General features: G+C 45.7%; 2 protein-coding genes across 5 annotated transcripts; one reads left to right on the top strand and one right to left on the bottom strand.

Moving 5' to 3' along the window:
- Positions 1 to 38,703: 38,703 nt before the first annotated feature.
- On the top strand, positions 38,704 to 39,276 carry LOC142588693 (uncharacterized). Its single transcript, XM_075700513.1, has one exon. The coding sequence runs from the start codon at positions 38,704 to 38,706 to the stop codon at positions 39,274 to 39,276; it is 573 nt and encodes a 190-aa protein (XP_075556628.1).
- Positions 39,277 to 70,429: 31,153 nt separating this feature from the next.
- On the bottom strand, positions 70,430 to 118,753 carry LOC142586842 (uncharacterized). 4 transcript variants are annotated; one of them, XM_075697711.1, is made up of 8 exons: positions 118,548 to 118,753; positions 108,412 to 108,604; positions 99,223 to 99,251; positions 96,853 to 96,875; positions 93,169 to 93,344; positions 84,206 to 84,279; positions 78,177 to 78,260; positions 70,430 to 70,665 (listed from the first exon to the last, which is right to left on the bottom strand). In XM_075697711.1, the coding sequence occupies exons 1-8, from the start codon at positions 118,615 to 118,617 to the stop codon at positions 70,463 to 70,465; spliced, it is 852 nt and encodes a 283-aa protein (XP_075553826.1). In that variant the 5' UTR covers positions 118,618 to 118,753; the 3' UTR covers positions 70,430 to 70,462. The 4 variants fall into 4 exon arrangements, with proteins under 4 accessions (XP_075553826.1, XP_075553827.1, XP_075553829.1 ...); XM_075697714.1 differs by lacking the exon at positions 70,430 to 70,665 and adding an exon at positions 71,395 to 71,454; XM_075697713.1 differs by lacking the exon at positions 70,430 to 70,665 and adding an exon at positions 76,675 to 76,784.
- Positions 118,754 to 144,179: the final 25,426 nt, after the last annotated feature.

Genomic DNA, 144,179 nt, shown 5'->3' with positions numbered 1-144,179 from the left:
GTTAAAGGCTTCCCAACAAACAGACCCTGTTTGTGCACAAGTTCGCTGGTGGAGCAAGACAACAAGAGTGGCCCTCCAGGTGAGATTTACCAGTGGCCCTGAAACCTTTCTCGGAGCATTTATACCAGCTCACTCTGGAGTACAGTTTGCTCCTCTACACTCCTCGAGTTGTGGTTCCTGCCTCTTGCCAAAACGAAGTCTACGACTCTTGCATGAAGACACTTCGCCATAACAAGGACACTTGCTCGAGCCAGAGATTGTGCCTGGTGGCCCACTACAGGAGCTCATGTCATTTCCTTGGTGCAGCAATGTCAGCAATGCATGGAAACAACAAATAACAGGAAAATGCAACTAAAAAGTTCCGAATTTCCAGAAAGAGCCTGGCAACGCACTGCAATGGACTTGTTTCACTATAAGAGCTAGTGGTGGTTGATAGCAACAGATTATTATTCAAGATACCCTGAACTGACTCGGCTCGAAAAGCTTACGTCCGCAGCTGTAGTCAACCACTTCAAATCATTTCTTGCACGCCATGGGATTCCTGAGGAAGTGGTTTCCGACAACGGCCTGTAGTTTTCGTTGACTGAAGGCTGTTTCACATGCTGCAAAATTGGTGCAACGGCAAAAATCGGTGCAGTCCCACGCGTCGCAGTGTGATTTTTTGAGGGCCCATTTCACATGATTGCGATTTCAACAATACGACTGGTGCGACGCCCAGGGTTGCTTACTGCCAGGTTTCGTGGCACACGCTGCATAATTCTTTCATTGTAATGAATAAAAAGTTGACATTGTAATATTACGCACTTTTCTTCATTAGGAGTCAGTAATATGCATGTTTTATGATTATAAAACGTGTTGAAGTTAAGATTTGTTTTGTAGTGCGCATCGGCGATTTCTGAATTTCCGTGTGACATCGCGCATGTAAACAGCCGTTCGCAGGTGGTTCAGCACTGTGTGTTGTCTCATCTGCCTTCTATCACCGTTTCATTCTGCCTGCGCTACAACAATCTACAAAATGACCTATGGAAAAATGATATAGCGACACTTATATGAATAAATGAAATAATGAATAAGAATAATAAATGAATACTTATAGGTATAATTATTCATTTCGAAAGTCTTAAGCAATGACTATATCTCTAAGCTTACCAAGGCGTTCTTGTTCCACGAACACAAGTTTTATTTCTCCCTCTCATCGACAGCCATGGAATGGAACTTCACTTTCATAAGTATCAGGATGCAAACATTCTGTAGTTTGTACTGAGCATTTGTCTGCATCCTATAGTGTCCATGTTTGTATCCAGTTCTGACGTTTCAATTGTAGTGATCTACGCATATTTTTATATAGCAAAAAACGAATTTACTGAACTTTGTTTTCAAACCTACCATGTGGCCATGCAGTAACCACATTAACAGGCAAAAAACAAAAAACTGCAGATTCAGTGTACGCGTTGAAAACTAGTTTTTGTCAAGTGGTCAATTAAATGCTGTTGAAGTAACTGCGATATATACTATTTGTCTTATTTTCAACAATCCAATATGTCATCTTTTGCAAGGTTTGCTTATGCACCGCATAGGTCACAACCTTAATGTCATAAACGAGGAGAGGGGGTTAACCGAGGGTCCCGATTTTTATTAGTCATATTATAAGCAGCCAACAAACACTGACACCAAGGAAACATAGGGGAAATTGCTTGTGCTAATTAATGAAAATAAAGATATGATAAATTATTGGAAATTTAAGTGGATGAAATAACAACTTGCCGCAGGGGGGAACCGAACCCACAACCTTCGCATTTCGCGTGCGATGCTCTACCAATTGAGCTACCGCGGCGCTGTTTCCCCATCCACTTTCTTGGGTATTTATGTGTCCTAGTAGAACCCTGGGAGTGTTAGCCAGCGCCATCACACACAGACCTTGTCGGCGGACGTGGAACGTCCTTTTTGCCGCAGGCGTCACGTTCTCGTGACGCCTGGCTAACACTCCCAGTGTTCTACTAGGACACATAAATACCCAAGAAAGTGGATGGGGAAACAGTGCCGCGGTAGCTCAATTGGTAGAGCATCGCACGCGAGATGCGAAGGTTGTGGGTTCGGTTCCCACCTCGGGCAAGTTGTTTTTTCATCCACTTCAATTTCCATTAATTTATCATTTCTTTATTTTCATTTAATAAGCACGAGTAATTTCCCCTATGTTTCCTTGGTGTCAGTATTTGTTGGCTGCTTATAATATGAACCTTAATGTCATGTAATTTTTAAACACTACATTGTTCACAAACTATACCGAAATGCAAACGGCAGCGCATTTAGATGCACGCTGCAAGACATCAAGACAGTGACGTTTGTTTAGCAAGGAATGGTGTGACATGTATGCAGATGAATGAATATGTGCTTATGTACTTATTGATTTAAATTACTGGCAAGCTGCAAGGTTGGAGTATTATGTGAGGGGGAATAAAAAAGTTCTTACAAGAGGAAGAAGGGCACAGCAAAAAAAGCAGCACCAATAAAATGCACCAACTAGCCCAACGTGTTTTACTGGTACAACGGTGTACAATACTTAACAAACAATAACAGAAAAATTACAGCCCATGCACCTTGTACATATGGTAAACCAGCAAAACTGAAATGTGCGGCCCCGGTGTTTATCACTGGATTAATTCCGACGGTTCATTCAAGTCTTTCTATATTATTGGTTATGTCTGCGTTTCCTATGAGGCGCCGCACACATTTGGCATGCGCTTATCACATTGTGTATTTGGAATGCCACACATCGCGCTTTGCGAGATCACTATCATGGGAAGTGCAAAGAGTGGTTCATTGCGTTAATCGAGCCGGTCCATCAAAGTCTTTCTTAATTACGTTACGTATTTGTGCTTTTTAGTGAGTTAATCATAGCATTTATGACCCGGTTATGCAGTGTAGTTACTAAGTGACACACTGGGGCCGCACATTTCATTTAATTAAATACAGGGACACATTTTTGAACTTATCGGGAATTTGGAGAGAGACTGCTGCATGCGCGCTCTCCTGTAAGAGAAACGACGTCACCATCGGTGTAGCGAATGGCCCACCACACCTTTGCTGCGAGATAATTATGACAACATGATCTTGTCTTAACCCCGTCCCCCTCTGTGTCCCTTCCCTGCAATAATACGTGGATAAATGTATATGTTTTAAATGCATAAGCATTTCTATGTCTACCCAACAAGAAATTTCTCCTTCCATCATGCAAGACGAATGGAATGGCTCACACCCCCTTAAACAATGGCTCATACCCCTACACTAGGGTTCTTGTGATCGGACCACGAGTGTTTCTTCTAGGCATATATAGCTTCACTGTAAAAAGAATGGACACCTTTCTGCTAGAGACCAAGATGGTCATGAGGCCTACTAACAAATGAAATTTATTTAACATGCCGAGTGAACGCTAGTTGGGAAGCAATAAATCGAAGCTACACAAAAAGCAGAAGCAAAGACTGATTAGTGCCCATACAGATCCCAACAGGAAACGCATCCATTTCTGAAAGTATAACAGAGGCCGTGCTGACACAAGATTATCCCAGTGCCTTTGCATCTGCAGCTTCCATAATTTCTCTGGGCAGCCGATCACAGAATGCTAGCTTCTTTCTCTACAATGCACTCTCAACATGTGAGCGTGCATTGTATGGGAAGAAGCTAGCATTCTTTGCAGATCAGCTTCTTCGAAAAAAAAAAACGAAAGCTGTAGATAGAAAAATGCTGGAAGCATGGCCTCCGTTACAAATGGATGCATTTCGTGTCAGAAAACACGCATTAATTTTTGCTTCCCCTTTTTGTGTATGCTTGGTTGTATGTTTTGTGTATGTTTGGTGTGTATGTTTGGTTTATTGCTTGTCAGCCAGCATTTACGCGGTGTGTACTATAAACTTTTGGTTGTTAGATCACCTCGGTTTTTTCTTGTTCGTCCTGGTGTGTTCTCTGGTACCGTTTGAAGCCAGGGTATTTTTTATTTTTTTATACTGAAACAAGTCACTTTAATGGCCCTTATAATGTTTCTGTGTACCTCATAAAATCTTTTATTTGACCAATGTAGCAAGAATGTATAGTGTGAAGCAGTAATAATAGGGTACGCTAACTACTAATTTAAATATTTATTGTGAAAATGCAGTGATTTATAAAGGTTACCAGAAAGTAGTACAGCAATAAAACCTGATAAAGACTGGAGCTCGATGAAACCAAACATAAAAACTGGAAAGGGAGAAAATGCATATAGATATACAAGTCCGGGAAAACACAACAGTGGTATTTCCAAATGCATATGTGGCTACCTTCCAAGAAACTGGTCTTTTTCCAATGGCATGGAACTAGAAGACTGTGCTTGCATGAAAAAGCTCTCAGTCGGTCCATTGGAATAAGAAAAGTGTTTCTTGGAAGGTGTTGGCATGCAGGATTTTTTCTGTATTTTCTTTCTTTAGCATCTTTATGTATGTTTGGCTGCATCAAGCACCAATTTTTATGTAGCCTTCAAAGATGTCTTTCTTTTCTGGCAATCTGTATAACACGCTACATTTTTTACAATGAACCTTGGTTGAAAGTTAGCCTTCATCGATCATCCTGTTGATACTGCGTCATGCTATGCACCCTTGCAACATTATTGTGTGCACCCGCCGTGGTTGCTCAGTGGCTATGGTGTTGGGCTGCTGAGCACGAGGTCGCGGGATCGAATCCCGGCCACGGCGGCCGCATTTCGATGGGGGCGAAATGCGAAAACACCCGTGTGCTTAGATTTAGGTGCACGTTAAAGAACCCCAGGTGGTCAAAATTTCCGGAGTCCTCCACTACGGCGTGCCTCATAATCAGGAAGTGGTTTTGGCACGTAAAACCCCAAATATTATTATTATTATTGTGTGTGTGTGTGTGCGTACATGCGTGCGCATGCATAGATTTTAATGTGAAATCGTGCCCTCGGGTGGAGGTATCAATTTTCTCCTGTGCAGCCTCATGGATTCATTAACTATAGTGCAACAGGAATACGGCGTACAAGAACGAAGTGAACACACGGAGTACTTCGTTCTTGTCCGTTGCCTATCTGTTGCGCTTTAGTTAATAATAAGTACACACCAACTCGTCCAGTTTTCAGTTCTTATGTCGGGCTTATAAGCCCGCTTGTGTGCTGGAATATCTGCATGGCTATGTATCCTGTAATTTAATTCTTGGCCATGTGCTTGCAAGCCTCATGTCAATCTCCTGATTTTCCTGACAATTTCATGTGATGTGCAGGTCCAGACAGTTTCTGGTGAATCCATGCAGGTGAGCAGGGTGTTGCGTAGGGTGTAATCTTCACTAGAAGTGCTGCTTTGACTGCTTTCAGTTCAGCTTTTGTAGATGTAGGATGACCTGGAATGGTACACACTTGTATGGGCTTTAATTTCATGTGCTGTAATACTACTGTTACACTGCTATTGCCACATCAGTATACTATATGTGCCTGATGTTTGCTTGCATCTTCATGCTTAGCAACCTCTGTGTTTGGCAGTTGCATATAGTCTCCTGGCCTAATTGTTTGCCCTCATATTGCATGGTATGGGCCTGCTGTGTTTCAAGTTCAGGTTCTCCCGCAGTTGTTTGTGAAGGGAGAGGTAGACATCTTCGCATCTCGTATGCTTGCTGGCATAGTATCTTGGGACTAGGTTCTGAGCACTTGAGGCAAAGAATTTCTGCTGCAGGCTGCAACCCTATTCTGTCCAGGTGCTTGTTCGCTTGCTCTTTCTCATAGAGGTCTTCAAGCATGGTGAAGTCGGAAAGAGCTGTTATTACCCGATGCCTGTATTCGATGAGTTGTCTGTTTTCTGCATTGCTGGCAATTCATACCGTACAATAACTTGGATACAAGCACAGCATCTGCGATTTTGCATAGTATCCACTCCTCCACCCGCCATGATTTCAAGATTATTCATTTCACCAGGTGTAGAATTTGCGCCCAGGCATGGCGAAATTGTTTCGCCCACGCGCTGGCTCTGCAGTCATGGTCTTACACTAGCTGAGGATTTGTGGATGTTGACTTCCGGGTATAATTCTCCAGCTACGTGGAGCACAACGTGCAATCTTGGGTAGTTCTTCATTCTAGTCTTTTTTCCTGACGTCGATGTAAGCTGACTTATCAGAAAGTGAGAGGCCAGACTGGCCAAGAAAGTCTGCAGTGTTGTCGAGAGCTTGCATCATTCTTAGTTTCTGTATAAGATAGCTTTCCCATAGACTGTAGAACACCATAGGCTGTGGTACTTGTAGTAGGCCTGTGTTGTTGGTGTGAGCGGGCCAAATGTACCTCCAACTCTCACCTGGAATTTTCTGTCTTTCAAAAAGTTACTGTTTAACTTAAGTGCTCTACCAGAAATTTTTGTGCTTACCGTTCCTCTTATTAGAGTAGTATGAGGTACTGCCGTTAAAAGCCTCTTCACTCTCTTAATTATTTCACAAGCGGTATTACACAATGCCCTGCAATAATGTTTCTGCTGTTTATGGCCCACTCATATCTGCCCGAAGGGACAACTCCTGAAAAAGGTTTTCTTTGTGCTATGTGTGCGACGTATTATGAGCATTCATGTCTTGATATTTACACATCTGTAGAACCAGCTTCCTGACAGAGTACTTGCTATTGTGGTTATGCTTATTTGTGCAGTGCTGTTGAACAATACATATTGATGCAATGAATGTTTACACACTCGAATTATCACGAAAGATGGTTGTTTTACAATTGTGCACTTTGCTTTCGATTGGTGTTAGATTTTGCATAAGTATGCCCCCCTATGCAATAGTATCTGGAAGTTTAAGGGTTCAATAAAAGGTTATGAACTAAATATAAGTGCAAGAGATTTTTTTTACCTATGACTCCCATTGAAATGCGACTTCCATAGCTGGCAAATGAAGCCTTCGCTTTGTGTTAGCAGCAGAATGCTATAGCCACAGTGGCAGAGGAATAAATTGAAGAACAATATTTTTGTCTATAGATCTTTTCTTGCCTGTATGTAAGTAAAATTAGAAATAACTTTGTCTTTGCAAGAAGCATTTTGTGGTCCATCATTGAATGAACCATGTATTGGGTATAGTTGAAAATGCATAAACTTGTTCTAAAATCCTCGGGTGATATGTTTGTGCAAGTAGCGTGGTATTTCATTACTTATAAAGATAGTAATCACAAAAGATATCATTACGCGGGTTTACACACAAATAGATGTATCACAAGCTTATTAGAAACATGTAAGGCATGAATGTTTCTGCACACTAGATCAGCTGTGAACGTGCAAGAACTGCTTGTACTTTAAGGATTCAAATTCTCACAGAAACTGCACAGTTGTGATTTACTCTTCTTTAACGAGTCGTTTTGTATGGTGTTATCCCCACAAGAACAGGCTGTTTGCATGCTTTTTGCATTCTTGCACTAGTTTTACATGATGGTGCAGGATGGTACGTTGTCACTGTTCCACTATAGCACGCGAATAATTTACTTATTTACTAGCTGTAGAGGTTATTACCTTTTAAAGCAAATGTTAATACAGGTGCAGTAAGGATACAAAGTCCGCAACATATTCAATGTTTATTGGGCTGTGTGCAAGGAAAAAATTCTCCAGAGAACAGGTGCAACCTTACGTGCATGTAATATTCGAAAAAAAATTACGACGCTGTTTATTCAAGCCACACATTTAATGCTATCATAATTCATTACGATAGCCTACAATTTTGCTCTGACAAACTTAGTAAGGTATGTAAGATAACCTTTCAAGGTACATAGGGAAATTCACGCTTGAAAACAGACAAGAAAATGCAACGGAACAGTACCGCGTTCAGCACAACGTTGAAACTTTCGGTACTTTGCTGTCTTATCAATTGCCCTAGCCGAGGTTGACATATATTAAGCTGTGCCGTAATCGCGATTTTTGCATGCTACTCAACAAGATAAAATGTGACGATATCGTCGTCTGGTGGAGATCGAACACCACCTAGTACCGACAAATCGCAAAGGCGTAAGAAGCAAACGTGGAAATGCACTTCACTTGCTGCGTAGCGTGTCAACAAACGCATATAAATCGGAGAATGGAATCTGCGGTAGAAGTCTTTTATTCTCCCTTCGCGTACCCATCGAATTCGGCAATCGACATCTCAGCATATTGCACTTGTTGGGCAAGACGCCATTTTCCAAAATAAACAGGCGAAATAGCTCCGTGATTGCTCTCTGCGCAATTTCGGCGGAAAATCGCAGCGATCGCTGCGATGGTGCGACTGTGCGACAAAGCGGTTGGGCGCAGCCGAAAATCACGGGGTTGACACTGCGACTGCGTTTTCGTCGCAAACGACGGAAATCAACTTCCGGTGCAACGAAAATCGCATCATGTGAAACAGGCTTGAGTTTTCACTCTTCGCTCAGGACTACGCCTTCAAGCACGTTACCTCTAGCCCTCACTACCCTCGAAGCAGCTATGCAGAAACTGCTGCCTTCGTTGCTCTAGATCTTGGATTTTTATCGGCACCCACACAGCCTTGGATATCCCAATGCTCAGGCATCCAGCATATCATAATATTGTTACGTCCAAGCGCGTAAAAGGGACGCGTGGATCAAGAAGAGGAAGAAAGAGGAGAACGAAGACTGTGCAGCGGCCATTCCTGTTGTTCGTAGCCTGCCGTTCCTGCTCTCGCACGCCTAAATAAACCCCTTTTCCCCGTGCTTGTAACAAATTGGTGGAGGTGCGGGGTACACCTCGTAACCACGGAGCCTACGCTGCTACAACTTCGCCGAAGCCGTCGACTTGCCGGACTTCCGCCACCATCACCTGACATGACTGAATACGCCTGCCAGATTCCCGAAGGTTCTGACGCGGCTTCAAGGCCAGCACCTGGCGTTCCGTGGCAATACTACCGGGTGCCACTCACTTTCGGAGGAAAAGCCGGAGAAGATGTCGACGAGTGGCTCACAAACTACCGAAGGGTGAGCCGATCTAACGGTTGGAACTCGACCGCACAGTTGTCAAATGTTGTGTTTTCCCTTACCGACACAGCACTCGTCTGGTATGAGAATCACGAAGACACGCTCACTTCATGGGAGCTTTTCGTAGAGGAGCTCAGAGCGTGTTTTGGAGACTCTAGCGCAAAAAAGAAACGCGCCGAACAGACGCTTTCGCAAAGAGCTCAGATTCCCGGCGAGACCTGTACGACTTATATCGAAGAAGTGCTGAAACTGTGCAAAATAGTGAACTCTCAAATGTCTGAAGAGGACAAAGTTGGACATTTGTTGAAAGGGATAGCCGAAGACGTCTACAATTTTTTGATCGGGGCGCAAAGTTGTATTTCCGTGGAACCAGGCTGCAACCTTTTGTGGAGTGAGCGGCGAGTCGTTGCGCCCTGTTTGTGTGTGCACTGCTGAAGTGTCCTTGGCTGGTGGAGTTTTCGCGACGGAGTTTGTAGTTATTCCCCGATCGACGCACGAAGTGATTTTGGGCATCGACTTTTTGCGGCAGTGTGGTGCGACCGTTGATTGTCGCACGGGGGAAGTTTGCGTCGATGACCATGTTTCGTCCGGGCTCTTAGAGGAGACTTGCAGTCAAGGTGAACTTTGTGTGTCTGCAGATACTGTTGTGCCTGCGTCCACCTCGGTGTGCGTGCCGGTTGTATGTCGCGGTGAAGTTCCAGGCAGTTTCGATGCCTCCGTAGAGCCAATGCATCTAAATTGTGTGAAGAAGAACGTTTTTGTCCCTCATTGTGTGGTATCCATCGACAACGGGCGTGCTGGCTTGTGGACGGCCAACTGCTCGGCAGAACCCGTCCTGCTTCCAGATGGCTTGAAACTCGCCTACTTTACAGAATACACGTCTTCGTCCGTAGCCGTACTAACAGACTCGCCGTGCGAACCTGCTGACGCTCGCCAAGTCTCAGACAAAAAGCTTCTGTCGATGATAAGTCGCTCAGCACAAGGGAGCGCCATACCTTGGTGGAGACGCTTTCTAAGCATCTGTCAGTGTTTGACTTTGCGCAGCCGGACAAAGCGTTCGCGATTCCCGAGTCACGAACGCGCCATACTATCGATACGGGATCTGCGCGCCCGATCAGGCAAAAGCCTTATCGCGTGTCGCCTAACGAGCGCAAGATAATCGGGGAACAAGTGAGTGACATGATGAAAAATGGAATAATACAAGAGTCCTCGAGTCCTTGGGCAGCTCCGGTCATACTCGTCAGAAAGAAAGATGGTAACTGGAGATTTTGCGTCGATTATCGAAGATTAAACGCCGTGACTAAGAAGGATGTCTACCCGCTGCCCCGGATTGATGATGCAATTGATTGTCTTCATTCGGCCTCTTATTTTTCTTCAGTGGACCTGCGCTCAGGATATTGGCAAATCCCGATACACCCGACAGACAGAGAGAAAACAGCCTTCATAACCCCGGATGGATTATTCGAATTCAATGTGATGCCATTTGGGTTGTGCAACGCTCCAGCAACCTTTGAAAGGTTCGTGGACACCATTCTGCGTGGGTTAAAATGGAACATCTGTATGTGCTATCTTGACGACGTTGTTATATTCGGGCGCACATTCAATGAGCACAATACGCGCCTGGATATTGTCCTCGACTGCATCAAAAACGCCGGCCTGGTTCTGAACTCCAAGAAATGTAAATTTGGTGACCGTCAAACCCTTGTGCTGGGTCATCTTGTTGACAAAGACGGTATCCGGCCTGATCCCCTCAAGACGGCAGCTGTTGAGGCATTCAGTGCGCCGCAGTCAGTGAAGCAACTTCGTAGTTTTCTGGGTCTTTGCTCTTACTTTCGCCGATTTATTCCTGGTTTTGCTGACGTCGCTTATCCTCTGACAAATCTGCTACATAAAGACGCACGGTTTGAGTGGACACCCGAGTGCGAGTCTGCATTTCGTCAGCTGAAGTTCCTGCTGACCTCCCGACCTATCCTTCGCCACTTCAATCCTACTGCGCCGACAGAAATCCACACAGATGCTAGTGGCGTCGGTTTGGGTGCCGTCTTGGTCCAACGTTATGACGACCGTCAGCACGTGATTGCTTATGCAAGCCGCTCATTAAGCAAACCTGAACGAAATTACACGGTGACAGAGCAAGAATGCCTCGCTGTAATCTTTGCAGTTCAGCGATTTCGCTCGTACTTGTACGGACGCCCATTCCTAGTCGTCACAGACCACCATTCCCTGTGCTGGCTCGTGAATCTTCGCGACCCTTGTGGTCGCCTTGCGCGCTGGGCTTTGAGGTTGCAGGAATATAACTTCACTGTTGCCTACAAGAGTGGCCGAAAACATGCTGACGCAGACTGCCTTTCCCGTATGCCGCTTACTACGACGGACTGCGACGCAGACGATTTTGATCTTCTCGTCGCTTCTGTGACATCCGCGTTTCCAGAAATCGATGCGTTCAAAGCAGAACAACGGACAGACTCCAAATTGGAGCCACTCTTCACTTCTGCCCATTCAAGTGCAACAAGCAGCTACTGTCTACGTGACGGGCTCCTGTACAAAAGGAACTACTCAAGCACGGGTGCACGCTTCCTTCTAGTGGTGCCGGAGCGTCTCCGGCCAGCAATCCTTCAGGCTATGCACGATGACCCTACCTCCGGTCACTTAGGCACTGTGCGCACCCTTTATCGCATTCAAGAACGCTATTACTGGCCCCGGATGCGACATTCGGTTGAGTTGTATGTCGCCAGCTGCATACAGTGCCAACGTCGGAAACGCCCAACCACTGCCCCATCTGGTCTGCTTCAACCTGTGCCACCTCCCAGTTCACCCTTTCTGCAAGTTGGAATTGATCTGCTAGGCCCTTTTCCAAAGTCATCTAAGGGGAACCGCTGGATAATTGTCTGCGCCGACTATTTCACGCGCTATTGCGAGACAGCGGCTATACCATCAGCCACCGCCACCGAAGTATCGCTCTTCTTACTTCACGCTATTGTTCTGCGACATGGACCGCCTGGTGTTATTATAAGCGACCGGGGACGTCAATTCACGGCGGATATCGTGGAAGAGCTTGTGCGTTTATGTAACTCGCACCTCAGGCACTCGACGCCGTATCGTCCGCAAACGAACGGCCTCACTGAGCGCACTAATCGGACAATCACAAATATGCTTTCCATGTATGTTGCGTCCGATCACAAGAATTGGGATGAAGTTCTACCGTTTATTACTTACGCCTACAACACCGCCAAGCACGAGACAACCGGCTACAGCCCCTTCTTCCTTCTATATGCTCGGCCGCCCCGGTATACGCTCGACACTGTCCTCCCTTTTTACCACCACGACAATCCTACGGTCGCCGATACGCTATGCCTTGCTGAAGAGGCTCGGAGACTTGCGCGTCTGCGGACTTTGGCATCACAAGAAAACTCCACAGCCCGCTACGACGCACGACATCGGCCTGTTGCATATCACCCTGGTGATCTCGTTTGGCTTTGGACTCCTACAAGGAAGCGCGGTTTGTGCCAAAAGCTGCTGGCAAACTACGATGGACCGTATGTTGTCATCGACAAAGTCAGCGAAGTGAACTATACTCTCGCGCGTCTCACGAACAATGGTAGACGTTCTGCTAGGACACAAGTCGCGCATGTAGCACGGTTGAAATCATGCACGCCACGACAAGCTTGTTGACTCGCCCAGTGGGCTTTGTCTGCGAGGAGAGGTATATGTTACGTCCAAGCGCGTAAAAGGGACGCGTGGATCAAGAAGAGGAAGAAAGAGGAGAACGAAGACTGTGCAGCGGCCATTCCTGTTGTTCGTAGCCTGCCGTTCCTGCTCTCGCACGCCTAAATAAACCCCTTTTCCCCGTGCTTGTAACAATATGTTAGATGCATATTATGTGCAAATAACAGTATAAGGTTCCATAACTATAGAAATTTTGCCACATGACGTCACATTTTCCCCGTTTTACAATCACTGTGTGCCTACCAAGAAAGGAAAGCCGTTTACAAATCAGTCACCAATGCCGAGTCTTTTCGGCGCTCGTACGGCACGCCCATATCGCGTCGTTCATTGCTCTGGAAGTTTCGATTGGTGGAAGGTTCTCTTAGGTCTCGGACGATTGCTTAGCCACTATGTCCTCGTTGTCGGTTGCGTCCGTTCGCAGGCTGCTTTGCGGAGGCTGTTTGGCCGGGACGGGACCGGTTTCTCCTCCGTTTGGGCGCAGGAACAGATGGCGTCTGTTTCTGCGTACGGTTCTCCCTGCAGTCTGGACTCAGTAGGATCTTGGTGTTGAGGAAGGACAAAGGACTGTGCCCTCGGCGCATCTGTCTCTCAGCCATACTTGGTTGCCTGCGGATAAACTGGGAAGAGGTCTCGTAGCATTACGTCTGTCAAAATACATCTTTTGTTTCTGTCTGTATTTTACGTCCTGCTTTTTCCAAGAAACGGTTACCACTCGCGGTTTTAGCGCGGATAGCATTCATGGCATTCGTGAGCGTAAGCGGCGGCTTATTAGCAGTTGCGCTGGGCTATAGCTTGTTGTGCCCCGTGTGTTTCCATAATTCAGCAAGGCAATGTAGGGGTCCGGCGCTTTCTTGAGTCTTCTTTTGAGAGTCCCTACTATGCGCTCAGCTTCTTTGCGTGTGGGTAACGAGGGCTCGTTGTGATATGCTTGAAGCCGTACTTTCTTGCAAAATTAATGAAAGCGAATGAGTTTAACTGTGGCCCGTTGTCTGATATTACCGTTTTCGGAATCCCGTGCCAGGCGAAGATGCTTTTCAGATGCTCGATGACCACCTGTGATGCTTTTCCTTGATCCAGTAGGGCCAGCTCAGGATACCTGGAGTGGTAATCGACAACAACAAGATAGACAGCTCTTTTCATCTCAAATAAATCAATTCCGATGTTCTCCTATGGAAGCTCCGTTGTTTCCAATGGGATCGTCGGTTCAGAACAATGGGCGTGCTTTACGGCACAAGCTTGGCAGTTGGTCACGGTTGCTGCAATTTCCTGGCTGATTCCTGGCCACCATACTGAGTCCTTAGCGTTTTTGCGGCAGCGGGTAATGCCTTGATGCCCTTCGTGGATTCTCTGAAGCATTTCTTTCAGCAGAGCTCTTGGGATTACTCGTCTGGAGTTATTTAGAAACAACTGCTTGCAAACCGTGATGTTGCCACGATCCGTCGACAACGGTTTGAGAACTTGAGGTAGCAAGTCGTTTGCGGGCCAACCTTGCATGGGAACTTCGAGCAACCATGCGCACTCAGGGTCCGTTGCCTGCTCTCAGCGTATGCAGTCGAGCATGTCATCTGAGAGCGCATATCGAAGGACTCCATCCACGTGAGCCGAGACGTCAGATTCAGACATTTCCCCGATAGACAGTTCCGTGTTCATCGCGCTGGCTCGAAAAAGAGTGTCTGCTGTAGCGATGGGTTTAGCCGGGACCTGTGGGAGTTTGAACGAGTACCGCATAAGACGCATTCTGAACCTTCGGATTCTTGGTGGAAGAGAATCGAGAAGTTCGCGACCCAGTAGCGGAAGGAGGGGCTTGTGGTCTGTCTCAAATAAACAACGTGAAGCCTTCCAGAAATTTGTCGAAGCGTTCTGCGGCCCAGGTCAATGCCAAGGCTTCCTTTTCGATTTGTGAATACATCTTCTCTGTTTTCGTGAGCGATCTGGAGGCCAGATGGCTGATCCTGGAGTAGTACGGCGCCAAATCCTTACGAAGACGCGTCCGCCGAAACGATTGTCGAGTATATGGGGTTGTACTTTGCCAGGCATCTGTTCGAGCTGATAGTAGTCTTGATCTTCTCAAAAGCTTCCTCTTGTTGAGTTCCCCAACACCACTCGCTGTCTGTTGATGAGGCTGCGTAGAGGCGCAGATGTAGACTCAGCATCAGAAAGAAACCTTGCGAGGTTGTTCATCATGCCTAATAAGGAACGAACCTCAGCGACGTTTTGGGGTTCGCAAGCAAGCGCGCTCATTTGATTACATTTCGGCATCCCGTTGTATAGCTTGGCGAGCGAGAAATGCGGTTTCACCGCTTGCGCTACATTGTCTCCTAGTGATACGGCTCTAGGAATAGCTTTTTATACCCAGGGCTTTTATAGACTGAATTCGGTAGTCGTTCTTTTCTTCTTTCCGTCGATATCCGCCGGCGTTCGCAGCAGAAATCCCAAAATGCTTTGCAAGTATATGGATGAATGAAAAATAAATGTAGCTTTCCCCAACAAGATTTGAACCGCAACACCGCATAAAAAGTCAGGGTATCTACCTGTGAGCCGCACCGCTGTTTTTGCTTTCCTGTGTCACCTGACACAACATAACAATACAAATTTAACTCGTCGTTTACACGCAGTAACAACATGTAACTTTTACACAGAGTAACAAAGCTGTCGAATTCCGAAAGGATTTAAAATTTTTAAAAATATTTAGGAAGGTAAAAATTTAAATAAAAACAATTTAAAAGCAATAAAACTATGCGGAATAAACAAGAACATTTATACGCTAACATTTGTTTGTCGGCAGGACGAGTTCTCACACGTCACCTGCGTATGAGATCTTGTTTTTCTAAGTGAACGAGATTGACGCACAAAAACGAAGGAGCTTTGCAGAATGTGAGAGCGCGTACTCCATTAATGATTTCATTTCAGCCATGAGTGCAATTCTTAATTGTCTTTGCCACGCTCCAACCAATCTGGCCGGCGCTTGTAGGTTTCCTTATTCTGGTGTTTTTTGGTGTGTGCCGGAACCAGCATCTGATTATGAGGCTTGCCAAAGTGCGGGAATCTATTAATTTTGACCCCCTGGGGTTCTCTAACTTGACTCAATGCACGGCAGACAGATTTTGTTGCAGTTCGCTCCCAGCATAATACGTCCGCCGCGACCGCTATTTTATCCCGCGACATTATTTGGGGCTTGCACAAAATTTAATAGTCTTTCATAAGTTGTTCTCTAACCGAGTAGGCGCCGATGTCTTCCACGGATGTCTTTCGTCGATTCCATTTGAGTAAATCGGAAGTACCTTTAGAGAAAACATTGGAACACGTGCAATAGAAAGGCAGCCTTCGAACAGTTATTAAGCATGCCAAGAAAAGCGCCGTCCTTTCTGCATATAGTACTATATAAAGTACTGCAAAGTACTTTAAATTGGAAATGTTATTTGTGGAGGCATATAACATTTCCACTACTTGCATATTTTGCTAGAAATATGCCGTAGTATTATTATACAGGGCAAAAATATGTTTTCTTCAGCGAATTAAAAGAATAAGGTTTCTGGCAGGGATGGTCCGCAACACCACCGATAGTACATACAGAAGAGTACCGCGACTGAGCGCCATCATGGAACTAGCGGCTATGATGGGCTAACCACAACATCTCCAGCTATGTAAAGCAGAAGTGAACATAAAGAATATAACTGAAGTCAGCGGTACAATGCGAGAAGCAGGATAAGGCAGAAGGGATTGGAATTTTTATGGTTCTGCACTTCGCCACTAGGGAACGATACATCCACAATGACAACAAGACATGAATGACGTAGAAAACGACGTCAAAGAAGTAGAAAATTGAAGAAAGTTTGTTTCTGTTCCTCCAAGACATGTGGAATCACGTCCATCAAAGTTTACTGGCACGGATACGCGACGAAATAGCGCGGGACTTATTGTGTCAAAATGAGGCTTAGTCCCCGAACCGGCGGATAGAGCGGTTGCGTCGGGGAGTGCCCGGAACCGTAACTTCAGCGTCGTCTTGCATGAAGTGATCGCGATGCTGTTGCTGTACTCGGTCTGCATCATCCTAAGTTCCTAGTGCTCATCTTCTTCATCACAACGTTTTTACTGCTCAGGTTATGGCGAGGAAATCTAGAATGCGGTTAACAGTGACACATGGTTTCACAGACGAACCTTATGGAATGACTCGCTTATTTTTAGAGTTGTCACTGGTAACACCAGGGTAGGGTTCTGCGTTTTCCGACAAATCCAAACCACTCCGAAACACTGGCCGGCTAAATTTCCTGCACTTGACGTTTATAATAAAAACTCAAACTTATGGAACACATAGTTCCGTAAATACCCATGGATGGCTTTTCCTCTGACTGTGAAATGTACTTAGCCGCGAAGACCGCAATGTATGACATCTTCAGCAAAACCCACTCGCCGGACCTATACAAACAGGGATTCAGATACAAAAACATAGTCAAAACGATTTGCCTTTCTAAGGAAATGCATTGTTTAGCGCAAATAGATGCGGAAGGAGTACGCAGTCAGAGCGCTACTTGCCGTGGTATACTCTCCCAATTTGCTGCTGTGCACGCGGCTTCCCTTTTCTCAGAAAGCAAGGTGAACATTTGCAGGTCTCTCCTGGATAATTCAAGGAGCGCTTCCTTTGTAGCAAGATGTGGGCTTGTAATGGGGTGATCCTTGAACCAAAGTTATAGTCAACTATCAGCTAAACCAGATGGTTCTCGTATTATGAAGCGCTCGTGGATATACTTTCTGTACTGGGGCATCCTTCCTATATTCGTGAGCTACTCTTTCCTTCTTGAGTTGCGAGGTTCTCAAAGACACAACATGTGAAAGGCTAAAAATGGGCATACCAACAACTGACTGTGCCCACGAGCTGCTCATAAAGCTGAGATTCCTTGAAGAATCATCTAAGGAATCGCTGGTATCTTTCCTTAAGGGTGGGCCAGGCTAAATTTGGGACGGGCCAACCTAAAATTTGGGGGTAGGCCAACTTAAATTCGGTGGTCGGCCAATTTGAAATTTGCTTGCGGGCCAACTTAAATTAAGGGGTGGGTGAACTTCAACTTTGGGGCTGAGGGTGCCCCATAGTGACCAAGTTCAATTTCGGGGTGGGCCTATTTGACATTTGGGTTGGTACAACAGAAAGTTGTGTTGGACGAAGTGGAAATTTGTGCGAAATTGGTTGTTTGGAGGGGCCAATGTGCATACGAACGCTGTTGAGTGTCCTTCCAGTGACGGACACCTCGCGGGCAAGAGAGTGTGTTGAGATGCTTGGAGCGTTCTTATTGGACCTTGCTTACGCGAAGTAAAAACGCAGACGAGAGCGACAGCGACATTCGGGCGAGGCGATGCATTTTCCCTTCACGCAACGTGTCAAGCACTAGTGCGGAAGCTGGTGTTGCCTTTCGACCGCTGTACTCTGTACGGAGTGACAGACGTTCCAGTTGAATTCGTACCATTAGATTAAAAGGGCCCTATGCGGGGAGAAAATCTGGAAATTTTCTACTAATACACAAGGATTATTTGCTACCACGAAGGCCGTGCTTCGACACTCGCACGCTTGGAAAAGAAAGTAAACAAAACTAAGCAAAAACGAGGTCATAGCTTAGCCCAGCAATGAAAACGCAATAATAGACAATTCACTGAATTTCGGTAGCTTTTTCACTGGTGCAATTTTGCCTAAGGAAAAACATTTACAGTTGGTTCCAATTATGGAACCGTGTCATCGTGTCATCGTGTAGAATGCGGAAAATGGCTTGCACATATTATTTTGCTAAACTATTCTGTACTGGCATGAGTGTATAGGTGCAACAACACACAAGTATCTCCCTTACCAGGTGTACCAGTGGTCAGTAGAGCAGTCAAGAAAACAATAGCTCGACGGTACATTTTCTCAGGATTCTCAAGGACCTGGGTATTCCCGCATGTGTGATCAGGACTATGAACGATGGCTCATAGACAGCGCCTTTTAGAAGCCCTCGTTGCTGTATATCACTGAACGGGTCTCCTTGCTTACATATATTATAGGGTGCGCTGTACGGTGTATGGAATGTCATGAAAAGAAAAAAATCAGTTTCATGAACTGTGACGCGCGAGGTCAGAATCGCACATGGCTTATGAAAAAAAAAGCGCGAGTTGAAGCACCACGGCACAAATACTACTACTACTAATTGTATTCGGCTCCGTTTATTCATGTGCTGGAAACATTACTACGCTCAGAATTTATGCGATAACAAAAATATCCATTTAACGTGTTCAGGCAAATGACCTACGTAGAGGTAAGCGACCACTAAAGCCGACGAATTTTCTCGTGCAATCTGTGGGTTCAGTTAAATCCGCGAAGCTCCCTCATTGTATTTTATAGAAAATTATAACTAGGCAGACATTTCACGCCACGAAATGTCAAGCATCAGTGAGAGTTCTTTGTACTTGAAAATGATGAAAAAGAACATTGACTTGAAAGTCTTCACTGACTTTTTTTTTCGGTCAATGTACAGCGAAGTCATCACCAGGGGGACGGACAACTGTGCGCGGGACATTCGGTCTCTTGCAGTTTTAGGTGGCATAGTATGAAGCGCAAGCGGCACGCAGATCCTATAGTGTGCGAGTACTGACAGTAATTGGAGCCACGGTTCCACAATGAGTTGTGGCTAGCTATATAGGAGACTGGCTTTCGACGTGCGCCGGCTTTTCGTGCCGTTGACTTGAATTCCACGTTGAAACAAAACCTCATGGCCCCTCTAAATACTGGTCGTGAGGGCGTTCCAGCTACGAATTAAGTTTATTTGCGCTTTGTTCGCGCATCTATTTTGTGTAGTGTAAAAGAAAATAGATTCAGGTTTACAATTCGTGCTCAGGAATTATTCTCACTGCATCGTGTTATCGTGTAAATTGCAAACATAGGTAACTACCTAATTCCCTAACTTCTTGCACAGCCAGAATTTTCTTCCAAGAAAATTCTGGCTCCATAATTTGAGAATGTTTTTTGTTGTGCACGAGGCGTTAACACCTGAAAGGAGTACCATCCACCTCGGCCATGTGCAAGCCCTCGCCATCCGTCAGTGAAAACAAATTAGCTTCGGAGTTACTACAGTGGTATTACGCATGCATAAAACTGCGAATCGCAACAAATGAATGAGGACCTTAATAGAAAAAAGTGTAAGAGTGCGGTTCGAGAATTATATGCAAAAGACAACCGTAATGCTCAATAGCGTGTCAAGGGAACCAGAGTTCAAGTTCTCCAGTCAGCCTCCAGAGTCTGGGAAGGAGTACGTTTACCCAGGTCAATTACTGATGATGGGAAGGAAAACTTTCAGATGAATGAAAATGGGTTGGAGTGCATGCAGTAGGTATTGGCAGATCCTGACTGGAAGCTTGCTCGTATCACTGAAACGAAAGGTGTACAATCAAGGCATTCTACCCATGCTACATATGGGGCAGAAAAATTGGAGGTCGACAAAGAAGCGCGACGAGAAGTACCATGCAAAGTGCGACGGAACGAAGAATGTTAGGCGTAACGTTAAGAGACAAGACGACAGTGGTGCGGATCAGAAAGCAAACGGGGGGTAGCCGATATTCTAATTGACATTAAAATAAAATGGAGCTGGCAAGGCCATGTAATGCGTAGGATGGATAACCGGACGACCAGTTGTCCAGAAGGGGGTTCCAAGAGCGCAGTTGAGGACGGCAGAAATGCAGGTGGGGTGAAGAAATTTGGAAATTTTGCAGGCACAAATTGGAACCAGTTGGCGCAGGACAGGGGTAATTAGAGATCGCATGGGGAGGCCTTCGACCTGCACTGGTCATAAAATAGGCTGATTGTGATGATAAAAAATACGAAAACTTGAAACAATCGCGGTCCTGCTATTGGCGTAAAGGTTCCTGGAAATTGGTATCCGCTACAGTTATTATAACCAGAACCCTGGCATTGTATCCCCACAGCGCAATAGGTACGCCTCTGCAGCTGCCAATCAGGCTTTCAAGTAACACCTCATAACAATGATCGCTAGAAGACTGATGTCCTCAAGCAAACACGTCAATGGAGCCACGACTTAGAGAGATAAGCTCCGATTCAAAGGAATAACTGCCTTATTGCCGCACACGCTAGTGTCTCGCAGCCACACACTTCTCGGGGGACTGTTGTGCATATACGCGACTCACACAGCACGCATTTGACAGGACAGCGGTTCCCGATTGAAGCATGTATCTGGGAAGAGGACGGGCTCGAAAAGCATATTATAAACATTGCGATCCTGGCTTTCCGTAAGAAGTCCGGTCTTCTGGCAAAACTATGACGCCTTAGCATGCAGTTGACTGAGCATCGTAGGTTACTTACTCTTTCTTTTCCCATACTTGAATTTCATTACCCCCGCGATATACCCCAAAGAACCAGCCTTTCCAATTAGTCTGCGTCAGCAGGCGTTTGGTGTTTTGCGACATCACGTACTCGAGCACCCGACGATTGGACCCTTCTGCATGTAGCCGTGCGCGGCATAGCCGTGTCCGGGGAAAGAGGGATCCTGGGAGTTGAGCCGATGCTGGGTGTTCAGACCGTTAAGGCCCTACGTCGGAGGCGACACACCTCTTTGGCATCTGCTTTACGTAGACGGCACGTTCAGACTTACCCACCTGGCGGAAAACGCACTCGTCTTTTCCTGTCCCCCTCTTCAATCTTTATCTTTCGTATTTTTTTCTTTTACTCCTCATGGTGCACCAAATGCCTAAGGAGCGACGACGCTCCCTCGAACGCTCCAGAAAAGACAAAACCCGTGTTACAGGGCCTCCAAAGAGCTCTTTAACGCCTTCTGTTTTTGTACACACAGCACCAATCTACTTTCAATATGGATGCACAAATTATTCAATGGAGCGTCATAGATCTTCTTAGAAACCTTGAAAAGTGCTCTGTTTACAGGAAGAACACTTAAACTCGAAACACACAAACTTTCTCCGACAGCAAGTTACGTTTCGCAAAGCTCGCGATGATGCTTTCGTAGTATAGGGTGGTGTTGGCATTGTAATTCATGAAAGAATAGCGTGTCAACGTTTATAGCTACAAACGCCCCTTGAAGTAGTGGCGGTTCGAGTTCTCCTAAAGAAGCTCATCACCATTTGCGCGTTTAACATACCCCCTCATGACCAATTAAATAAACATGAATTTCAGTCCTTTATAGATATATTGCCTGCTTCTTACGTTGTTCTTCGCGATTTCAATACACACAGCTCCGTGTGGGGCGACTCTTGTATAGTTGCGTGATGCCGTCTTGTTGAACAGATCCTTTTTCTATACCGGTACGTGTCTGTTGAATAAGAACGAACACACACATTACTGTCTTGCAAACAGAACCTTTTCTTCAATTGATCTTAACATAGTTTCCCCGCCTGCATTGCCTGAACTTCAATGCAAATTTACCTACACTCATTACGGGAGCGACCACTTCCCGATACTGCTAAGATCATCTCAACAAAACGAATATCCGCCACAGGCTCCTAGGTGGAAGGTTGATACAGCCGACTGGGAGAAATTCCGAACTCTTACTAGTACCTCATGGGATGACATGTCTTCGTTAGTTATTGATAGTGCTGTGGAGTATTTTACAGTCTTCATAATAGATGCCGCATCTAAATGCATGAGCTTCTCCCACTACAGAGAATATTATTAACCTTAAGAAAGTAAAATCCCAAGGCAGGAAAACGCGCCGACAGGCCAGAAAAGAGAGTCGGCAGAAGTTTTTACCGGGTATCAACTTGTATACAGATGGGGCCGAAGTCTCGAACAGGACAAACATATTCACTACCTTTGGTAAACACACAGGGCGGTACCCTGCAAAACCAGGCAGACTTGGGGAGCACTTTGAGAGCGTGTCGACTTCAACCCACTATTCACAATCGTTCCCCAAATATTAACAAATACAAGGATCTAAGACATTCAAAGAAAATGTCGACAGAGTTAACCGTACAACCGCCCTTTTAGTATTGCCGAGTTGAGAGCTACCTTGATCGCATGCAAGAGCACTGGAATCTGACAGAATTATGTATGAAATGATAGACAATTCGCACAACGACACGTCAGTTACACTACTCGCACTTTTCTACACTATTTGGGCTGTAGGATACCCTCCAACCGCATGGAAAGAATCTATTGTGTCCCTGTTTTGAAACAAGGTAAACACCCTTTCTCTGTGGCAAGTTACCGCCAGTTAGCGCTCACAAGTTGCCTTTGTTATGTATCTGAAAAAAAATGATTAATAGGCGACACATCGATTCTCTTGAACTGAGCAAAATGCTGGATCCCTATCAGTGAGGCTTCAGAGAAGGGCGGTCCACACCCAATCATCTTGTACGTACGTATCGAAGGAAATATCAGTGACGCATTTGTACACAAACAGATTTTCTCATCCAGATTCCTCGACATGAAGAAGGCGTCGGACGCAGCGTGGCACTACGGAATCTTGAGACTTGTCAGAAATGGGCATTCATAGCAATATGCTAAACCTAACAGAAAGCTATTTGTCCAATCATAGCTTCCGGGTAAAAGTCAGCAATGTACGGTCACGTCCTTTTATACAGGAAACGTGTACCCCAGCGAGGCGTGCTTATCTGCACATGCTTTATTGTTAAGATGGCAACACTTCGAGCTTCACTGCCACCAGCGGTTTTTTATTCCGTCTAGGTAGACGACATTCAAATAGGTTTCAAATCCTATAACCTCACAATGTGTGAGAGACAGGCACAGCATGGCTTGAACAAAGTGTCAAAGTGGGCAGAGAAAAATAGATTTTAAATCAATCTTCACAAAAATTCTTGTGTTCTTTTTACGAGAAAGAGAGGCCTGGTTCCGGATCCTTGCTTCGAACTGTGTGGGCAACAGATACCTGTAAACAAAGAGCACAAATTTCTAGGTGGTATACTTCACTATAGACTCCCTTTCGTCTCAAACATTAAACAACTTAAAGAAAAATGTCTAAAAACACTGAACATAATAAAAGTTCTATCCCAGACTACATGAGGTAGTGACAGGCAGTGCCTAGTAAATCTCTACAAGAGCCTGATTCGGTCACGATTAGATTTTGGTGCCGTGGTGTATAACTCTGCCGCCCCGAGGGCAGCAAATATCTTAGACCCTGTTCACCATTTAGGTATTCGTTTAGGCATGGACGCTTTCAGAACAAGCCCGATTAATATCTTATACGGCGAATCAAATGAGTGGTCACTCCACTTACAGAGAACATGCATCAGCCTCACATATTTTCTCAGAATACACTCTAATTATGAGCATCCATGTTTTAATACCGTTAACCGTATGACACATGCTACACTCTGTCGTAATCGTCCCTCTGTAAGACAGCGCTTTTTACAGCGCGTGAGGGAGCATAGCGTTGAAATGGATGTCCCATTCTTCGAGCATCGCTTAATGCATCCAACCAAACTGTTATCCCCTTGGGAGTGGCAGGTGGTAGAATGTGACGTATCCTTTCTAAAATTTACAAAGCGTGTTCCAGAGGTCGAGATCTGAATGCATTTTCTAGAACTTCAGTGTAAGCCTCTCTTACGAAGGAAAGTTCGAAACCTTGGCAACGCATGAGGGACGCAGAAACAAATGATAAGCTGCGCGTGATAAAGCCACAGTTAGTTTTTTTAACACTCCGCAACAAAATGACGACGAAAGGATGTCCTATTTTGTCGTCTGAGAATAGGACACACATTTGGCACTCATAATTTTCTACTTACTGGAAATGAACCTCCAACCTGTGATAGACGTGGTGAAAGGCTGACCGTGCTTCACGTTCCCCTGGAGTGTCGGGAGGCCGAACCTGAGAGAAAGAAACATTTTCCTCTTGAATACCGCTATTTTGTCCCTCTCCACCCTGCTATGTTTCTTGGCCAAGAACCGCTCTTTACCAATAAAGAAATCCTCGGTTTTTCAAATGATGTTATCCTACAAGTTATAAGTCCATTACATTTGTAGCGCATCCTCTTTCCAGAAGATGCCGCTGTGACAATTTTTTACATAGCACATGCCCCCAGACCCTGGTGTTTCAAGGGCTCTAACTAGGCAGTAGTGATATAGTCAATTGAAGCTTCTGACATATTTTGTACATTGTAAAATTCTTTCGCAATGGATTTTAATGCTCATATTACACGTCATTTGTCATCGACATAAGCTTACTACAGATAGATTTTACGCACTTTAGAGCGACTATTTTTACGGCCCATTTACAGCCACGTGACCCGAACTTCAAAGAACTCATAACTACACTGCGAATTTATCACCATAAACCTGGCGCTCTTTAGCCATACCTGGCCCTTGCGCCAATAAACACCACACATCCATTTATTCATTCAAATTAGTACGTTATTCACTGATTTGTCTCGCCACTTATGTGAGAGTCCCTAGAGTCATTAAATCTCTGGAGAAATCATACGACTGAAAAATAAACTCCGCCGAGAGAATCTAGAGTAATGTCAACGCTAATGCGATAACACTGAAGCAATGTAGGGACACGCCATATTTACAGAGCAAACGCATCATGTATGAGGCGTGTAGTCGGGCTCTTCTCTCGTGCCTATCGATGATGATCATAATTTTGTTGTTGTTGATTATGATTTATTGCAAACTCCTTCGAGACGAGGCTTCGCAAGCTGTCACCGAGCCTGCTTGAGAGAGACAGCTATATATTATGAGAGAAAAGCTGAGAGGTCGGGTCGAATCAATGTTCTGACCTGCTACATGGACTTGGGGGAAGGGGAATGGGTGTAGAACGAAAGAATAGAGAATATGTTGATTATGAGGATGAAGATAGGGGTGAAAATCTTGTTTTATCCAAGACCAATAAGTGTCTATTGTCCAGTCCACTCTCACACAAAATTTTGTTCAGAGCCTTCAGACTGTCAAGCTGATGACGTGGATCAGGTGAATGTACCAATAGAAAGTTTTCAAATAATGGTTCCACGACAAATTTTGACAAGATGTCTGTCGCGATTTTCTGTTCATCAAATCACTGGCAGGTGTGTTCTGTCGTCTCAAGGATACCGCATTCCTCACACTTCGGACACTCCCGCTGGCCGATGAGATGTAGGTAGCATCGTGTGAAGGATACACCTAAGCGCAATCTCTGCAGCAAGCTTCCATTGCACCTTTTCATGGTGAGTTGTATCACTATTTCCATCTCTGGGTCGACTTTGTAAACGCGGCAAAGACGATGACTTGGCGAGGCCCAATATACTGCAGTATTATCGCACAGAAGTTTATACACTAGGGCATTAGCGTCTGGTCGTTAAAATGGGAAGAACACTGGTGTGGAAATAATGTGGGCTATCTGTGCCTCCGTGTCGGCGTGCTAATTTCCATGTAAACGGCACTGTCCCGGAATCAACTTAATACTTATGCAATGACCAGTGCTTAGGGCGACATCATGTGATTCGATCACCTCTTGAGCGAGGACATAGTAAGGTCCTTGTCTAAGTGCAAAATCTATCACTTGATGTGCCGGCTTGGAATCACAAAATTGGAAATGCTTACAGATTTTCATCTTCGGTATTACGAATGCCGTTGTTTAAGTGGTCGTTGACACCGAGCCGTCAGTAATTAAATGTATGAAAGCGGCATATTCTTCAGATATATGGGCAAAAGTAAGTTGTCTAAATCCACATGAGGGTATACGTGATTGTTTCCTGAGGTCTTGAACAAGTCGACACTGGTACGGCTGCTGCTTTTGCCTGTGGGATGGATGCTCACATGACGCGAAAGAGATTCCCAGAAAGTGCTGCATGTGCGTAGAATGCGAATCGTCGATAGAGGGTGACGTCCATGGCGGGTCAATAGTAGAAGATATATCCTTAAGGGTTCGCATGAGAGGTAAGCGTATACAGGACGTACACTTGCTTCCGTAATCACGCCCTTTGTGGAAGTGTATCGTGGCAGACCAAGACATGTTCTCAGTGCTTGAGTTTGTAAGCTCTCCAGTAGACGTAGGCAGGAGGGACGAATGTTTGTAATAATTAGTAAACTGTATTGTATGTAGCATACGAAAATAGATGCGTATAGCTGGAGCAATTATCTCTCTGTCGGGCCTCACTTCGTGCCTGCTATATACATAAGCATGTGTATTAAGCTGCTCAGTTTGGACTTGAGCATCGAGACTTGCTTAGGCCAGGACAAGGTTCGGTCAATCATCACACCTAGGAATTTATGGTGCCTTACGTACGGTATGGTTGTGCCGCTAATCGTAATCTGGCAGCACTGCACAGCTTTGCGTGTAAATTCGAGGACCCCACACTTCGCAGGTGCCAATTGCAGACCTCGTTGCTGCGAATACTTCGAGGTGACCTACACTGCACGTTGCAGTTTTCCGCGAAGTTGTGGCCGCGAAACGCCAGAAGTCCACATGTGTATGTCGTCAGCGTATAGGCTCATGGTAGTAGTCTCTGGCACTATATCGGCGAGTCTAATAAACGTTATATTAAACAACGTACGTCTAAGTACCCCTCATTGAGGAAGGCCATGGCTGATTTGATGGCGACTGATCTCCCCATCTCTCGTCATCTTAAGTATGGTCCAGACCGTAAGGTAGTTTATTAACCCATGAAACATCGTACCTCCGATTCCCAGCTCCTGAAGTGCGCTATGAATGGCGTCATGCAACACATTGTCATATGCACATTTGACGTCCAAAAATAGTTCTCTTGACAGGCGTCGACGCTTCTTATCCTGTTCTATGGTTGATACCAAGTCAACCACGTTGTCAATAGAGCATCTTTTTTTTGTGAAAACCCGTCAGCATGTCTGGGTAAAGGATGTGCTTTTTGGGAAACCACTCTAGCCTAGTGAGCACCATTCCCTCCTTGATCTTCCCCACACAGCTTGCGAAGCCAATGGGCCTGTAGGAAGATATGACATGAGGTGTTTTGCCAGGCTTCAGAAACGCAACAATGCGACTGGTTTTCCTTTTCTCTGGCACAGTGGCTGAGCTTCACGACGCATTGAAGAGGGAGTGAACAGTGTGTGCGTCTTCCCCCAAAGAACGCCGCGCAGCGTATGTGGTGCCATCTGGTCCAGCCACTGATAATCTTCGAGATGAGGTGATGAAGATCATGAACATGATGTCGAGACGGTTGTATGTGGATGGTGGGGCTTGTCGGTCGATTGTGGAATGTGGGCCGGAAGCTACAGTCATAATCATTTTGCAATAGTACTCTGCAACCTCCACCTCGCTCCTACATTGCACCACTGCCTGCTTGAGTTATTTATGTAATCTGTAGATATTTAGTAGCCTAGGATGTTGCTTGTTCCATTATTATCTTCTGCCTTCCTTAAAACCTCTTCATTGTTGTGATCGTCCGTTCGCTCCACGAAATCCTTCGGTAACGGCTCGCACGATTATGGCGAACGGACCGATGGCCTCGTCAAAATGGTTCCCGATACGGATGATTTCCCACCAGCGTGGGGGTACCTCGTTCAGGAGAGGATTGAGCAACTAGCATTATACAACCACCACTCGTCAGTCGTACAAATTGCCATCTACAAGCCGGAGACGCTGTAAGTACGATGATCCGGCCATCACCTGTAGCCGCATAAATTCGCATGTCCAAGCTGGAGACGCAGTCAGTGCGATGATCCGGCCATTACCTTTTAGAATACAGAGTCCACGTACGTTCCTCTCCTTTCCCGGCTTGTGCCCAGCGATGTGCGTGCGTTTCCGACCAAGTATGTGGTCGGATTTTAAACAGACAGTTCCATTTGCGATAGTCAGCGATGACACCATTGCTGCTTACCAGACTCCTTGCACTAGCTCGTAACCCATTAGCAGGAAGCTTTGACTTCGGATGTAAGAGTGGAATACCGACAGTATTCAAAGATCTCTGACTGCGTCTCGCGCTTCCCGGCAAATCATCATCATCATCTTTATCATCAGCAGCAGCAGCAACCTCGTTACGCGCACTGCAGGGCCAAGGTCACTCGCATACTTCTCCAACTACTCCTGTCATGTAATAATTGTGGCCATGTTGTCCCAGCAAACTTCTTAATCTCATCCGGCCACCTAACTTTCTGCCGTCCCGTGCTACACTTCCGTTTCCTGGAATCCAGTCCTTAACCCTTAATGACGATCTATTATCTTCCCTCCTTATTAACGTAAGTTCTTTAACGTCGCCTTTTTGTGGATTAGTATATTGTTTGCATTCTTCCAGTTTTCTGGGACACCTTGCAGCCGATAGACATTTCGTATAGAGAGGCGCCAGCTTTTCTAGCATTATTTCTCCTGCACCTTTGTTTAAATCAACTGTTATTCCAGCTTCTCGCGTCGCTTTTCCACGTTTCATCCGTACAAGGTCCTTCTGATCTCATCTCTTGTTATACGAGTTGAGGAGTCTCTGTATACTGTTCAATACTGTTTCGAATAGAGCACTCCTGAGTCCTCTGGGTACTGTACAGGTCAGTGTAGAGTTCTTCCGCTGCTTTTATTATACCTTCAAGATTGCGGATGATATTATCCTGCTTATCATTCAGATCATACATCTTTGTTTGTCCTATGCCAACTTTCCTTCTCACTGATTTCAGGCTGCGTCTATTTTTACAGCTTCTTCAGTCTTTCTCACGTTAAAATTTCTAATATCACTTATTTTCGATTTGTGGATAAGTTTTGACCGTTCCGCGAATTCTATCTTATCTCTCGAGTTGGACACTTTCTTTCTTTGTCGTTTCTTTATTAGGTCCTTTGTCACTTGGGAAAGCTTGCGTACTGATTGACTTGGTGCCTTGCCTCCCACTTCATTTGCTGCCTCTGAAGCCAGTCTTGTTACTGTTTCATTAATTATCCCTATGTCATCATCATCATCTCTCTGTTCTAAGACAGCATAGGTGTGTGCAAGTATCAGCCTAAATTTGTCTACTTTTACCCTTATGCCTCTAAGTTGATCAGTTTTTTATTGACCAATTTTACTCTTTCTCTGTTGTAATTTAGGTGAATCCTAGCGCTCACTAACCTATGATCACTGAAATTTACCCTACTTATCACTTCTACATCCTGCACGATGCTGTGATCGGCAGAAAGTATGGCACGAGTTTCATTTCTTGCTTCACCATTAGGGCTTTCCAGGTCCACTTCCTGGTGCTACGTTTCCTGAAAAAGGTGTTCATTATTCTCAGCTGATTCCTTTCTGAGAATTCTATCAGCACCTCTTCTCTAGCGTTTATAGAGTCGACACCGTAGTTGCCAATTGGCTTTTTCCCCACTTTTGCATTGATGTCAACCCTTACTACTGTATACCCTGTTTGCACTTTTCTCATCGATAATTTAACTGCTTCGTAAAACTTATCTACTTCCTCATCGCCGTGACTGGACGTTGAAGGTAGGCTTGTATTACCTTTAATCTATGCCTCTTATTAAACTTGATTACGACTACTGCTACCCTCTCGTTAATGCTGTAGAATTCGGTAATGTTGCCAGCTATGTCCTTATGGATTAGGAATCCTACCTATATTGCTTCTTATCTGGGAAAACTCTATACCAGAGCACATGGCCGTTATTTAGCAATCTGTAAGCCTCAATAAGAGGGAAAATAGAGGAATTCCAGATCAAGCTACAGAACAGGTATTCAGCTCTAACTCAGGAAGACGACCTTAGCGTTGAAGCAATGAACGACAATCTTGTGGGCATCATTAAGGAGTGTGCAATGGAAGTCGGTGGTAACTCCGCAAGGCAGGATACCAGCAAACTATCGAAGGAGACGAAAGATCTGATCAAGAAACGCCAATGTATGAAAGCATCTAACCTTACAGCTAGAATAGAACTGGCAGAACTTTCGAAGTTATTCAACAAGCGTAAGACAGCTGACATAAGAAACTATAATATGGATAGAATTGAACAGGCTCTCAGGAACGGAGGAAGCCTAAAAACAGTGAAGAAGAAACTAGGAATAGGCAAGAATCAGATGTGTGCTTTAAGAGACAAAGCCGGCAATATCATTACTAATATGGATGAGATAGTTCAAGTGGCTGAGGAGTTCTATAGAGATTTATACAGTACCAGTGGCACCCGCGACGATAATGGAAGAGAAAATAGTCTAGAGGAATTCGAAATCCCGAAGGTAACGCCGGAAGAAGTAAAGAAAGCCTTAGGAGATATGCAAAGGGGGAAGGCAGCTGGGGAGGATCAGGTAACAGCAGATTTGTTGAAGGATGGTGGACAGATTGTTCTAGAGAAACTGGCCACCCTGTATACGCAATGCCTCATGACCTCGAGCGTACCGGAATCTTGGAAGAACGCTAACATAATCCTAATCCATAAGAAAGGGGACGCCAAAGACTTGAAAAATTATAGACCGATCAGCTTACTGTCCGTTGCCTACAAAGTATTTACTAAGGTAATTGCAAATAGAATCAGGAACACCTTAGACTTCTGTCAACCAAAGGACCAGGCAGGACTCCGTAAAGGCTACTCAACAATAGACCATATTCACACTATCAATCAAGTGATAGAGAAATGTGCAGAATATAACCAACCCTTAAGCTTTCATTGATTACGAGAAAGCGTTTGATTCAGTCGAAACCTCAGCAGTCATGGAGGCATTACGGAATCAGTGTGTAGATGAGCCATATGTAAAAATACTGGAAGATATCTATAGCGGCTCCACAGCCACCGTAGTCCTCCATAAAGCAAGCAACAAAATCTCAATAAAGAAAGGCGTCAGGCAGGGAGATACGATATCTCCAATGCTATTCACAGCGTGTTTACAGGAGGTATTCAGAGACCTGGATTGGGAAGAATTGGGGATAAAAGTTAATGGAGAATACCTTAGTAACTTACGATTCGCTGATGATATTGCCTTGCTTAGTAACACAGGGGACCAATTGCAATGCATGCTCACTGACCTGGAGCGGCAAAGCAGAAGAGTGGGTCTAAAAATTAATATGCACAAAACTAAAGTAATGCTTAACAGTCTCGGGAGAAAACAGCAATTTACAATAGGCAGCGAGGCACTGGAAGTCGTAAGGGAATACATCTACTTAGGGCAGGTAGTGACGGCGGATCCGGATCATGAGACGGAAATAATCAGAAGAATAAGAATGGGCTGGAGTGCGTTTGGCAGGCATTCCCAAATCATGAACAGCAGGTTGCCGTTATCCCTCAAGAGAAAAGTATATAATAGCTGTGTCTTACCAGTACTCACCTACGGGGCAGAAACCTGGAGGCTTACGAAAAGGGTTCTACTCAAATTGAGGACGACACAACGAGCTATGGAAAGAAGAATGATGGGTGTAACGTTAAGGGATAAGAAAAGAGCAGATTGGGTGAGGGAACAAACGCGAGTTAATGACATCTTAGTTGAAATCAAGAAAAAGAAATGGGCATGGGCAGGGCATGTAATGAGGAGGGAAGATAACCGATGGTCATTAAGGGTTACGGACTGGATCCCAAGGGAAGGGAAGCGTAGCAGGGGGTGGCAGAAAGTTAGGTGGGCGGATGAGATTAAGAAGTTTGCAGGGACGGCATGGCCACAATTAGTACATGACCGGGGTTGTTGGAGAAGTATGGGAGAGGCCTTTGCCCTGCAGTGGGCGTAACCAGGCTGCTGCTGCTGATGATGATGATGATGAAGCCTCAATAGTTCTTCTAATCTCTGTCCCCGCAGGGGCGTCTGCGCAAGCAGGCGTTTGGTGCGTTGCGACACTACGGACCCGAGCACACGAGGGTTGGACCCTCCCGCGTGTAGCCGTGCGCGGCTTAGCCGTGTCTGGGGAAAAGGGGATCCTGGGGGTTGAGCCGATGCTGCGTGTTTTGGACCTTTAAGGCCCCCCGGCGGAAGCAACACACCTCTTCGGCCTCTGCTTCGCATAGACGGCACCTCCAGACTGACCCACCTGGAGGAAATCGGCAGTCGCTTTTTCCTGTCTCTCTCTACCCTCATCTTCGCCTTTCTCTCCCACTTTTCCATCTTTCCTGTCTTCTATTCATTTCTTTTAACTTCCTATTTTCTGGGCGGCAAGGGTTAACCTTGTGTAATATATCCAGTCTCGGGTATATCTATATCAGGTTATAGTGGGAACGTACCGCTGGCGTACGCAGAATAGAAGTTTTCTAATCCTGTGACGTCCCCAGGTTGGGAACCGAGGTGGGCGGCGGGCATTCCTGCCGAATAAAGTAATCCTATAGATGGCTTCTAGTTTCCCCCCACTCCCTGATCGCTCTCTGAAGAGGGGGCGGACCGATGAAACGTTCAACTTTCTGATAAAACCAAAAGAAATATTTCCCAAATACCACGTAATACATACTCAACATGAAGCCAAGACAGTCCGTACAATATCCCCATTTGTGGGTGCAAAATGTCTGACAGAAGCAATCGGCTCTGGTTACAAAGTTACTAAGATGGGAAGCGGCGACCTTCTTCTGGAAGTGCGTGACAAGCTTCAATACAGTAAACTGACTAAACTTGTTGCGTTTGGTGACATTCCTGTCTCTGTGGGCCCCCACCGGTCAATGAACACTGTGCGTGGTGTCATCTCTGATGACGACCTCCTTGAACTATGTGAAAGCGAGCTGTTGGATGGATGGCAAGACCAAAACGTTGTAAAGGTGCAGCGAATTAAGTTAAGACGCGACGACAAGGAAATCCCAACAAAGCATGTAATAATAACGTTCGGAACAAGTGAACTGCCTGATTCGATAGAGACCAGATATTGCAAACTTCGCGTACGACCATATATCCCCAATCCGCGCCGATGCTTCAAGTGTCAGCGTTTTGGGCATGCATCTCAGAGCTGCCGAGGGCGTGCTACTTGTGCAAAATGTGCATCTAAAGACCACACATCAGATAACTGTTCTTCCGCAACCCACTGCACTAACTGTGATGGAGACCACCCCGCCTATTCGCGATCGTGCCCATCATGGAAGAAAGAAAAACAAATAATCGAACTGAAGGTTAAACTAAACATTTCTTTTCCAGAAGCGCGGAAGCGTTTTTCTGTCCACCAGCAATCGAATCCGTCCTACAGTGATGTGACGCGCCGGGGGGCAGTGCCACATCCTCTGGCGGCCGCGCAAGTCACACGGAGTGTGACGGCGGTTACGCCATCAGCCCCCCTGGCGGGAGCAGCCACTGCTCTTCCGCCCCCTAGCACGAAGGGCCAGCAGACCCCCGAGCCTGCCGGTCCCAGGGCCACTGCTCGAACAGACAGGCCCCAAAAACCCTCGAGAGTGCCCGCTGAGCGGGCGTCATCCAGCGCCTCTGACGAGGCGATGGATGTAACAAAAACTTCTCCGGCGTCTCAAACGCCGAAGGAACGGCGTTGCTCCCTGGAGCGCGTCAAGAAAAAAGAAATACCCCGCATCCAGGGGCCTGGAAAGGTCCCTTGAGCCAAGCTAAGTGATATCTCTTGACACACATCACATAAACACAAACAATATGGATACACAAATATTACACTGGAACGTGAGAGGCTTGATCCACAACCTCGACGATGTCAAAGAACTCTTACACAAATACAATCAAAGGTGCTGTGTGTTCAGGAGACATATCTTAAATCTACACAAACAAACTTTCTTAGGCAATACGCTATTTTCCGGAAAGACCGAGATGATGCTGTTGCATCGTCCGGCGGTGTAGCAATAATAGTCGACAGAGGCGTTGCTTGTCGGCAACTGCAACTCCAAACTCCTCTTGAGGCAGTTGCTATCCAAGCAGTACTATTCAATAAACTAGTTACCATCACGTCTGTATACATCCCCCCAAGTTATCAACTCTCTAGCACAACATTTCAAAGCTTTATTGATGAGCTGCGTCACCCTTACATAGTCGTCGGTGATCTAAACGCGCATAGCACACTGTGGGGCGACTCACGCTGTGATGCGAGAGGACGGCTTATAGAAAACATCCTATTTATTTCAAGTTCCTGCTTGCTTAACAAGAAAAAGCCAACATTTTACAGCCCTACGCATAAAACATTTTCTTCCATAGACCTAAGCATAGCGTCTAGTACAATTGTGCCATATCTACAGTGGGATGTCATTAATAACCCTTATGGCAGTGATCACTTCCCCATCGCTTTAAACCTTAAAAAAACAAAGTGCGTGTCATGCACATCTTCCTCGATGGAACGTTGACTCAGCCGACTGGACGAAGTTCCGCGAACTAACGCAGCTGCCCTGGAATGATATCTGTGAACTCAGCCTAGACGACGCAGTTGGATACATAACCGCGTTCATTATTGAGGCTGCATCAGTATGCATTCCCCAAACAAATGGGTCGCCGTCGAAACGACGTATTCCATGGTGGAATGAGGAGTGTAGGGAAGCCAGGAAAGAGCAAAACAAGGCTTGGAATCTCCTCAGTAACTCACCAACCACAGAGAATCTAATTAGTTTCAAGGCAATCAAGTCGCAAGGGAGAAGAACGCGCCGCCGCGCTAAACGGGAAAGTTGGAAAAACTACATAAGCAGCATCAATTCATATACAGACGAACGAAAAGCCTGGAACAGGGTGAACAGAATAAAAGGCCGCGAAACTCATTCCTTACCTTTATTAAATACACAAGGAGACACTCTTGAGGATCAGGCAAATTGTCTAGGATCACATTTTGAGCACATTTCCAGTACATCTCATTACACGGATACATTTCTAAAATACCAGCGGCTTGCAGAACAGATGAATTTGGGTCGGAACAGCTCATCCAATGAAGGATACAATCGTCCATTTGGTATGGCTGAGTTCCAAGCCTCACTGAACTGTTGCAACAAGTCCGCTCCAGGAAGTGACAGAATAATGTATGAGATGATAAGACACTTACACCCTGAAACCCAAAAAACATTACTGTCACTCTTCAATTCCATGTTCTCTGCCGGCTACATTCCTCCTGTCTGGAAAGAAGCAATCGTGATCCCTATTCTCAAAGAGGGCAAGGACCCTTCCTCACCCAACAGTTACAGGCCCATAGCTCTGACTAGTTGTCTATGCAAATTATTTGAGAAAATGATTAACCGTCGCCTCATCCATTTTCTTGAAAGCAACAAGATACTCGATCCATTTCAGTGCGGTTTTAGGGAGGGTAGATCCACAACAGATCACCTTGTCCGCATCGAGACAAATATCCGTGATGCCTTTGTCCACAAACAGTTCTTCTTATCAGTATTTTTTGATATGGAAAAGGCATACGACACAACCTGGCGCTTTGGAATTCTCCGTGATCTGTTTGAAATGGGAGTTCGAGGCAGCTTGCTGAACGTGATTCAGAGTTACCTCTCCAATCGCACGTTCCGGGTTAGAGTTGGTAACGTTCTGTCTCGTCCATTTACGCAAGAGACTGGTGTTCGACAAGGTGGTGTGCTAAGCTGCACTCTTTTTATTGTAAAAATGAACTCGATCCAGTCTGCCATCCCACATACTATGTTTTATTCTGTATATGTGGACGACATCCAGATAGGTTTCAAATCATGTAACCTAAGTATCTGCGAGCGACATGTACAGCTTTGCATAAATAAATTATCTAAGTGGGCGGACCAAAACGGTTTCAAGCTAAACCCACAAAAAAGTACATGCGTACTGTTTTCTAACAAGAGAGGCATAATTCCGGACCCCGCAGTAGAACTGAATGGAGAACGGGTATCTGTGAGCCATGAACACAAATTTCTAGGAATCCGTTTAGACAGCAAGCTGACTTTTGTACCACATCTGAAGTATCTGAAATCAAAGTGCCTCAAGACTATGAATCTGCTGAAGCTCTTGTCGCGCACATCTTGGGGAAGCGACAGGCGGTGCCTTTTAAAGCTTTACAAAAGTCTAATATTAACACGGCTTGACTATGGAGCAATAGTTTATAATTCTGCTGCACCTAGCGCTTTGAAAATGCTAGATCCTATTCATCACTTAGGCATCCGCCTTGCTACAGGTGCCTTTAGGACTAGCCCCGTACAAAGCCTGTATGCTGAATCTAACGAGTGGTCCCTGTATCTTTAAAGAACATATTTAAGTCTTTCTTACGCCCTCAAGGTGAAATCAGATTTGCATCATCCATGCCATTCAATTATTTACGACCTGTCTACGGCTAGGCTTTTCCGTAACCGCCCAGGCACTAGACCTCCTCTGTCCCTTCGGTTGAAAGCATTGTCCGAAGAAACGGGTGTGCCGATATTAGGGAATGTCATAATGGCAACTACGCGGCTTCCACCGCCGTGGGAGTGGCAGACTATCGAATGTGACATCTCGTTTGCAGAAATATCAAAACGAGCACCTGAAGCACACATACGGTCAGATTTTCTTGAGCTTCAGGAGAAATATTCTTGTGCTGAATTTTACACAGATGCCTCTAAGTCTTCGTCTGGTGTTGCTTACGCAGCACTAGGACCAGCATTTTTAATATCCGGTACATTGAACCCACATACATGTATCTTCACAGCGGAAGCATATGCAATCCTCTCTGCAGTGAAGCACATCAAGCAAACCAATCTGACTAAGGCTATAGTGTTCACAGACTCACTGAGTGTATTTCGCTAGAATAGCAGCTTGGGCTTGTTGGTTTTCCATCCTGCTAGTAACAGCGCAAAATATAGACAAGGGACGAGAGAAGACACCACAAGCGCTGTATGTAGTGCGAGCTTTAATGAATGTACGTAAACATAAAAACACTGTCTTTAATGAACTGTATACATTGCTATGCTCAGCTTATAGTGCTAAACAAATGATCATCCTATGCTGGGTACCTGGCCACTGTGGCATAAAAGGCAACGAAGCTGCTGACGAGAAAGCTACTTTAGTAGCTTTTAGTGACACGGACATAAACGTACCCATCCCAGCCCCAGATCTTAAAGCATACTTGCGTTACAAGCTCAAAATCTGTTGGCAGCAACAGTGGAATGCCGAGATATCAAATAAACTGCACTTGATAAAGCCTAAATTAGGATATTGGGTATCGGAGAGAATGTCACGATATAACGAAGTCCTCCTTTGCCGATTAAGAATAGGACACACTTATGGCACTCACTCTTACCTCTTGACTGGGGGGATCCTCCCACTTGCAGTAAGTGCGGCCAAAACCTCACAGTCCTGCACGTTCTTATTCAATGCCCTGCAATAGAAACACAGAGGAAAAAGTATTTCATTTCTGCATATCGCGAAAATATTCCTCTTCACCCGAAATTTTTTCTCGGCAATGAACCGCTTTTTAATCCGAATCTAGTTTTAGCGATTTAGGCTGAAACACAGTCTCGAAATCATTTGGCCAGGACATCTTTAGCTCACGTATAACAGCCTTGTATTCAAAGGCTTTCTTGAATCTTAAGTGTCAGTGCTATGTTTTATTGCATCATGCTTTTAACGAAACCCCATTACCATAGCCCACAGCATTACTTAGTCAGAGTCATTACTTTAGCGACTATATATTTTACGCCATCCACAGCGACCGATTTTAGGCCTTTTTACAGCCATGTCACATACACCATGAGAAATTCATTGTCTAATTCATTGCCTGCATCATTCACAATGCACTGTTAACATTACCTTTGTCATGGTGCTCTTTGGCCATCCCTGGCCCTTGCGCCATAAAACACTACACATCATCATCTTCTAATCTCTGTAAGGCAGATAATATACCAACCTGACTCTGATAATTCCTCAGAGTCTTGCTAAGCTAGCCTCACTCGAGAGGGTTCGAGTGTTGAACGTTGCAAGGGTCAATTTCCATTGGCGGCCTGTCCTGGTCGAGAATCTCAGCACCCTCTCTGCGTTACAGGTCTGACCACCGCCTTGGTCGGTGTTTTGACCACAGCGTTGGCCATGAAGAACGACAGATTGCGACACCGCCACATCACATTGGCTAGCGGCGTAGTTTGCGGCGTGCGGGAAGCACGCGAACGACAATAAAAAGCAGCTGGTCACCGGAGACTGTCGGCTTGTTGCCTGCTCTCATTCTTCCGCTGCACGCGGTGAATCGAACGTTAAAATGGCGACGAGGAAGACGTGTTGAGCTGGTCACATTGCCCTGTTTCTAGTGCCGCTGCTGCCCTGAGCTGCGTTCCTGTACTTCGGAAATGCCACGCGTCGGCAAGCTGGAGCCGTCCGACGCACAGACGAGCTGCGAAGAATATCGAGAGCGAGCTGCACAGTACTTAATTGCCAACGACGTGCCGGATGACAAGCAACGGGCTGTCTTGCTCCCGTGTTGTGGCGCGGCCACATACACCCTGCTTCAGAGCCTGCTGGCGCTCGTGAAGCCGTGCGAGGCAAAATCGACCAGCATTTTGGATATCCTCGGGAAACATTTCTCGCCGAAACCGTCGGAAGTTGATGCTACCTTCAAATTCAACTCTGGAACGCGTCAGGCGGGTGAAGCGGCTGCCGACTACTTTGCATCATTGAACAAACTAGCTGACGACTGCGAGTTTCGCCCATTTCGCGACAAAATGCTGCATGGCTACGCCGTTGCGGGAATTAACAATGAAACTTTGCAGAGGCGACTGTTGGAGCTGCCGGACTTGATGCTGGACATGGCCAAGGAAACCGTTATCGCGATGGAGGCGGCAAGCAAGGATTTGCAAGTGCTTTCCATGGCACCTGCGCCGTTTGCCGAGCCGACCAACATTGTGTCACGTGACTCCGCGTGACTTCGAAAAGCGGTAGCGAGCATCTGGCGACGCAGTGCCGACACCGGAATAGTGTGTGCCACAGCTGTAAGGTGAAGGGCCATCTCTCTCATGTGTGTAGGGGAGGAAAAACGTTGCGAACTCTACAGGATGGGCGCCGCCGGCTGTGAAGAAAAAGTCAGTGCATGCTGTGAACGCCGCCGGCTGCGGCCGAACTGGGGACGAAACCGAAGAGCGGCAGCATGCGCCTCGGGTGTACAAAATTTGGACCATGCAAGGCACTGCAGAAGTGACTCAGCCGTACCGTGTGGAAGTCGCTGTGAACGGAACTTCGTTGCTAATGGAGGTTGACACGGGAGCAAGTGTGTACGTCGTGTCTGGGGATACATTTCATCGCAAGTTTCCGTCGGCGTGCCTGAAGCCACCAACTGTTACATTGAATAGCTACTCGGGTGAGTTGTCTCCTGTGCTAGGAAGGCTGTCTGTGCCTGTTCTGCTTGGGAACCGCATGCGCGAGGAGGTGCTGTACGTTGTTTCTGGTGCGTGTCCGTCCCTCAGGGGGCACGGCTGAATGAAAGGCCATGGTATAGAATGGTTCAATTCAAAAAAGTTGAACGCAGTTTCGTCGCTCCAAGATGTACTGGCTGACTACTCCTGTGTTTTTGATAACGAACTTGAAACTTTCAAAGGCGTGGCTGCAAAAATCGCCGTCCCGTATAACGCAAAGCGCATGTTTTTCAAGCCTCGACCTATGCCGTTCGCCATGGCCGATCGTGTCAGCGAGGAACTGCTCCATATGGAACGTGTCGGAGTGCTGAAACCGGTCAGACCGTCGCAATAGGCTGCACTCATTGTCCTTATTCTTAAACGCAACGGACAAATCCGAATCTGCGGCGACTTCAATGTCACAGTGAACCTTGTAACTGTGCCTGAGCACTATCCGATACCTCGAGTAGAGGACCTCTTTGCCAGACTGAATGGGACTGAGTGATAGTCAGACTGGGTGAAAATTTCAAGCTCTACCTCAAAGATGCCTACTTGCAAGTGGAACTGGACGAAGCATCTTCAAGCTGCTGATCACGAACGCGTCTAGGGGGCTGTATCAGTACACTCGCCTGCCTTTCGGCGTGACATCAGCACCCTCGGTTTTCCAGCCGGAGATGGTTAACTTGATGCAAGTACTACAGCACGTGGTGGTATACTTCGATGACGTCGATGATGATGACTGGGCGTATTGATGAGGATCACCTTGAGAACTTGGCCCTTTTACTGAATCGCTTGAAAGATGCTGGGCTGAAGCTCCAGCTCGAGAAGTGCAGCTTCATGGATCCACAGGTGGAGTACCTAGGCCCCATTGTTACATCGGCTGGTTTCCATCCTAACCCTGAACAGACTGAGGCCGTATTGAATGCTCCAAGACCTAGTGATGGGAAGTCACTGCAAAATTATTTGGGACATATAAATTTCTTCCGACTATTTCTGCCAAATCTGTGTACTGTTCTTCATCCACTGAATGAGCTGCTCGGAGCCAAGACACAGTGGATGTGGGGTGCTGACCAGGAGCGTGCGTTTCGGCATAGTAAGGAGTTGGTGTCTGCTGCGATTTTGACACACTACGACCCTCGGAAGCCCTTGGTGCTAATTCGTGAAAAATCACCGCATGCAGTGCTGGCTCACCGTGGCGACACGGGTGCTGAGCGTCCGACCGCTTTTGCATTAGGAAGTCTCACGCCAGCTGAGCGCAACTAGGGTCATTTGGATAGAGAAGCTCTCGCTCTTGTGTTCGGAGTGACCAAGTTTCGACGGTATCTACAGGGCCGAGAGTTTCAGGTGGTCACATACCATAAGCGTCTGCTTTGCCTGCTCGTCGCTGAGAAACCTGTACCAGAGACGAGCGCTCCGCGAGTGCTGCGCTGGTCGCTGATGCTGGCCGCTTACAACTACAAACTGAAGTGCCGACCCGGAGCCAGCATCGCGAACGCCGAATGCTTGAGTCGCCTACTACTGCCTATTTCTGCACATTCTGTACAACCTATTTCTGCATTTCTGCACAACCTCCGAGGCCGCTTCCAGCGCTGGCAACGGCCAGCGCAGCTAAATCCCTCAGGGAGCCCCATCGACCTCCGGGCTGGTGGGCGCAGAGGTCTTGCCTTCCGGGGCAGGACTCTCTCGGAAAACCTCTCGCTCGCAAGAGCGCTTGTCCGGCGTCTCACAGGAGGCAATGGACACTACACCTGTCCTAAAGGTGCACCAAACGCCTAAGGAGCGACGAGACTCGCTCGAACGCTTCAGAAAGGGCGAATCCCCTATTACAGGGCCTCGAAAGGGCTCTATAATCTAAGGCATCCCTTCCGTTTCCGTAAACACAGCACCAATTTTTCTTTAAATATGGATACAGAAATCATTCAATGGAATGTCAGAGGTCTTCTTAGAAATCTTGATGATGTGCAAGAACTCATCCATAAACACAATCCAAAAGTGCTGTGTTTAAGGAAACACACTTAAAATCGAAATACACAAACTTTGTTCGATAGTATGTTACATTTCGCAAAGATCGCGATGATGCTGTCGCATCATCGGGCGGTGTTGCAATTGTAATTCAAAAAAGCATAGCCTGTCAACGTTTACAGCTACGAACAGCCCTTGAAGCAGTGGCGGTTCGACTTCTTCTGCTAAACAAACTTATACCTATTTGCTCACTTTATATACCCGCAATTATAAACTAAGCCTTATAAACTAAGCCATTATAAACTAAACTCAGTCCTTTATAGACGAATTGCCAGAACCCTATGTTGTTCTTGGCGATTTCAATGCACATAAGTACGTGTGGGGCGACCCTCGTATAGATGCGCGAGGACTTGTCAAACAGTTCCTTTTTTCTTCTGGTGCGTGTCTGTTGAATAAGAAGGAACTCACATATTACTCTCTTGCAAACAGAACCTATTCTTCCATAGATCTTAGCATAGTCTCCCCGTCTGTACTGCCTGAACTCGAAGGGGAAATTACCGACAACCCTTACGGCAGCGACCACTTCCCTATATATACTGCTAAGATCACCTAAAGAAAACGAATATCCACCACACGCTCCTAGGTGGAAGATTGAGGCAGCTGATTGGGAGAAATTTCGATCTCTTTCTGGTATCTCATGGGCTGACCTGTCTTCGTTAGGAATTGATGGTGCAGTCGAGTTCTTTACAGCCTTCATTATAGATGTCGCATCTAGATGCATATCAGAAGTAAATGGCTTGGCGTGCAAACGGCGTGTGCCGTGGTGGAACGACCATTCTAGGATCGCTCGTAAAAAACAGGACAGGGCATGGGGGTTGCTACGCGCTTCTCCCACTGCGGATAATCTTAGCAACCTTAAAAAAGTAAAATCCCAAGGCAGGCGAACCCGCCTTCAGGCCAGACGAGAAAGTTGGCAGAAATTTCTATCGCGTATCAACTCGTTTACTGATGAGGCCAAAGCCTGGAACAGGGTCACTAGGATAAGAGGGCGACAAGCATATTCACTCCCTTTGGTAAACACACAAGGCGATACCCTACAAGATCAGGCGGACTCACTTGGGGAGCACTTTGAGAGCGTGTCAAGTGTCAACCATTACTCGCAATCCTTTCTGAAATATAAACAAATAGAAGAATGTAAGCCACTCATAAGAAAATGTCAACAGAATGAACCATACAACTGTCCTTTTAGTATTGCAGAGTTGAGAGCTGCCTTGAGCGCATGCAAGAGCTCTGCACTGGCATCTGACAGAATCATGTATGAAATGATCAAAAACTTACACAATGATACGCAAGTTACGCTACTCACACTTTTCAACACCGTTTGCGCTACAGGATACCTCCCGACTGCATGGAAAGAAGCCATTGTGGTCCCGGTTTTGAAACAAGGCAACGATACTTCCTCAGTGGCAAGTTACCACCCGATAGCCCTGACAAGTTGCCTTTGTAAGGTATTTGAAAAATTGATTAATCGGCGACTCATTCATTTCCTTGAACATAGCAAAAGGCTTGATCCTTATCAGTGTGGCTTCCGAGAAGGGCGCTCCACAACTGATCATCTTGTACGTGTAGAAGCAAATATCCGAGACGCATTTGTACACAAACAGTTTTTCTTATCCATATTCCTCGATATGGAGAAGGCGTACGATACAACGTGGCGTTACGGAATCTTAGGAGACCTGTCAGAAATGAGCGTCTATGGGAATATGCTAAACCTAATAGAAAGCTATCTGTCCAGTCGTACCTTCCGGGTAAAAGTCGGTAATGTACTTTCGCGTCCTTTTACGCAAGAAACGGGTGTACACCAAGGAGGCGTGGTCAGCTGCACACTCTTCATCGTGAAGATGAAACGCTTCGCGCTTCATTACCACCGGCAATCTTTTATTCTGTATACGTGGACGACATACAAATAGCTTTCAAATCCTGTAACCTCGCAGTATGCGAGAGACAGGTACAGAATGGCCTGAACAAAGTGTCGATGTGGGCAGACAAGAATGCATTTAAGATCCAACTGGTCGGACAAGAAATACCTGTAAACAAAGAGCACAAATTTCTAGTTGTTATACTTGACTACAGACTCACTTTCGTCGCCCACATTACATACTTTAAAGAAAAATATCTAAAAACAATGAACATAATGAAACTTCTATCCCAGACTACATGGGGTAGTGACAGGAAGTGTCTAATGAATCTCTATAAAAGCCTCCTTTGATCACGGCTAGACTATGGTGCCGTGATTTATCACTCTGCCGCCTCGAGCGCGCTAAATATGCTAGACCCAGTCCACCATCTAGGAATCCGACTGGCCACTGGCGCTTTCAAAACAAGTCCCATACAAACTTTATATGCAGAATCAAATGAGTGGTCATTTCATCTGCAGAGAACATACATCAGCCAAACATATTTTCTGAAAGTCCCCTCTAATCCTCAAAATCCGTGTTTTAATAGCGTTAACAATATGACATATGCTACACTCTTTCTTAATTGTCCCTCCGCAAGACAGCCGTTCTCGCTGCGTGTGAGGGAGCGTAGTCATGAAAAATGCATGTCTCACTCCTCGAGCTCCGCCTAATGCATCCACCCAAGCTGCTACGTCCTTGGGAGTGGCAGCTGATACAATGCGATATATCTTTCATGCAAGTTACAAAACACGCTTCAGAGATTGAAATCCAAATTCATTTCCGGGAACTCCAGCACAAAAACTCGTGCACGGAGTTCTACACAGACGCATCGAAGTCACACGACGGGGTGTCCTACGCAGCCGTCGGTCCATCCTTCTCGGAATCCGACGTACTGCATCCGGAAACTAGTATCTTTACCGCTGAGGCCTACGCAATCTTGTCGACAGTGAAGCATATAAGGAAATCAAAACTAAAAAAATCAGTTATATATACGGACTCCCTAAGTGTTGTGAAGTCTTTTGATATCTTTCTGTAAGTACAAAAATCCTGTTATAATCCAACTCTATTCCGTCTTATGTAAAGCACATGTATCTAACCAACATGTGATTATACGCTGGGTGCCTGGCCGTAGGGGCATCCAGGGTAACGTTTTAGTGGACCAGATGGCCACATCAATTTCACTGCATACTGTTAATGCTACTGCTTCGGTCCCTGTCACAGACCTGAAGCTTTTCTTAAGAAGGAAGCTGCGAAATCATTGGCAACGTATATGGGACGCAGAAGTAAATAACAAGCTGCACTTGATAAAGCCACAATTAGGTTCTTGGCCCTCCGTAACAAAATCACGGAGAACAGATGTCCTATTCTGTCGCCTCAGAATAGGACACACATTTGGCACGCATAACTTTTTACTCACTGAAAATGATCCTCCAACCTGCGGTAGATGCGGGGAGAGGCTGACCGTTCTCCATGTCCTCCTGGAGTGTCGGGCAGCCGAATCTGAGAGAAGAAAACATTTTTCTCTAGCATACCGGCAGCACATCCCTTTACATCCCGTAATGCTACTCGGCCCAGAACCTTTATTTGACGCCAACGCAGTCCTAAGTTTTCTGAAAGATGTTGCCTTGCATGTTGTTAGCCCCACATGTTCGTAGCAGGTCCTCTCTTCAGAGGATGCCTCCGTGATAGCTCTTTAGTATAGCACATGCCTCTAGGCCCTTGTGTTTCAAGGGCTCTGGCGAGGCAGCAGTGCTCCAAGTAATTTTACTATCTTATATATTTTCTACTTTGCATCATTCTTCTAAGATGCATTTTATAGTTTATAGTGTTCGTCATTAGTCATCGCCATAATTTTATAGCACGTAGATTTTACGCCCTTTACAGCGACTATTTTTAGGCCATTTTATAGCCAAGACATATCTTAACATAACACATCATTCCACCGGGAAATCACTAACACTGTCTTAGCGCTCTTTGGCCATATCTGGCCCTTGCGCCACTATACCACACACATTCATTCATATTCAATTTTATTATTAATAATAAATGCATTTATTTTCGGCGCCCATCGTTACAGGGGGCGTTGACGCCACTATCAATCGCAATGCAATGCACGTCTTGAAATGGGCAGAAAGGCGCACGTTAAAGTTCACCTGTTGAAATACGCCCCCCTCACAGTTTGTGCTTTCTTGCTTGTCGAAGTTTGTCTGAATTTGGTGACGCGGATAGCTTAATCACTTCTTAATCTGTTCAGTCAAAAGTAGTGAGTTACGACCGCCCAATAATTGTGTAGTTGTTTTCGTGCGACTGCGCCGGCCGACTAGCTTGGCTTCCGACGATAGGATCAGCACTCTACACCTAAAGCTTCCGTCGGCCTCCAAAGAAAGTATGTTCTGTGCAGGGGTGCGATTTCGACAACCGTACGACTGGCTTTTCCTGCATCGCTTACCGCGCTGAAAGCTCGAAACGCCCATTAAGTCGAATGCCGGGGCATTTGAATATATAGCCCCAAAAGCAGGCCAACAAAACAAATTGTCTACAGCTTTTGAGAGAGGTTTACCTAGAAAATACCGTTTGCCTTGAATGGGAAGGGATGAGGATCGAGGAGAAAGTTCATATCAACAAGGGACTGAGGCAGGAGTGCCCTTTATCCCCATACATGTTGAGGCTGGAAAGGGCGCTACAAGGAAGTAATATCGGGTTTAATCTCTCATACAAACAGGCGGGCACAGTAGCCGAGCAGCAGCTTCCGGGTTGATTTTATGCGGACGACATTCTGTTCACAGCTAACAAGCAAAGTGATTTGCAAAGTCTGGCTAATATCTTTGGAGAGGAAGGCAACAATTTAGGTTTGAAATATACTGTTAGAAACTCAGGTGTTATGGTATTGAATGAAAACAGTGAACATACAGTGGCGATACAGGGCCATGAACCATCTCGGGTAACAGAATATAAATACCTTGGTATATGGATAAACGAAGGCAATATATATATGGAAACACAGGAAAAAACAATAACAGTGAAGGGGAAGAGAAATGCAGCCACAATGAAGGACAGAGCGCTATGGGGATACAATAGGTATGAGGTGCTCTGATGTATGTGGAAGGCTGTAATGGTTCTATGACTTCCTTTTGGAAATGCGGTTGTTTGCTTGAAATCAGGGGTACAATCAGGACTCGAAGGGAACCAAAGGTCAATTGGTCGCCTCGATTTGGCGCTCACGGGAAGATTACAAGTGGAGCTGTGCAGGGTGATATGGGCGGGACTAGTTTTGGAGTAAGGGAAGCTACACTAAAATTAAGTATGAAGAACGACTGAGGAATATGGAAGACAGTAAATGGGCTGGGAGAGGGTTGAGGTATCTTTACATGAAAAACATTGATTCATAGCGAAGGAAAAGAACTAGGAAGCTTGCCAGCAAGTATGCGGCCTGTAGGGTGGGCCACACAGCAACAAAGAGCGTCAAGCGGAAAGTCAGAGAGGTTGAAATAATCTCACGGGTGGCGGCAATGGAAAATAAACCTGCCATGAGTAACTACTTAAGAGGAAAAAAACGAAGTCAGGAAAGAAACAATTTATGATAACTCAAAAGGAAGATCATTAATTTTCGAAGCGAGATCGGGATGCCTTAGAACACGCACCTCTAAAGCGAGAAATAAGAAGGAAGAAGAAGCATGTGCTTGCTGCGGTAAAGCTAGGGAAAATATGGAGTTTTATTAAAATGTGAAGACATCTACCCAGCGGTCGATTTAGGCACCGTTGGCCTTCTTGAAGCCCTTGGGTTCAGCGAGAGCAGTGCAAAAGTAAACATCTCCGCAATAGGGATTAGTAAGTGGCGATTGGAGGAAGTAGGGAAACGACAAAAAACGGTGACGTACAAAGCACCGTTCGCAATAAGGGATAAGAAAATTTGGTTGTGGGAGTTCATAATGTTTTTTTTAATGTTTAACCTAGGTAGGACATCAGGCAATATAATAGCAAGAGTTGGGTGGCGCAACCCACCGCCCCGTTCTCAAGAGGACGCTCATAACATCCATCCATCCATCCATCCATCCTGACTATTTTCATTTTTTCGCGTGTATGCGCATTTGGTTGCGCCGCAGTAGTTTTCGGCGCACAGGCGACCGACAGATGCACGCACGGACAGACGAATCGGTTGGCCATATGCTGCTTTGCTGTAAAATAAAGATAGGCGCGCGATTAGCTGACGCCACCTCGACAGCACAAGGCATGTTTACTCCGATCCATTACTGCTAGCTAGCTGGCCCGAAATTTTCATTCACAAGGCTTGCGTCATGAAAGCGGTGACGTCAAAATCACTTCTGCCTACTCGGCAGCATCGCCATTAGATTCTATAGCTGCCGGGCCAGGTAACACGACTTCGTGGATCGGACAAGGTCGATTCAAATAGGTCGCGAAGCTTTGGGCGAAAAGCGGTTCAGTACAGATTGTCACCGACATCAGCATGGGGGGTTATGGGAGCAGCGATTGAAGCGCGACTAGGTTTGGAGGGAACAAACATTGGGAAAGAAAAACGCGTTTTTTAATTCAAACGAGACACAGTTAGATTCATTCAACGAAAATAAAGTTCCTAGTCAATTTTATATATTCGTGACGTGTTAACAAAATGCAAGTTTAATTTTATTATTATTAATAAATGCATTTCTTTTCAGCGCCCATCGCTACAGGGGGCGTTGACGCCACTATCACTCGCAATGCAATGCATGTCTTGAAATGGGCAGAAAGGCGCACTCGTATCACCTGTTGAAATACGCCCCCCTCACAGTTTGTGCTTTCTTGCTTGTCGAAGTTTGTCTGAATTTGGTGACGCGGGTAGCTTCATTGCTTCTTAATCTGTTCAGTCAAAAGTAGGGAGTTACGACCGCCAGATAATTGTGTAGTTGTTTTCGTGCGACTGCGCTGCCCGACGGGCTTGGCATCCAGCAATAGGATCAGCACTCTACACCTAAAGCTTTCGTCGGCCTCCAAAAAAGTATGTTTTGTGCAGGGATGCGATTTCGACAACCGTACGGCTGGCCTTTTCCTGCATCGCTTTCTACGCTGAAAACTCGAAACGCCCATCAAGTCGAATGGCGGAGCATTTAAATATATAGCTCCAAAGGAAGAACAACAAAACAAATTTCGCGCCTTCGAAAACAAAATGACGTCACTTCTGCTTTTAACGGACATGGCGTCACATTATTTTTTCTTCCGCCGGAAGTGTTCCCACCACATACAGATGGCGCTAAGCCCCATGGACCGCCGATGGACCGCCATGTTTTGAACGTATGGGCTCCTATGGAAGCTTCGCTACCAGGTATATTTACCTTGGATCGGAGTGAAAAGTTCTTGTGCTGTCTAGGTGGAGTTGGATTAGCGGCGCCTGTAGTGACATCGTTGCTATATTTCGCAGCCGACAAGCGGCATCGTGGTCATGCAAAGAGCGATTGCCGTCTGAGCAGAGAAGCTGCGGAAATGGCGGTTTGACGAGTTGACAGTTGACAGTGCGTGAGTCTTTAGCAATGATTGCAGCTGCGTATGTGAGCGCTCACACCATGCGCGCGACCAGTCAAAGCAGTTTCGCTTTAGCGGGAGAAGGAAAGGGCAGGAAAGGGTATCGCGCTGCCTGCGCCCGCTTCGTTTCCGTTGACTTCAGTGTCGGGAAACGGACGAGATGGTCAAGCGTTGCGCGTTCCCCTAAGGAACGGGCAGCGTTCGAAGAGTGGCGGCGAGGATTCTCCCGTGAAAGAGGTCGCCGTCGGCGTGCCGATCCAGGGGAGGAACGCTGCGAGCGCGGAGCGAGCGGACGCGCCTCACATCGGTTCCTGCAATTTTCCTCCGGTTTACCGAAAATTCCAAGGGACCACGTGAAATTTTGCCTCTACTAGACGAATAACATCACCCTGCGCCCGAAGATACCGCTCTGGAGCAGGTGGGCCATTTTTTGGGGCCTTTTAGGCCCAGTTTTGTCTCCGCCACTTCACCCAGCTGAGCCTAACGCCCCGGACTCGATCTCCATCGTTCTCCGCGACTGCCATGGCGGCATCTGCTTGGCGCGGGTACGATCCCGAGACGATGACATGGTCAGAAATCGTCGCAGAAGCCCCGTCTTCGCCTGAAACTTCCACTCCGACGGAGGAGATAGTGGATGAAGGCCTTTTCTCGTTGGTGGCACTTCGTAAACGCCAGCAACGCTCGAACACTTCGGCGGTCAACGGACGCTCCATGAGTTGCGGCGTTTCTGTGCCTACGAATCCTGAAAAGTCCAACCCTCAGCTCTCGCAAGCAGCGGGATCGAAGAAATGGCGGCCCGCCGCTATGCCTCGACTCCGCAAAGAAGATTTCACGATTGTTATCAAGCCCAGAGTGACGATCTCCCTGAAGACAGCCCTGCAGAACGGTGAGCTTGGTGCTTTGCTCTCTGCCTATGTAAATCCATCTTCGGTGGACACTCTGAGTGTCTGGCCCATCTGGGACCAGAATATTGTCATTGCCACCACTCAAGACGTCAATGTGGCGAACGCGCTCGCTCGTGAATTTACACTCAATGCTTCGAAAGGCCCCATCCCGGTGGTCGGACACGCCAAAGTCAACGGTGAAGTCTGCAGGGGGATTATTACGGTCCATGAGCAGGAAACTTCTACCACCCTGAAATCGAAAGTCCAGTGGCGCGGAGGAGAGATAGCCTTCATCCGCAAGCTGGGGAAGTCGACGATTGCCCTGCTCACCTTCGTGGGACACAGAGTACCGCGTTACGTGCACTATACCAGTGTGGTGACTGTGGTGCGCGAATATAAGCGGACTATTCCCGCGTGTTTCCGATGCGGTACCATCGGTCACCGTCCGGACTTATGCCCAAATCCTCAAGACAATCGCTGTGGACACTGCGGCGAAATTGTCGCAGTCCTCGAAGATGGCAACATGGCGCCCCACGAGTGCACTCCTTCCTGCATCGTGTGCGGTGGGGCTCATCTTACGGGCTCGCAAGACTGTAAAGCCAAATTTCGACGGCTGCAACAACCGGGCAAGCCGACCGGACAACGAACCCAACCTCGGCCTGCAGTGCCCTCGGGTTCTGACACCACTCCAAAAGCTCCCACTCCTAGCAACAAGAGGACGAAAGGCACAACCGGACCAGCGCCACCGGCGGGCACCTTGCCTGGACGTGCCCCCAAGTCACCTCGGTCAACTAACCCGAAAGCGTCACGGGATACAGGCGCCCCTAGATTCCAAGACGACGACTTTCCGGCTCTCGAAGGCCCTCCGTCTGGCACACCAAAGAATACGTCTCAGCCCAAGGTAGGCAGCCGAGACGGGCCTCCTCCGCCTCCCCGCGCTTCCCTACCTTCCCCCCCACTAAAGATTCCTCCTCATCCCCCCCTTAACTCTGACGTCGCGGACCTCCGCCGCGAGCTCGAGACTCTCCGGGCACAAAATGCTCAACTTAACGAGAAAATTCACGCGCTAGAAACGGCTCGGTCCTCCCCGCGCCCTGCCCATGTAGCTCCGGAACCGATGCAAGTGGTGCAGGCGGACCTAACACCCTCTAGCTCTGACGTGCGTTTCACCGCCCTCGAAAACGCCCTTGCCAAATTAACGGCTCAGATATCAAATTTTGGCCAAATTCAAGACAGCCTTCTCAAGGCGGTCACAGCTACGGTTACGGCCGCCGTGACGGCCAACATTAAGACGTGGCTAGAGTCAAACCCCCGGATTTTCTGCCGAACGGGACCCCTCAAAGACGTGAACCGCCCTTCAAAATTCACCCGACCCATCGATCTAACCGAACTCTCGGAGGAGCCGGAATCGCTCCAGCTGCAGGTGACGGAACCTGGGCCGGCTCTCCAAGGCGATCTCCTTTCAAATCAACATGGCTGCGTCCCCTCCCAAACAACTCCCTAGAGGGCGGCGCCCCCCAGAAAGACAGCAAGCTCTCTCTCTTGTACAGTGGAACTGTCGGGGTTTCAAAGACAGGACGAAACGCGCCCACTTAAGGGCGTACATTGAAAACCTCGAATACCCCGCCGCAGTACTTGCACTGTAAGAAACCGGGGCTGCGGTTAAGCTCTGGGGCTATAACGCTTTTCAGCGAGACCCGTCCACCTGTCTCCTAGTCCATAAAGGCTACACAGCGCAGGAGGTTGATCTCGACCTAAATCTGGAATATTCGTACGTGATGGTTTCTGTCCTCCCCCTGCGGCGAACAGATAGCCCCGTACACATCCTTAATATATACTGCCCCCCGAAGCTAAAAAATGTTGCCTTTTCTAACATCTTTAGTGCAGCGCTGAGGATCGCGGGTTGCGATCCCCTGATGATAGTGGGCGATTTTAACGCCCCCTGTCCCATGTGGGGCTATCGCAAGGAAGAGCCGCGTGGTCGTAAGTTGGCGGGACTTATATCTACGCTGGGCATCACTCTTCTAACCGACCCGGTCCACCCAACACGTGTAGGGAATTCTGTCACTCGGGACACCTGCCCCGACCTTACCCTCACGAAACACATCCGACACGCAGACTGGATCAACACCGAGGAGACCCTCGGTAGCGACCACTGCATACTGAACACTATCATTTACACTCGACCCTTACATCGCCCCCTTGCACAAGCCAAACTCCCCGACTGGAATGCTTTCCGCCAGGCCCTCCCAGTAACTTCTCTCTTGGAACAAGGCTACTCCACTTGGGCGCACGGACTCATGCAAACACTCCGTTCACACAAAAAGCATATACAGCTTACGGAACGTGCACCGGCCGTGGATAACCACCTGATGCACCTCTGGGAAGCTCGCCGCAGCTTAACCAAACGATGGCGGCGGCAGAAACACAATCGTAAACTCCGCGCTCGTATCTCTGACCTTACTCAGCAAGCAGCCGAGTACGCTGCCCAGCTCGCCGACGCTAACTGGGTAGATAGATGTAACAGCGCAGCAAAACAGATGTCGAGCCGCAACACTTGGCTGCTCTTCAGGAGTCTCATAGACCCTACACAAACACGATCGGAAACCAACAAACACCATACTCGCGCACTACACAACTTTCAAGGAAACACGGATCAGCTAGTGAACGCTTTGCGCTCACAATACCTCAATCAGGATCGAGACCCGCGAGGGATGGATTATTCGTATGCAGGCTGCGATAATCCGGAAATGAATCAGCCTTTCAAGCTTCACGACCTTCGCGCGGCTCTTGCACGAATGCGCAGGGGGACGGCGCCCGGGAGGGATAAGGTAACAGTCAAACTATTGGCAAACCTTCCAGATCGGGCGTACGAAACCCTACTAGAATACATCAACGCCATTTGGACGGGGGACACTTCGTTGCCAGCCGATTGGAAGACATCGTTGGTAACCTTTATCCCGAAGGCGGGGAAATCGGTAAACATAGACAACCTCCGGCCCATCTCCCTCACTTCATGTGTAGGGAAACTCGTGGAAACGATGGTCCGTGACCGCCTCTCGGAATATCTCGAAAGTAAGGACACCTTCGCCGACACCATGTTCGGCTTCCGACCTCATAAGTCGGCACAAGACATCCTTTTACAGCTTCATCACGAGATCCTCGAACCCATAGAACACTCGCATAACGACAAGATAGTCCTGGCACTCGATCTCAAGGGTGCCTTTGAAATGTTAAGCACGCCGTCATACTAAGGCACCTTAGCGAGAACAACTGCGGCGCTCGCACATTCAATTATATCAAACATTTCTTAACGGACCGCTTGGCCTATATACGCCTACAAGAGACCGAGTATGGCCCATTTGTGATGGGAGCACGGGGCACACCACAAGGCGCTGTGTTGTCCCCGCTTCTTTTTAACATTGCCATGGCACACCTCCCGGCACAGCTGGCGGGTGTCGATGGTGTTCAGCATGCGCTGTACGCCGACGACATCACCATCTGGGCCACTACGGGAAACATAGGAGAGATGGAGGAATGCCTGCAAGCAGCGGCGAGCATAGTAGACCACTATGCCACGTACTGCGGCCTCCAATGCTCCCCGTCCAAGTCTCAATTTGTACATATTCGAACTTCCCCAAAATGCAAAATCTCAGTTCAGCTTTCTCTCGCCAGTGGCCCCATCCGAGAAGTAGAGGAGATTCGAATACTCGGTCTCTTCATTAATCAACACCGCAAGGCAGGCACAACTCTTGCCAAACTCCGCAAGGTCGGCGACCAGGTGGGCCGGATAGTTCGCCGCGTTTCCAACAAGCGAGGAGGGTTGCGAAGTAAGGATGCGTTGCGGCTCGCACATGCCTTCGTAACTAGTAGAGTATTGTACTCGACCCCATACCTTCGCTTACGGAAACATGACGAAGATTGCTTGGAGGTAGTACTCCGCAAAATGTTCAAGAGAGCCCTCGACCTCCCGATCTCCACTTCCAATGCGCGTCTTCTCGCGTTGGGGATGGTAAACACGTATCGGGAACTTCGCGAGGCGCATCTCGTTAACCAATACACGCGTCTCGCCCAGACCGTGTCCGGTCGCCGCCTCTTAGACCGGTTACATATTAAACATGACCACCATATGATGGAAAGGGTTCGAGTGCCTGAACTGTGGAGAAGCGCCCTCTACGTTCGACCCCTTCCAACTAAGATGAACAAGGAGGACCATAATGGCCGGCGCCAGGCGCGGGCGGATGCCCTGCACCGCCACTATGGCGCTAAGAAACACGTCTTCTACGTCGATATTGCAGGCCCCAACCACTCCAGGGGGGGATGGTACACGGCTGCAATCATACACGAGGAAAGACAAGTGGACGGCCTCTCGTTCAAAGCACCCAGCTCAACGCATGCGGAGGAGGTGGCGATCGCCCTCGCAGCCTCCCACCCGACTCTAAATTCATCCTCACAGATTCCCGTGGAGCCTGTCGCAACTTCCAATTGGGATGGATCACTCCTCTCGCCGACAAAATTCTTCGCCGCTGTATTCGCGACTGCGATCCAACTCATCGCTCAATAATATGGGTCCCCGGCCACCAAGGCATGCCAGGTAACGAAGCCACCCATGAGGCAGCCCGCGCACTCACTTACCGGGCACCAGGCATCACTTGGGAGGACCTTGACCCAGATCACAGCCCTCTTCTTTCTTTTAAAGACATTACTGAGCACTATCGTGCCAAACACCGCCGTTACCCGGTTCCTATGAAGGGGCTGGGTAAAGCTGGCGAACGAACTCTCCTTAGGCTCTTTACAAACACCCTACTGTGCCCGGCGGTTCTCAAGCACTTTGACCCTTCTTTTGACGGCCGCTGCTCTTTCTGTGGGGAGGTAGCCGACACCTTCCACATGGTTTGGGCATGCAGGCAAAATCCTTCTCTCCCCCCCATCACCCCTTCCCCTTCCCGAGAGGACTGGGAGGCGGCCCTACTCGGCTGCCAGGAACTATCGGCCCAACAAGCCCTAGTTCGGCGGACCTACGTAGCGGTCAAGACCAACGGGGTCCCGGAATGAGAGACTCCGCCAGTATTGCAAGGGGCGCGACCAACTAGAGGTCTCTCCCCGAGCACCTCTCTGTATATATATAGCCCACCACCGATCCAGCCGTTAAAGTCGCCCGAGCCGAGGCAATCCGACAGCAACGAAAAGATCCCGAGCTGAGGTAGCGGGAGGCCGAAGAAATCGGGCACCGTTACCTCTGGGTTATGTTACCGTGACGAGTGTCAAGTGCATGCAGGACAATGTTCGCTTACCCCCATTTTCCGGTAGGGGATGGGTTGGTCATTCTTTAAGTGAAGCTTTCTTTGACGCTTTAATCGAGTTTCCGCTGCTGCTACTCCTGCTGCTGTTGTGGTCTTGCACGCCGCTAATTCCACCGTGGTCGAGACGTGGCCATGTCGCAAAAACATAAAAGGCATGCGCTGTCGGTGTTTTGTTTCATAACGTTTGTTTATTAACTGCCATTCTAAAAGTTCCGAGGAATAACTTTGTAAAGACTGCAAGACAAGGTATACGCCACGTGGAGGGCCTATCCAGCTGTTCTTCAGAATGATTATTTGTCAAGGACGCTCTCGGCGTCGATGCGCATTTTGTGCGCCACAGAGCCCTTAGCGCGATCGCGTCATTTCATAGCATCTTTACTTTCTGTATATTTTTTTCTTTAGATCACTATCATGATCACCATTTCATGAACAATGGGGCACAAAGGAGAAAGGGCACCCGAGAAGCTCGCGTCAACACTTACACTGCGTCGCACGTGCACAATGCCATCACGACAGTGTAACACGGCGTGACCCCCCTCTCCCTTCCACAAATGCAGGGCAAGAGCTGCCGCCCTTGTCATCGAGCTTACTCGTTTATGAGCTTGTGAAGTAGGGCATCTAGCTTGCTCAGATGGATCAGCCTGAGTGGCAGGTATGCTGCCGCTTAGACCACAAGACTAGTCAAGAGCGATTTGTTGAGGCGCAGTGCGTTCTGTTTCTTGACGCCATGCTTCCGCGATGTATTTCTGCCAACGATGATCATCGCTTGCAGATGGTTTAGCATAAATCTTGGATGGTTGTCGTGATTGTAGGTTGAACCCAGCGATGGGGAGCTGGTGAACTTAAGGCAATAATTGGCCACCTTGCTTTTATGCTTGATGAAGAGTTGCAATTTTTGGAGGGAGCATTAGAGGCTACTAGTCTTGGTGTACTGCTGGACATCATAGGTGGTCTGCTAAAGCGCGCCTTGTCGTTCCACATTCAACCCCGGATAGCTAGCTTGGTAAAGTCTTCTGCGTACAGAGTATATTCCATGGCTCGTAGGGTTTTCAGTACTGAGCCCCCAATGATTGCTATGCGGAATAACCTAGGTGAAAGCACCACGCCCTGGGGAGTGTCCTAGTGGGCTGTGGGAATGGTGTGGATGTTTTCTAGTGTCGATGGTAGCTCTCCAGTTGGTGAAGGAGGCTTTGATGTAACTACTGGTGTTCATACCGTAGTTGCTGGAGCTAAAGTTCGCGAGAATAATCAAAATATTGAAGTTGTGAAAGACGCCTATTAGATTGACGGCGAGAACCGCGCAAGTTTTTTGGGAAGCGAGGTTCAAGATGTCCAATTTTATTTGGAGCAAGCTGTCTTGGCTGAAAAGATACTTGTTGAAGGGCAACATGGCGGGAGGGCGAGGGTGGCTTGATTCGAAAAAGCTCTGGTGTTTGCTCAGCACCAGGTTCTCAAACAGTATATCAGTGCGATGGGTCTGAACTTGACCAGGGAGGGTGCTTCAGGTGTTTGGTGCAGGAAACATACCTAAATTAAGTTTCTTGGGTAATGTAGCCTGTTGAAAAACGTGTTGGAGCAACAAGGTTTCAAGGAATTTTTTAGGTATCTTGCTTTCAGGAACGTTGAAACACGCCTACTGCCATAGCCTTACTAACGTTCATGACCATTGACGCATACTCTTGGCCTTTCAAGGTGTCGCTACTCTGAAGTTTTGTCCATATACAGACTAATCAAGGTTGAGTGACTTGTGGCGTTTCAGATCTCTTGCTACGTGTTCGCGTTGGCTAGTCTATCACATGAATTGCATGGAAGCAACAAATTTGCTGTTGGAGCGCGCAGATGAAAAGCCCTCACTCCATTTACAACGTGTTAAACGTGCCAGCATTTCTCCACAAACGGAAAGCAATGTTTTACTTTGTCAGAAAGTTAAGATTTTACTAAACATCTCGTTACTAAACAATTATGCAGAGCCTTGCGATGTCTTCGCGCTTCCCACGTCGTCGCACACTCTCACGGTCGAAGGCGCGTACACTGGTCGCGCGCGCAGGACTACAGCGCTTCCAGATCGGCGAATGTCTTGAAAAAAAACGACAAAATGCAGTGGACGCACCGTCAGCGCTCCACAATATTTGGTCGGTGGTGGATCGAGACTAGCGCTGTGAATGCCGCCGCTGGCATAACCGTTCCGCATAAGCATAGTATAAGCACACAAGAAATTCCGATTAGCTGAACGTAACGGACAGTAAACGCGAACTAACGTCACCTAAAGTTTATTGCGATCTGACTAACGTTGACGGTTTCCCGTATGCCTCATCGCGTGCGTCATCGAGGAGTGACTTGTGCAACGCTAATGGTGGCGCTCCTCAGCAGCCGGCGTTGTCAGACACCTAGGAGCTTCCAGAGTGCTGCTGTTTCGGCTGAACCATAGTTCTCTTGCGTGCAGAGTCGTCCCGACGTGTCGCAATCGCGTATACTTAGTACACCACCCGAAGAGTTAGAGTACCACAAGAAAGTTGGCACTTTTGGCCTATACTGTAAAATTTTTGCCTTGACATCTGGCGTCCCTTTTCTGACAATTATTAAACGTTCGTGGTTGTATTCGCAATTGTCTTGTATGTCAAAAGGTCAATGAAAGCTACTCACCAGGAGGAAACAATATCCTCAGCGAATGTACAGTTTACGAGGCGTACTTCGACTCTACAAAAGTCCGAATCACGGATAATGATAAGTAATTAGGGAGTGATGTATGCTAAGCAGCTTAGTTTCGAAAACCAGATGTCATTTTATAGTACCTAATTTGTTGCATTCACATGTGCATTCAGCGTTACTGCGTCAAGAAAGTTAGTCACCGAATTTTAATGACAGAGTCTGTGCTTTTTGCAGCTCTGACAATAACTGTTTCTTTAATTTTCTTAACAATTATTCGGACACTGCACTCGCACTCGCGAAGTAGGGGTGCTCTCTCGCTATGACGTGTAGGTCTGCATGCTGCAAGTAAATCTCACAGCTGCCGTTAGTACCTCATAATTGACATAAGAAGCCAACGACCGTATACTAAATTGTCCTGCAGCAGATGTCAAGCCGGTCTTATGGCCTTCCTTAACGTTTGCCTTAACGCCATGCGTTTCATTGCTCCCTGTTCTGATGTCTCAGAATCAAACTGCCGATTGCAGCATTCATCTTCTTCTACGAGGCATACGCGTCAAGAATGTTTTTTTTTCCAGAACCACGACCTCTCTCCTCTCAGCAGCAATAGCTCTGATTACCGCAACAAATTATACAGCGCTAACGAGCTGTAAGGCAGGGTTCTTGACGTCCTTAAAACATAACGCTGTTTCTGTCATCATGTTCCAACCCCTGAAACGAAAATACAGTAGATGTAAATTGCGACGTTACGTGGCGTTGAACTATGGATAGAATGGTTTTGAAGCCGGTGGTAATCAAAACCCAACATGACCCTTGCATCTGCGTCGACAAAAGTTGCGCGCTAAGCTTCAAAGTGAAACAAAGTGCTTCCATAAGCTTACTCATCGCGTTCACAATGGGGTTTTCGAGCTATGATAAATTCTCAACATTTGACAATCTAGATGATTATCGTGGCTCACATCAAATTTACGGCTAATTCATCAAGGCCGCTTAAGGCAGGTGCCCCGAAATAAATAGCTACGTTCTCAAACTCGTTCATTGTATACGCAGTTATTTTACTTTATATATAGTGCCAGCGAACGAGGACAGAAGGGAGACGACACAACAAAGCACTATAAATTTACACTTTAAGATGTTTCTTTTGCCATGTAAAACATAGCTTGGTAACATTTGAATACCGAGAATATCATTATGGCTAAATAATTTTTGGAGAATTTCTTTTTTCTTAAAACTTTTATAGTTTAGGTTACCACATATTTCGATGGTATTTTGCTATTCTATAAGCGCTCATTCCTACTAGCCTTACACTCAATTACTAATGTGCTCTTTGCATTTATTAATATGCGCATAAGTCGGGAGCGACTGCAATGCGTTCCTGCTTTCCACATCGGCCTCAAGTTGTAATGGTCAGCATATCCATGGAAGAAGGGATAGGTTCGGGGCAGCATACTGTAATTATGTCGGCTTTAGAGTACTTCGATGTGATTTCGTTAATGGTGGTGTCATTATTGCATTTCTTTTTGCACGTTGATGTATACTGATTCTACCCGTTCACAAGTCTTCAGTCTTACCGATTGTTTACCTAAGCAACACTCTATGTTGTATTTATCTTGTCACTCGCGATCTGTAGGCCACAACCTAACAAAAAAGCGCATCGATACGATACTACACCAGCGTACGACTAAGTTTCAGGATGTGGGTCAATACTTCTCCTTTCTAGATCGCAATATTCTTTTAACAAGTCACATTTATGAGCACCACTATAAAAACAAAAAAGAATTATATTTTATTCTGAAACCTGTAAGGTATGTTGACATATTACCTACAGAGGGCAGAGGGAAGGTCCGAAGTAAACAGGCCTTCTGCTATCTAAGGCGCGTTGGCCAGTCGCGCAGCTCTCTTTTTCTTTTTTTTTTCGCGCATGCATATGTGTTTGCGCCGCAGGTGTTTTCGGCGTACAGGCGACCAGCAGAAGGACAGACAGACAGATAAATCAGCTAGCCATATACAGCTTCGCTTTAAAATAAAAATAGGTGCGTGATTAGCCGGCACCACCTCGATAACACACGGCTGGTTTACTCCGATCCATTGCGTCCCGCTATCTTGCCCGACATTTCCATAGACAAGGCTAGCGTGATGAAAGCGGGGACTACAAAATCACTCTTGCCTACTCGGAAGCATCCCCATTAGATTCTGTGGCAGTGGGGCCAGGTAACATGACGTCGTGGATCAGAGTGAAAAGGCCTCGTGCTTTCTAGGTGGTGTTGCGTTGGCTGCGCCAGTAGTAACGTCATTGCTCTCCGTCGCAGCCGATCGTGCGTGCAGCAATTTATCTCGGGCTACGAAATGGTCATACGCACTCTTTAGGAGCAGGCTGCTTTCCATCAGCACCGCCGGGAGCAGAACTGAGAAGGAACTCTTCTACTCCACGCCGATGCTGCAGCCGCACAAGAACAGGTTCGCGCAGCCGAGCGCAAGCAGCAACTGGGTATCGAGGATCCGTCAGCCAAGCGAGCTATCGTTTAATGAACCGTCGAGTACCTTCTCTGGGTAACCACATGTACGGAGGGCTTTGGCGGTGACTTTTTTTTCGCGAATGCGCACGTGGTTGCGTCGGAGGAGTTTTTGGCGCACAGGCGACCGACACACAAACAGACGGATGAATATAGGCTAGCCTAATACAGCTTCGGCGCAAAATTGCAGCGGGCGCTGCGATCGGTTCTACGTGCCACCATTCGGTTGGTCACAGTCTAAAAGAAGGGCAGGTCGGAACTGCTACTCCGATTTCCGCCGCATGCGACGGAAATGTCACTTTCGGTGCGACTAAAACCGCTTCATGGGAGACAGGCTTTAGGCGACATCAGGCTTTGGGCGCGTAGTATGCGATGTACACGCTCTGCGGCTATTTACGGCGGTTGTTTTCGTTTTCGTGTGGTATAGGATCAGGATGACGTGGCGTGTTCAGCATTGTGTTCTATGAGACGAAGTGAAGCGATTGAAAGTGGTCCTGAACTGCTTTTTATCGAAGTTGAGAAATTTGTTGAGAAGTTGAGAAGTTGAGAAAACAAAATATTTTCGAAACACCTTGCAGCTAAAAGTACTTGAATGCGTTCAGCAGAAGCAGAATTATTGATGATCAACGATCGCCTGAGTTTGATTTTGAACTAACGCTGACGGTATCCAGTCAGCCTCCTCTCCTGCATCATCCAGAAGTGAAGCCTGCAACACCAATGATTGTGCTCTTAAGCACTCCAGTGTTGCGAGACACCTGGCAGCTACCAAGGCGCTCCTTCGGCTTAACAGCAGTTGTCTTGCGTGCTGCGTTGTCGCAACATCTCGCAACCTTAGTACACTGTCTGAAAAGTACACATACTTTGTACACCGTCTGAGAAGTTCAAGCACAGCGCAGGACTTGGCATTTTCTGGCGAAACTGACAAATCTTTCCCTTGACCAGTTCGGTTTCTATCCTAGCAATGATCAAATTGTTCCTGATAATGTGTGGATTTGTCTTGCATGTCACATGAGGAAAACAAATGGAAACCCGTAGGAAACGGAATGGTCAGGGAATTTAAAGTTTTTGTGGTATACTTCAACTGCACAGAAGTTAAAATGACGGAGGAAGAGGATAAATCAGGAACCAATATGTTGAGCCCCTTATTTCAAAACAGCACGCGTCATGTAGTTTTACCTAATTTATTATATCCATACGTACATTTAGCGTCTCCACCTCGCCAAATTTCAGTCATCCGAACTTAGTGACAGGCTCTGCCTTGTTCTCGCGGCTCTGACGATGAGCGTTGCTTTGTCTTAGCATGCAATAAAACACTCCCTTGGCACTCGCGGCATCGACGTTCTTTCCTAGTACGATGCCCTGCCCACGTACGGCCACCTTCGGGTGGCGAAAGAAAACGCCGCCAAAAATTGCCATTATGGTTGCAACTACGGTCCGGCTATTTCGCACATATTGTTGTAGTCAACGTAAACAAATGCTGACTCGTGCATTGAGCCATCAAGTACTGCACATTCAGAAATGAAGGAGCCAAACATGATTGCTTTTGTGAAGTTCAGTGTTTGACTGAAGCCCGTCTGGTCGGGATGAAACATGGTTAAAAGGTAAAAAAATCCGGGGCACTTCGCCGACCAAATAAAGATTTAAAAGAAAAGACGCTTCGGCTCCCACACGGGAGCCTTGTTCACAGGTAAATCACGTTTCGGCTCCCATTTGGTCGGCGAAGTGCCCCGGATTTTTGTTTACCTTTTAACCATGATTGATTTGTGAGCAATTCAAAACTCAACAGAAGTTAGAGCTGAAATCAAACCTAAATTTTTTAGCCGTCATTGGGCAATTACGCGGCCGAATTAAACATTTCCCGTTCGACATGATGATGGTTATGTGTAATGCCTTATTTAAAGTGCAACTACTTGCAACTCGTTTGAATTGTTCTGTTCTGGTGAGGGAGTGTATTTAGTGAAGCTTAGTGAGCCTTCCAATTTGGATTAGTATAGCCCCTATGGTTCTCGGCGTTTTAGCCGATGTCAGGCACCACTGCTAGCCTGGAGATGTTTCAGTACTGGAGATGGTGAATTAAAGATCATCACATTCCGAATTAACAAAATAACTCTCGAGTATTCGAAATTCTGACTAAGACAACCGAGCATGCAAGTTAGCTCAGTCAGATAACCCTGCAGGCAGCGAGGCTCTCTTATGGAGGAGAATTTCAGCACAGACGAACTGACATGCCTAAAAACTTCCTTGACTTAACGGCGATTGATGCGTCTGGCGAAAACCTGGCGAACGAACAAGAGCCTCGCGAAATAACAAGAGTTCAGGATCGCCAGTCAGCCCCTAGAGTCTGTGAAGGAGTACATTTATCTAGGTTAATTACTCACAGGGAACTGGGATCACGAGAAGGAAATTCGCCGGAGAATAAAATTAGGTGAAGCCCACATGGCAAACATACTCAGCTCATGACTGGAAGCTTACCATTATCACTGAGAAGAAAGGTGTACAATCAGTGTAGTCTACCGGTGCTAACATATGGGGCAGAAACTTGGAGACTGACAAAGAAGCTATAAAACAAGTTAAGGACCGCACAAAGATCGATGGAACAAAGAATAATAGGCGTAATGTTAAGAGACAGGAAGACAGCGGTGTGGATCAGAGAGCGAACGGGCACTAGCTGACATTCTAATTGTCATTAAGAGAAAGAAATGGAGCTCGGCAGGTCATGTGTTGCGTAGATTAGATAGCCGGTGGACCATTAGGGTTACAGAATGGGTGCCAATAGAAAATAAATGCAGTCAAGGACGGCAAAAGACTAGGTGGAGTGATGAAATTGAGAAAGATGCAGCCGCAAATTTGGAATCGGTTGGCGCAACACAGGGTTTTTTGGAAAGCGATTACTATGATGATGATGATGAAAAGTAGCCGGCATATTGATGGTGCAGCAGGCTTCGTATAAAGCAAGTGTAAAATCTTGAAGATGTTATCTTGCCGCAAATCAAATTCCTCAGCTTAATCGCATATGCCAAGCCATGCACTTCTGCCTTTACAACCGATTTTCCTGCATTATACGAGAAGCACCTCGGTGCTATGGTACATGACGCAAGGTGCGTGAGAAGATCATGCGTGCTCCCGATTAGATTTAGGAGCCTTGGTGTCATCAGGCTCCGTTTCCTGGCATCATCATGAAGAAAAACAGCTGCCTGGGGAAATTGATTGGAGATATTTTCAGTACTTTGCAACATATGGAGCAGTGCGGACATTTTAGTTAGAATAAAAAGTACTGCAGTGTTAGGATGACGGTTACGCTGCTCGTATTTTTGTTGTCTAAGGTTATGACCTAAAGAAGACAATACTGTGATTTTGTGACAATTAATGTTGACATACATAGAGCCAAGTGAAATATGAGCTCCGACATTAGTGCCCGTGGTGGAAGTGGCCTCTGGACTACAGGGCTACATTGAACCACGACATGCTGGTTTAATAAATACCAGCAGTGAGAAACGTTTAGCTCTTGAATTTGTGGTATGTCGGCGGCGCTATGCAGTCGTGGGGCCCTTTTTACCAAGACCATTATGTTCGAAGTAATTTTGAAAGCAACTGTTAATTTTTTTTTGTGATGACATTTCTTTAGCGTCTAACCACTGTTCCAAAGTTATCGGTTCGTTGTAGACATGCTTGCATGTGTTTTTATTATCCAGTGTGTTGCCATGGATTCAATAGCGCAAGAGCGTTATCTAATCAGATTGCCCGCGTGAAGGGAATACTGGAGTACATTCTCGATCGCATATGAACGCCCGTGTTTGGCTGCAATGTACGAGCATTCCCATTTGATGAACCGATGCCTTGATCCGTAGATCTGATTCAGAAGAAGCACTACCTTGTGCGCAACCATCGTCGTGCTTTGAGTGTTTTCTTTTTCAACGCAAGCTTGCTTTATAATGAGTTAGATTCGTGACTCACTCTTTTGGAATTGCCTTGTTCTTCACATCACTACAACGTGACGGTATAGATGTTCTACATTTTCATTGAGTGAACAATGGGAAATCGATTACGACTGTTGTTGCTTGTGAGTTTAGATATTTACCAGAATAGTTTATTTAGCGCAATAACTTACTTTTTAATTTAGCAGTATGTATATGACAGCAACCTCATATTAACAGGAGGTCATAATAATACATAAAATTTAAATGTTTATTTGTCGGCTTACACCTCATGGTAAAAAATTTCAATTAAGATATCCTTATGGTAATAAAAAGCCTATCCGCTTGATAACGTGTCATCAGAATTACCCCTTTGTAAGTGGATGCCAACTTGCAGGTGGTTCGTATGGTGGGCCCTTGATATATGTCCAACCGTCAAACAAAGGGTTATTACTAATATTTCATTTCAGGAAGGCGCGTTACCTTCCTGTACTTCACTCCAGCTCGCAAACACGCATACGACGAGAATGCTTCGTGACGAGCGTCGTTGGTACAAACGCAAGAGCTACTGTAACTCGTCTCGCCGATATCGCTGCCACACAGGCTCTGATAAGACATGTATATTTTAAATAGACGCATCACGAATCCGAAAAGTGCTACCCGCAACAAGCCCAGCTAGGTTTCTTTCATTTCGAACTTCATCCCAGGAAAGATGAGGAAGTCCACCGACAAAGTAAAGAGCAACACCATACAGAAAACGCCATAGAATGTAAGAAGACAGGGAGGTTAGCCATGGACGTTCCCATTTGGCTACGCTACAGATGGGCAGGATAGATGGATAGATGGAAAAACTCCATTGATGTTTACGGGAATGTGCAGTAGCACGTAACGGGTCACTCCCACATCGGGACAGGAAGTCCTAGCTTCTTCGCCACGTCCCAGGCGCGTTCGACTACCCATAGTTGGCCTTCAAAATTTCGACTGCGTAGGGCAGCCTCCCATTTCGACGACGTAACGTCTTCGTCGCCCCGTAACGCAGGGCACGGCCAGAGCACGTGATCTAAGTTTGCGAAGTATGCGCAAAGCGTGCGACTGTTTGACGCTTGAGTGTTGGTATAGATCCGGTGTAAGAGGTTGGGGCTAGGGTATGGCCCGTCTTGCAAGAGTCTAAGTGTCGATGCCTGAGGCTTGTTCAATTTACTGTGTAACGGCGGATGCTTTCGCCTACCCAGATGAAAGTTAGTAAATTCGATGTACGATGCAGGGACATAGATCGCTATTGCCCGGAACCTCAGCACCGCGCGAACCTATAGCTACGCGGCTGAAGAATCCTCACGCAGTTCTGTGGGCCGACTTGTTGAAATTAGACGCACAAAAAATTAAGTGTGATTTAGCGCCAGATGCGAGAGAAATGCGGTAGGCATTACCGCACAGCTCTGTGAGGTCCGGGATCTATAATTTATATCACTTTCACCACAGTGCAAAGGGCTTTTCAGGAGCTCACTCGAGACATGTCTTGCCTCTTCGAGGAGCGAAGTGTAACCGACGAGGGTCTGAATCGCTACACACACACACACACACACACACACGCACACACGCACACACGCACACACGCACACACGCACACACGCACACACGCACGCGCACACACACACACACACACACACACACACACACACACACACACACACACACACACACACACACACACACACACACACACAAACTCACACACAAACTCACACACAAACTCACACACACACACACTCACACACACTCACACACACACACACACACACACACACACACACACACACACACACACAAGTATATATATATATATATATATTCGTTCTTTTTCTACCTCTGCCACGTGGCCATTGTGCCGAACTTCGCACGCTAACACTTTTTTCCCACTTTGGCAAAACTAATGTTACGCATTATACATGAACATATTATTATTCTCTGTATGTATAACTGGTGAATGTTTTCTCTTTACTGGCTGTAAATATAGTATGTGTGTCTGATTTCTCTACCACTTGTGTGCTACTGCTTGTAAGGGCGTTCTGGACATAGTCAAGCTGCTCATGCAGCTTTTGCCAGAAAACCCGCCAGTTAAACCTGGGAAATAACCTTATATACTTTTATACTTATATAAATGCATCAAGTATCTTGTAACTTCTAGTACCTGCGAAGTAAGTGCTTTTGTGCTTGTAACCAAGTGTCTAACTTTTTTGCACCTATGCCCTCTCTGGTATTGCTCCATTACTCCTAAATAATACTTAAGTGATTCTTCATTAATTTTATTATGCCCAGTGTACCTATAAAATCTTTAGTACTTTTACTGTGTGCGACCACTGAAGCAGGCCTGCAGAAATTCTGGAGTAGCTTCCTTCATGGCTAAGGCACCCGTAAACGTTCGAGTAAATATTGCACTTATGTACCTGCGAGCGCTGAAGTTAGCCAGCACGCAGTAGGCGTCCTAGTAACTTTGTAACCGCCACCCTGCAGAAGGCTTTTAAGGTTCATTGAATGGCTGAGGAGCGTCTGCTTAATATTAGCTCAACTAAAGCAGTGTTGTTACTTCAAGAAGATGTCAGTGTTTGCTCTGGTGACCTTTACCAGAGTTTGTTGTGGAGGCAGAGCACATTTGCTACAGAAATGGATGATTATACAGCAGCTGTTTGTGTCTGTATATGACCACTGGGCTAGTCCCAAGTAATTTTGTTAGTGTCTAATGTAGTTCTGACATCTTCAGCATAACTCGTGTTAGTGTGTGACTACTAGATATGGCGTAGAGAAAGGCGCTGGTAACCTAAAGTGGGTAACATATCTGAACTGTTCAACAAATGTTGCATTGATGTGCTTGCGACCACGGAAGTTCTCCCTCAGCAAGCCTCATGATAATTTCCGTAGTAGCCCCACTGCAAATTTCTAAATTTTCTTGCTAGCCAATGTGCATTTGTAAACATTTTACTCCACACAATTTTTTGCTAACCATGGTGCGTCATAAATAACTCCTAATTGGTGAACTTATATGATGAAATTCTTTACATTGATGCGCTTTACTGAAAACTGCTGCGTTCATTTGGGATTTCAACTTGTGATCATCCTGCAACTGTATTGTTGGAAAAAAAGCTGTATATTTAATAAGATTGTCAAATGATACAGCAGAACTTAGGTAGCTTCGTCCCTGTTAACACAAAGACGTATAACTTGCATGTCTATACGTTTTAATTTAATGCAGGTGTATTAAGGTTTATGTAACGTATTAGCTTAACGTAGCAGATAATTATGTGCGCAATGTTTAGCTGCACTGCAGCCTTCTTTAGCATGCTTTCAGATACAAAGGGCTATACTCCTGGTGTGTTGCTTGTTACTTCAGTTTTTGCATGACAAAAATGTTTGGCCGCCTTGTTAGACCGCTTGGTTGAATCTTCAAGAGCAACGCGGTTCCTTTTCATCATTGCACCACAAGCCAACGCAATACAAAGTTAAACTTCCTTTGTTAATGCTTTGTAAAATCCAGCAGGGCTGCTGCACTGCTAGGGCACATTCTGAGGAACGTCCCTGGTATGTTAAATAATTATCAATAGGAACGTCCAGTGGCTATCCTAAATGAACCAACTTCCTTTGGAGGAATAACACAAAATGTCCCAGAAGTGTTCTAGATCCTGACAAAAATTCCCTAAGGACATACTTGGTATATGCAATAAGAATAATCCATACGTCCGAATACCCAATTATGACAATCGTGGGACGTTTATATGAACGTCGATTGGCGTGTGTGGGATGATCCCATGGACATCCAAGAATAACTCGCAGGCTTTTTAGTTTTTTACAGACGTCTAAGGACGTTCGAATATCCCGTTTCGGATATCTGCTGGACATCTGCAAAGACGTTGGTGGTCCGATGTGTCGCGCTTGCAAATATTTATTTTCTGGACTTCAGTAACACCCAATTTCCTTCCCTGAAACTCACTGGCCTTTCTAGTCATACATTGTAAGAAAGCTGGAAGCTGAACTCTTCGTCACGTGTCACAAAGTAAACGAGTGACGAATAACATTACGTATTTTTCATAAACTTCTGCAAAACTTGATAAGTTTGATGCCCGCGGCTGGGAGCATGGCGTAGAGAAACATAGCACATTTGACAGGTTTTCTAATGTTTATGTAGGAAAACAATAGTATAATGACATACCACCGAAAAACAACAGTGAACCAGAAACACGACAACCTGTGCCTTCCAAGGCACTGGTTATAATATAATACAAAAGGAATGAACGAACGGTATCAACTGTGAAAAAATACAACGGCTGAAAGTACATACCACTGTGCCTTAAAAAAACAAAAAGATTTCTAGCCCCGCACCATATCGCAACGTTTGCACTATTTCAAGAAGGCGAAAGAGCTCGGAAGGATTGATATGAGATATTGAGGTCCTTTCCGAAGCTTTCCTCAAAGTATCGTGCCGCTAACGCATATACTGTGAGTTAAAAACGACGAACCAGCCTATTGCTACACCAAACCGGCTTTGTTCGGCGCCATTATGAACACAAGCTGCGCAGTCATGAGAGGCAAGCAATCGAGACGTTACCAGGTTATAAGACGTGGCGACAGCCATTGCACCGCAGCGATGATGGTCTACATGCGCTTTGAAGTGCAGCATTGGGATCTTCCAGAGCAGTCTATTGGTTCTATTAGTTCTTAAGTTGTGTACGCTCGCTTTGGTTCCTACAGCTAATGATGTTGTGAAGCTGAATCGCAATTGCTGAAATATTTATGCCCTTTACGTTGAGACTCCCCAATGGCTCTGTCGCACCAACAAATATTTCGGTGATCTCACTAGCAACTTGGCGTAAGCTATCTTTATTTAGATTTATTATTCAATAAAAAACATTAATTTTAAATTATATAAAGCGCGTATTTCTGCTCCTACTAACATTTGATTTCAGATCAACTTTCTTTTCCTTGTTTTTATTCATTTTCCTTAGTATATTTCCAGCGATTCGCGGCAGTCTCTCATGCGTGCTCGCACATGCATACGCCGTTGGCGGTTCGCGCGTAGCGACATACAGACGAAACGCGCCACAAAGCATAGACGCAACGAGAGGAATGATAATTTTGGTAATGCGGGCGAAATACGAGAACACCCGTGCACATGGATTTAGGCCCGCGTGAAAGAGCCCCCAGGTGGTCCAAATTTCCGGAGTAGCCTGCTACGGGGTGCCTCATAATGAGATCGCGGTTTTCGCCCGTAAAACCGCACAACTATTTTATAATTTTGGTGACCGCACTTCTTAGGCAGCTTCCACATCGTTGGACGGTACACACAAATGGTTTGCCTCAAAAGAATGCGACATTGGTGCTATCATGTTCAGTCGTGTTCACCAGTAAGCTATCTGTGTCGTGTGACAGATCTATGAGTGGTCATTCGCCTATTGTTTGAGTGTTTTATAGAGCAATAGCTGTGACTCCTGTGACACTACGCACTAGTCCTTTTTTGCTAAACATTTTCCCAATAGTTTTTAGCTGTGGTACCTCTTCTAAAGTTTCAGTCAATGCAAATTGTAGGGGTTTTTTTCCCGCAACGTCATGATCATACACAGAATAACATATAGTTATGATGTCAAACCTGTTAGCTTTGTCTCTTCAGCGTCAGTTTTGAAAGGAGTGAGCCATCTTTATTACGTCAGAAGATCGGAAGATATATCTTATGAATGGGCTGGTTAGTAAGTTACATCCAACTAAGGCTACATGAGCACAAGAGGTTCTGTACAAAACATATAAAACACAACTACGTTTGTGGAGATGCTCTGTTTACATTTTTGGCGCACACGTGACGTATTCTGTGCCAGCTGTCGCCAGAGAAAAGCAAGAAAACCATTTTTTCACCGGTGCTATCTATGGGTGCATTACTTTTGGCGCAGTCACCTTTGTGCAAGGCTCTTCTAGTCACTGTCATGCAACAATTAGGCAGCAACACGCTTTCCTCGAGCACCAATTTTATCCTTTATTCCGTTTGTTTTATAGCAATATAGGAGGTTGCGGTTTCCGTCGCCACAGTTTAGGAAAAGCAATATGGTTGCAGTCACTGTGAAATAGCTGGTACCGCTCGTGGCCTGCGCAGTATTCTAAAAATTTCTCTTGGCAGCCATTATAAGTTCCGTATTTCTCATACGATTCTTTCAGACCGTCCTCCCACACATGTAGCTCACACAGGACTTTAGCTGTTGGGAAAGAATTAGGAAAAGAGGGTCAGCGGAATGTTCTGCTTTTGACGCATGGTTCATAAAGCACCCGCTGCCCACATGTTTGAATTTTATAATTTCTTAGGACGTAAGTCTACGAAACTGTTAATCTGGTTCTGCTGAATTTATGGATCACGTTTGAAACATGTTTAGCCAGTGGAAATTATGAGGAATGAAATAAGGAGCTTTCGTAGCAGAGACAACAAGCTCCATCGACAGAAGAGCCGATGATCAAGGCCATTTCTCCACGTAAAGTCTTCTCAGTAGGCGGAACATCTTTGCGAATAGTTGTTCAGTGGAGCGTATATCCAGTTCAGTGGAGCGTATATAAATTGGGATTAAGGAATTTAAGCCCAATCGAAGCTTCTCAGCCCTGAACTATATACCCATTCACCTGAGTCGTTATATTACAATCATAATTGGCCAACAATTACTTCACCGATGGCTCCCTGGTTTTATGCACAGGCGCCATTTGAAATGACAGACCATTTATGCGCACTAAGGTTGTGTGTCGCATTGGTAGCGTTAAGAAGGGGTTTAACCGCGAGGAGCCGAAGGGCCCCTCGGTTAACCCCCTTCTCGTTCAGTACATAACGAGGGTCCGGAATCCGCCAACATTGATTGCCTTCAGGTAGCGTGTGTTTATTGACCGGTTGCCTTCACCCAAGAAGATCACGTTGTTGTTCTCAAACAAGAACGTGATGAAGGATGTTCCCCGTCCAACACCATAGTCCGTGAGTCGAGGCGCTGGCTAACACTCCCAGGGTTCTACGAGAAACATAAAAAACCCAAGAAAGTGGACGATGAAACGGCGCCGCGGTAGCTCAATTGGTAGAGCATCGCACGCGAAATGCGAAGGTTGTGGGATCGTTCCCCAACTGCCACAGGTTGTTTTTTCATCCACTTTCATGTCCATTTTTTTGTCGGTTCTTTATTTCATTCATTAAGCTCAAGTAACTTCCCCTTGTTTTCCTTGGTGTCAGTGTTTGTTGGCTTCTTATGAATTGGTAGCTAAGTGACATAGGTAAGCAAATGCAAAAAAACTGCGTAGATACACAGGTCTCTGGGCTGTTAAAACATAGGTAGGCTCACCTATATATGGTCGTTTCGTAAAGTTGCCTATTCGGAATAAGGAAAGTGAGACATGAGGCAAAAGGAACTGATAAGTAAACAAGAGGTAAAGCCCCACTTCTCTAAATATTCTGTAATTATCTATCGTGTGCTCGCGATGAATTACACCTAGTTACTTGTCGTCAATGCATGCATCGTTGGCCAGCGCGCCAGAGATACTGCAGCCCAAATAACCCATATTGAATTTCGCAAAAGAATGCCAAAGGTTATGGTATTCTGAGGCACGAGTGCCGGTGGTCGAAACTGATATGCCTGGTAATTATACACAGTCATTGACGTCATGAGCTACCCTTTCTGCTACATACGAAAATGTATTCTTCAAGGTGAGGAAATGCCACGTACATCACAATAAACATGATTGATCTCAGAGACCAGCCACCAGGTAGTGCTTCTATGTCAGACCAGAAGATAATTTAAACTAGATAAAGAACAGTAGAGCTTGATGAGAGACAATAGTGAGGCAGAAGAAAGACAAGTGCTTACTGAATATTTTTTTTTGAAATCCGGATTTTAAGGGAACAGACAGGATGTTTTCGATTCTTAGTGAACACATCTGTTTCAAAATATCTCGTAATTACTGGAGCAAGGCGGCTCCTCCCATTGTACGTGTCATATAAGAAATAAATAATTCTTCATCACGTTTCCTTGTAGTGCAAATCGCACCATAAAGATCATTTGCTTAATATTCCTCAACTGTTAATAAGATTGTCGCAGTGCCTTTATTGAGTTCAAGATGGATGAATTTGTTGCTCAAATAATTATTAGGTATTTTGTCCGCTCTTCTTTTAGTGCGTTTAAGGCCAACATTTTGCTGTGAAGTACAAATACGAGAATAATGAGAATGTAATAAATGCGCGACACATTTTGCAGCCACTGTCAACTGTATTAGTACCTTCATTGTGAGTATAGAACGCACTCCCTTGCCGCCATTGAACGGCGTGTTTTTAAAGAAAAAAGATAAGATAAACAGCAAACCTGCACTGACAAGCAACAACCGTGCCGTGTAGGTGTCAGCAAAATACCTCACGTGTGGCCTGTCTTGGCGTACAATGCACAAGCAGTAAATATCGCAGTTCACTCAAACCAGCAGGATTACTCGAAAGGGCAGACTCTACTCGGCAGAAAAATTGCCGAACTGCTTTATCATCGATCACCAGATGCACGCGCGGAGAACGCGCCAATTATGACACGTGCCTGCAAGCTTTATAAGGCGCAATGATAGTGAAGTTCCAATAAATAACTTTGTACTTTATCACACTAATATACATATATATATTAAAGAATTTTAGCCGAGCAATGACGAAACTATGCCTACTAAGCAGAAATCCAGCGATCAGTGCTAACTTATAGAAATCAGTTTTCAAAGTTTGTTGGGAAAAGAAATCGTGTTCCATTTAACGCCAATCATTAAACAAAATTTTCCCCCAGTCAGACGAACCGAGCTCTCCCACTTTTACCAACTCCTGGAAGATTGCTAACATAATGTGTTTATAAGTGCAAACAATGCACACATAGATGCATGTTCGCTCGCCATAATTTTTTTCCAATATTAGTTGTGATACCAGCTTTTCACCGTCATTTACAATGCCTATAGCAGATGGTTTGTCCACTGAAGCTATTCAACGGTCGTCGAGTCAATAGTTCTTCCGAACAACGGAACGGTGCGCATCTTATTGTAATTCGAGGGCCCTTGATCCGCGTGCCTAGGCACCTCGGTGAAACGCCAGATCATTAATAAAAAAATTGAGACTGCATGAAGTAATCTTAAGCTGGCCAGATCAATAAAAAAAAAATCCCACCACATGCCGCTAAAAATGCCCGAATGTGGGAAAAACATAAGAAAAAATATCATTTGGGTGGAAGATTTCATGACGCTCCAGCGCTGAAAGGACTAGTGTCTCTTGGTCGGCGCAGAATTGTTGCTTTGAATGGTGCCACAACGAGCGCTTGCTGTCACATAACTGAAATATTTCAACAGCCATTGACATTGCCACGTAGCAGCGATACACCTCCTTTCAGTAGATAAGAGTTTGCGAATTTTTGTAAACAGCGTTCATTTCGAAATAGATATTATATATTGTGGCACCTCCAGTCATTAGTCAGGTACTAAAGGAAATTGACAGGTGAAGTATAATCAAACTATCTACGAGATCTTCATTATTAACGAAAATGCCTTGTATTTATTAAATATACGATAAATTTCAGAAGCACTTCCTAATGAGAAAATACAAGAATCTCAAATGGTTTTCTCCTTCGGTAATATCTACAGACTCAGTACCATGAGAATTCCTCTATCAGAATGGACCATAGACGTACAGAATTTTAGCGGTTTCAGGATAGGCGGCACAATATTTTGTTTTTACTCAGGGCCTACTTGCCATATCATGAAGTTCACTTTGAGAGTGCGTTCAATGTGCAAACCGAAGAACAGAGACCGACACGAACGATTACAGGACCCAGTATACAAAAATAGATGTTTTCTAATTTCATATTTAAACTCGCAAAAAGAATTCTGAAACATGAGCAATAAATCAGCATCCTGCCTTACACCAAATCTTTCTTTTGCACGCTAGAAAACAAATAAATGTCTGGAGACAACCAGCAAACAGATGACCCTCTCAAACACGTTTCTGCACCGAGTGAAGCCATGACCAGCAATTCGCGATCACTGTCTTGTTGTTGGTATTAAATTCGATGATTTTTTTTCGAAGGAAGCCTCCTACCGCATAAATCTATGTAAGAGCGGCACCCGTGGACGGGCCTCACCCCCAACTCAGAAATATAATCCAACAGAGAAGCAGCCACGTTTTCTGTATATATATATATATATATATATATATATATATATATATATGTATATGTATATATATGTGTGTGTGTGTGTGTGTGTGTGTGTGTGTGTGTGTGTGTGTGTGTGTGTGTGTGTGTGTGTGTGTGTAGTAGGCGTTTAAGGTTAGATGCGCTCGGCGTTTTCTGTGCGGTGTAGCGCAACGCTTTAACCAACGATTTAGGGTAGGTTTACCCGCCTTGGTTACAACTGCCTTAGTGAAGCACAATTCTGAGCAGGGCACCGCCACGTTCTAAGATATCGCCCATACGCAGTCCTGCTCTATATCGGTTGTTCCTTGAGCACCACTTTTGAGGATGTACAACATATGTAAATACAGGAACAAATGGTCTCAGCCCTCGTCAACGCGGCCGTTGGGGCATAGCGGCCTGCTGGAAAAATCGCATTTAAATATTCTGTTGCGTAGCGACATTCAAGCGAGTGCGATGTAGGCACATGGCCCCTCCATGTTGAGGTGGCGCGAAATAAAGAAAAAAAAAACTAATACTTTATGTCGAAATGATAATGGGGGCTACTTTGCCGCTCTGCGTTACAGCACAGCTTACGCTGCGAGTGCGGCGCGATGGCTGACAAAAGCACTGCTTATATGATGGGCAATATATATATATATATATATATATATATATATATATATATATATGCAATATATACTTATTCATTATTCTATTTTAAAATAAATATTAATGGCATCTCCTCTTTGGGGAATTGAGCAGGGTTGTCTCCAACCAAACAATAGTAAAAAATGAATAAACAATCAAACAACAGAATTTCCAAGCAAGCATGACGACATGAGAAAATGTGCGAGGTAGTTAAATTAGAAATAAGCTATTTTAGCGCCAGTCAGCACCAGAATCGTTTTGTTAGTTTATCCATCTCGTTCGCAGATAGAAGGAATATATAAAATAAATATTTCTAGTACTAAATGTTCCTTTTGCTAAATAATGATGTTGCCTGCTGGCATATACAGTTGAGAAATAAGTTATTTTGTCATGTCAACGCTTTAATGCCCTTTGATTAATTCATATAAAAGCTTCAGACCGGAACATCGCTTTCTCTGGCTTAGGGTTAGTAGATTAACTTTCGACCACAGTTCGGTTATCCATGTTCGGCCAAGTCTGTTAAAAACAAAACGAACAGCCTTCTTCTTTTGGTCCCTTTCCAGCTATTCAATGTTCCTTTTTGCCTATGGATCTGATATGATTGCAGTGCAATCAAGTGTTGGCAGTTATGCTGACTTGTAGGCTAACAGTCGGATTTGAGGAGCATAGAAGTGCTCTTCGAAGGAAATAGTCTTGTGTATGGTGACGATAATAATATGTTTAGTCCAAATCAAATCAAAATCTAATCTAATCAAAACATCTGATTAGTTCGACTCAGTTCAGAAGGTAGAGAATATTTTCTTCATAAAGGAATGTAAGTGGGTTCTTGTTTCTCGCGAGTCTCATAGAGATGGCTTTGTTAACCACTAAGGACATTTGCTAGTCCTCGCACTATGCAAATACTTACTTAAATGCCTATTTTATTGTTATTTATTTGACAGAATTTTGGACACTTGAATACACCACACAATAATCGTCTACCAGTTTAGTGTTAACTATATACACTACGTACAATGTCATTAATAAATATTTTTTAAAAATGCAGTGGCCGAAGCACTGAACATTGCTGGACGCAAGAGTAAACGGGAAATTGACCGGATGGGTGGTTTCTGAAAACGACATATTGCTGCCTATTGCTAACACACGCTTATGAACAAGCTGGAAGCAGTCTGTTCCGCAGTGTATATCTTTTTTTTCTGGCTGAAAAATACAATAGTTTATTTAAGCTTCTAGAAAGCTTTTTCAATGTCCATGAAGATTGGATTCTTTAGCTTCCGTTATTTATTGAGCTCGCAAAGTTATGCAATGTTTCCAAAAGCTGCGTTCAAGTAGAAAATCCTCTTAATATCCGTACTGAAATCCTGTGAGTATATTGTGTTGTTGGAAAACTCCGTTATATGGTTGTGAATAATGTGCTCCAGTAGTTTATAGATGGCGAATATTGTGGCGACTAGACGGTATTGAGTAATGCATCTCCAATTTCCACTCTTGTGAAGTGGTTTTGCTTGACCTTGTAACGGCTTCGAAAAGACAACGTGTAAAATTATAGGTTCAGGCCTATTATTGTATAAACATCAGCCTAGATGAGTCTCTATGCTCGGCTTTCCTCTGACGTTTTCGGCTATGTCACTGTGGGTAACAAACGACTGTAGCACAGCTTTATTGGTTAACCAGCACAACCTTATAGATAAGCAGTATCGTCATTGACAACCTAGTCTTGCAGATTTGGTTACCTCAGTCATTGCAGAGCTGCTCCCCAAGCACTGTAAATCATCCACTCACGAGTTGGACGTAGCGAAACGTACTTCAGAGGCTGCCCACTGCAGTGCAGTCATTTGAGTAGCTGCGGTGGTTCGATTATTACCTTTTCCTGAGATTGGAATTTTCAATGACTACAGAGGTAACATCGTACACATTTGGTGCTTTTACTCTGAACACCAGTACGTATAATGCATACTATTTTTTTTTACTTCAATAAAGTGAAGAATTCTGACAACAGTAATCTTGTGGGTTGCTTTTCATGAGGCAGCCACACCAACGCATCGCACATTGCACGTTATATACGTCAGATATCGCTGTAACAGCTGTGAAACTTAAACAGCAGTCATCAATCTGTACATCAATTACTAACCTAAACCGGGTCTATTTACTGAAATTTCATTTGCAGCGATTCATGTTATGTGCTAATCTACGAAGGAGTCCACAGGTAAAAAAAAACTGGAGTGCCGAGCATGTTCGAATTTTTATCACATGCAACACTACATTCGCCTAGGTTTCCCTCAAATAGCGTGTAGTTGGTAGGTGTGGCCCTTTCAACACACCTCTGCAGTGCACCGACTTTGCTTCCGCAGTCGCTTGCAGCTATCGCGCCAGGAATGTACGAGCCGCACATTCGAGTGTTTTGTTTAGCTGAGGATCGCACTCTACATATGGATATGAATAAGCTCATGTGAACTGCTTTTATGCATTTATACTTTTAATAATGATTGACGGTAGAATTTGCGGGGAGCAAGCGCTTTCGAAATGTTCCACAACACAGCACTCTGAATACCTGAATTTACTGGCAATAAATGCAACAAATAGCCATATACTATTGCTGCTGCGAGAAAACTACTTTGAAACCATCGCAGGTGCTTACGGTTGCTGCAATAGGGACCTAGCAACTAGAATAGTAAAAACATTATTCAAACATATTGGTCGGGACTCATGCGATGAAAGCTATTCACTATGTTAACTAGTTGTAGTACAGGCGCTCTCATTTACTGAGACCAGGGCACCAATTGGTTTGCAGTAAGTCCTTTTTATCTTCGCTAATACAGAAAGATATTTGATGTTTAACTCTCAAAATAACGATTCGTCTTTATACAAAATTTCACGACTCTAAGAATTCGCGTTAAATAAGAAGTACTTACTGTCGGGCTTAAAGGTAAAAATTCCGCATTTGTATTTGTAACTCCAGTATACCAGTTTCTTACTGACTCTTCCAAGATCGTCTTCTAAAAAAATTAACGAAAGAGCCTTGTAAGAAAATTACATGTCTGTTGCACTTTGTGAAAGCTATGCACGGTCATAGTTAGGCAATGAGACATTTTCAGTCAAGTGGGACACACGAATCTTTTAAATATAGATGATGCTGCTGTCTCGATTAGACATTGTTTTCAACCCGCTTTCAACGTGGTATCTACTTGCAGCTGGGGCAGGACTGGCTCACATTTGCTGCCGCAAAAGTTCTGACGTGGGCTGCTCATGATGGGTGCGATGAAATTCACACGGTGAGCTTGTGCACGTTGATGTGTCCGTCGCAGCCGGTGCACTAGATGCAACGTAGAAAGCGACAGAACACCTAGTTCACTGACAAAATACATTTCGTAGGCTCGATTTGTATTTATCCCTTTCAGTCACCGCGTCTTTGTAACGAGACACAACTTAGTATGAGATATTCAGAGCGATGAAACCATTCTTAACACAGCGAAAAGCGTACACAAAAATCCCGGTTAAGCAAAAACCAGCAAAATACGTCATATGACGAGTGATAATAATGCAATGGTATTTTAAGGGGTGCACTACCAGATTTCACGAGAAACTGAACGTCTTGCCCTGCGTCACTCCTCGTAATTAGTGCGAGAACCGTAGACCAGGAAACAGCGCTCGTCCTGTGCAACTGCTCTATGTCTTTGTGCTTTCGCATTCCAACAAAATCACGTTATGATAATTAGTGCTTTTGTACAACCTTATTATTATTAGCTTTATTATTGCACTTCACGCATTTTCTAGGAAGTATCTGTCTGTCTGTCTGTCTGTCTGTCTGTCTGTCTGTCTGTCTGTCTGTCTGTCTGTCTGTCTGTCTGTCTGTCTGTCTGTCTGTCTGTCTGTCTGTCTGTCTGTCTGTCTGTCTGTCTGTCTGTCTGTCTGTCTGTCTGTCTGTCTGTCTGTCTGTCTGTCTGTCTGTCTGTCTGTCTGTCTGTCTGTCTGTCTGTCTGTCTGTCTGTCTGTCTGTCTGTCTGTCTGTCTGTCTGTCTGTCTGTCTGTCTGTCTGTCTGTCTGTCTGTCTGTCTGTCTGTCTGTCTGTCTGTCTGTCTGTCTGTCTGTCTGTCTGTCTGTCTGTCTGTGTCTTTAACCCTCTTGCCGCCAATGTGGATCATTGGGCAGCCCACAGTCCAGTGGTTAGAGCATCGCGCTGCTGTAATGAGGGAAGCGGCTTCCAAACTAGCTATCGCACCAACGTGGGTCGTTGGTTTTTGACAACGAATATGTGGTGCTAATTAGTTAACCCATTTCGCGCCAACTTATGCTACAGGGCTTATGCTACTGCATATGTGCCCCTTTAAGATAAATATAATTCACCCAAACTGGATCACTGGCTATATGAAACTCCGCATGTGATGCACTTCAATGAACCAAACTGATGTCAGTTTGGGTCGCGGGGTATGTGCTACTTGATATCTGGCGCTCTTCAATGTAGCCCTTTCCCACAAACTTGGGTAATTGTTTTGTGTATCGGCATGCGTGTCACAAGGTACCTGCATCTCTTCAATAAATATCTTTCACAGCAACTTGTGTAAATCGGTATGTGCCATTGGGTATGGGGTGCTCTTCAATGAATACCTTTTATACCGACTTGGGACACCAGCTATCAGGAATTGGGTATGTGCTTCAACGAATCTCTTTGGCGCCAACTTCTCTCGCTGGGCGTGTGCCACTGCGTATGTGCCACTCTAAAATAACAAAAATCATTTAAATTTCTCCGTTGGTGGAAAGATTGAAAGCCACGGCATAAATGTTTAAAAAATCTTGACCGCATAGATTCGAACTTGCGACACGCTGAAAGCTCTGCTTGACGCCGCAAAGTGTCCAGTGATAAGCGTGTGAGAGTATCCCGACTTTGACCTTACAATTGCTAGGCAGCACAGCGGGGAGTGGCATTTCACGAATCGGCTGACGTTTGCGCGTAGGCGCAAGTAAGAGCGGGTGCGAGAGAGAAGATGTGGGAGCTTTTGCTCCTTGAATATCTTACTTTGCCTAGGCACTACGGAGCAAGGTTTTTTTTGCTTGTGTTGTGTGTGTCTATCCCTAGGTGTGCCAGCATTGTGGAGTGGAGTCGAGTTTGTTTACGCTCCCACGTTGGCTTCCGGCGTCGCCAACTAGGTGAAGCAGCGGGTGCTGACACCCAATTTAGTGATCGCTCTGTAAACGTACGTAGGACGCACGCGAATCCCAGAAGGTAAAGGTACGTCGGACACAGTGGTCGACTCCGGGGCTCGGGCTGAGTCAGCCATGCCGGATTGTACCTTTCTCGCACATTACTGCTCTCTACCTTCGAAAGGTCGCTCAAACCTTCCACTCTGATGAAGGTGTAAGACAAGCGAAGCTGTATATTGTAAAGTTTTATATGATTTTTGCGACTATTGCATGTATGACTATGGGCATTTGCTTCTGTAATTATTTATTGGAATATTAAAGAATCTGGCATATACACACGTGGCGCCGAAGGGGTTCTCCACGAACTCTGTGCATAAGGTCGCCATGCACCCGGGAACTGTTTCAACGACATGGCGGCGTGCTGTTGACGCGCCTTGCGCTTGCACTCGGCTCCACTGGCACGTTCGAAGTTCGTGGCGTTGGCCCGCCGCTGCCGTTCCCATTGCCGCTGCTGGTCTCGTGCGCGCTGTATTTGGTCAACGGCCTCGTCCTTCCTATGGACTCCGAACCACTGAGCGTAACGCTGCTGGCTGTACGTTCGGCGGCGTAAGCTCTTTCGCGACGTTTGCGCGACCATTCGCGATTATGAAAGAGTCGCTGCTTCCTGCCTTACCGATCTTCTTCCCGAGAACGAACGGCACGCGGCCGAGACATCGTGAGTCCAAATGGCAATTGATCACAGCTCTGGCGCAATTTCCACGTCATGGAACGCACGACACAGACTATTAGTTGGTGATACAATGTTTTATTCTAGTAGCGCCTCGTCAAACTCGGCGCGTACTCCACGACACAAAGGCAGGCGGCGTCTGACGCGTAAGCCTGAGGAGAAGGCTCAAGTTTGTCTCGACACACTGACACAATCCTGGGGGTACGAGCCCTTAGCAGCTTCGCCATAAAAAAAGAGCACTGATTTTCCTAGCAGAGTGGTAGGTGCCATAGTAGAGGCTAGGCCTGCTGTTCTGGAGCAGTATGTTCGCTGATGTCAGGCTCATGCTTCTGTCGAGTTTTTAGGAGCATTTCTGAATGGTACCCTTAGAGTGAGAGAAATGTTTTTCTGCACAAACATGTACGAAAATCGGTAGGCGGTAGCCGCGGAGCTAGCGAAATGGAAACAAAGCAGGTACGTCCGCCTTATCTTTAGCCTGGCGTAAGCGAATATACTGCTCCAGGGGAGCTGGTGATGTCTATTAGGGCCCATGTACTGCTCTGCCCGGAAAATCAGTCATGTTAAGTTGAAGGTAGAGCACCGTAAGGCGCGAGAACGGTATAATGTGGCATGACTGACCCAGCACGAGCTCCGCAGGCGCGTGAAAATCTGCCCGATGCACGTTTAAATTCTGCGATATGCGTACGTCCGGTGTACCGTTAGACAGAGGGATTACCAAATAGGGCGTCAGTGTCCACTGCTTCACCTGGTTCACTGCGCGGGTAGCCAGCGTCGGAGAATAAACAACTCGAGCATGGGCATCGACAGCGCCCGACATCACTCCGAAATTCCTGCACGCCTATGAACAAATGCAGACAAAACGAGCAAAGAAACTTCTCCACATTACCTAGTCAAAGTCATACATTCAAGGAGCAAAAGCCGCCACATTTTTTGTATCACAGCCGATCTTACTGGCGCCTGCACCAAAACGTCGGCTGATACTGAAATGCCATGCCCCGCTGTGCTGCTTAGCAATTGTAAAAAACGCCAATATCTCGGCTATTCGCCTAGTGCACCGCTTATAGAGGGTCCACTAATAGCCACCTAGCGGGCGCTTCTAACAATATGCGCGGGAGCAGTAGCGGACGGCAACCCTTTGCAGCAAGGATGGCTGAAGTTCGCGGCTGGGATTTCTCTTTTGTTCGGGTGCCAGACTGCTTCTCCTGCGGTGAGAGCTGGAGGGAAGACGCTCGCCTCTGTGGGGGCAGGTAGGAACACGATGCTACTGGTGTTTGGGACAACACGGTCCCCATTCGTGCCAGGTGCGCCCCGCAGACAACATCAATGAACCCCTTTACACGAGGGTGATCTCATCTTAACTAGCCGCTAGGTTTTATTGAGTGTTGTGATGTCTCAGTCGTTTTTTTTGTAATTCTACCCTCGCCATAATACTGCTTCAGTACCTCAATAATAGGCACAGGTCGTTAGTGCAGATTTATATCTCAAACAAATCCGCACGGTTCCATATCTGCACATGTCCTAGTGATCTTTCTGCCGATCAATACATGTGACTAGCCAAATTAGTGCCGTCAAAGTCGCCTAAAGAAGAGCAATTGCGAATTTATTCATGGAAATGCATCAATAAAACTGCGAGTTATCGCTGTTCCACCAATGCAGTTACGCTGCAAACGCCGATGCACAGCCGTTCCCACTGCAGTTTTTTGCAATTTTAAGTTCCCTTAGGGAGCTACTTTGAAGCGTACAAAGCTAAAGCCTGGCCAACGTTTCAGTACTTTTTTTAAGGTTACTAGAGAGAGATGCCACATTATGTTTAAAGGCAGAGCGGCGCCAGTCAAAGAAGATGAGCGCTGGCGTCAAGGCATGTTTAGTCCTCTGCGGCGTAAGCGTAATAAGAACGAATTCAGTTGAACACAAAATTAACATGAAAAAAGGGCTGCGGTCAGAAACGAACAAATCACTCGGAATGTTAAGTCTGCTCAGACAGCATCGAGGTGTGATGACTTCCGAAACGTGACGCCAACTGTTGAGCGAAAATGGAACAAAATACCATATTCAGCAACTATTAGCAATTCTCGCCCGGAACTACATATTTTCTAAACACATTTCCCAAATAACCACAATGCTAAGATGTCATCGGGCGAAGAGAATAAAGCTGTTAATGAAGCACTTGCTTGGTATCGTTCCGATAAGACACAGCGTGATTTAGACCCTTTACAAACAAGGCAGGGTGAAAACCTCGCACTTGAACAAAATTAACAAAAGTTATGCATGAAGCAACTACCACAGTTGAACATGCGCGAAGCCACGCATAAAATAGATGCAAAAAACATGAACTGCGCGACAGCTCGTGCGACGATTTAGCGGCCCGCATAAATAAAACCAACAATTTCCTTTGTTGCAAGCTTCAGTAGCTTTAACATACAACACAATGCACTCGTGCAGTCATGCTGGCCAGGTAGCGCAACGCGATAAAGAAGCGGCAAACAGTACAGGCGGCAAACGGCATTCGAAATTTTAGCCAAATACCTTTAAACCGCATGCTGCACTGCAGACGAACTTTGTCGCTTACCCGTCTAAATATGATGGAGTGGAAAGAACACCGACGCTAGAAAGGAAAGGATGAGAGCAGGACATTTCCCGCCGAACAGCGCCGATCCATTGCTACCTTTGCTCCCGCTGATGAGCGTTTGCGGGGAACGAACCGTATCCCCGGCACGTTTTGGCGGTAGTTGAGCCACCTACCACGCAACAATTCTTCTTCGCCATTCCTTGAAGAATCGGCCGCCCGAGGCATGCGAAGGGTGTTGCTCATAAGGGCCGACAAGCACGCTTGAAGAAATTTTGCACGTGCAGCATTCTTTCAAGTGTGTCTTTTTATAAGCTACAAATACTAGGCAGGAGCTTGGGCAGTGACCTGGCTTTGTTGTCCATGTTAGCAGTAGCGCTAACGGACAGTACCACTATTGGCATTAACCAGTCTTCTATTGCCTTCCAAAGGCATGTTCTACTAGGTGTCTCAGGGCTTAATCAAATGAGTTAGCTATTCCTCCACCTAAAGAAAAATGTGTCTTTTACCTTTGTCCACTTGTATGTATTCCTCGCCAGTTTTGTTATTCATCCACAGCCGTGAAGATAAACGAGTTTCATACCTGCAACCACAAGGTCAACACAATAAGTGCCGCTAAGTTCACACAGGCATACATTTACCAGTCATGCGCCTTTGCTGGTTTCATAGGCTTACTTGCGCAGAGTATGCATATAGATACTTTATTTTTTTCGGTGACGCAGCAACACACTGATTTGTTTAGTACTTTTTAACCTCTCGTAAATGTCTAAAAATTTTGAATAGCACAACAGTCTTTCACAAGAAAAGTTACACCGCTGAATTCATCTCACGCCGACTGTAGATCGCAAAACGATTAGCATTCTCGAATTGTAGCGACATACAGTATTTCGGAAATCACCATGTCTTTACCATTTGCAGGGGCCATTCTGAGCATTCCGTTGTTTTGGCTATGTGGGAAATACTCCGGTATGTTCCCCCTTGCTGTGGCAATAGCAAGCCAAGGTTGCCCATGATCAGGGCGGCCCTGGGAGGATTGCACGACGCTGACGTAGTCGCGGCCATAAAATGACGTGAGAGGAATGACGGCCGTGGGAACGACAAAGGCAATATGAGGACGACGGCATGGCTACAATGAGATGACGATTCTTAAATGATGAGGGTGGTATAACGACGACAGCGTGACGACGAAGGCCTCAGGACGATGCGTAGACGCTGACTGTATGGCGACAACCACACAACGACAACGGTACGGCAACCGATGCTTGACAGCGGCTGTCTGATGACGATGCAATGACGACGAAAGCATGACAATGGCAGCATAATCACGATTGAATGACTACAGCATGATTACTACAGAATGACGAAAAAGGAATGGCGCCGTTAGATCGACGAAGGTTCTGCGACACCACATTGTGACAATAGTATGAAGACTACTGCGCCGACAATAGCGAGGTGCATGACGTTCCAGGAGTGAAGAAGAAGATAAAGCACAGTGTGACGACGAATGTATCTCCACAATGTTATAACGACGACTATGTAACGACGATAGCATTACGAGGGACGGGTAGGCTGGCAGACGCCATGACGAAGATGGAATGCATTGGTGGAATGAGTGCAAATAAATAAGTGAATAAGTGCGAGTAAATGACGACAGCACAATTGCAACACAATGACGAAGGGTTGATTGACAAGGGCGTAGCGATGGAGCAGGTATTATGACAATGGTATGATGCTAATGATCTGATGACGAGAGGACAACGACAGGGTGACGACGATGACGCCCTAACGACAGCATAGCGAGTGTCGGATAACAAAGTTAGAATGCCGACAATGTCAGCACGACCACAAGCACATACCTGATTGGCAAACCTACTAGACAACTTGGGTTACTTGTGTGGTGTGGGAGGCCAGACAGCAAGAATATCATATATATATATATATATATATATATATATATATATATATATATATATATATATATATATATATATATATATATGTATATATATATATATATGTATATATATATATATATATATGTATATATATACTGAAAACGCCCAAAGTTGGCAGTGAATGCTATTCGCATAAGAGAAGTTACGTCTGAAGGCACTACACTACTGCAACTGAAAATTGCTCGAGTTTGTAGGACTTCATAAATGTTTTTAAACGTAAAAACGAGGACATGAGAAGGAAAGCCGTACAGCACATTCACTTGTGTGTTAATTGTGACTTAAGCTATGTCTGTCGACCGTAACTCTTCCCATACGGGCAATATAACGACAAATCGTATTCCTTAATTGCCGCTTATTTAACAAGTGAAGTAATCATACTAAGACATTAGTTGGTTCGGGTGTTTGCGACTTGCTTCGATATCGTCCCACTTGGCTCTGGCACTCGCTTGCCAAAGTCGCTCATGAGCATAGCACCGCAGTGACGCTGATGGAATGACGAAGAAGGAGTTACGTCGACGGAATGGCAAAGGCAGTATAAAGACGATGCCATGACGACAGTAAGATGTCGATTGACTGTCGTCACCTCGTCTTCACGGAGTGGAATGGCTGTCAGTTTTTTCACTCTTCGAATAGCGGTAGTTATCGGCATCTCCAAGCGTGTGAAAGGCAGTCTTCTTATCGATTTGGTGCCCGCGCGATTAACTCGAGATGAGTTCAGTTGTCACCATCTGTTCAACTATCACGCGCATCGCTGTTACTTCGTTAGCTCAACCTTCTTGGTTTAGGCTGATCCAGGGACCAGGAAAGGGATTCTATTCGTAGTCAGCTGGTCTGTATGCTCGTGGAACGATTTGCGGCCGGAGAAACGCCAGTTGCGTTTAAATTTCCACTTGCTTCATTCCCTCGAGTGACGGCTCGTCGCAACGCTGGCATATCCTCGGAACCATATACGCGTGATATAGGACACATGAGGTGGAAAATAAAATAATGCGAAACAGCGCCCATGGTCAAACCATTGCAATACCGGTTAAACCCATAAACAATATGAATGTCACCCGTTACCTCGTCCGGATTTTCCCTGATTGTACAGCACTTTTCATGCAAAATTGTCAAGTGGAAACAAGAGTCGGAAGGAGTCGAGAAATTAAGGGATCTACTAATGAAGAGAGCCAAGGCAACACAAAAACAGGGAGGAAAAACGAGAATTAACAAATATAAGCTTTTCTTGTGAAACTATTTATGGATCAACGCCTTTTTGTTTAAAAAGGAAGTAGCGAAAACGCCGCCGGAAATGGAGAAGAATTCCGTGTGTTTTGAATGACGCTTCTACAGTTATCAATCGAGCCGCCTGACGTATCCACTTCTCAGCTGTGCTAATGTTGTTGTTTTTCTAACATTCCGCGGTGGGCGGAGTACGTCTAGAAGCGCAGCGTCCTGCGCTCCACGCGCTTCTACGGGACTGGTGACCACACATCGTTACGCAACATCCCAAATAACAACACGAGTAGGTTTTCGCACTGAACTTGATAGAGCTGTAAACGAGGGATCCAAAAGAACTGTGATTGGTGCGCATATATATATATATATATACATACATACATACATATATATATATATATATATATATATATATATATATATATATATATATATATATATATATATGCGCGAGTGCATTTGATGTGATTCCTTGTTTTCTAAGCAAAGGAGAGGTATCTCACAGGCGCACCTGTGATGTACGGCTTATTTCATTTCTCTTTTGCGGGCTTACGCATCTTTATTGCGAACGCTGGGCAGTATTCACATTTGTACTAGTAAAGGTACTACCCCCCCCCCCTCCATCATTTGCACAGAAAAGTTACCTTGGGTTGCCGCCCCCCCCCCCGCCCCCGAAATAAAAGATCCTGCGTACGTGCCTGGTGAGATGACAGTCAGCGTAAGATGACAAAGGTATGACGCCGGCTTTATTATGAAGCCTGTTTGACGACAACGGCAAGATGACGACATGACGAGAGTTGGATGACGAAACTGCAGTGACGGCGATGGCACTACCACGACGACATGACGACGACGGCAGACTAATGGAGGCAAGATCATCGTAATCAGCCTATTTTTTCGTGTAATAGTGGACAAGGCCTTTCTGCTGTCTTCAATAACCCCTGTCTAGGGCAAGATGCTTCCAACTTGCACCAGCAAACTTCCTCATGTTGTATACCTCACTAGAGTTAATTGGCGTCCTCGACGGCGTACCCCTTCTTTTGACAAATATTCTGTATCTGTAATCGTCGACCGGTTATCTACCCTGCACGTTAGATGGCCTGCCCAGCCTTATGTCAACCGCAATATCGGCCATCCCCGTTTGCTTTTCTTGTCCACGCAGCTCTTTTCCTGTCTCTTAAAGTTACCCCTAACATTTTTTGATGCAGCGCTCGTTGCGCGGTCCTTAATTTGTGCTCGAGCTGCTTTGTTAACATCGATGCTTGGCCCCATATCTTAGCACCGGTAAAATGAAGTGATTGTACACGTTTCCTTTGACCGACAGCGGTATAAATGGAGGCATAATCACGGCCGAGTGAACAGAGTAAGATTATAATAGAGTGAACAAAATGACTGGCAGCAATTGAACGCTGAATTCGATATGATGACAATGGTACGATGACAGTGAGATGATGTTCCTGAAGAGATGATGATGGTGAAACGACATCGTGAGGAAGGCAGCACGACGGCAATGGTATGAGGACTACTTTGTCCCAATGTTGCCGTCAAGCCGAAGGTATGACGAGAGTGAGATAACGAAGTAAGGATGACGACAATGGTGGACGATGACGGAATCATCACGATGGTCTAACAGCGCATGAATGATGGCCGTATGACAATGATGGCGGGATGATGACGACATGGCGAGAATCGACGAACAAACTTACGACGAAGGTACCACGACCATGCCGGCATCACGACGGCGAGTACACGCCTATTGGCCTAAGCTGTCAGACGATTTTGATGACTGGGTGGAACTTAAGGGCTTCAGGACTATGGCATGACGAGAGTCATATCACGAAGATTGCATTGCATTTTAACGACTACGACGGCATCACAATGGCGGAGCGGCAGTGAATGGATTAAAACTTTATGACGATGAAGGCGTGACGATAGCATAACGATAGTCGGATGACAAAGTTGCAATGACGATGCAACGACTACTACAGCACCGTGCCCACGAGCACATACGTAGATGCCCGAGCTATTTGAGAACTTGGGCCACAAAGTCAGAGTAGAAGGGGTGACGAAGATGACTTTGCTAGAGTCAGATCAGGAAACTGTAATGATGACGATAGAGCCACTGCGATGACATCACGACCACGAGACCTACCTTGTGGCCCAACCAGGCAGTCCACTTGGGTCACTAGATCGGTAACAGCATGGTTTATCGCAGCGATGACAACAGCTTGGCTGCGGTAGAATGACGATGAAGGAAGAATGCCTGTGCAGCGTCGAAAGCGTTATCGCGACGATGGCACGGCAATGGTGGCATGAGGATAATGTGATGATGTTTCAAAAGGAATGACAAATGTACAATGATGTCGCGAAAAAGACGGCATGGCAACGATAGCATGGCTACGAATGCGAAACGACGATTGCATTACAATGGCGGCAGGATGAGACGCCGGCATGACGAAATAGAATAACGTGTATGTAAGCGCCACGATCGCATAACGACAGTATGACAACAAAGCATGATGACGACTCATTGATGACAACCCAATGACGACGATCAGATAAAAATGGCAGGAGGACAATGAGATGACGAAAGTGTATGACGACGATCGCGCTACGACAGCTGTGTCACGAACACCGAATGCGGCGACGGTGTGACAACGGCATGTAGCGAGTAGGATGATGATGATGGTGATGAACTAAACTTTAGCTAAAGAATAAAGCCGACGATGTTCAGCAGGTGGTTGGCTTCCTTAGTCCAAGATGCCATGGCCCCCGGTTGTGCGCCTTGCTCAGTCCAACAGTCGTTTTTGTCCTCTTGGTCAGAGCTGCTCACCAGATTGTCGCACTGCTTGTCTGCTCCTTAGATGGCGCTCTGTTTGGTGAAACCTCCGTGACACCATTGCACTCCCAAACATATGATAGAGCGTATTTGGTTTTCTGTAGAGCTTGCACATGTTTATATTTGTGTAGTGTGGGATGTATCTTGTGTAATAATGTGGGCAGACGGCAAGGAATTTGTTTGGAGTTTTCGTAGGCGCTCTGCTTTCTCCCTACTAAATCACAGGAGGCTCTACGAGGAAACAACAAGACGCCTTACAGGAAGGCGTTGATTGTACGCAGACGAATCTCGAAGGTGCGGCCTCTCCATGTGCCCCTGAAAAATCATAACTGTTTCTACTGCGCAGAAGAAGGAGAGGTTGACCATCGTCTTCTAGGCCCAACCCTGAAGTCGAAATTCATCTCATCGGTTGACATTCAGAGTGTACTTCGGCTAGTTCGGCAAAACGATGAAGCTGGCTCAGAGACCCAATAGAAGCTTCAAGGTACCGTCACTCAAGTCACACATCTGGTAAAACGAGTGGAGAGCAGACGACACGGGCTCAATAAAGAATACGCCCTAAAACTAACACAAGCCCTAGCCACCAGCTGCATCGTCTACGGCACTCCGTATTTGGGTCTGAAGAACACGGAAAATAAGTTGAACATTCTCATCGTCCAGGCGCATAAAATTTCGTTCTGGCTTTCGGCAAGAACTTCATCTGAGAAGCTACTCCAACTGGGTGTTCACAATATCTGAGAGGAGTTAGCGGAAGTCCACAGAGTCAACGAAATCGAGAGACTCAAACTAAGGAAACCTGGTAGAGCCACCCGGCGTCGATTTGGTTACAGAGAAGGGCTCAAGTGATGCAATCAACACAAACACACACCTCTCCAACTCAGAGAGTGTAGTGCAGTTTCTAATAAAGCACGCAACATGCACCCGGTGTACAACATGGGCAGACGAGAGGCAAGAATCGGAGCACTCAAGAAGGCGTGCGATAAAGATGTTGAAATGAGACAGGTCGACGCTGCCCAATACCTGAGCAAGACGGCGCACGCGGTCAGCATCACGGGCAAAACAGGAAAAGACATTAGTGTAGCAACATTCAATCTGAGCGACACCGACTCGGCAGAAGAGGCAGCCATTTCGCTCGCTACAGCAACCTGTCAGGGACCAATGACAATTTTTACAGACTCACAAGCAGCATGCAGAAATTTTAAGAGAGGCCGTATCTCCACAGTGACACTCAATATATGATTCAAGGTGCACAACCCACCAGACATTCACATAGTCTGGATGCTGGGACACGATTCCTTTGCGGGGTACTTCGTGGCTGATGCTGCAGCCCGAAGTCATACCAACCGGGCATCCCTGAAAAGCGATCGTACTTGAAGCTGGAATGGTGCCGATAGAGCGCCCACGACGGCATCGCTCCGGCAGTATGTGAACGAATGCATGATGGTTGTATGACAACAATGACGCGAAGACTACGGCATGATGACAGTCGAATGATGTCAAAACTGGACTGACGGCGATGCAACCAACAGAACCGCATGGTGAGCACGAGTGCATAAGTACGACTGTATCGACGCCCAAACTGCCAAAGCAATCGATGACTTGGGCCGTTTGGTCGATTTAGAAGGCATAGAAACGACAGCATTATGAGAGTCAGATAATGAAGTTGTAATGAGGACGATGGAACTACAACGACGGCATCATACTAACTTGGCCCACTGGTATGGATAGGATATGTGGATGGGCTCACGACGCCCGATGTACACAAATAATGCTAACCGCATTAAAATATTTAATCGATTTTATACGAGAGAGTAGCAAGTACTAGACATAAATCCGATATGATGTCCATGTACTCTTTATAGATTTCTAAAGCAGTGTCAAGTCAGTAAGCTGGAACCAGGACGGCAGGGCATCGGAACCGCGAGCACATACCTAATGGCGGAAGCTGATAGGCAAGTTTGGTCAAGTGGTCGTGATGAGAGACGTGATAGATACATAAGCTTCAGACTGCTTAAGCAAGCAGTTAATGGTAATTGCATTAACACAGCACGGTTTTACAATGCCACTGTACCACTGTGGGTGTTACGGTGTAAACCATCACGATACAGCGGCAACAAGAACGTTGTCACGGGCATCCCTTGTGACATCTAGAACTTTGAGGCGATGCGACTCCGGTGCAAGACGTAGACTCTATTGTTTAAAAAGCTTCGTGGGGTACCGAACAGCTCATTAAAAATGTGCCGCTAGAAGTGTCGCTTACCCTTATGGCATGGTGATAAGAGAAGTGCCACCCATAAAAGGGAGTGCCATATAGGGCAACAAATCGCTACATCCAAAAGCATCCCAAACACCTTATTGATAGCGGCTAAGGCAGATCGTTCATGACTTTTTTCATTAGTAAATTGTTGTATCTTCGACAACCCAACGAACGTGCCCATGGCCACAAACATCCAGCTTTTAATCCTGCTGGTCAGAGGAGTCGCGCATGACAAATTCGCAGATGGTACCAATAGCCACGCCTTTTCACCTTCCAGTTTCGAGCAGCGCAGGGGTTATAAACTTGAGCTACGAACAGAAACAGAATCGAAAAATGGTGGTATGTAACGAAGTACAGAGAGTTTACTTGCGGTAACAATGTCAATGATTCAATTTAATCAGTCAATTCCAGCATTGCTCGTGCATTTCTTTATAGCATTAAAGGTAAGCTTTACCCACATTGAACATATCAAGCAGAAATCTCGAGGTGTGTTGAGCGAAGAAGTCTATGCGAGTGCGTTACAACTGGCATGAGATCACACGTTGGTACGACTTAAGACGTATGGAAACATCATTATGATAAATGAAGACGTGCAAAGTCGCGCGTGATGCACGATTCCTATAAAGAGTTGCATGGAGCTAAGTTCTTGCGTATATTTGTGATTATGATACTTGTCACCAACCTTGAAGAAGAGATACGTCAAGCCTGATGACATCACTGTAAAGGCGAATTCGGAGCGAACATGGGGAATATTTTAGTTCATTAAGTGTACTACCATCTTGTTTTCTTTAATAAAGTAAACTTGCCATTCCAAGAGCAGTAATTCGTGCCGGAACATCTTATTATGTCGTCGAATAAAACTTTACAAAGAAAATATCTGCTGGACTGCGAAATCAGCGCAAGATTTAAACTTTTCTAAATGAATCAGAAAACAGTCGCAAACTTCGGAAAAATGAGCTTTTCGCTGTTGCCTGAGCTTCACGCATTTATTGTTAACTACCACTTCTATGCACCATATTTACTCCTTAATTAAGTTTTATGTAGTATGTTGGGATTCGACATTGTTATTTTTGTAGTAATGAATGTGATATTTTGTATCTTGCGTACTGACTGTCGGCCTAATCCTTACGGTAAAGCTGACGGTACGAATACAAATGAAGATTATTGTACGGCTCGTCAACCTAATTAATACCATGTACTTACGTTTTACCTCCAAACTCACGCTCGTAAAAGAAATCGTAGTCATAATCAGGACCCTGGGCTAAATTTGTTCTGTTCAGTTGATATTTCTTATATTTGGCGCACTGCACATTGTACTCCTTGTAGACTGGTCTATAGTTGGACGAATATACCCATATATATTGCGTTGTATTCAGCATCTGAAAAATAGAATTTGTTGAGGCACGCATGATTTGGAAAATCATCTAATTCGTTACTTTAACAATGTGCCCAAGCTTGATCTTGGTGTGCCCTTAAATGGGCGTTAGAGTAGATGACGTTACAATATCCGTGCAGCTTAGTAGTTTCGAAAGCCCAAACTACTCCGACACCCCATATCATGCGCATATACAGACAGTACACATGACCGCGCCATAATTTCTTCACAAACAATGACTTCCACGCGATTTTTTATTGTTACCCCGTATTGTCGTTGTTCTTGGTGCTACTAGTTCCATTAAAAACGCAGTAGTCAGTTGCGCGTGTGGTAATGCATTTGAATATACGTATTAGCATTGAAGCAACAACTGGAGAAGCCTATCGGGATCGAAATATTTTTTATTTGCTCTGCATGATGAAGTTGTCGTGCACACAGTCGTTATAACACTGTATATTCTATGTTCTGTGTACAGTCCCAAAGCAGGACAGACGCACGCAGTATCCTGCTGCATGTGTGTAGCCAACTTCAAATCAGTGTCAATCAGTGCCCGTGTCATTCGTCAGAAGCAATATAGACAACTGCAGAACACTTTTTCCACGATTCCCACATTACAGTCACCGCATGCTCGAACCATTGATCTTAATTTGATATTGTGAACCGCTCACACAGGCTTTCAAATAACAATGGAATGCAAAGCATCTGGTACTATGCCATTGGTTCATGGTGTCTTCTGTCATGCGTAATCGTTTATTCTCCTTGCCCACAACCACCTCAGTCAAGATTGATAGGGCTTGCCTGATGGGAAGTCGAAAGCTGTTCGTGGGATTCTCGTGCACAAAGGGTAGCGCGCCGCCATCATTGAAATTCACTATTCACAGTTTGCCCACGAGCTGACGATGCCGCGTGAAAAAGTGATTTTTTCATGCCACATTGAAGACGTACTGCAGATCATCGCACAGCTGCCGCGGAAGCCCGTGTACAGCTGAGTCGTCTGGCACAATGTGTTAACCGATATGCTTCCGTGTTTCATGCACGTGACCTGATAAGACGACAACGGACCAGCAAGGTCACCAAAGCTCTTCTCATTCATTGGAGCATGAAGGGTGTGGCTGCTCACAGGATTTGCAGAGAAGTAAGGTAAAATACTGACTAAAGCAAGCTTGCTATGTTTTAATATTGCTGTTCTTGACGTTGATGATGATAATGACGTAGTGTTCGACGTTACATTTGGCGTAGTGGGGACATTTCAAGAATCTGTGGACCCTGATGTAATGTTGCTGAGTGGTGTTTCTAATCGCCTGATTCAGAAACGCGTCTTAACTTGAAGCCACGAGTTGACTTCTAAAATACACTTCAAGATCAGTCCTGAGAGACTAGCTTTATGCCTAGGGTAATAAGGTCGAAGGAACAAAAACTCGCTATTACTTAAAATTTTCGCATGTTCCCATAGTTTCCAGAGGACTTCGGTGACTATACTGCCTTGCTATTTTCCTAGTGGCGAGCTATTCCTCTCTGTTGTCGGCTGCGCTGTTCACAGTTTGCGTTGTGTTTTCTTTGGTGGTCAAACAGGGGCAGGAGTCAGGATGCTCATTGCTTTCACTACCTCTGCAAGGTACGTCCTTGCACTGCGTTGTTCCTGGCATGACACACCTCCTATTTGCTTGACTTCTTTCAGAGCTAGGTTGTACGTGTTTTTGTATTTTTCGCAAGATCTCTCTTATTTAATGACTCCCTCGGAGTGTCGCTTCGGGGGTACCCTTCATTCCATGCTGTGCAGTCTAGCATTTTCTTTGCTTAATCATTGTGGAAATGCACCAGGGCCTTTGATGAAATTGTTTCATGGGCTCTTGCCCACATCGTGGCTCGCACTTACCAAATAAGGGTGAGTGCCTAAAATATGCACGTACAGTACGTTCTGCCGCACGCCTTCCTAGCGGCACGCGGCGCGCACGAAACAGAGCTAGGAACTTCTCTACAAATCTCCGGTGTAAAAAATATGGACTCTATGCACAACAAAAGTTACATTAATATTCATGCCCAAGCTATACATGAATAAGTTAAGCTTTTACCTTTGCGAATTTTTTGCATGAAAAATCAAATATACCACACCGAGCGCACAAATGTCAAACTGTTTTAGAAACCGTTCGTAAGCTCGGTGAGTTAACCGTTTCTCAGAAGACCCTGTGCTAGGCGAAGTATTATTTTGTCCAAGGCCGAAATATATTTGGGAAATCAGATATTCCCAAATAGTATTATTACGCCATACCAATATTTTCAGCTTGCGTCGCCCGGAATGCTACTCATGCAAAGTTCTAGATTTTCTTTTGTCATAGGGATGTCCGAAAAACCTAATATCCGTGAAATCACCCATACGTCCCATGTTCACTCAAATAAAGAAGCTCGCTCCCCCATTTAAAAAGTGTGTATCGATCCTGGCCAAGTTTGGGGAAGAAGTACCTTAGCACCCGTGTTTCATAACTTTCCATATTCACTTATTTGAACAACTTCGAGGCCAAACGGCATGACAAAGGACAGTAGTTACAGTCAATACGAAAGTGCACAAAAGCAGAAAAGCTTCAATACATATACACACCGAACTGCCTTCATTGTATAAAATTAGCTAAGTAATTTATCACTTATTCTTCGTCAACCATGATTGTGGCAGTGTTCGCAGGTATGTAATTCCAATCTTGTGATATTTTCGCAGGAATGAATGAAAGAAAGCGTTATTTCTTGATGATGAAAGTTCAACCTGAGGACGATGGTCTATCCGACACGATACCTAATGAGGACGTAAAATCTCCTGATTGCACTGAAAGTGATTATGAAAAACGTGATGACCTGGGACATTGCGACGGTGTGTGAAAAATGATAGGTAGAGGTTAGATTCCATAACGATTATACTGAGTGCTAAAGAGGTAAGCTAAAGAAAGCAAAGCTTTTTAGAAGAATTTTTAAGAGTTCTTTTAGGTTGTGATGGCTCGAGTCGAAAATGGATGCTGCGAATTGGAGTTTTGAAAGCATGAGCGATATGTAAAGCAAGTGTTGTAGCTTGAAGACTCCACCGGGAAGCCTACTTCGAAGTTCCACTCATTCCAAATTTATTTTTATCCTTGGCGCTATTCTTCAGTTTTATTCATATATTCGAGCCCTCATTTTCTTTGGAACTCTCTGCTGGAGACGACAAATATAAAGGAACGGATGCAAAACAAAGCGGATTCTTGCAAAGTTTGACTATAACAATTAGGGCAATTTATATTTGCCAGAGTATTTCTTTATCATGCTTTCAATCAGCATTATTGCGCGCTTTCATGTTGACGGCGGTTAAATGCCAAATATTCATACACATTATCCAGAGAACAGTGAAAAGATTACGATTTCACCTATTTTACATCAACGTTATTAAGTTTACCAAAAGGCGCCTAAGTTGACAACATTGCCGTATTGCCGAGCTGCTCTACATCACTACGCAGATATATATGTGGAGCTTAGAAAGAAAATATACTCACATCAAGAAGTTTTGATCCACTACCTGAAATGAACATAAAAGACAATAACACTGTTAGCGTAGACTCTTCAATTTGAAACGAAACACACAGAATTTAGGCATGTATACTGACGGAATCTTTCAAAAGCAAAGCAAAGGTTTACCATCAACTTAGCATATGCCAAAGATGACGAAGGCGAAAGCCTGCACGTTCGCGAGACATTTATTAACTTCGTTGAAAATCCCAGTCTAATGCGTTTGGTAGTTTACTTCACAACAACCAAAGGACTCACTTGCCGACCAATCCCGACTCCGTGACATGGTAGGCAAGGAAAGCGGTGCTTTATTAATATTTCGCAGCACCCACTTGTGGTTAGTCAGCCTGAGTACAAGTTCGAAGGAATGGCTGCTTGTTTGATTGGGACATTATGCAAGTTGTCACATGAACACGGATGTGTCTGTAAACTTGCGTTACAATTCAGCTAAGGAATGGTTACAGCATGTAGAACTATCAGATTAAAATTATGATTTTCCTAGTATCCTTACTCACGGAACACAGTTAGAGGTTAGAGAAACATTAGGAATGCGGTGAAAGTAAAACAGCTTTAAAAATCAGACGAAATGAAAAAATTATCCAAGATAATTGGACAACGTATAGATGAGGTCAATGAAAGCTACTGAATGGAATGCTCCTCGTCCCTAGTAATTATAGTTCCGTAAAGGCACGTGCATTCATTTTGGGAAAGCTGAGAGTATGTAGTAGGAGGGACAGCTGGAAATATTTATAGGCTTACGTCTTTAACATCTACTTATCTTATGATCCTTTAATATATTATCTGTAAGCATGTTACGCTGTTGCTTGAAAATCTGTATTTCAATTTATTCCAAATACAGCTTACAGAACAGAACGGTAACAAAATGAATTGAAACAGCCGGAAACGGCTCCCTTAGTTAATAAAACCGATATCGAAGGGCATGCTTTGGAGTACAGCAAATATTAGAAGTTATCATAGGCTGTAAGTACGGCATCGCCCCCCCATACGCCATTTAGTTTTTCCATGTGCGTCTCAATATTTTGATGCTCCTGTTTATCGTGGACGTAAAGATATTGATGGCCCGGTATAATATAGGCGTGTTGTATCAAACTGATTCAAATCAGACAACACAGTGTCAGTTCCTCATTTCCTGTCTCCACACAGCTCAGCCAAAATGGAGCTCGATGTTGTTGGGAGGTGTTTTGAGGTAGCAATACGCAAGTAAAATTTCAAGTTTACATGAGCGCTCAGAATTCAGTTATCGTTGTTACATAACTACGTTTGGCCCTCTAGTCCCCGTTACCATGATGAACTGAAAATACCCAGACGACCATGCAATGACCGCTTTTCGCAGTTTCTTATTGGAATGTATGAAGCATATAAGAGCTGTAAAATGAAAATTACCTTAACCAAAATATTCCTATCTCTACTAACACTGTACAAAAAATCTGTATACTACGTGGCATAAAACTCTGTTGTACAACGATCTTGTAGAGAAGTTTAAATTTAAAATCGTACAACTTGGATTACGTTACGCTGTTGCATTCTGCGTTTTCTCGTATGAAAGACATAGGGTATTTTTCATTAAACAGGTGGATTTACTCTTCCTATTAAGCAGACATTCTCATAACCACAGAGGTCTATTTCTTTGTTCTTTCTTAAGTTTAAACATGTTTATTTCACATCGTAGTGCTGAAATTAAGATGACAGAATCTTACCTTGCTCCCAAAATATGACACATGCTTGTAGGTGAGCATAACTTATGTAGAAGCCTATCCAGTTCAGTACGAAAAATTTGGCACCAAACTAATGCCGAGTTTGGTGTAGCGTAAGATTTAAGGTTTCATGAGTGATGCGATAAAAAAGGGTTTGTTTTCATTCTTTTAGTTTACCGGAAAATGCAACCCACCAATTGCAACGGGTGAAGTCATTGTTAGGCAATTAAAGAAAAGTACAAGCAGAGCACAAGACCAGACGCAACTTCATAATGACCCGCCGTGGTTGCTCAGTGACTATGGTGTTAAGCTGATGAGCACGAGGTCGCGGGATCCGAATCCCGGCCACGGCGGCCGCATTTCGATGTGTGCGAAATGCGAAAACACACGCGTGCTTAGATTTAGGTGCACGTTAAAGAACACCAGGTGGTCAAAATTTCCGGATACTTCCACTATGGCGTGCCTCATAATTAGAAAGTGGTTTTGCGCGTAAAACCGCAAAATTTTATTTTTAACTTCATAAAGTATCAACCAGCTAGGCCAGGAAACAGTTGTTATAGGATTATATCAGATAATATAAATTATTTTCTGGATGCCTTTTAATAATCCCTAGATTGGGGAACATCGCCAGAGTGTACTTACTGTTCTGGACGTGCGCCAAAGTAAAGCCTCTGAAAGAGAAAGAAAATTTTATCTTTTGCAATGCGCGCAGAATGACTTCTAATGAAACAACTTCCATGCCCTAACTTATCCATGTTAGTTTACGTCACATATATTCCTAAATCAGTCGAAGTGGACATGACGGGCAGTTTTTCAATGTTAGTGTAAAAATGCACAGTTTGCTTTATTGTCAAAGTACTGATGACGCCAGCTGTGTATTAGGTAACTACACGGAGCTTTAGGGAACTACACGTAACTTCGCAGTTTTTCTCAACCGCCTAAATTGCAGTAGACATTCGCTTACTAATTAAAATAAGACGCATCGAGTCATGCGCGCATAGAGCGACATAACCAGATCACAATCCATGACAGCGCGCACAAGTCGTAGAGCGATAGCCAGGACCACAGCGGCAACAACGACAGCTCAGCTGGACGGGCTAACAGGCCGCGCGACACGCGATAGTGACAGAGCTTTTTACGTGCCTATGTTCCGGACCCGAGGCACGCAGCGGCGATGGAACATTCTAGTGCCGTTCTTCTTCCTTACGATCACCTCCTCCCCACACCCGGCTCAAAAAGGAGCCATTGCGGCGGTCTGTGTTGACGACGAAACGATGGGCGCGTAATAAGGCCATAATGAACTTGTCTACAGAACAATTTCACGTCCACGGTGACGGTGGCCACTTGGGCGTGGCAGTGGCTCGACGATGTAGTTGACGGGCGAGGTTAGGGCAAAGACGCGATAAGGACGATCTAATCTTGGAAGTATAGTTCGGAAGAGACGCCAGGGCTCATAGGTCGGACCCATAGTCATACGAAGAATTCGGGCGGGAAGGTAGGAGCAGATCGTCCGTCGTCACATCGAAGCTTCTTGTCTTTTTTTTTTCGGGGGGGGGGGGGGAATTCGTCTCTGGTACTGAGCGAGCGGGCGAGCTTCCGACATTCTTTGGTATGCTTAGTGTCGGTAGAAACAGCACTGCACTCTGGACCATCTGGATGATATGGAAAAATTGTGTCGATGATACAGGAAAGTTAACGGCCATAAAAAAACGAAAAACAAAGACAATCTGGTTGTCGGCCCACTTGGGTGGCGTTTTATTCGCGCGTTACGACCGCTATAAATTCGAGGCAAAATACATGGACAGTATGTTGCCGAGAGTGCAGTTGAACCGTTCTGTCAGGCCATTCTTGCAGGGGTGATAGGTGGTGCTCCTGCGATGTATAATGCTGCATTGATTGAGGAGATACTTCACTACTTCAGAAAAAAGGCGTGTCCTGGGTCACCCAAGTGTTCACGAGCAGCGCCGTGGCGCAGAATGAGGTGATGGAGGATGAAAGAAGCGTCGGCGTACGCTGTGGCCGCTGAGAGGGCAGCGGTTCCTGCATGTCGCGTATGGTGATCGACAGCGGCTATGGTACAACGTTTGCCAGCAACCCTACATGAGCGAGGCCCATAGAAATCAATCTCGACACGGTCAAAGGGGCGGACAGGGCCTGGAAGTGGCTGCAACGGAGCGGCTGTATGATGAAACAATTTGCGACGTTGTCGATCAGCGCACTAGCAGACGTATGTGCTTACGTAATAGTTCATGCCCCGCTAGTAACACCGACGCGTTTACGTCTTGCACGCACCGCCATGGCCGAACTGCGGGTTGGCGTCAAATGAAGCGCCGCTATTGCTACGAAGCTGGCGCGGGACCACTAGGAGCCAGTTGCGCTCATCGCAATGTTAATTTCTGCGGTAGAGAAGTTTATCTCAAATGTCGATATGTGGTGCTTCACGGGAGAGCGCACGAGCCACCGGTAGTCCGTCAGGAATCTTCAGAAGGTTCAGAAGAGGGGCTATTCAAATGCCATTTTGATGCGCTGAAGCCAAGTTGGGGTTGTGCAAAAGTAACAGAGCGGACGTCAGGGGCGAAACGCTATCGATGTCGGGTGCTACTCGTGAGCCTGATAAAGTGTCAGTGTCAGAATGTTTGAACCTACAGCGGTAGACAACCGTGGCGTCGTATTACTCAAGACATAGCGCCCATCGCACGGGTTGGTCAGGCGAGTCTTTGAGAAACGACAACCAGCAAATCGCGTGGTGGTCTGTGGCGACATCAAATAGTCGACTATAAAGGCAAGGCTGGAACTTGGCAAGAGCCCACATAATGGATAAGCATTCTTTCTCACTCACATAATAGTTCACTTTAGCTTTGGTGAGAGGCTGGCGTAGGCTACGACGTACTTGCCAAAGCCGCGTTCTTGTGGCGCTAGCACTAAAGCCAGACTGGCGCCACTGGCGTCAGTGTGAATTTCTCTAGGAATGTTCGGATCGAACTTATCTAAAATTAGTGTCGAAGTAACTAGTCGACGTAAAGTGGTAAATGCGGTTTCACAGTCTTCTGACGAACTAGAAAGGTGACTGGTGCAGGCAAGAAGCTGCGTCAGGGGAGCAATGATGATAGTGAACGCTCGTACAAAGCGGTGAAAATAGAAGGAGAGGCAATGAAGGCACGCAGTGCCTTAATTGTCGCTAGCTTAGGAAATTCGACCGAAGCTTGGAGCTTACCGTCTCAGGAAGCACGCCAGGTTTGGAAACAGCATGACACAATATGTTTGATTATGTTGCGGCGAAAAACACTAAGTTAAGCTGCTGGCCAGCTTCCGTAAGCCAGGTTAAAACTTATTTTAAGCATTGGAACTGTGCCGGGCAGTCGGGTGCAAACACTACAACAATGTGTCAATAATATAGACATGTTTACCACTTCAGGCCACGATAAATAGTGTTAATTATCTATTAAACAGTTTCCGCTACATTACAAAGGCCAAAAGGCATGGTGTTAAACTCATACAAGCCGTCCGATGGGACAAATGCACTCCTAGAGCAATGAGCGTCGCACATGGACACCTGCCAGTAGCGAAGATCTCAGGAAAATAAATTCGTCTCCTTGTAAGTGTCGTCTATGTGCGGCAAAGGATAGACATCGTTGCGCGTGATCTTATTCAAACGACAATTAGCGACGCAAAATCGAATGGAACCATCTGTCTTTTGAACGCGAACAATTGCGGATGCTCATGAATTATTTGATGGCTGAATAATGCCGTGTGTTCGCATGTCCGTCACCTCCTCTTAAATAACCCACCTCTCCTTGGTTGAAACGTAGTAAGGTCGCTGGAGGAGAAGAGCATGAGATCAAGTGTCGGTGGCGTGGGAGATGGCTGTCGCTCCACCCAAAGAAGCGGCCCGGCAATCAAATGAAGCTCTGAGTTCAACAAAAAGACAGAGAAACTCACCGCGCTGCTTTGAAGTAAGGTCAATGTATGGGATAAACTGGTGCGGTGAAAAAGTCAAAGGCCCAGGGTCTACAGTGGCGATGTAAACGACAGTTTCCGTGCGCGTTGAAAACTAAGTGAGCCGGCTCAGCACCACCGAGACGCTCGTGGTGTAATAAATGTAACGGGAGTGACGTTGAGTTCCAAACACACAGGGAAGTGGCACCAGCACGGAAATGGAACACAGCGAAGGTCAGAACAACGGTTCAGCGACGGGCGAAGAGGTAAGACGGCATAAAAAGTGCACTTCCGTCATACAGGGAGTCGCAGGACAAGGGGACGATAACAGATGAACACAGAGGTGCGCCGGTGCGTTCTGTGACAAATTTTACAGGAGGCTGCTTTGCAAACGATGTGTCTCAAAGAGGTAAGAACGCAACTTCGGCGCGGACGCAGTCACTGACGCCATTATGGCTTAAAAGAAAATCCCATTCGCAGATGGCTTTGTGAGAAAGAGAGGTGAGAAGAAAGAAAATCAGAGCCATTTGACTCTGTGAAAGTGGATGACCAACGAAGCTGTGTATGGGGGCCCATTACTGGCGAATTATCCATTGCCGTGTGTCAAACGCCGTATGCACATATATAGAACGTGAGGCGTGACTAGCCCCTCTTACACGATGTTGAGCTTCAGAAGATGATGAGGCACCGAGGGGTATGCATACCTGTATTGAGCTGCAAACGTGGCACGACATTCTTTATTAAGGTAGCTCACCACCTTCGACGAAAAAATAATTACAATTGTTGTTCAAGAGTTACAATTATATTTTTGACTAGTAAAGATTAGGCAGTTTGGAAGTTTAATATGGTGGCATTGCTAAAAACATAAAAATTATATAAATGGAATTGTGCCAAAACGTGCATGTTGCGCCAACACTCAAGAATACAAAATGGTGGGTGCGAGTTAAACGCGATTTGGAAGGCACGTAATGAGAACAATATCCTGTACATCTAACCCCCATTATCACCACATATTTAAGCTAAGGTGTGTTATCCTAAATAGACTGATAAATCTGATATTTCACACTATTGGCTATAGAATAAAAGTTACTGCTCGTTTTCAGTCATTCTGCTCGAATGCCCATTTCCATATATAGAGATATAACACGCAGTATTTCATGCGCAAATATTTATTAGAAGGAAAGTTATCACTGTTCGCTTAACTGCAGGATGCAAAAAAATGTTTTGAGAAAAATAGTTTTTAAATTTGAACCGAATGGTTTATGTAATCAAAACGTTCAATATGTTTCAGATCCACAAGGCTCATAGCTCGGGCCCTTCATGGCAGTGGCACTATCTTCTTTTGAGCGAACTAAAATACGCAATTATTTTCTTGCCCGTCTTGCAATTCCAACTGACTCACGTGCGGCCTTTCTCACGCGATGACAGTCATTGGTCAGGCACGCCACCATCGTGTAGTGGCCAGGTTCGATGCCTGCCTGCTTCAATATATCCAGTATGCCACTGTTTACGTTACTGAACTGAGTGACAGCATCGTACAACCCAAACAAAAGAATGGGCAGGCTTACATATACAACTTTTGGAATCCTACGCCAAACCATCCGTTGGAACCCTCGTTACTATTTCGAGCTTTCGCGCGCAGGCACTTTTTTAAAAGTTCCTCGGAACAAAGAGATACTGTACACTATACAAAAGAACACTACACACGGCTTTCAGCTTATGGATGATATTATTGGGAAGTCCTCACTTGCGCTTGTAGCCGTCCTTTTTGAGTTATTCCACCCGTTTGACGCCGCACTCACCAAATATCAACACCCTATCGGCAGAGGTCATGACTGGGGCTGTTGTCCATAGAGCTACACCGAAATAGGCTTGTGAGTGCACTTTTCTTCATTGCTATGGGACTTTCAACATTAGCCATGATGGCAATTCCATAGCAATTTTGCAGCCGATCAATCAGGACATCAGTCAGTTTTCCTTTGCATCCAAGACCGCGCTCTGTCTTTTAGACTATTTAGGTCGCAGCCGACCCGTTTGTGCACATGTCCTATGCATTCAAGCTTCTTGACGACGTCCTTCCCGTAGACCTTTCACGGCAGCAATCACTTTTGGAGTCGCCGCCACCATAAAACTCCACGTACTTGCGTTCCCTTGTTGTTTCCGACCTCTTAAACATGCAATATAAGCAGACTGCTTCCATGACGCGAGCAGTAGCAGCATGATTGGCATGATAGTCCATATGATCGGCTTTCCATTCCAGGTACTTCTGGCTTGAAGTACTCAGTTTACGTCTGAATTCGCTCGCTCACATTTGCTGGAGTGTCCTTTTACATCAATGACTGCCAGTATCGATAGGAATGAATGACAAACATTCATTCAGTGACCAATGTGGGCGCTTCTGCCATGTGTCATTCCCTAACCCGGAACATTCGTTACTCTCGACAAGATTACGCACTCCGCGAGCAGTGTTAGCCATAGACTTCAATGAAACCATTTGAGCAGCTTGAGAAAGCTTTGCGGATGTTTTCTGGTACGCAGAATGCCAAGGAGGCAGCGGCATGTTCATGCCTTTCCACAATGTGACAGCACCTTTTTGTCCTTTGCCAAGCTGTCGCATGGCATAGACAAGCCGGATATTGTTTTGCACTGTGCGGCTAGTCTTTTTTGAAGACTGTGACAAACATTTAAAGCCACACGAACCACACAAAAGATACACCACAGCCGGTTCGTTCATCGATGTTTAGCGAAGCGCTCTTGAATTCCAGACAGGCCGAAGAAAAAAAAGGAAACCGAAGAAAGGATTTCGATATCTATGATTGTGTTACCTTCGAGGGAGGCATCTTGCAGTGGGATGTTACCATCCTGATGTACATTGCCTAGTTTTTAGGCACTCCCAGAAAAGTAGCGTCCGCGTACTCCACGGAAGTCCGCGCTTGGTATGTCGATACCCTAAGAACTTGCATTGACGGTTCTCCTTCGTCCGGTACTTTGCCATATTTCACGAATTACTATAACTTGCTCCTTTAAATGTTGCAAATGGAAAGTACCGATGGATTAAATGGAAAGCGCCGATGGCACAGACAACTCAGACTCAAACGCCACCTAACGCAAACGCGCGCAACGTAAACGACAGAGTGTCGCAGCAGCCCAGGGCCCCTGTAGAAAAAAAAATATAGAAATCGAAAACATCATGTCCCCCAAAATTCTCTGACAAAGCTTTAAAACGTATTTAAACAAATTAGCGCTACGTTATAAGTATACGAAGAGACATTTATGACGAGATGGCAGATGACGTGGAAAGCTTCAGTTGCGGGTTCGGATGCTTCTAGGCGGGATTCGAAAAATAGTCTTTACTTTTGAATGGCTTAACATAACAACACATTTCTTTTTGATAAATATTGTTGAATAAATAGGAATTTTCAATATGCTAAATAAAAGCACTTTTTTTTAAATGTGTTTTGAAGGTGCTTACCGCTCTAACGGATCCCGGGGCGTGGAACAAACACGCACGTTACCGCACTCCGATGGCAACCACTGCTTCGCCGTAAACAACGTGGTCGTAGATGGGCTGACAGCCCGCAGTGCAGTAATGGTTTTGAGCTCATTCGAAAACCACAAGCAGTCGCACACAACATAGTCCACTCAAAATTGGTACCCCACAAACTCCCTCTGAAACCTGTCCATTGCTCCGGTGAAACGCTCGAAGTTTGCGAGATTGGGGCCACACGCACGGTTCGAATTTATTTCCGCCTTGCGATCCTGTAAGGCAAGGTGCTCACGGGACCGCCACCACCAAAGAGCCGAAGGAAAGGAAAGAAGATGCCCAAGCGCTTGGAACTCCAACAAAAGGAGGGCGGTGTGAACGTACACATGGCCGACGCTGTTCAAAGTGCCGTATATTTTCTTATCAGCTTAATATCTGATACGGATTTTATTTCGATGTAACATATTAAGATTACTTTGGCAAGTTGGAGTAGTGAATAATTCCTGCTTTACCTCTGCCCAGCGTTGGCCCAGTATGGCACTATCCTCACGATCGGCCCATGTATGAGGAGAAATTCTCGATCTACATTGTTTGATAGACGCACACAATTTTTTTCACAACCGGGCTACATAAAACTTCGCTCTAATTACATAATACAAAGCTGCTCTTGAATAACGACACGGGCTGTGCAGGCTCCTAACGGCTCAATGTGTTGAGTGCTAACTATGCATAGCAAAAGATGCGAAAGCGACGTCATCACATTTGCAAGTCTGCGGCAGAGGCGGGCAGGCTGTACGGAAATTGCGGCTGCTACGAATGCTACTGTCTATACTCCTGCCACGATCGGCATCAATGGCATTACCGGGGGAAGTCGGAGGTCTTGAAGATTTCGCAGGGCGCACAAGTCTCGCCTCCCGAACTGCGGTGAATAGTTTTCCTGGGGCCTAGTGTTAGGCTTCCCTCATAGGCGGGCCTTCACTTCGTGGACATATTTTTATTCTGCGCCATCATTTGAGAAACGTCGTCGGCAACAGTCAGGCTAGAGAGCGAGAGAGAGCACACCAGTGAATAGCGCGTGGCGAGCCTCTGCTTGCACAATTCATCATAGCTCTGGCAGAGGGTCAATAGTTCAGACGCCGTGCTGGGGTTCCTTTCCAACAGCGTCTGAAAGGCATCGTCGTCAACTCCATTTAAAATATGCCTGATTTTGTCGCTTTTTGCCATTGCCGCATCGACAAGCTTGCAGAGATCCATGACTTACTCTATATAACTTATGAATGCATCATCGCTCTGCTACGCTCGCCCTCTAAAACGTTGCTCGGTGCGAACCTTTCGGACTGCAGACCATCCAAACGCCTCTGTATAGCTTGTCTTGAACGCCAACCTAGACCATGGGTCACATTCGCGGGGGCAGTACAAGTTCGCAGCGTCACTCAGATAGAATGACATTGTCCAGTTTCGTATCCTCGTGCCACCAGTTGTGTTTGCTCGAGCTTTCATGCGAGGCCAGCCAGTCGTCCAAGTCGTGGTCTCCAATCCCGCTGCAGAATGCAGGGTCCCGCTGATGCAATGCACCCGAGCAGGCCACTGCAGGCATCGTTGCCATTCGGCACGGTGACGGGTCTTTCGTCATGAAGGGAATGTAGGCCGGGGTGCTGCTTTGAAGTTCCAGGTTTCTAGGCTTACCCCGCACCTCCAACAAATGTGACGAGGTTTCTTACAGTAATCGAGCGATAGCCAGAAACAAAGCGGCAGCAATGATAGCTCAGCTGCACGGGCGAGCTGGCCACGCGACACGCTATGGCAACGAAGCTTTCTAGCATGCCGATATTCTTCTCGCTGTGAGACACGCGATGGCCATGGAATGTTCTAGTGCTGTTCTTCTTCATTACAGTACAAATGAACGACCAACAGCGTGTTTTGCTAATGAGTAATATTCGTGCTTGAAGCAAAATAACACAAACAATAACCGAATAACAGAATACCTCGACTTTTGACGAGGACACAACGTCGACAAAAATTGCGCTTGTGTAGGCTGAAGTCTGCACGAACAGCTAGTCAACATACTACAAAGCACTACTTTTAGATGCTGTGAAAAATGTCTATCATCAGTGAAACGAAAATGGAGAGGCGAAGACTTTGTTAACATCACTCTAGCTGCATAACAAGGCGAATGAAAATGAAAGAGAAAAACAGCGAATTTCTTTGAGTTTTAAGGTTGGGATGCGCGACTGCAAAGTAGATGCACAGCATATGCTGACTACAGATTTTACGTATTCAACAATCGCGCCTACATTTTACCCCGAAATTTCAAGCAAGTGTGAAATGCGGACATCTTTGGGTGTTTGCCATATCAAATATGAGAAAATTGGCTAAACTCTCCACAAGAAAAAAGGCAGGTACGTACTTACCTACATTGTAATGTGCAGAGCGTTTTCGAATTAAAAGAGTTCTCTTCCATGAATCCGCCTACATTGCTGCAAATGATGTACTTTTCGCAGGTGCCACTGGTTATATTGTAAAAATATTGATTTTTCTGGTATTCTCCACGGAATCGATTGCATGGATTTTTTCTTGGCTTCACACAGGCAGCGGCGTCCTCGTCTGAAGCGATGACAGATTATTATAATTGACGACACGCCAGAAGTAGAGGATGCACATAACGTATAGTACTGGCAATCTATGAAGCAGTAATGCGGGTTGCACTTTAGGTGTGTTGCGCTCGTAAGTTGAAGTAAATCACACTGCGCTTATGCTGAAGGACGAATATCAGACGCGTGGTAGAACGCGAGAGAGTACAAAGGCTAGCAACAAGCATTTTTTCTAAAATTGCGAAATTTCCCACAGATTCCATTACAGGAGGAGTCAGGAAGTCGCAGTGGCTTGAAACCGAGGACTTTGCGTAGATCGCACCGGTTCAGTTCTAACACTGCATTGACTGTTTTAACTTTGTTCCTGTATAGTGTATGCAAAGTTGGATTCATTCACTTGAAGGAATTATTTGACACTACTCATGCTTTTCTTCAGCAGCTATTGTAACCTGTAGTTGATCGCGAAGAGCACCATGCACGCCAACCATTGAGATCAAAGTCAGCATATGGCTTGAATTAAAACGAAGCAAGCCACACGCCATGGAGTTCTCTGTGTTGAGTTGTGACTTCCTTTATTTTAAAAGAATTTTATTTTCTAATAATGAAAGTGAAATTTTATATATTTCCAACGAAAAGAAGGCGCCACGACAAATGTCAAGAGCCTGACAAGGTCCTGGTCACCCGTAGAACAGCTGGCATTGCGCAAGCGCACTTCACAACAAATTCACAATGAATTTTTCAAGCTTTGTCAAAAACATGACACAGTAAGTAAACCACATACAAAACTTATCCTATTATCTTTTCCAGTGAATGCGATTAGCATTCACGGGAAACTTCATCCAGCTTGCGGCGTGTCTGTCTGGCTGCCTGACTGGCTGTTTGTCTGTCCGTTCTGCACTCACGGGCTAAGGCTTACGGAGATTAAATTTACGAATACCCGCACGATTAGACGAACAAACTCAGATACAATTTACTCAGATTGAAGGCTTCGGATTCATTACTTTTGAGAATACTCTAGATTACGTAAAAATATCTGCCTCACTAAAACTCAAAAAGAGCACATGGCTTTGGCTGGCCGCAGAGGAATGAACACTCTTCTATCTCTTGTAATTTGTGCTTTATTTCCAGGTGATGCAACTGGCGTTTAGCGGTTTTCACACCTCTAAGAATGGTTCTGAGTGTCGCGAATTGCACTTGTGAAACCATCAAGCATAGTTAACAGCACGGATATTTTAGTTGTACGTCCCTTGATTTAATCCACCCCATTTTTATTACTCCTCGTCTTCATCTCTTAACCCGTATCCCAATACTCGCTAATGTCTAAAGCCAGCAACACACCAGAACAAAAGTTTGCCACAGTTGCCCCCTCGACCTGCGGTTAGTGCCCGTGGTCACTTCTAGAGGTGGCCAGACGGAGTGTTTCATAATAAGAGTCGAATTGATCATCGTGATAGCAACTGTGTCTTCCCGCTCATTGCGCAGCATTGTGAAATGGTGTTCAGAACGGTTGATGACGGGGAAAGGACTGTCGTAGCGAAGCTGAAGAGAATGACGAGACGTGTCAACATGGACAAAAACGTATTAGGATGCTCGCAGGTTTAAATACAGAAAACTGTCGTGCTAGTTTGTGTGGGAAGAAGTTGGCGATAGACGGAAGTTGTGCATTACAACGTGTAGACACTAGACGAAAGAAGATGGATCCGGAACAGTCAGTGTAGATGCGCGGTTGATGAGGTCACCGTGCAGACGTAGGGTGCAGTCGCACACCGTCTCAGCGACAGAGCAGGCGGGTTCTGATAGGAGTGTTGACCGAAGGCCGAGCAGCACGATTGAAAGGTGTAATACCCAATCCTGCACGTGAGGCTGAGGGCAAGTGCAGCTTTCCAGTGTTGATGTAGCCCCTGGATGATGCCGTTGAATGCATGATGATAAGCAGCTGTGGGAATACGCGCACAACTCAGAGGGTTGTTACAGACGTGAAAAATGCCAACTCAAACTCTGTGCCCCTATCAATGGTCACTGTTGATGGCACACCAAAACTGCTGATTGAGGTCGACAGAAAAGCACGTTATGTCAGGCATCGGAGCTGCTTCGGGCCACCTTGTACACCTATCAACACACGTAAGCAAATACGTACAACCACGGCATGGCAGCAATGGGCCAACGACGTCCAAATTAATGGTATCGAAACGTGCATCAGGGAGAGGCAATTTGCCCAACGGGGGCTTGTGTGTCACTGCTCCTTAATACGCGGATGCGCTCTTCAAGTACGAACATAGTCGCGGATATCAGCGCGTATGCGCGGTCAAACGTAACGTTCGGTGATAAGGTGTTGTGTAGCGCGTACGCGAGGATGGCAGATTGAGTGCAGTGTACCAGAAACAGCACGATGAAGAAGAGCAGCAATATCAATTCGGGTGCGGTTAGGTGAACCTTCGCACCAGAGTTAGAAGCAGGGTCGGGAAAGTTGCTTTGCTCCAAGCGGAGGGATGTAGAATGGAGCTAAGCATGAGGACGCCGGATGAAATCCCGGCCGCGGTGGCCGCAGTTGGATGGCGGCTAAATGCAAAAGGGCCCAAGACCCTTTGACTGCGAGCACGCTAAGATCCCCTGGTGGTCACTAATAATCCGGACGCCCCCGATGTGGCGTCTGATATAATCAAATCGTGGTTTACACACGTTAAACTTCAGAATTTACCTAAAGAAATATTTTCTATGCACAATTCACACCAGCCTTCTCAGATCCTAAACGTGTTAATTTCAAACTGCGAACAGCACTGAAAGTTCACTGAGTCAGCAGCACACACCACGATATCACCGTTGAATTCGCTCTGGGTAATGGGACAAAACCGAAGGATCAAGACATCTACCCTATGTTAAAGCAACACATCAATAACGCAGATTCTTTGCCCTTCCTAGTTTGTCCTCTTTTGCAAGTTCTTCATACATGCTTAAAGTGCTTTACTCTTTGACGTTTCAAGCCAGTGCAACCTGTTAGGGGATGCCGTACTATCGGACATACGCCATCAGTGCATGTTGTACAAAACACTTGTGGTGTTACTGATGTCTCGTCGTCTTTAGCTGTTTGTAGATGTGATGTGCTTGCTCTTCTTGGCCGTATGCGCGGCATTTTTCCTTAAAACTCTCAGCCATTGCAGCTCTAGTGCGGAACATATGCGTCAACACCGTAACCCCAGTCAACTACTGCCGTACATGTGCAAGAAAGACAGCCCTGTCGCTGTCAACAAACACATATTCACCGGAAGAACGTTGGCGCTATGACGAGAGCTGCCAGTGGTGGTGTTAGTTTGCCGCTTCGATGATGAAACGTGGAACTGGCGGTAAGCCTTCGGCAATTGGGTGCACCGGGTAAAGTTAGGGCGATGTCGTTAATGGGCTAGGAGTGTTCGTATTATTCCTCTAACGATAAAATAGAACACCCCTCCCCCCCCGCTCGCACCTAACCACGAGCAGTGACTTGATAATGCTTTCCATATTTTTGACGACGCTCCAAGTTTACTGACAAGATACTGGCGCTTGTAAACTCATGATGAGCCTTGGCGCCTGTCAGTCACCGTCTCAGCATTAGCGACCACGTGCAGAGTTGATGGTAATCAGCAGCGATAATCTGACAGAAAGAAATTTGTGCGCTTTTATGCATGTACTGTTGTCCGCTTACATCGAAATCAGCTCGTCAAGTTCGGCTTCTCCACAGAAAAAAGCGTGGCTCCCGAGCAGGTACGTATCTATTGAATTCTCCACATTACAGAACACGCAGCGCTTATTCAGTGCTCGCTAACTTTCCGGTTTTCATTTTCCGAGGAGTGTAGGTGGTGCTTGAGCGTATTTGAAAATGGATACTTTCTCCTTCCTCCTTCCTGCTTGCCATGGGCTATAAACCGCCATCGAATATCGCTTTTGGTAATCGCTCTCGATATGCAATAAACGTGAAGTCACTTTGGAAATTCATGCTTCGTCTCTAAAGCCCCCACTTTTAGGCCTTCCAGTCCCAAGTTATGCAACCGTCGAGACATTGCACCTCGCGTAAAGATGCTAACTGTGGTTATGTACTTACTGTGTAATCTTTATAAGCGCTACCGAACGCATTAACACACTTCTCTGCCACCAGGTAGGCCTGCTTGAACTGAAAGCATGCAGCATGTGCTGCGCTGGCTCCTTGTGCTTTCGCGGCCCATGGTGGTTGCGCTTCGTCTTGTGTTAAACTTTCCGCGCTAGCCACTCCGCAGGCCCTAATGCGCTAATAAATGGTAATGCGGCTATTCCATCAGTCCCTCGCAGCCTTGGTCACCGGCCTGTCTCCCCTCACAAGTGGCACAGTCTAGAAAACCTCTCCATGTCGCCAGCTGCTCCGCCTCAAAACGCCTGCCATGTCGCTCAATGTTTGGGAGTGCGGAACGCCTGGAGGCTTCGATAACTTACTCGTACATTCCTTCATTCTCAGCTGGCGGGAAGCCGACTGGATGACTCCTTCTTCAAGTCGCAAGTTATGTCCTGCCTTTTAACGACATGTGAAGCAACTGGTACCACGCCAGCCTACTGGATGACGAGAAATGTCAGGCATAAACCCTTTACATCAAATCGTACCGCTAGTGCAAGCCGCGCCTGACTGGCCCGCAGCGTTAGCACTACATATCCAACAAGAAACCCAAATGATAGTGGTACATTCATGACAGCTAAGCGCAGTGTCCTACCTAGCTAACCACGCTTCCGACCTGTCTGTTACCCTCTTATATTAGGACGACTCCAAGTATCTCTCTCGACGACGCTTGGCTGAAGAAATGAGGTGCTCACAATGTCACGTCATGGCGCGACAACACTCCGCGTACTTTAGCACTATCTAAGCTCAACGGCTCAGCAACGAACTGTCATCTGGCGTGTGGTGATTTTTGCCAACATGGTCATTGTGGCACGCCACATTTGTCTCCAATTTGCGACTTCGTGACGTTCATTGAATGACAAGCGCATGTGTAGGAAGCGTTTACAACAAGAAAAAGCTACGCGCTTGCACGTTCGCCAACCAGCAAGTCATCTTTCGATGCCCCGTAGCATCGTGTGAGAAGCAACGCATGAACTATTTACTGCAAAGTATTCACGAACCTTCACTCGCCTTATTCGTTGCACTTCAATGGCGGAGCACGGTCAGCACCTTCATCGCTATCACAACGCAGCTGTACAACTCAGCAGTGCACGTGAAACGAGTTCAGTCTGACGAGCTCACCAGCCACCACGTTCATGTGGACTCGGATGCCTTTTAGGCTTAAAAATTCGCCTGCAACATTCCAGTATGCCATACAGTTCACTCTATCTAGCGTTAAGCCACACTGCTCGCAATGTGGTGCACAAGTGTACCTGGATTATGTAGTCTTTGCTCTCTTTTTGAGAAGTTCTTAGTTCTCATAATTTATGTCACCGAACTTCTTCACTCGATCGGACTGAATGTGCATCTGGACAACTCTAAGTTCGGCTTGAGCCATCGAGTTTCAAGGCTCCATCCTGACTAAAGATGGGCAACAACCAGACCATATAAGGGATGATGCAGATCTGCACATTCCATGCGCTGCAAACAGCAAGGCGGCCCTGTCATCGCTTTAGAAGCTACTTTACACCCTGGCTTCGCGAAAAGTGTTTGTCTTTCAGCAACCTACGAAGTATCATTTTATTCCAAGAGCGTTCTGGACGGTTAGCTGCGAGGACGCTTTTTAAGCTAACCGTCACATACAGATATAAGCTCTTCGCCACTTTCACCTATAGGTGCCACCACTGCAACAACTGACGAATCTGGGACAGGAGTGGGCTCAGCACATTCCCAGCAGCAGCAAGGCAGAGGAAATCTCATTCGGCATGCTAATAGAGCCCTCGCAGCTAACGAATAGCTGTTTCAGAACAAGTAGTTGGTTGGTGTACATCGGGCAGTGTGTATCTAATTTCACCACTACTTGCTTTGAAGCAAGTTCTCGCCTCTCAAAGGTAATCGGACTACTGCGTGCTGCGCAATAAACATTCGGCCATTCCGCCAATTGACCTCTATGCTAAGGTACTTCACAGACAGCAACTTCATCGTGAAGCACCACCATGGTCACCAAAATGTGGTTGCTGACAGGCTGTCTTTACTGTTTTGAGCGGTGTTTCAATGCCCGCAGACGCAAGAATTGTTGTAAACACAAGATGAAGAGTGCCGCAAACTTCGCCACACAGCATAGACGCCTTACCGCCTTAGCCGCATAGTCGTCATTATCGACGATGTGCTCTACTAGCAGAACCTTGGTACAAGCGCCTACACATCACTGGTTCTTGCCAAAATGTGACAGGCTGCATACGAAGGGATGAATGACTGCAGTGGTCTTATGACTTCCTAGAAAAAGCACTCCGACGGCACTGGTGGCCACACATTACAGCTACGGTGGCCAGCTATGTAACCTCATACCAGATCTGCAGGTGAAAAATCTAGCAGATACTAAGTCGGCAAAATGGCACCGACGCCTGTTTTACACGTTCAATCTTTAATTATCGCTATCCATTACATCTCAGCGCCAACCACAATGGGCAAGAACCACATATTAAATGCAATCGACTTGGACAAACGAGTTATTTTCCCAGCTGTCGTATCTTCAAATTCAACTAAAGAAGTTATTACTCTCTTGCAATTTTTATTCCTCAATTCCGGATATCTGGATAACTTCTTCTGCAATGACGACTCAAGGCATGAGTCTCAATAGTCCCAACCGGCGAATGGGGGTTAAATACGCACTATTCGATTGCATACAGAGCCTCTGGCAAGAGCTTTGTCGAACGGAGCGACGGCAGCTTAACTTCAGTGCTGCGCAAGTTGTACGTGGGTGATCTATTCATCGGAGCTAGCAAGCTCGTAAAAGCGGTATTTTTCATCAACTGTACATATTGCGCAAGCAGACAGTTTTCATGGCTGGAACAACTTTCAAGTGATGTACCTAACCTTCCACACCAGTGCCCGCAGCCTCCTTTAGCTAGGAATTTGCATGAGCTACCCCTATAACTGCCAGAAAATTGAAGTGCGGCCATTTGCAACGCCCTGAAATATCCCAGGAGAAAAACAAGAGAGCATACGATCAAATAAATAGGCACCACGTTATCCACACTCGACAGTTTATCTGCGTGATTTGTCAACAGCCCGTTGTGGATGCTACAAAGGAAGTTAGCATCGAGGTATAAAATATTTTACCAGATCATTAGGCATAAATAATATCTGACATTTATGACTTCTCGCATCTCAAGGCAAGCACCACATGATCAGGTTTGCGATAAAGCAGTCCACATTTGTCAGTTAAACACCTATGTAACACTCTTTGTACGACTACATGTCATGAATCGGCCCTCTAGCCCTGCTTGTGTGAGTCAAATTGGAACTACATCTTGCTAACCTTTCTACGTTCCTATGCATCCCTTCTCCCTCTTCTTCAGTGGTCCCTACGACAGCTACATACATCAGCGCACCACTTTGCTCACATTCAAAACCGACATTGGATCAACCATGCCCCTCACGACCGCCACATACACTCCAAGTGTCTGACTACCTAAAAATCTACAACCTGTTCCTAGTGTAGAGTGCAGACTCTACCTGGCCCGAATTGACTTGGTCTTTCGAAATGGGGCCTGAGCTCTACCACCGCCACCACGTGCATAAATACATTTCTCGGATGTGAGCCGACTACTTGTGCCACCTCGCGCATTTGCGCGTCTTCGAATGGAGAAATGAAGCAGCATTTGCTTCGCTAGCTGTCACGTGCTGTGTTGACGTCACTGCCCGTGATGGTCACGCTTCGCGTTGTGTTCAGCTTTCAGCCCTAACCACTGCGCAACACTTTATGCGGTAATAAGTGTTATTCTATTCACTACGCCGTGCCCTGTTTGCGCTATTTACCGACTCTTTCCCCTCACAACGGTTATAGTATTATTTGCACTAGGAAGTATTTACAAACAGAATACGTCAGGCTCTAGAGCAGCTACTTTGGAGTAGTTTTCTGATGTATTCCCTCAGTCGGGTGCATTGCTGTAGCCTGGACGAATATGACTCCTGTTTGGACGGTAGCATACTCCTTCAGGTGTCACCACCAAATAAAGGCGGGAATGTGGTTGGGCCTGAAGGATTTTACCATGGACCTACCTGTTTGTGCCTGGGCCACACTTTCTCATCTTTCCGCAGAATGGAGGTAGGCCTGTTTTCACGTTCTCCATAGAAGTGTTCAAGTTATCATCGACGTCGAGGAGGCTTGAGTGTACTTAGGTTCACAACGCTCAAAGTCCTTATTTTTTTCACAATAGGAGATCAGCTGGGGACTACAAACCACCCGTGGATGTACTTATAGAGTCTGAGCAAGGTCCTTTCTGCCCACAGTAACCTTGTGGAGACTGTGCTTTATGGTTTTTGATAGCCATTTCCTCATGGCCGTTTGACCTCGGATAATGTTGCGAGCTAAGGTTTCAGATGATGTCTCAGCTTGCGGTAAACTCTTTCAAACGTGCTGCTTTGAACAAGGGTCCGTTGATGCACCAGTTCATCAGAAAAACCGAATCGCGGGCGCATGGAATTGATTGCCTTGATGAGTGATTCTATTTATGAGGATACCATTGGATTTCATTATACACATATGGTGAAGTAGTGAACAATGTCCAAGGAGGCAACTTTAGCTGGCGGGGTAGAAGGCCTCAGACTTAATCATGTGCCAGGGTTGGTGAGGCAGTTCGTCTGTAAGTTCTGGTTCATGGTCTGTAACGTCTCGTTCAGGCTCTCTTTGACGCCGGCAGCCATGACAGTGTTTACATTGCTGGTTCATCTGCTGAAAGTCTCTCTTCAGTTATGGCGAGTGCAAGGATTCTCGTTCACTGTTCTTGTCGAAAGTCTTGCCGCAGTCTACTTCGTGAACCTTCTGTAAAGCATTGATTGTTTCGACAGAATGGAGCTAAAAGTGGTCTCTGTCGACGGCATATCAGGTCATAAGACAAGTGAAGCTCGCCGTTTCAGTGAGCGAATGGCGTTGCTGCCATGTGTATATTGCGCTGGTCCAGTCAGCCCTCTTCTATGTGTTTGGAGCACAGGGTCTTCAGCTGTTGCTTGTCGTATTTGCTCGTAAGTGCCGAGGCTTTTACTTGCGCAAACACTGCTATTACCAATACCATAGGCACTGTCGTCATATACTTTGATTTGCTCCTATAAAAAATTGGCAATAAAAAAAAACCTGCAGTGTGGTGACTTCCTTTGTTTCAATATCATGACAGCAGTGGTGCCTAATTCAACAGTAAGTAGAACCATAAAAAATAACTTAAAGAACTATCGAACTGGCCCTCGAAAGCACGCGACAGGAGATACCGGCTTTTATATAAAGTTGCGAAGCCATGTCAAGCATGACGATCTCCTTCGCTAAGTAACAAACGAAACGATACATAACAGAACACGTGAAACTCTGCATTCGAGTAACTTAAAGTGAGGCTTCACGTGTTTCTTGTGTTGAGCGCGAATTTCCTAACTACGCTAAGCTACATTTGACGAGCATGAACGCATTGAAGCATGACGCCTTAGCTACTACACGATGCCTTGCCAAAATGATGTACATATACTTTTGATACATTACATGCATACATATATACTAAATGAACCTGTTCTGACATAGTGTTATCCTATAATTTATAGAACTGTCTTACGCATTATATTTATTTCGACAGGATGTAGAGAAAAGTGGTCGCTGTCCGCGGCATATCAGGCTGCAAGAAAAGTGAACCACGCCCTTCCAGGGAGCGAATGGTGTTGCTGCCACGTGTATATTGCCATGTACATTTATGACCGTCGCTGACATCTCATTTTCTGTCATTTCAATGACCCGCTTTGCGACGCACCCAGTTTATTGGATGTAATAATTGAACTGTTTAGAAGCCGAACGAAATTTCGATAGCTTCATACTTACCAGGATTGCAATTATCAGCACACTCAATGCGAGTGTCGTAGACGCCATCACGCAAGCAGCCGTTCCACATGAAATGCTAGCAACGATTCGCCGTCCGGTTGTAAAAGTATTTTAGGGCCCTTGCTGCGCAATAGTTCTCAGCTTCAATTATTGGAGCACTGCACCCGTAATTGTTCAACCTCCGTCTTCTTGCTTTCGTGCCGCCACCTGAAAAAATAAACGCAATACGGCAGTGTAAGGCTGCGCGCATATACGAGCTTGAAAGAAACACCGTTGATTATGAACATCAAAAACCTGGATTATTTGGTGAGAGGAAAAACACAGAAGTTGCGTCCGCCATAACTACAACCACCTGTGCTTTCTAAAATCACACGGAACTTAAGGGAAGCATTTTCATGCAAGCGCTCAGATGTTTTCCAATGCTGAGCACTCAAAGTGTGGGCCCGTGCTGGCCAGCATGGCAGATACATGCACCTTAGGTACTATACTAAGATATTTCCGGTACCTTCTTTCCGTATCGTGATAAATTCAGTGTATTAGTGTCTGTATTTGCGATACATCCTACAAAGTATCCTACATTTTCAGATTCAAGATACAGTTAGAGCAAAGACCACAAAAGTAACCGAGGCAAGCAAATACGGCAGTTGCAATTTATTCTAAAATTCGACACTTTGTCCCTAGCTCTTATTTAGTTAACCAACCACGGATCAGAAAATTTAATGCGTCGCAGCACTAGTATTACCAATGCTTAAAATAGGGCTATACAATCGTTGAATGATAGAAATACGTGGGACGTTCCAACTGCAGAATAGAACTGAAGCTAGTGCTCACAGCATACTTTGCTGGAAACATTTTCCTTGGAATCATTATCGAGAAATATGTCTGAACACTTCGTGAAATCCATTGCTGTTTCCAGGTCTACATCTCTTTCGCACAATGGAGAAACGTATAATCCGGAAGTGTAATAAATATCCCTTTATATTTTGGGTACTGAATGCATATTACAAGCGCTCACCCTGTCACTGCTGTATACTTTGACTGGCATTCCATTATAAACTTTTAAGCTGCAGAAACACAACAGAGCAACCTTTACTCTGTTTATTCTGCTAGCCATTATCGAACATCTGCCTTTGCGCATGTACGCTGTTATGCGTCATTTGATTTGAAAAACTCCATTTACAGAATATTCACAGTCATATGCTCGAAATTTCATTAACAAATGACGACTGCAGATAATTTACATAACATGAGAAAGAACAACATGGCAGCTATCACAACATTGGAACAGCCACAGAGAATGACATACACTCTTTAATGATATGCTAGGGATGTTAGCCTGGCTGACAACAGCGTGAGTTTGTGTACACAATAATATGCGCGGTGTACTTTCGCTCTACTCTGTCCCTCTAGCCATGTTCGCTCTTTCAGACACCGGTGCATTTCATTCTAGAGCGCCGCACTTTCACACCCATTCCTGCGTTGAGTGTCGGCGCTGAAATACCTCGTAACCCATCCAACCTGGAGCGGAGCGGCAGAAGAATGAAGTGAGCGCGAGGAGGCAAGTGTAGGAGGAAGTTACAGTGAGAACATGAGGCTGCAGCGGGGATGAGAGGAGGGAAGACGGACTGCGCATACGTTTATTTGTCGGCAGCCACAGCATTTTCAGCCGCATGGGTGACCTCACCTGCGTTTCAGAGGGGGGAAGGCAGAGTAATATAAGGTGGGGAGGGCTGCGCTCGTCCATGGCGTCACGGTCTGAGGTTAGTGCACGGTACCGCTGTGTGCGAAGATCACTGCTCCTGCAAGGGCCGATTGCGAGTGGATACGCGTAAAACTCGATGTGACGCTCCCTCGGGAGTTGCCACCGCTGACACTCGGGGCACGACTTCCAGGGGACCAAGGGCCGATGTGGTCATTGGTATAACTAAAGCGGGATAGGAAAAGCGTAGTGCCGTGATATACAGGCTGTGCCACAACTATGGCTACGATATGGCCCTAGAGTGACACGCGTCCTCTGCGTGGGGACAAACCACTGCATGAGTAGACGTCTATTTTTGGTGGCTACTGTGAAGAGTACCCACGCATTACCCCCCTCACTCCCCTCCCCTCGCTACCTCTCGCGGTCTTCAGATTAGCGAGGCAGACCAACTACACTTCGATCCTTTTGGAACGTGCAGCGCGGGAGCGATTGTCAGCGCCAGCTACGATACTCGCAGCGTTCTTTCTCTACTAAATACCACGTACCAATATATTCGTAATACAAAATATTGTCACTAGCAGTAAGGGTAAAGAACATAGTGGCAATACTGTGAATGACCAAACTAACTTTTATTGGGCGCACCTGTGCCCACAAAAAGAGGCTGCACTCGAAGCACAAAGATAGCCGCGAATACAGTCGGTGATCGTCGAAATCTGCTCAGAGATTCAGGCGCGTCGTCAACGTTTCTATATCAGTCATTGAAGGTTCCAGAGCATTCGCTGATGCCCGCGTGTCTTACACACAGTTCTACGCCATTCGCGTCGCCCATACATGAAATCGTAGTATACAAGGTTCAGTGACAACAGACAGCGGATAGACCCATTGATACCTTTCGAGAAACCTCCGATACATGCAGACGGGCCCTGAGCTGTGCGATAAAATTTGCTGGGCGCTGAAACCTGATCACGCGATAAAGATAAACAAGTATACGTGCCAATGCCACCGTCTTAAATATAATCGTCACGATGCCTCAAACATACCCGGGAGCGTAACACAAAGAGACATAATAAACGAAAATGAAAAAGAAATAAATAGGAAACGGTTCAAAGTAACAGTCCAAAAACGAAGGGCCGAAGCTCTGTAGCTCTGTAGAGTCCCAAAGTTCGTTAGCGCTGGTGGAACGGCTTAAGCCGCACAATATGGACTACTTCTCGTCGTGAGCGGCATCGCTGTGGTAGCGAAATGCCGTCTGGGACCACCTCAGAGTCGTGTGCTCCAATGCGTACGATGATACTGTATGGTCCGAAATAGCGGCGTAAACGGTCGCTAAGTACTCGTCGGCGTATTGGGTTCAAAAGCCAAACACGCTCGCAGGACGATACTCGACGTAGCGTCGTCGACGGTTGTAGTGCCGGGTGCCGGTCTTCTGCTGCTTTTTGATCCGCTGGCGGGCAAGCTGTCGGGCTCAATAGACACGCTGGAGGTAGGTGGCGACGACAAGATTCTCGTCGACGGTGAAGTGCCGCAGCACTGCGTCGAGAGTCGTCGACGGGTTACTGCCGTAAGCCAGTTTCAACGGCGTGATCTGTGTTATTTCTTACACCGCAATATTGTAAGCGAAGGTTACCTACGGCAAGACGGCATCCCAGCTCTTGTGCTCGACGTGGACGTACGTTGCTACCATGTCGGCGAGGGACTTATTCAGGTGCTCCGGAAGAACATCCGTCTGCGGGTGGTAGGCAGTTGTCCGCCAGTTGCTTGTCTGGCTGTATTTTAAAATGTATTGGCTTGTCTGACTGTATTGTAAAATGTATTGGCTAGTCTGGCTGTATTGTAAAAAGCTCCGCCGTAAAGACCGTTCATCTGTCGGTGATGAGGACTTCTGGTGTAGCATGCCACTGAAGGATGTTCACGAGAAAGAATTTCGCTACTTCTGCTGCGCTGAAGCGGGTGACATAGTCCGTCGCCACAGAGATCCATTTGTTTGAAGATGTTGTCATCGAAAAGGTTTCCAACCAATCCATTCCAATCTGCGAAAGGTAGATCGATCGGCTGTAGTAACCCCGCTGGCCTCGTTGGCAGTGTATTTTTCGTTGGCAGCCACGGCAAGTCTTGATGTAATGGGTGACGTCGGTGGTCAGGCGCGGCCACTAGTGCTTCTCTTGTATTCTTCCAAGTGTACGGGAAAACCTGAGGTGCCCGGCTGTCTGGTCGTCGTGTGGGGCATGCATGATTTCTGACCTGAGTGCTGCAGGCACAACAAGGACGTAGTTTGTGCTAGTTAGGGAAAAGTTCTTTACCACGACGTCATTTCACAAGAAGAGCGAAGGCAATCCGCGCCTGAATATCCTGGGGAAAACAACGGTCTTGCCTTGCAAGTACTCAGCAAGGCTTCTTAGCTCGAGGTCCGCCCACTGCTGCTTGGTAAAGTCGTCTGAGCTAAATGTTGTGAAATAGGCATCGTCATCTTGGTCATCCTTGGGCAGCGAGTCCACGCGAGCACAACACAGGCCGTCGCCATCAGTGTTTTCGCCCGGACTTATAAATTACAGTGATGTCACTCAAATTCTTGCAATCTGGGGCATCACCGTGCCAGGCGTTCTGAAGGGTCCTTTAAAGTCGCTAAACACAAGGTGTGATGATCGCTTACGACTTTGAACTGTCTGCCATAGAGGTAAGGGCGAAATTTCGCTTTAGGCCTTCATGTCGGAAGGCACTCCTTTTCGCTTGTAGAATAATTGCCTTCCGCTTTTGACAGCAACCAGACTGGGTAAGCTATCCCCCGTTAGAGTTCGTCTTTCCCTTGGACTAGGACGGCGCCGAGACTTAGGCTACTGGCGTCAGTGTGAATTTCCCTATCGGTGACTTCGTTGAAGTGCGCAAGTACCGGTGGCCACTGCATGCGTCGGTTAAATTCTTAGAACGCGTCTGCCTGTGGCATTTCCCACTTGAAGTCGACATAACATTTAGTTAGATATGTCAGCGACGCGTGAAAAGTCTTTGACGAACGCCTGTAGTAGGCGCACATGCCAAAGAATCTGCAAACAGCCATCTTGCCGACGGGCTGCTGGAAGTTTGCGATGGAAGCTGTGTTCTGCGGGTGGGGGTGTAGTCCATACTTGCTGATGGCACTTGCCAGCAACAGTAGCTCTTCGTACGCAAAGTGAAACTTTTCTGGTTTCAATGTGTGTCCGGAAGACTTGATTGTCTTTACTACTGTTTCAAGGCGTCTCAAGTGCTCGGAGAAACTTGCAGCAAAAACGACGACGTGATCTAAGTAGACGAGGCATGTCTGCCACTTCAACTCTGCTAACATCGCGTCCATCAAACGCTGGAACGTTGCAGGTGCTGAGAACAGTCAGAATGGCATGACCTTGAACTCAAAGAGGACGTCTGGCGTGATGTAACCAGTCTTTTCGCGATCCCGCTCGTTGGCTTCTATTTTCCAGTAACCGGTCTTGAGAGTGGTTGCAGGCCCGATCCAACGCGTCGTCTATCCGTGGAAGGGGGCATACGTCTTTCTCCGTAATTTTGTTCATTCGACGATAATCAGCGCAGAAATGTGGGGTTCCGGCTTTTTTCTTCACTAAGACTAAAGGAGATGCCAACGGGCTTTTCGGCAGCCGTATTATGTCGTCGCACAGCATTTCGTCGACTTATACTATCACGTTCTCGCGTTGAAACTCGGTGTAGGCTCTGCCAGAGTGGTCATACACATTCTCCGTTTATTATGCGATGCTCCGCAACTGGTGTTTGACGAATACTGGAAAAGCAGTCATTGTATCGTAGCAAGATGCTTTTCTCTGTTCCTCCTTACTCAACAGGAGGCCTGGATTTATGTCGAAATCTGTTTCGGGAACTATGGTCCTCGAGGTAGATGCCGCAAAATCCTAGAGGACAAGAACATTGCTGGTTTCCAGCATTTTCAACATACATGCGATCTTCGTGCCCTTGTTGATGTGCTTGAACTGCTAACTGAAGTTGGTCAGCAACACTTTCGTTTGATCTCCGTGCAGTCGAGCGATGGGCGTTGCGACGCAAATGTCACTGTTGAGCAGTAGATGTTGGTCGCCATTGATGACGCCTACTACATCTTCAGATGTTTGGTTGCCAATGGAAATAACAATGCCGGAGCAATGCAAGATGCTGACGTTGTCATCAGGAACACTCAAGGTATGGTGGCTATGAGTGCTCTCCGGCGGCATTGCTTGATCTCCGAATAGCGTTATCGATGAGTGTCGAATAACGCTATCGATGAAGTCTATGAGTGCGAAGTGTTGGTTCAGGAAATCCACGCGGAGAATTACGTCTCGTGAACACTGTTGAAGGATAAAGAAGGTGGCAGGTTAAGTCCGGTCATGAACCATTATTCTTGCGGTGCACATTCGAGTCGACGTTATTAGATGTCCACCAGTGGTCCGAATTTGTGGGCCTTCCCATGCAGTCTTAACCTTCTTCAACTGGGCGGCGATGGGTCAACTCGGGCTCTAGTTGAACTCGGGCTTCTAGCAGAGCTTCGGGCTTTTCCTCGAGCGCGACACTTGCAAAGGTCTACAAGAAGCCATTGCTGAACAGGCCCCATAATGTCAGGGTCGATTTTCGGTTTTCAAACCACGTTGTGGCGGTGTCTTCTAAGGCGAAGTGTGAATGCCGCAGCTTGTCGCCGGAGTTCCAGCTGCTGAATGTGGTTATTCTTTCGTAAGTGACAATCGAGGTTTCGGGATCTTTAGTCGATAATCCATGGAAGATCGGTGGCTCCCTGCGTTGTTGCAGCGCGATGGGAGACAGTTGGGCTGCCATCGGGGTCGACTTCACGACAATTTTCCTGGTCGCCTCAGGCAAACGTCCGTGCTCCTGGGCAGTCCTTGCAGTCTGCGGCTACTTCGGTGGTTCTTGGCGACGTTGGTGTTTCTTCCGCGTTAGGGTTTCAGTCACGGCTTTGTCGGGGCGTCCCGTACATGCACGCAAAATACCTCCACCAGATGTTACGTAGTAGTGGCGGTAGAGAACGCAGTAGCCATATTGTTAATGACGAAACCAACTTTTATTCTGCGAATCTTTGCCCACAAAAACAGGCTACACTTAAGGCATAACGATTGCGGCGAACAAAGTCGGCGATCGTCGAAATCTGAAGAATGGGTCAAGTGCGTTGGCTTTTATACACCAGTAATTGAAGGTACCAGAGTAATCTCTGGTTCCCGCATGTGTTCCAGAAAGTTCTGCACCATTCGTCGCGCGCACATGAAATCAGATTAAACAAGGTTCAGTGCCAACAAAGAGCGGACAGAACTATCAATAACTTTTGAGAAACTTCTGATACCAGCAAGCGCGTCCTGCGCTGTGCGTAAACATTTCTTATGCGGTGAAACATGGTCACCCGAAAAAGAAAAACATGAACACGTGTCAATGTTCACACACGAAATGAAAACACGTATAGAGCAGCGCTCAAATTCCTTATTAGGGAGTGTCGTAGTCGTCGGTGAATTTTTATCCTTGTAATTTTTAAAACTCACTCTTCGACAAACCAACTACCTGCTTATTTACCTGCATTAGCGTGCATTCACATGATAAGACTCTCTTCACACAAGACTCTCTGCGCTTTTCGCACGCTATGGACGAATAGTCAAGGGAAAATTTTCTGCGATAACACCGCGTCCACAGGATCAGATGAGGACCAGGCACTATGACCTCTGTTTTTTTTTTAAGTGAGAACACTATATGGGCATCGCTCTCGACATCGGCGTGACCAAAGTCATCGAACCATCGACCTTTGGCAGGAGTCGAAGCCCGCGACCATTGGTGGGAGTCGAAACCGCAACTTAAACAACAAAGGCACAGTCAATTAAAATATTTAATTGTTGCACTCGCACCCGTGACCTTTGCTGGGAGACAAACCCTCGACCTCTGGTGGGAATCGAACCTACTACGAAAGGTACTAATTAAAACAAAAATATTTACATATACGCAATCATCATCATCAGTCTATTTTATGTCCACTGCAGGATGAAGGCCGCTCCCTGCGATCTCCAATTACCCCTGTCCTGCGCCAACCTGTTCCAGCTATCGCCCACGAATTTACTGATTTCATCGCCACACCTAGTCTTCCGCCGTCCTCGACTGTGCTTGCCTCCTCTTCGCATACATTCTATAACCCTAATTGTCCAACGGTTATCTAACCTGGGCATTAAATTACCTCCGCAGTTACATTTTTTCTCTCTTAATGTCAATTATAATATTGGCTATACCGGTTTGCGCTATGATCCAAACCGCTCTCTTTGCCTCTTAACTTTATGCTTAACATTCTTCGTTCCATCGCTAATTGCGCGGTACTTAACTTGTTCTGAAGCTTCTTTGTCAGTACGCAAATTTCTTTTCTATAGGTGAGCACTGGCAAAAATTATTTAGACATATGTTACTGAGGTATTCGAACCCCTCCATTAAATCTATGTAATTATTCCTTGCATGTTAAAAATACTGGCAACTTTCAGTGGGATAACTGTAGTCTCGAGGGACGCTTGAACAAGTTTTGTGCGGCTGTTCTCGGCAAAATATACAGAGACAAACACTAGCGGCATCGCTAGCTCTCATTGGCAATACACTATTGTCGGAATACCTACCTCACAGGACTGCGTATGCATTGTTGCAATTCTTATGGACAACAAGGCTGCACTAGTGACTCGAGTACTGAAGCGCTGTGCTGTGCTGTTCACGGCACAGCCTCCTGTGCTGAAAACAGTGTTATTCTCACGTGCCCTCTCTCTGTTTCTCCAATTTCGTGCGATCAGATTTCTTTGCCTACTTCAGCCGGTTTGAGGTTATCTATCTATCTATCTATCTATCTATCTATCTATCTATCTATCTATCTATCTATCTATCTATCTATCTGTCTGTCTGTCTGTCTGTCTGTCTGTCTGTCTGTCTGTCTGTCTGTCTGTCTGTCTGTCTGTCTGTCTATGTGTCAAGCCCATTTCCCGCAAACCTGCATCATCATCATCATCAGCCTGGTTACGCCCTCTGCAGGGCAAATGCCTCGCCCATACTACTCCAACTACCCCGGTCATGTACTAATTGTGGCCATGTTGTCCCTGCAAACTTCTTGATCTCATCCGCCCACTTAACTTTCTGCCGCCCTCTGCTACGCTTCCATTCCCTTGGAATCCATTACGTAACTCTTAATGACCAGCGGTTGTCTTCCCTCTTCGTGACGTACCTGCCCATGCCCCATTTATTTTTCTTGATTTCAACTAAGATATCACTAACTCGCGTTTGTTTCCTCACGCAACCTGCTCTTTTCTTATCCCTTAACGTTACACCTATCATTCTTCTTTCCATAGCCCGTTGCGTCGTCCTCAATTTAAGTACAGCCCTTTTCGTAAGCCTCCAGGTTACTGCCCCGTATGCGAGTACTGGTAAGATACAGCAGTTATAAACTTTTATCTTGACGGATAATGGCAACCTGCTGTTCATGATCTGAGAATGCCTGCCAAACGCACCCCAGCCCATTCTTATTCTTCTGATTACTTCAGACTCATGATCCGGATCCGCAGTCACTACCTGTCCTAAGTTGATGTATTCCCTTACCACTTCCAGTGCCTCGCTACTTATCGTAAACTGCTGTTCTCTTCCCGAGACTGTTAAACATTACTTTAGTTTTCTGCAGATAAGTTTCTACACCCACCCGTCGGCTTTGCCTCTTCAGGTCAGTGAGCATGCATTGCAGTTGGTCCGCTGAATTACTACGCAAGGCAATATCATCAGCGAATCGCAAGATACTAAGGTATTCTCCATTAACTCTTATCCCCAATTCTTTCCATTCCAGGTCTCTGAATACCTCCTGTAAACACGCTGTGAATAGCATTGGAGAGATCGTATCTCCCTGCCTGACGCCTTTCTTTATTGGCATTTTGTTGCTTTCTTTATGGAGGACTACGGTGGCTGTGGAACCGCTATAGTTATCTTTCAGTATTTTTACATACGGCTCGTCTACACCCTGATTCCGCAATGCCTCCATTACTGCTGAGGTTTCGACTGAATCAAACGCTTTCTCGCAATGAATGAAAGCTATATATAAAGGTTGGTTATGTTCCGCAGATTTTTCTATCTCCCGATTGATAGTGTGCATATGGTCTATTGTTGAGTAGCCTTTACGGAATCCTGCCTGGTCCTTTGGTTGACGGAAGTCTAAGGTGTTCCTGATTCTATTTGCAATTACCTTAGTAAATACTTTGTAGGCAACGGACAGTACATCTGCACATCTGGGTAATCCATGATCTACTGAGTAGCGCGTGAGGCTGCCGTGCTTTACGGAATAGGTTTCAAAACTAACCGTTGGACCAACTTTGGTCACTGTGTATGTCGCACTGAGTGCATATGTGCAATTCTTCAGCGTGTAACCTTGACGGTGACACTGGCCGCTCGAGATGCGGGACTGGGAATGTGGCCAGAGTGCGTACGGCTCTTCAATGATTTTCCATCAGGTTGACTTGGAGCACTGAGTCTCTTCAGTCCGTGGTGGTCTTGAATGAACTTTAGAGTAACTCGTTCTTGGGTGAGTTTGTGTATAGTAGCAAAGGTTTTTTGACTGTGCGAACAAATGGTTACAGAGAGAACAGACAAGGACAAGTGCAGTCCTTGCCTGCTCTCCCTGTTATCGTTTGTTCGAGCAGTAAAAAAAAAATCTTCAGTGAGCCTGTCTGATACTAACTTGGGTCACTGCGTATAAACCAGTAGCTGCCTGTCCTTCTTCAATGAACGTCCTCGACGCCAATTACGGCGACCGAGTACTTGATGGGAATGAGTCCGCTCTATATTCACCAAAAAGGCTCAAACTTCTCCAATGTTCAGCGGAATCGAAACCACAGAGAGAACGGATTTCATGGCTACGCCGATAGACGGCCCCGCGTGTTGTAGAATTCAAAATTGCTTTCGATTCTTCTTACCAGATTGTCCAGCGACGAGAACAGAGGGCACCAAAACAAAAACCACTATAATGTGCATCTCGTTCAATCCGATAAGAAGGTTTGGATGACTGGAAAAATGGGGTTCCCGAGCCAGTCCTCTTTGCTATGGCACTAGGTGTTTTTATCCACCGGATAGCGTCTTGACACTGAGCTTATGTAAATGCCAACAACTGGCTACTCTAACCGAAGACGCGAGTAAAGGCTGCGGTTAGTAACATTTCTTGGAAGTGTCCGTGTCCATTCGAGTCTATTGATATATAACAAATCTGCCCTTCGTCTTCTACTTTGTCGTTGTGGACCTTTTGTCGATCCTGTCATATGCTTGTTTACATCGGTTCAAGAGTGACGTACGGGCTGTGCTGCAGTACATGAAAATATGTTCATCGCGCAGTAGCATAGGTGTCGACGCGAAAACAAAAATATCGTGCAGGTGCGAGATTTCACGGTGGCCAAATGTGAACAAAAAAGGCAATGTATAAATGTTTTGGTCGCTGCTGCTAGGACGAGACGCTTGAAATTTGACTGTTTTTACACTATGATTCAAGCTTTAACTTCTGCAAGCTTAGTTCGCTTGAACGTGTGGTAATGTTTCTGTTTTTTTTTATGAGTCACCTGCTACATGGATCAAAAACTGGATATTCAGGCGAATAATTATAAAGCAGTGGATCTTCCTTCCGCGACGAACTGTAATTTACGTTCGTAATTAAAAACATAACTCGTGAGCTTTACAAACATACATATTACGAACTGTAAAACCTGGTACACCCTTTAGGTAGGAATGCTGAACGAAATCTCCTTGACACACCTTTATCTCTGACAATACCTTGAATAGGAGTTAACTTTGACTAAAACGCCCCTACTTCACCCTAAACGCCTTTACACTGTAAAATAGCTTACACCCTTAAAGGATTTTTTGAGTGTCTAACTAATGCCGTAGCACCTTTGGAAAAGCTGGATTTTATAGGAATTACAACCCTTATGATGGCTGTTCTATTTTGCAGCAAAACTGAATCACTCGAGAGTGTTTTGACCAATATATTATCCTTTTACCTATGGGCTGTAAGGATGAGATCAGGAATACATTACCCCTTCCCCTATCAGGTGTAAGAGTGCGATGAGCAATAAATAGCCCTTGTTATAGGGGTGTTCAAATAGGGCGTGCTGTAGCAGGCACTATGCACAACATTTTGACTCATAAGTCTACCGTAGGGCTAGCACACAGCAATTTTAAGTATGGTGTGCATAATATAGGTAATGTATTTACAAATAGAGGGCGCAGTAAATTCGGGAGAAGACACGTAATCAAACGTGCGTCTTGTGCCTGAAATGCCCCCATTCACCACACTTACAGAAAGATTGACTGCATGAAGGATCACTTACTTCAGCCTCCTCTAATTTTTTTATACCTTGAGCTAAGCCTTGTACCAGGCGAGGAGTCTTGTGGCTATGCTACATCGAAGACCCATTTTTCAAGGCACAGGTGAGGCTGGTGATGCCTTTGTGTAACTTGGTTGCTATGTCCAAGGACGAGTCATCTTAGATAAAGCTATTTCTTCATTGATCGCTCTAGCCATCTGCTTCTTCCCTACCCGCAAAATGATTTGAGGTCACGAAAAGCATATAAAGCATGACAAGTAAGGCTTCCTTGCGTCATTCGCTTCAATATCTCAAGTTTCCAAGAAGACTTCGATAGACAAAACACAAGCACAGATAGTGCTTATTCCGAAGAAGTTATTTTGATATATTAGAGCATGTGATACTCTCACATCATGAATAAACGAGAGACAGCCTACATGATTAAACTACAGTAATAAGGATGGACCGTTTGTTTTCGTCTACGGCATATAACCTCAAAGTACAATTCAGCATGTGCACAAATAACGATGCTACTTTGCTGCGCAATCAGTTGCTGATAAATATATCAATTCTTTCTGAGGCGATAAGGTTACAATGAGAAGCCACGTCATCGCGACGCCACTTTTCTCCACAAGCAAGCTCTACTTAAAATAAGGCGCAGCCATACGCTTCGCTATGCATCGCAGGGTGGCCATCGTAAGAACTTTGACATTAGTGCCTTGTACCGAAAACCAATTATTTAAATGCCAACCGTTACGTCGCAGGAAGTGGTGGCCTGTAGGCAAAAACTAAGGCCCAAACAATAAAACGTTCCTTTCCTTCGAGCGCTTCCTAAGCTTATGTGAGGCCTCCTTACAGCGAAGGACCGATGGAAGAAGCAAGCGCACTCTGAAAGCCCCCTTCACCCGTCCTCACGTAAGGAGCGGTTGCCGCATGCTTGTGTTCGAGATTATCTCTTAAAAGCTTTACGCGAACACCATTATTCAATCAAAAATGTTGTATCGTCGCACAATCTTTAAATTGAAGAGCTAACAAAGAGAAGCGTGGACGCTTTCTTCTAGTTTTTTTACTAAACATTAAAAATGTAGCGCATTACAGTGCAAAACTTGATGTGCTCCATCAACGCTGGCCCACCGGCGTCGTGCAACGCCTAGCAACGCTAGCAACGCTTTCATGCCGCACGCGTGACTGAAAGGAACATGCCTGGCAAGACGCACCGTGCTCGCGCTACTTCGCAGGTGGGCGATAGCGCGCTTGCGCAAGTAAAGGTCACGTGGTTAAACAGTGAGGTGAAGCACTCGTTCAGGGCCAGGAGCGGCGTAAGGACGCATGAAGGTAGCTTTGGAGCTACCTTATGGTGAGGAAGAACTAACGAAGCCTTCACCGAGGGCCTCTCAGTAAGGAAGCTTTCAGAGTGACATAAGGTAGGCTCACCGCAATGAAGGCTTCCTTACTGAGGTAAGGAAGATTTCATTGTTTGGCCCTAATTCTCAGGATTTACATTCCAAAATAACGATCTTGTATGCCAAAGTTAATAAAACACGTGACATTCTTGTTTGCCTGCCCCCTCTTGATTTTTTAATAGGAATAATTTACAGAGCAGCTCGCTGGCCTAACAACAAGCAGCGCAAACGATCTTCACTTATCTCAGGCGAACAATACAAGCGAAGAAATCAAATCTTATGCTGGAGGGTGTGAGACCAAGAAATGTCTTGCTAAAATTTGAGTCAGAAGAGGTTATAAGCTGTTAACCTTCCAGTTAGGATCAATCAATCAATTAATTTTATTTACCAGAAACAAAAGAAACTGAAGGGGACACCTGGGCGAAAACTCTCGCCGCAGCTTGGCAGAGGTCCAGGGTCCCTTACATGACAGTAGCATCAGTCACATCATATATACACAAAAGGCTTTATCCACAAGAAAGATTACACTCGCACGTATGCATCAAAGTTGACATTTTGCACTGGAATGCAATATACTAAAGTGTCACGATAAAGAAAGAAAGTAATCACGCAAACCATTTTTATTTAGCGTAGCTGTGCGCTTATTTTTGATTAGTAGAGTCGGTATATTATGTGTTAAAGGGACACTAAAGGTTACTATGAACTCAAGTTAAAGTGATAAAGCTTGCTCTGGAGCGTCTAATGCGTCAATATAGTCGCGAACGGAGCTTTATTAACCGAGAAATTGAGGTAAATTCATGACACGATTTGAGACCCCCCAGCGACATTCCTGTACTAGCCCGATGACGAAGGCACTCCTCATCATAATTTATTTCACTAGTACTCAACAACTCGTATTAAAAAAACCATTTCATTAGGTTAAAAGATAGAAGAAAATGCTACTTGTCTACTTGTGTTCGCTTCTAAGAAAAAATAACATTTTGACTTTACCGTTCAGTAGTATGGGTGGTCGAAAGGTTTCGTTTTCGCTCGACTTTGCGCGCTCGACTCTGCGCCGCGCGCGCTTTGGAGTTTCAGTTGTTTCGTTATCGCGTCATGCTGCGCTGGTTCTGCTGGCTCACGAAACTTGAATTTGGAACAAGCAGCAAGAATGTCACGTCCATGTGATGTAGAGGGATGCGCAAACGGTCCGCGCAACTTGGCCAAGGGCAGTTGCAGCGGCGAATCCAACGTTACTTATCACTGGATGCCAACGAGTGAATCTCTCCGTTCGAAGTGGTTAAGTGCCGTACCTCTGCCACAGCGCGTTGGCAAAGAGCCAAAAAATCGCATAGTGTGCTCGCTGCAATTCTGTCCAGATGATTACGAGTTCAACGCCGACTTACTGAAGTCGTGTGGCGTGCCTTTCGAAGCAATGGTTTCCCGTAGCGCTGTTCCGTTGGTTTTGCCTACGTTCTCCTAAGCGCAAGAACAACTGTAGGTCGAGGACGGGGCGGTGAGTGCGGCATTTGATTTTCACAAAGGAAAAGCTACAAATGGTGCGAATATATACAGCTATGACACACAGTTGCCGTTGTAGTAGTACGCAACGACGCCGGCAGCCGAGCCCTCAGCAACAGGTCACCTTCATCAGCTTTTAAATCGCTGAAGTCGAGCCCATCATCGCGAGCCAATGTGTCGTTGTCAGGGTCGTCCATTGCAACGAGCGTCAAAGTTGGCGTCATAAAATAAAGAACGGCTCATCGTCGCGGGCTTTCCTTTTCGCTAGACACAATAATTCCGCTTTCGCGCTGCTGTCAGCTATGCATTCGCTCTGTTTCTGGCCGCGCGTTTGCGTTTTGCGCAGAAAAGCCGTAGCGCCGTCTGGGGACGCCATTTTACTCACCGACGGCGCAACGCCACTATGAGACCGTGACGTCACCACTCCTCGATCGGAGGGCGGGCGATTTGAACTGCGCTAGAGCTACGCGGGCGGTTCAGAATGCATTTTATCTTCAAATAAGCCTCTTCTTCGCATGGAACAAGCGTTTCGAGGTTTATGTTATGGTATTTCAACAGTTTACGTTCACCTAATATTAACCTTTAATGTCCCTTTAAGGACTGTAGGCTGTAATTGTTTCGAAACCATGGTACCCTCCATACTTCGGGGTTTGGTGTAGTATGTTTTGTGTGAGTGCAGAGTTCTAGCTGGGCAAGGGATGTAAAATACTTCTTATCATGTTCAGATGAGAAGTAAATTGTTTCTAGTAATCTGTGTTGGTATATCTAGTCTACGCGGTTTATTCTGTGTTTGAGATATATTATCTGTTGGCGAAAGCTGATTAACGTTCTCTATATACCGAACGATTTTCTTTTAAAGTATTACCAGCTTTTGCAAGTTCGATTTAGATGTTGTAGCCCATACAAGGTAAGAGAAATTCATATACGATAAGAAGAGACCGTAGTATATTTGAAGTTTCGCTCTCGTAGGTAGAAGTGCGCGGCAACCTGCCATAGCATACCGCAGACAGTTTGCCGCAGAGATGTCTGATATGGGAATCCCAACGTAAAGTAGAAGAAAAATATACTCCAAGAATTTTAAATTTATCAACCAGGTGAATGCGTTGGCTCTGAAAACAAATCGCATGATTAATATTAAGTGGTTTATTTTTTGCGCGAAATATTACAACTTTCGTTTCCTCTGAATTTACTTTAAGGTTATTTGTCTGTGTCCAATCGGACAAACTTGGCATAATTTTATTATATTTTTGCACAAGTTCATTCGCAATCAGGACCTGAGACACACAATGTGCAATCATCCGCGTACATAATGAACTAAACCTCACGGTTTGTGGTTACGATATCATTTATGAAAACGTTAAAGAAAAGTGGCCCAAGAGTACTTCCTTGAGGCACACCACATACAATAGGTAAGAGGGACGAGTTATGTTTATTAACAGAACCGTACTGGACGTCAATGTTTGAGATATTATTGGAGTATTTCTAGTGAAAGAGATAGAGAGAGAGAATCAACTTTTATACTGAGCACTTAGTAAATTAGTAAAGGTTGGTGCGCGCTGGCACCAGATAGGTATTTCCCACGAATTCCATACAAACAAAGCTTCCGAATAGGGATATCGTGATTGAGGCTGTCAAAAGCTTTACGAAAGTCTGTAAAAATGCCGACTATATAATAGTTATCTTAAAAGCTCTGCAAAACGTATTCTTTCAGCGTGAGCAGTGCCATTTCTGTGGACCTGCTTTTCCGAAATTCGTATTGTGAATCAGTAAGCAGACCCTTTTTATTGAAAAATTCCGTCATTCGAGCAAAAACAAGCTTTTCCATTCCTTTTGAAAAATTGGGAGCACCGATATCGGTCGATAGCTAGACGCAGTATTTCGATCACCACCTTTAGAAATAACCGAAACTTTCGCGTGTTTTATTACATCTGGAAAAGCTGCCGTCTCTAAAATTAGGTTGTAAATGTACACAAGCGGAAGTACAATAAATTGCAAAACATGTTTTATAGGTTTCATCTGCAAATTATTTACATGTAAAACTTTACTGTTTTTCAGCCCCATGTACTCAATGTATACTTCATATTCATCAGTAGGCACAAAGAATGTGCTTTCGCGGACAGCATCGCTATGAAAAGCCGCCCCTATGATACCATTGCCTTCAGGAATATCGCTTTGTGCAGTTACGAAGGGGTAGTTAAAGTAATCGGAAAGAGATGTGCCTGTTATCTCACATGAGCCCAGATTCATCGATGTCATGTGCGTATCGTCCTTGCACCGACCTAGAACAAGATTAATCGTTCGCCATGCAATCTCTGCGCGTTGTCTCTAAACATTTGCAAATGAGTCCTCATAGTACGCCACCATTGCCTTTCTTAGTTCAGCATTTAGGCTGTTTCTAAATTTTTTGAATGTTCGTAATGCTAATTCACACCACGTGCACAAGGTATGATAGAGATTATTTTTTCTTTTGATCATTTTCGCAAGCTCATCAATAACCCAAGGCTTTCTAACTTTTTTGGAATGTTTAGCTGTCCTCATTGGGAAATTGCTGGCGTACATATGGGTAAAAATTATAACAAATTCGTTATACTCCTCATTTGCATCTGTTGTGTTCAAAACACGTAACCAATTGGGATTCATAACGTCATTCTTGAACTGCTCTAAACTTGCTTGTGTTATTCGCTGATAAGTGAATTGTTGACAGGCATCAGCTGTTTCCTTAGAGTCATCGGTGTAGATAAAAAATATAGGGCAGTGGTCGCTTATATCGGACACCAATGTTCCTGTGTTGCATACAGTAGTAGAAATATCAACAATGAGTAACTCATGCGTGTAAGAGCGCATTGCCCACTACTATTCATTCTAGAAAAGGCATGTTGAACAAGAGACAAAGACGAAGCAGGATGACAGCTTATAGGGTCCTTCGCCTTGTCCCTTGTTCTTTGCGCATTTCCTAAAATGAACCTTTGTGAACACACTGAGTTAGCTACTAGTCTCAGCTATAGGATATTGTTTACGGAAAATACAACAATCAATAGATAAGTCAGGGTCTAAAACGCTGTCGAAATGGAGACTAAGTATAGGAAGTATCTGTTGATGGGTGGCATGCATGATTGCAAAGAACAAAGTAGCAAACCCAGAACTGAAGAAGCTTTAGTTGAAAAACAGAAAAGACATTATCAAAGAGGCTGAGGGAAAAGTCGCCTTAAAAAACAATGTGTTAATAAAATGGTCTGCACTCTGAAAAAAAAGCTTCGTGCACGTGCTAAATTGGCCACTGGAATTAGGCAAATAGTGTTTGCTTCTGTTACAGTGAGGACAGCCTTTCCCTATCATTGTTTTCATGTGATATGTGAAAGCATACGGTGCACTTCGCTCCTGGAAAGAAATATTATTTCAAGTAAGTGCAATACTGCATTGTCGTCTCTGAACTTACGTATTTGTGAGCACTTGAGAAACATGAATGAAATGTGCCCTATTGCCACTCACAAACAGCCTGACTTGCAGACTGCAGTTTTCTGCGGCAAAGTATAGACGAACCGAATATAGATTAGAATCTATATATAGATTGTTGTAGCGGTTCTGTAAGCAGGGCCAATGACCGCGAAAACGAAAGAACAAACATAGCAACGCCCTCCCACGGTGGACAGCACCCTGAGTGGTCGTTATACTCTTATGTTGGTCCTCGTCTTATTTCGGTTACATAAAATATCAGTTGGACGGGTATTGCGGAAGATATATTCACAATCGAAATATGTAGTGCATACGATAGACAAATATTTTCCAACCCAACCATTCTCGACCTCAAACTGCCGCTAGCAGAGCAATTTAGTATTGTTCACATTCAACAGCTTTGCCTATACCATCACCGAACGCCTACGCCCTGCGATGATGCAGCTGGGGTAAAGCCTATTGAATGATAACAACAATTAATTCCTTCTTGGCAGTGTGGCAGCTGAGGTGACTGATAGAGTGACTTGCGAAATACGTTTCCGCTCCCTCTTCCTTCCTAGATACGGACAACTCTAAAAATGACGACCACTCTGACCTCCGACCAAACACCCTCGTCCACAGACTACGTACCCCCGACGTGAGGTCCTGCCAAGACACATAGGTATCTGGTGAAGTGTCCACCCTGGCAACAGGAAATCTATCAATACTAGCCTATCCCACACGCTGAGGGAATTTTTCCAAGGAAATATTTCTGGTCTATTTTCGTTCATTTACGATGTTTGGCATTGATGTGGACTGCCTAAGACAGTCGTGATGTGATGGTAAATGTTGACCCAAATAGAGACGTGTGTTCTCGAAGCGTTGTTGTGCACCACTGTTCGCAGCTTGCGAGAAATCCAACACTCATTCTGTCACATGGGCGCATCGCATCGTGGATGAAGCGTTGGTTTGCTGGACAGTCGCTTTCGTGTTGTCGTCTTGACCCTGCCGGGCTTTAGTGCGTCGTGGCGTCTCAACACCCTGCGTCAGTTATACACATGTAAAAACTTGCAAAATGTTTATTTTTCAGAAATAGTAGAAGCGTTTCGCATCACACCTTATATTAAAATGACCACTGTTGGCCCGCAACTGTTGTCATGTCTAGTAGTACTTTTTCTTTCATTTTCGAGGCCCTTTACAAACTATGCTTTCTGACAGCGTCCTTCCCTTCTCCGGCAGCCATCCCATGTATGCAAGCTGCCACGTGCGAAAAGTGGCGAATATTCACCCATTTCGTCTGGGCGTTGCCTTTACGGCATTTTCTTGTTTCCTTCCTACTACCATGCTTTCTCTCCTCTGGGCTGTTGTATGTTACTACAAAAGTAAGCGCTACAGCTTCTGCAATGCTTTTCCGGGGGGGGGGGGGGGCGGGTTAATGCGCAACTACAGATGCCCAGAGGGCATTGTTTCAATGACTAGGGTGTTTCAGCTTTCATTGTGACAACCAAAAAGCTCCAGAGTGCACTTAGTAACACCGGCGAAGTTCTCGCTGAAATGGTTCACAAACGGTTCCCCCGCATCCCAGTCATGTACATTGTACGCGCTCTCAACCCACCCTCCGATGCGGCCTGCAAGGCAGTAAAAGCAGCAGCAGCGGCAGTGGAAATGTCGAGGGAAGAGGCAAAGAACGTTTTACTTCTACAAAACAATTCTACAAAACTATTCTACAAAACGCCCCTTTGCACACTGTGACGGGCCCTCCAGAGCTCAGCTGTTTCGACAGAGTTTGATTTCATTCTCTAAAATGTTTCTTTAGTGTACTCCGCATGCGCGCCTGTCCTAAACGTCTCGTGAGAGGAGAAGCGCAAGTCTCGCGCAAGTCTGCAGTATACCAACACATCGCAAACGTATTTGGCAGGCGGGAAATTGCGTGCGCACTTTGAAATTGCGTCGACACTGGCCCGTGGAGAAAGATCAGGCCTGCGAATTCCCCTAAATTTCTTCAATATCATTCTATCTGCAATGATTGGCTTCAGGCCCTATTCATGCATGCATTGATACTGTCTCCACCTTGGGAAGGGAACTATTTGAGTAAATAGCGCTACAAGTGGGTATTTAAAGGCTGTATGCATTGCAAATAGTACGTTGGTTTTCTATAATTTATCACACTGTTCTCCCTTTATTCTTGCGCACTTCGTTCTGACAGGTGTTTGTAAGCCAGAAGAACTTTCCTTCCTGACAACTATTAACTTAATGGTTTCTTTTTCTACAGCCCGCTTCGCAAATTGAGGCGGACGTAGAGCCATGAGCGTTTTGCACGAATCTTTCTGTGGATGCCCTTTTAGCCAAGAATTGTGGTGGGTGAGAAGGCTCAAGTTTGCCAAGGAAGCTATCTTGTTTATTGTTGTTAGAGAAGCAGAAAGGAATGGGGTTATTGCCTCCACAAAAGAATGTCAGGTGGGGCCCGGGCTCCCCGAGTAGGCGTACCTTCTGTGCGCGTTCATGATTATACTGTTTGGTTCGTGGCGCCCTTTTCTACGTGTTCAGTTATATTTGACAGAAAGCTATGAGCGCATTGCTTGGAGCAATCGTGGCGCGCCCAACTGCATGCTGTCACATGGTCTATTCATTTTTCTGAATTTTTGGCGTCCTAGGAGCGAGAGATGCACTAGCTGTGCCTTGCTGAAAACGTTTTGAACACTTTTCTGTTAGTTAAATAATCAATACTAGAAAAAGTATGTGCGCGCTTTTGGATGGCGCAGAATTTGTGCACGATGACACTTGTGAACTGCGTGGCACCTAGCTTCCTATGAGATAACATATAGTAACGTTTCAGCAACAGGTATTTAGCAGGCCATTCTTAAGATTGCTCATCAAAACTCGTCGTGATACCGAGAAAAAAGTAAAAAAGAAGAATGGTGAAGAAGACAATTATTAAAGAGAAAATGAGACATCTACTTAATTTTAGCAGTTGCTACAAAGGAAAGCCACATGGGTTGCGCGAAAGGAGCCTCGCAGTTTAAGAAATATTTGTCCTGCTCGGGACTCAAACCCGGGACCATCACCTTCCCGCTGTAGCCGCTCTGCCATCTGGGCTTGCTTTAATATAGCTAAATACGACTATGCGTGTGTACGTAAGCTATTGTAAAGGCCAGTAGACCCCAGAATTCATCAATCCAATAATCCAATATGGAACATATGGAATCTCATGCGAAGGCCCCTTTTTTCGTCTATAAGTCATATGACTTCATGGGATGTGAGAGTGATTGGAAATCGTTTTTTTTCTGTAGGCAAGCCTTCGAAGAGTCAGCGTATACCACTAGCGGTCATTGCGGCAGAGAAAGTGCATTATACCGCATGACTCACGTTTGACATTTCTTTGTCTGTGGCCGACACAGCTAGTTTAGACCTCTGTGAACAGCGAGTGCTTCCTTTCAAAAGTGACATTCTTTCAGGCGAGTCTTGGCCGCCTTTAACTGCGATGAAGAGCGTCTTGTGAAATACCGCGGAACAAAGCATTTCCAAGAAGATTTCCAGAGTCTCTGGACAGAAGATTTTAGATGATGAAAGGGCGAAGAGCATAATGGGAAAGAATGACGGCCACTTTATTCCGTGATAGCTTGACCAGCTTTACCGAGACAGCAAGAGGTCAATGCCGGAAAAAGACTCATTGAGTGTAGACTAGAGCAATGCACCTGAATATTGAATGAAGTATTATATATATCCAAAACATGCCAATACTGACAGTAAACCAAAACCAAAGAAAAAACGCTGCACAATAGTACGTAGAACGGCATCTGTTCAGAATAAATACAGTTGTCGGGTGAATAGTGTGTTTGAGGAGGCTCGCAGTGGTTGCCTTACGAATTGTATTGTTTACAACCTTGGCTTCTTTACCGTGACCCTAATTCTATGTGCGTGAGCGTTTTCGAGCGAATGCCTTTAAATGAATCACGAGCTCTGAAACTACGTTACGAGGGAATAATTTGGGAACTCTATTTAGAGTAAACAAGTGAAGCAGGAAGGTCGTAGTTTACAACAATTTAAAATCGCTGCTCAGTTCTTTTTCAATTACTTCATCTTTCTCAATGTATTGCATTGTGGCTGAGAGAACTTATAAGTGATGACAACTTGAGCGCGGCATGCTGCAAAGTTTTGGAAACAATTTACCATATAGCGTTGCAATTTACGTGTGATTCCATGGCTTGATCTAACGGCGGGCAATGCTTGTATTTATGCAACAAAGCGTAATGCTTTTTTTATAATGGAGTGTCTAGCCTAGGTAACAAATGAAACTTTCCTAACTATGTCGCAGCAACAAAACCGAACCTTGAGGATCGTAAAATTGTGAATGCTAGTTCATTATGTGATTATTCCACCACACAGTTATGCGCCCAGCGTGTAATATAGGCAAGCTGTGGAAATAATTATATATAGTAAGTGAATGAATGAATAAATAAAGTAATAAATGAGTAAATACGCCTGCGCAGAATCGCGGATTTCTCAGCCTCTGCCTTCAAGTTTTAATGCTCCAAGTGAAATGTGATTATTAAGAAAATATGTCTTTAGGATTCATGGCCTAAAATAGGGGGAACAGGTTTGGAAGACTCAACTGTAGTTTATGATTTCTACTGAACGGTTGTAGGAATAAGGTAACTGTTGTGTATCGAACGATCACATAGAACTTATAGTTTGTAGTATCTGTATTGCTGCATTATTTTACTCAATGTAAGATCTTCCATTAACGCTACCAACGAACCTGAACCTAACAGAGGCACAAGTTTACGGTGTTTATTTGACGGCAATCATTTATACTAGAGTCCTGGTATTCAAATTCCATCGTCGACAGAAAAAAATCCTGGGGCCAGCTCTCACACGAGCCCTGCGTGTCGCCGGTGGCAGCAATGTTAACATCAATGGGATGTGTACTGCCCGCATGAGTAACACTGGCCGCACCGTTCCAGTCGTCGTTATCTTGCTGAGCAGTTCTCCCCATAACCTGAATTTTCGACTTGACTTTCATGTGACGGGCTACAGTCCAAGCGGCTGTTCTGCCAGTATTCCATATCTCGACCTTTCTCTTCTGCCAGATATTCGTGACGGACTCCCTAGTAACGTCACTACTACGACCTTCGTCCGTCTGCCTGGGAAAGCCTGAAGGTACTTAGGTTTCATCTCATCTTTCCCCATGCCCTAGGTTATCATGTTGTCGCACCTGTTCCTGATACCCGTCTGATGCGTGATATTAGCAGACCCCAGATAATCTCTAGTTCCCGCGACCACCACAGAGAGCGAATAATCAAACACGGCGCGTTCCACCATGAAGTGCACAAGTGGAGCTACTGTAATTTGGTCCCATACATGAAATTCTATTTCTTTTGTTAGGGGTGTTCAATGCGGCTAAATATTGCATCTGTAAAAGTACACATACAATGTGACAAACACAGGTAAAATGTCACCTTTAACAAAATTATGTAAACGGTGCTTTCATTAGACTTTGTTTATTAAAGTTTGCGCTTCATTACTTGACTAAAGGCTTTGAGCCCGTTCACGAGCCAACTCTCGCTGAACGTCACGGTACGCAGCTTCTCTCTCAGGAGTATGCATTACTCGCGGTTTTCCAATATTTGTAGCTAGGATGGAATGTGTGGGATCAGTAATCCAAAGCTCCGTATACTGGGCGCAAGGCCCGCTACGGCAGATGCGGGCGCTGCAATTGTTTTGAGGATTCGTTGAATTAGTCTGACGAATGTCGTGGCTGCCGGAACGTCTTGCGCCAGCAAGAAGTGCCGGCAGCCACGCACATCTAGTATGGCGTTTCAATCGCACTGTTCGCTGACCGCAAACCTCCAGCATAAGATTTGTTTCTTTCGGGCAGGGCGGAATCAGTCCTCGATAAACTGGATGCCGATCTGGCTCGATTGCCGAAAATGCGCCGCGAGATAACTATATAAAATTTGCGTATAAGATAGCATTCTCACAGGGGGAAAGGGGCTGCAGTGACCCCTTACTCCCTGTTGAGTTTTGCGTTTCGTCTCCCGCTAGGTCACGTGGCCCCTTTTTAGCGGTCTGACAACGATTGCACAGAGTCCGCATAAACAGCTTGGCGGGACATGACCTGACATAAGCTTTATTTGAGTCCTGAAGGACTGAGATCTTGGGGACCCAAAGCCAAAGGCTCCCGAAGATCAAGTGGGTGGCTCCGCCTACGATGGGACCGGGAGATGAAGTCCCGCCGCGATGTCGTGGGCCCTCTGGACAGCCTGGATTTGAATGTGTGTGTAGATTGCTCCTATTGAGGGATTGCTGCCATCGTTCTTTCCTGATGGGTGTAGAGGCGCGAGTCATGACCACATTCGGGGCATGACTGTGAGTGGTCAGGATATAACCGCTTAAGGGACTGAGGATACGAAGGGGCTTGCAGAAGTCTGAGTGTGCTAGCCGTAGGTTTCTTCAATTTGGAGTGAGTGGGTGGGGAATGTGTTCCTGCCCAGTCGAGAATGGGAAACAATTTCGTGGAATGTACATAATGGATCTTTGTGGATGTTGACCTCGTTCCAAGCCTGGCTACCCACGACAGCACGGGATGTGAAATCGCGCGTTCTCCGGTGGGTTAGCATTACATTCAAGCGGGTTAATTGAGCTATCTAGATGGGTTGGGAACCACGAGGTGTGGTATCCTCCTTCGCTTCTCTCCCTAGTTCATTGAAGTGCGTTGTTCAATACACTGGTCGCCTGTTTAGACAAGAGGGCGGACGAGAAGAATATAACCTCCGTGCACTGAGTCCAAGAAGACGATAGCGCGAACTTTTGAGCTGTGAAAGGCTAGAGCGATCACCGCTTCCTGCGCCACATGGGCAAACTTCTTATTCTCACATGGTCGTGACGTCAAAGAACACAGTAGCAATACTGTGAAAGGCAAAACTAGCTTTTATTGGGCGAACCTGTGCCCATAAAACAGGCTACACTTAAAGCACAACGAGAGCGGCGAACACAGTCGGCGATCGTCGATAATCTGATCAACGGGTCAAGCACGTTGGCTTTTATACATCAATCGTCGAATTTTGCAGACTAATTGCTGGGACCCGCGCGCCTTCCACAAAGTTCTACATTACTCGCTTTGCGCACACATGCAATCAGATTACACAAGTTACGATCACAGACAGTGGATGGAACCATCGATAGCATTCCAGAAACTTGCCACACATGCAAGCGCATCCTGCGCTGTGCGATAACATTTGTTAGGCGGTGAAACGTGTCGCCCGATAAAGATAAGTACACA

This window comes from Dermacentor variabilis, chromosome 7 (genome assembly GCF_050947875.1).
Source record: "Dermacentor variabilis isolate Ectoservices chromosome 7, ASM5094787v1, whole genome shotgun sequence".
In the NCBI taxonomy this organism is placed as follows: Eukaryota; Metazoa; Arthropoda; class Arachnida; order Ixodida; family Ixodidae; genus Dermacentor; species Dermacentor variabilis.
The sequence above is the reverse complement of the archived record's forward strand: the minus strand, read 5'-3'. Positions and strand labels throughout refer to the sequence as shown.

Coding starts and splice junctions, on each gene's coding strand:
- LOC142588693 (XM_075700513.1), top strand. CDS start 38,704: ATGCCACGCGTCGGCAAGCTGGAGCCGTCCGACGCACAGACGAGCTGC.
- LOC142586842 (XM_075697711.1), bottom strand. CDS start 118,617: ATGTGGAACGGCTGCTTGCGTGATGGCGTCTACGACACTCGCATTGAG. Junction 96,876..99,222: donor TTTGGCGCACGTCCAGAACA/GTAAGTACACTC, acceptor TGTTCATTTCAG/GTAGTGGATCAAAACTTCTT. Junction 93,345..96,852: donor GTGGATCAAAACTTCTTGAT/GTGAGTATATTT, acceptor TCTATTTTTCAG/ATGCTGAATACAACGCAATA.